At 46.1% G+C, this 144,179-nt stretch overlaps 3 protein-coding genes across 7 annotated transcripts in view; 1 reads left to right on the forward strand and 2 right to left on the reverse strand.

Moving 5' to 3' along the window:
* Positions 1-35,155: 35,155 nt before the first annotated feature.
* On the reverse strand, positions 35,156-101,200 carry CLIC5 (chloride intracellular channel 5). 3 transcript variants are annotated; one of them, XM_015859912.2, is made up of 6 exons: positions 100,158-101,200; positions 64,128-64,237; positions 63,667-63,792; positions 62,258-62,364; positions 45,439-45,620; positions 35,156-42,920 (listed from the first exon to the last, which is right to left on the reverse strand). In XM_015859912.2, the coding sequence occupies exons 1-6, from the start codon at positions 100,632-100,634 to the stop codon at positions 42,753-42,755; spliced, it is 1,170 nt and encodes a 389-aa protein (XP_015715398.1). In that variant the 5' UTR covers positions 100,635-101,200; the 3' UTR covers positions 35,156-42,752. The 3 variants fall into 3 exon arrangements, with proteins under 3 accessions (XP_015715398.1, XP_015715399.1, XP_032299452.1); XM_015859913.2 differs by lacking the exon at positions 100,158-101,200 and adding an exon at positions 88,785-89,098; XM_032443561.1 differs by lacking the exon at positions 100,158-101,200 and adding an exon at positions 78,771-78,991.
* A 2,150-nt stretch (positions 101,201-103,350) lies between these two features.
* On the forward strand, positions 103,351-107,410 carry LOC107312463 (bis(5'-adenosyl)-triphosphatase ENPP4-like). The gene is made up of 4 exons (XM_015859922.1): positions 103,351-103,432; positions 103,783-104,644; positions 105,192-105,365; positions 106,804-107,410. The coding sequence occupies exons 2-4, from the start codon at positions 103,825-103,827 to the stop codon at positions 107,169-107,171; spliced, it is 1,362 nt and encodes a 453-aa protein (XP_015715408.1). The 5' UTR covers positions 103,351-103,432; positions 103,783-103,824; the 3' UTR covers positions 107,172-107,410.
* Positions 107,411-109,226: 1,816 nt separating this feature from the next.
* The window catches only part of RCAN2 (regulator of calcineurin 2), a 56,148-nt gene continuing 21,195 nt past the window's right edge, over positions 109,227-144,179 (reverse strand). For 2 of the 3 annotated variants that reach the window (XM_015859923.2, XM_015859924.2), the window contains 3 exons: positions 120,007-120,180; positions 117,915-118,086; positions 109,227-111,652 (listed from right to left, as the gene is read on the reverse strand). In XM_015859923.2, coding sequence (XP_015715409.1) covers positions 111,492-111,652; positions 117,915-118,086; positions 120,007-120,180 — 507 coding nt within the window. In that variant the 3' untranslated portion in view covers positions 109,227-111,491. Of the gene's footprint in view, positions 111,653-117,914; positions 118,087-120,006; positions 120,181-135,047; positions 135,338-144,179 lie in introns of those variants that run through there. The other variant, XM_015859925.2, reaches the window with a different exon arrangement.

Below are 144,179 nucleotides of genomic sequence, written 5' to 3' on the forward strand. Positions count from 1 at the left end.
CAGGTCTCCTGCAACAACAACAACAGTTTCAGACAACCCCAACCACAAAATTCATATCCAATTCAGGATTTGAACAGCCATAAATTTTGCTCCTTGTTATGAAATTCAGGTCAGATTCACATTGCAAATGATTTCTAGGGCCAGATTCATAACTGGACGCAGGCCATTCTCTGCTAGGAACTGAATCACTGCACAAAGAAAACTGGAAAATTCTCAAATGAAAAGAAAAATGCTGAAAAAAAGAGTTAATTGAGAAGCCTTGCAGCAAAAGGCCATTACCTGGATTCTCTTTTCATAGCCTAGCCCTAATTTGTCTCACTTCTATATACCAGTGGTGGTGAAATTTAGTATGTACTGTTTTTGCATAGCTATTATTTCATGTGAAGCCATTATAGGTAAGAGGCAAAATCAAGTTTTCCTTTCTCCTTCCTCATGCCACTGACCACAGCATTTCAAGCCTGACAAAGAAAATGGCAAGGAGGAAATCTCAAACCTGAAAGTAAAAAGCATTTTAACAGTTTGAATGCTGAGCCTTGAAATTCACCACTTTTAGATAAGATTAAGAAACGTACTTGAGAAGCTGAACTAACTGATTTGTGAGCACACTTATCACCTGCACAGTGAAAAGGTTATTTCTTCTATTTAAGTAGACTTTGCTGTATTTCAGTTTGTTTTCTCTGCCTTTTCTTTTACTGGGATCCACTGAAATGAGCCTTGCTCCATCTTCTTTTCCTCTCCAGTCTAGCATTTCTGCACACTGATAAGATCCCTCTGAGCCTTCTCTCCAACAGACCAAACAACACTAGGTCTCCGCATCATGTCCATGTCCAGCACTGGCCCCAGATCTCCAGGTATGTCTCATCAATGCTGAGCAGAGGGGAAGGATCCCACTGACTGACCTCCTAGCAACATTTCTCCTAATGCAGCCAAGATTTCCACAGGAGAACCTTACTTGCTCATGGTCGGTTCCATGGCCGCCACCCCTGCTCTCTCTTCTGAAGAAGTCGGTCGGTCCCCAACCTTTACCAGTGCTTTGGGCTCTTCCAAGGGCCAGGACTTGGCATCTCCCTTTGCTGAACTCAATGAGGTTCCTGTCATCCCATTTCTCCAGCCTGCTGAGGTTCCTCTTACTGGCAGCGCATCCATCCAGTCCATCAACCACTCCATTTGCTCCTGTATAATCTGCAAATTTTATGAGGAACCACTCTGTCTCATTATCCATATCCATCATCACAGAATCATTAGGGTTGGGATAGATCTCCAAGATCTCCGAGCCCAGTCCCACCATGCCCACTGCCTGTATCCCCCAGTGCCACATCTCCAAGGCTCTGGAACACCTCCAGGGATGGGACCCCCACCATTCTTTGAGCAGCTGTGCCAGTGCCTGACCACTCTTTCTGAGAAGAAACTGTTCCTAATTCCAGTCCTGGTGCAACGTAAGGCCATTACTTCTCATCCTTACTATTAATGTAGATGTTAAATGCCATGGCTCTCTATGTAGATCCCCTGGTGCAAGACACCACTGACTGGCATCCAAATAGGTGTCGAGCTGCTGATGACAGCATTTCAAGCCTGGCATATTACATACATAGTACTCTTTTCTCACCTGGATTCTCCACTCTGTGGTCCTTTAAACATTTACACATACATGTAAGTGTCTGGCATTAAAACTGCATATAGTTCCAATCATTTCAGTGTTACTGCTGTGTGTGAACCTGTACAGGATCCAAACACTGAGGATAACTTCTTTGGATCTAAACAAGAAATGCACATCTAACCTCAGAATGCTGAGCATCTCACAAACATAGCTGAGAATTATGGACTTCAGGAAACTTTATGGGGAGAAGGATCAGGAATGGAAACTATGAATATTTTGGTGCGTCCTTGTTGTTTTTTTAATGTAAATTTCACTGAGGCCAATCTCTTCAGTCCCTGCTTTTTTAAAACATTTCCATACCTCCCGAAGTATCTATGGTATGTTAATTGCCAGCTTTCATGCAGCGCAAGCAAAACTGCACCCGTTAAAGTTATCGGAGTTCCTGCTTTGCAAAACCTGTCACCTCACCAAGGTTTTGCACTTAGTTTTATTGAGAAACAAGGTTTCTTTCTGCATCTTTTCTGCATTAAGAAAGGAAGGGCAAAGGTGGGCAATGAAATGTGCTGTGAAACATAGTTATATATGAGGAACCATGCATGTAATGTGTATTTTCATAATGTTCCCAGCAGCAGCTGAACTTCCACTTCATAAGAGCTTTCACATTTCTTTTTTTTTCTATGGAAGGGAAGACTTCCAGCACTTCAGTCTTAAGTTTCCATATCATGCTTTTGCTGGAACTGTCCTCTTTCCATACAGTACCTCTGAGTCATGCCTCAATGGGAACGCTGACTATAATCTCCTCTTGACATTAAGATGTTGCTGAGCGACTGGAGGATATTTCAAGCACTGGAATTCATGTTCAGCCACATGTTTGGGCTGACAACCAGTCAAACCTTGTTAGAGCAATATTTTTCTATGTCGTTAGTTTTTATACCAAACAAGGTCTATCGTAACTGGATGCCTCGATTGAGCAAAACTGTTTACAAGAAATAAATCATTCCTGGCATTAAGAAAACACAAGGCCTGTGATTCGCAAGCACAGCATCATTCAGATCTTTATTTCTCATAAACCAAACCCCTAAGCATGTGTATTCTCATACACTGTGACTTACGCTTTGAGTTGTGGTCAGTGCGTTTCCACAACCCCTTATTATCCTTCTTACCTAATCTTGTAGCCGTATTTAGCTGCAAATGCATAAGCCAACATATGACCTCTCAAAAATAAATAAATAAATAAATAAATAAAAGGAGTGCAGGGAGGTGGGAGGGGGGGTGGGGAAGAGAAAAAAGATTCAGCTGGCTCGAGGTAGGCATTTTATTTGCTTAACACTGAATCTTAATTCTAATGCAAAACTCCCAGTGATGCCTGAGGACCAGACTTTGGCTTTGAGAACTGCATTTGGTTTTTGCCTGATTTTTGCATTTGGTGAGATGGAGTTTCAGGTCCCCTTTCTACTGACCTGCAGAGGATATGAGCTATTACAGCTTGTACCCTGGCTTTCCGCTCTGCAGATCCTGGAGTTGCACCATGACGTGTCAGGTAGGCAGAGGCACGTCCACCTCTTGGCTTGTCAACTCTTGGTGCTACAGATGAGCAGAGGAGGTGTGCAGTCCCTCATGGCTAGAGGCTTGGGTTTACAGAAAGTAAGGTGGTCTTTCCACTGCATTTATGGAGCAGCAGCCTGTTTTGCAAGCCCTAGAAGGCATTGCCAAAAGCAGAGAGCCTGAGCAAACCACTTGGAAGCAAAAAAGGAAACGGGCCCCAGCACCTTGCTTGCTTCCCTCTCTGCTGCAGAAACATTTAAGCAGAGTACCGGACCAGAACTGGCTGTCTGCTCCAAAACCATAAGATGACATCTCTGCTCTGTCCACTTTTGCAACAAACTGTCCAAACTACAGTGAATGCATATGGCTGCAAGGCCAAACACATCCCCCTGCCCTGTAAGGAAGGATCAGACCCTGCTGGAGAGGCTTCACAGATTGATACTCTTTGGAATAGATTTTTTCTTCCTAGCTGCAAGTTTCTTATCTCATCTCAAGTAAAACTGATATTCAGCTCCCTGTATGATGTATGTAGAAGTTAGTTCCTCTTTTATAACACGAGGAAAACAGCACTTACATTTTAATGCTTGTAATCTCATCTCTCCAGACATCTATCTCATAGCACCAGAACGTACTTCTTCCTCTGTTTCTGTACAACATGTAGCTTCAGAAGACCTTGATTTTTGACTCAGACATCTCATTTCCTCACCATAGTAAAAAACAAAAGTTATTTTGAGAGCTTAATTAAGTTCCCACGCTTCAGAATTTCACACTTTGAAATAATTATGAAAACCCTCGTTTCTGCAGACAAAAGAACATTTGTCAGACAACTCCAAGAACATATGGGAAGAAATTTTAGTCACTATAGCAATAGCAGCCAACCAGATTTTAACTGGTTCTAAAACACTGCTTACATCTGACACAAAAACTATATTTTCTTCCTAATATCTGACCTAATCCATTTTTTTAGTTTAAAGCAATTCCATGTTGCCCTATCACTATCAGACCACATAAAAAGTCACTCCCCCTCCTGCTTATGGGCTCCCTCATTACTGGAAGGCCGCAGTGAGGTCTCTGCTCAGCCTTCTCTTCCCAGGCTGAATACCCCTAGCTCCCTCAGCCTTTCTCCATAGAGAGGTGCTCCAGCCCTCTCAGCATCCTCCCAGCCATCCTCTGGCCCCACTCCCACAGCCCTCCCATAGCAGTATTTAACTTTTAGCTTTGGTGATTCTGTTCTTGCTTTTACTATTAAAAAAAATCCTTTCTTAAGGAATATAAAGAAAGCTATCCCTTTGGAGTGTCATATTTTGTATACTTTATATTGACCATTCCTTGTCCATTTCTTTGCGCAGGGCCAGAATAATTCCCTTTTGAGATGATGATGAATAATCTTATCCCAGACCCTCTCCCATAAGCGCAGGAGCCGCACTCCCTGCCTAGGACAGCTTGGTGGGCAGATTTCAAGGCTTGGTGGTGAGTACAGAAGGTATATCTCATGGGACTCATGAGGAAAACTCTATGCCTATCAAGTGGTTTAAGATGTCTTTGAAGTCTCAGCTGTGAATAATCATAATATTTCCACAAAATTGACATAAATTCTACGGTGATTATACTGAGTTCACCTTAACTGTGGATCCAGAGGTACAAAGCTGAGGCAGAGAGTGGCAAGTGTGCTCGTGAAATTGGATAACTCACAGCGTAATTTGTAAAATTGGAGCACATGTTTGGTCACTGGATGAAATTGGAACAGCTTAACTTTGTGTCATCAGTTCTAATAATGTTAATAACATTTTCTCCTAGATGGCCATTTTCGCCAATAATCTTCAAAGTGTTTTACAAAGCTGACAAGTATAATTAAATCTAGTATTTAGGATAATGATCTGAGGCACGGTGAAGTGAAGTATCATAGAATCACTTGAGATGGAAGGGACCTTAAAAGGCCATCAGTCCCACTCCCTGCAAGGCACAGGGATACCTACGGCTCCATCAGTGCACAGAGCCCCATCTCCTGACCTTGGGTGTCACCAGCACCCACCTCCTTTCTCAGCAACCCGTGCTGATGCTTCACTAACCTTATTATAAAAAATAAAAACACATTTTTCTCATACCCAAATATCCCTCCTTTAGTCTGAAACCATTTCCACTTGTCCTGTCACAGCACACCCTGCTGAAGAGTCTGTCTCCTTCTTTCTTCTACCTTCAATTCAGATACTGAAGACCACTATCAAGTCTTCCCTGAGCCTTCTCCAGGCTGAAGAATACCAACTCTCTCAGCTTCTCCACATAGGAGAGGCATTCCATTCCAAGGATCATTTTTTGCTGCTCTCCTCTGGATGCACTCCAACAGCTCCATGTCTCTCCTGCACTGAGGACTCCGCATCTGGATGCAGAGCTCCAGGTGAAGCCTCACCAGTGCAGACCAGAGAGGCAGGATCTCCTCCCTCACCCTGCAGGCAACATTGCTTTGTTTTCAGCCCAGGATATGGTTGCCTTCCTGGTCTGCAAGGGCATAGTGATGGCTCACATCCAGTTTCCCATCCACCAGTCTACCCAGGTATTCTTCAGCAGGGCTGAGCTCAATCCTTTAACCGCACAGCTTGTAATAGTAGTGGGTGTTGCCTTGACCCAGGTACAGGTCTTGTACTTGGATTTGTTAAACCTCATGAGGTTCACCTGGGCCCAAACCCAACCTGTCTAGGTCCCTCTCAATGGCATCCCATCCCTTGAGCATGTTAACTGTGCCTTACAGCTTGGTGTCAGCTGCAGACTTCTGAGGGTGCACTCAGCCCCACACTGTTGATGTTGTTGATGTCACTGATGAAGATGTTGAAAAGCACACATTCTAGTACTGACCCTTGAGGGACAGCTCTTGTTACTAATCTCCATTCAGATATTGAACTGTTGACCACCACTCTATAGGTATGACTTTGTAACCAGTTCTTATCCATTGAATGGTCCACACAAACTATCTCTTACCCATTTAGAGAGAAGAATGTTATGGGTGACTGTGTCAAAGGCCTTGCTGAAGTCTAGATAACATCAATGCTCTTTTCTTGTCCACTGATGCAGTTGCATCATCATAGAAAGCCACTAGATTTGTCAGGCAGGATCTGCCCTTGGTGAAGCCATGCTGGCTGTCTTCTATCACTTCCCTGTCTTCCTTGCCTTAGCACAGCTTCCAGGAAGATCTATACGATGAACTTTGCCAGCACAGAAGTGAGGCTAGTTACCTGGGTTGTCTTTTAGAAAAGACACTCTTCCAACAATTGGGTGCAACACTGTCTTGTTTCCAGTCACCGGGGACTTCACATGGCTGCTGTAACTTTTCAAATATCATCAGTAGTTTCTTCATAACTACACCAGCAAATTCCCTCAGGACTCAGAGATGCCTCTCTTCAGAACACACAGACTCACGGACACTTAAAATCCTCAGGCAGTCACGAGCCTGATCTTCACTTACAGCAGGGGGAGCACCTCTCCCCATTCCCACCCTCTTTCTCTGTCATTAGATTCCTGGTTCCATTAAATCCACATTCTGGAGCAGCAAAGGTGGAATGGTTGTTATTTTCTTCAAAACCCAAATCCCTTTTAATACTCTACACAGGATAACTGTTTATTAAAGACATGCTGGTCACTGCAAAAAAAAATTTGCCATTATTGAAATCTCAGTTTTTTTACTCCTAAAGTTTTCTGAAAAAACTATTTTCAGGTGATTCAGAAGAAAAGAAAGCTGGGTGCAGGAATATCATTTGTGAGGTCAATTTGCCTTTACTAAACTTCCCATTGTCTAAAGAACTGCTGCTCATTACAGATAATCAAATAAGAGAACCCAACACATTTGCAAAAAACAAACAAACAAAAAAAACAAAAAAAAAAAAAAACCAAACCAAAAAAAAAAAAACCAAAAAAAAAAAAAAACAAGGAAAAAAACCCTTTGACAAATAAATTAGCCAAAACAATTAGCAGGTATTAATCATTCAACCAACTCTACTGTTTTCCCCAAGTTCAAGAGTTGCTTTTACCCCCTCACGTTGCTGTAAGTAGGAACTGAGCCAGACATACTGCATTTAAACACATGAAGTCTCTCTCCTCCCTTTCCCAACATGGAGACACACAAGACATTTCCAAAGCAAATGATAATAGAACCAACCACAGGAACGTCCTGCCATTTCACGGTGGCTTGTACCCAGCCAGTCTTGTTGTTTTCCCAATGGAGCACAGCAGAAGAGTCCCAGCACGTCACACTTCAACCTCAACCCTGTCAGCCCTTTCTAGCCTCAGGAATCTCAGGGTAATTTATGGCCAGCTGCCTCCGCCTCTGTGGCCATCAAGGCAATTAGCAGTGTACTGGAGGGGTCTTGCTGTGGGGTGACAGCCGTGAACTTTGGATTACCCTTGATTGCTGACACACGAATCTCTTGACACACTTGCTACCCAATTTCTGAGTAGGAATATCCTCCATCTTGGAAACACACTTCTGGAAATCCAGGTGAACTATCCTGGCATTTGTTCTTCCTTTTTGACGACCTGATTTTCTCTGGAGCTTTTAAGACCATTCTCTTGGCATTATTAAAAGTGGTTTCCATCTCAAAATGTCCCATCTTTAACAATATCCTTCATTCAGCTCACCTGCATTGCACACCTGTTGGGGATTAACAGAGATCAGAAAGGAAAGGTGAGAGCCAAAGGTCTTGGGTACTGAAACTGTCCTTACTGTCCCTCTAGGACCCTGTGAAATCCAAATCTGTGCTTTGCCTTCTGCCTAACTTTACAGATGCCTTCAAAGCACTGTGACCTATTTCTTCTATATTTACCCAAACTCTTAATTTATGCCACTGCTAAGTAGCAAAGAGCCTAACCCACGCTACACTCTTTTAATCTTCTTTTAAGTGTATTAGGGTTAGGCATATATCATATACCTGTAAGTATATTCCTAGTATATACCCAGGAATATGCTTATCAGAGAAGATTAAGGAAGTTTCCCTTCTTCTGCACCACACATATGCCCTTTGTCAGCACTGTGAAGCTGGCAGGAGCATAAACCCTCACCTGGAGAAGAACTGTGTGAGCCCATAGATCTGTACTGTAATTTACAGGGCATTCTCCAATAGCCTATTCATGGTTTTCATACGCTTGCAGTAAAGGAAACTGGTACTTCCTCCCACTATGAGACTCCTTATATCTCTTCATAACTTGTCAGTTTAACCAAATTTTACAAACGTTGTTCACTTGTTCCCAAAACAGAGCCCAAGTAAAAAAAAATCCATTGTATAAAACACAACAAAACCTGAATAGGTGTTTCATTAAAACTTTCTACTATCCCTCTTCTCCGGAGCAGAGTTGTGGAATTCAGTAAGGGGCTTACCCTAATGTCACAGACATGCCTTTTCCTGCAAAAAACCTTCCCTGGTGAAATTACCCAGTGAAATTATCCTATGAAATGAGCTTTTGGGAACTCTGAGGTCACACACACTCCACAGAGACTTTTTTTTCTTCTTCTTCTTTTTTCTTTTTTTTTCTTTTTTTTCAGGTTTAACAGCTTTGGAGTTTCCTCCAGCCCTGAGCCAAAAAAAGAGTTTCCAGCTAATTTGCTGCTCTTGGCTGTGGAAGGTGTGCTGGTAGTGCTGGGAGATGGGAGACACGCTTCTGGTGTGCTCCCATTGCTCCTCCTGCTGGAGCTGGGCTGTATGAGGGAGGCTGGGCAGGTGGGAGGTGGGTGAGAGCAGGACAAAGCAAAAGCCAGCCCCTGGAGCATGGGTCAGACCGTGTCATTTATGGTCACTTATTTATGGTTTCCCCACCGTTACAGGAGTTGTCAACTGAAATATAGTTTTTAAAGGAAAAATGAACATTCTGAGCTTGCTTTGCAGCTGAAAGAGAAGAAATAACCAGAAGATCAGGGATATAAGTATCAAAAGTGGGAATCACAGCCAGAAAAGCAGATGTGGCCTGTTACACCTCTGCTGCCTCCTTCTGTTCCCCTTGTTCTGTCACGCAGACCCTGATAAGAGTCTGTCCCCTCCTTCCCTACAGCCCCTGTAGATACTGATGGCCGCTCTCAGCTCTCCCCGCAGCCTTCTCCTCTCCAGCTGCTCAGCCCCAGCTCAGCCCGTCCTGATGGAGCTGCTCCATCCCTGGGGTCAGTTTTGTAGCCCTCCTCTCATCATGTACTACATCCTCACACCAGGCAAGGTACTGCCATGCAACAGATCCTGGCTCCGCACTCTCATTTCTCATTCACCTCCAAGACTAATTAACCTGAGCACTCAAGAAGATCAAAATTACATGGAAGAGATAGATATGGTCATTTTATTCCAGGCATTGTAGTAAACCTTCATAGAATCATTAAACCATAGCATGGCTTGGGTTGGAAGGGACCTCAAAGACCATCAAGCTTTAAGCCCCCTGCCAGGTTGGCCTTTATGCACATGGAAAGAAAAGCAAGGTTGAAAAGGCCATTAAGCTCTTTCTAATTTCTCACTTGGCATTGTGACCTAAAGTTCTGGGAGCACAGGGGTGTATGTGCATGCCTATGTCTGTAATAAATGTTTTTTCCCAGCTAATTTGTGTCTGGGTTAACACAGACATCAAACTGTCTAGTGTGAAAACACACAACATATTAGATTAAAATTCAGTCAGAAACTGCTATTTTTTTCTACCACAAATAGGAAAACAAGGAGAGTTTCATGAATTTGGTTGCTCAGTGACCTAATAGAGATTTTTCAAACCTCAGTGGTGGATTCCTGTCTCCAGGCTCCCTTGTGGTCAGGGAAGTGTGAGGAGCCACAAATGACAGCGTGTTCTTGGCAGCAGAGTGCCAGCTTTGCAAGCACTATAGGACTCTGGTACTTCAGGTCCTCATTTCATAGAATAAATCATATAATGGCTTAGATTAGAAAGGATCTCAAAGTCCACCAGTCCCACCCCAACCATGCCCTGGGCACCCCCAGGCACTGAATGCCTTCAGTGATGGAGCACCACAGCTCTGGGCAGTGCCAGCACCTCACCACCCTCTTTGTATAGGGTTTCCTTCTAATATCTGACCTAAATCTCCATTCTTTTAGTTCAAAGCCACTCCATGCTGTCCTGTCACTATCAGACCACGTAAAAAGTCACTCCCCCTCCTGCTTATGAGTTCCCTCATTACTGGAAGCCTTCCCTTCCCCAGGTTGAACACCCCCAGCTCCCTCAGCCTTTCTCCATAGAGAGCTGCTCCAGCCCTCTCAGCATCCTCCTGGCCCTCCCCTGGCCCCACTCGCACAGCCCCACATCCCTCCTGTGCTGGGGGCCCCAGGACTGAATACAGCGCTGGCAGTCTTACAAGGGGCAGAGCACAGGGGGACATCTTCCCCCCCTCCCAATCCCACTGTCTACATCATTGAAAGAGAAAGTGAAGAGTACAAGTCCCAATACAGACCACTGGGGCACACTGCTCATCACCGGCCTCCACCTGGACACAGAGCCATTGACAACAACCCTCTGGCTATGACCATTGAACCAACTGCTTATCCACCTATTAGTCTATGCTTCAAATCCATATCTCTCAATTTAGAGTTAAGGATGTGGTGTGGGACACTGTCAAAGGCCTTGCAGAAGTACAAGTAGGTGACAGCAGTCGTCCTTCATTTGTCCATAGATATCATTCCATCAAGAAAGGCCACCACAGTGGTCAGACACAATCTGCTCTTGATGAAGCCATATTGGCTGTCTCAGATCACCTCCTCATCTCACATGTGCCTTAATATCTCTTCCAGGAGGATCCACTCCATGATCTTTCCAAGCACAGGCATGAGGCTCATGAGCCTGTAGTTCCCCAGGTCTGCCTTTCTTCCTTTCTTGACTATGGGATTGATGTTTCCCCTTTTCCTGTCACTGGGGACCTCTCCTGACAGCCATGATTTTTAAAACAGCAAACAACTTAGCAGCCACATCAACCAGCTTCATCAGCATCCTGGGATGCATGTCATCTGGCCCCATATACTCATATATATTCAGCCTCATGAGCTGATCTTGGACATGCCTGTGTCTTCTGCCCAATGTATCTGAAGAATCTCTTGTTATTTTTCCCATTCTTTGCCAAGTTCGATTCCATCTTTGCCTTGACTTCCCCGACTCCACTCCTGTATATCCAGACAGCATCCCTATGCTCTTCCTAGGTCACCCATCCCTATTTTTACCCTCAGTCTGACCAGCAGGTCCTTGCTCAGCCATGCTGGTTTCCTGCCTTGTCTGCCTGATTTTTTATTCCAGGGAATGGAGAGCTCCATGCTCTCTGAAAGGCATCTTTTAAGTGCAGGCAGCAATTCAGTTTGTTCTGAATGTCCATATTCCAATCCTCAGACATCCTCCTGCAGTAAGCAGTCCTGCTTACTCCAAATCACTCATCCCCATAGTATGCCCAGCACTGATGTGATCAGGATTCAGAGATGGGGATACTCCTACAGGATGTAGTGTCTCTACAGAACTACATATTCAACCCAGAATCTAACTGATGTATCTAACAGGGAGAGGAGGATCTGCAGCAGCCCAGAGTGCAGCAATGGGGACATATAGCAGATCTCCCACTACCATTCAGTGAGATCTGGACACAGTCAACAGTTAGGCAGGGAGGAACCTGACGAGCTTTAACAGTATGTAGAGTCTCACACCTAGGGTGGAATAACCACCTGCATCAGTACAGGTTGGGGCTGACCTGCTGGAGAGGAGCTCTGCAGAGAAGGACCTAGGGGTCCTGGTGGACAACAGGTCATCCATGAGCCAGCAGTGTGCTCTGTGGCCAAGAAGCCAATGGCATTTTGGGGTGCACTGCACAGAGTGCGGCCAGCAGGTCAGGGAGGTGATCCTCCCCCTCTGCTCTGCCCTGGCCTCTGGAGAGGCCACATTTAGACCACTGTGTCCAGTCCTGGGATCCCCAGTTCAAGAAAGACAGGGATCTCCTATGAGGAGTCCAGTGGAGGGCCACAAAGATGAGGAAGGGCCTGGAGCATCTCCTGTATGAGGAAAGGCTGAGCAACCTGGGGCTGTTCAGCCTGGGGAAAAGAAGACTGAGAAGGGATCTGATCAATGTTTATAAATATCTAAAGGGAGGTGGGAGGCAAATGGATGAGGCCAGGCTCTTCTCAGTGGTGTGCAGTGACAGGACAAAGAGCAATGGCCTAAAACTTGAACATAGAAAGTCCAGTACTAACGTGTGGAAGAACTTCTTTATGTAAGGGTGATGAAGTGCTGCGGCAGGCTGCCCACAAAGGTTGGGATTATTTATTTATTTTAAAATGCAATCCTTTAGGTCTCAAAAAATAAGTAACAGGCTAAAAACTGTCACCCCCACCATTATCTCCATAGTCCATCAGGCATTACCACACCAGTATCCACCCAGGGGAAGGGAAGGACTGTGTTCTTTTGGTGCAGACTGTGCACCAGCCACCATTAAAAACAAGAGAGGAGCCAGTAGTGGGGATGGACTGCCATCTTCAACTGGAGCTGGGCTGAGGTGAGAAAACTCCACCAGTCATTTTCACAGACATTTACTGACTTCAAAGGAATAATGAACAATAGAAATGCTGGGAGCCATCCAGACCGTAGAACTTGCTGCAGTGAACAGAAAGCCAAGGTTGATTCCTTCTTTCCCATCTTCTCTAATTTCTCTGCCTCTCCTATTTCTGACACTTTACCTAATTCCATCCTTCTCACCCAGACAGTCTCGAATTTAAATGCTCCACACAGCAGAAATATCAACATATGCTTGTGAGCATTTTATAATTCACTGGATGGACAGACGAAGAAAAACATGACAAACAGACAGACAGATAGATAGATTCTCCTATAGACAGATAGGCATGCACAGAGTCCTGTTTCTTTGACCTACTAAAACCCTGATAACGAATTTTATATTCACACTGTGTTCAAAAACTGCAGAAAAATATATTTCGGGACATTTAATACTAAATTCACAGAAGCTGAAGTCAGCACTTGTTCACACACATCAAAGCCCTGTATAAACATGGGTACATTTGACTCTACAGTAGAGATGCTAATGATTTTTTTCTGTAGAGGTTTTCTTTTTGGTCACTCATGCGGTGGAACAGATAATTTTCAAGAAGCACAGTAAGGAAATTCAGCAAGGTCCAAGGAAGTGGGTATTGTCATCTGCTAACTGGCATGTTGTGCTTTGAAGTTAGGAGAAGCCACAGTGCTCACCACACCGCCACGGTCAATTTTTGAGTGGTAATGTCTTCCTCCAGCTGTCATTATGTCAACCACTGTAATAATGTGCTCTCCCTCTAGCTTTGAAGGTTTTTTCCGATCAGTGTCTGGGATTTTATCGGAAGAGTCATGGACCTTAGGGGAATGGCTGCCAAAAACTCACTGTTAAAGTTTGCAGGATCAGATTACTGCGGTGCAGAGAGGGTGAGAGTCCAAAACAACTTTAGACAAATCTGTCTAACTCAGTTTATTTGATACAGGTTGTCTGATTGCACAGAGCCTTATTTTCCTGTCAATAAGAAAATATTGCCACTTAATAACAAGGAAATTATATGGCTTCATTCAGGCTCAACAGAATGGACCTTATGGCAAAATCATCTTATCTGCTTGTGATAGTCATTTTCTATTAATATTAAGGTATATAGGGAAAAAGAAAAAAAAAAGAAAAAAAAGAAAAAAGAAAAAAGAGCCTTAGTAAGAATGATTTTCTATGAGAGACTAAATTTACACCAGCTATTTATTGCTCAGATATTGAGAACCGAAAAGACATCACAGATTATGCTTTAGTGCTTCTTATCCTTTAACCACTTTATCCTCTCAGTAGCTCCCTTTTGTTGGAAACAAAGTCTTTGTCAGATCTGTTATGGTTATGGAGTGTAAATTAGCTCACTTACATCCTCATTATCTTAGCTAAAATATGATCCAGAGCTAGCCAAAGACCCACTGTAATATCTATTGCTATAGTATCCTTATGGTGCTGCTTACCATGGTTGAAGACTATGAGATGACCAAAGTTTATGAATCCCATGCCCAGCTCCAGGGCTTGACCACAACAGCACCCTTCTCTTCAATCAGTCACACATGCTTTTTCACTTCTCCAGAATCTTATTGATGAGGTTTTGCATAAGTAACACGGTGCCAGTATTGGACTAAAAGTAGCATTCAATGGACAATTCAAATCCTAGTGGCTTCTGTGGGTTTGAGTTAATATTAATGTGAGGAGGATTTGCCCTGGCATTATTTTGCCTCCAAGAGGATTTTCAGCAATCAGTACTGAGGAGGATGGATAAGGAGAGAAAGGCAGTGAAAGTATGGATTTATGCCAGCCCATGTCTTGGTCATTATGTTAAGTTTCTTCCAGGTGATAAAATCTCGTGGTCAGTTATTTCTTGAACACAGTGATTTTGAATGAACATTTTTCAGAATAAGAAGCATTGTATGTCATAAACAGAAAATCATGTGTACTTGCATGTTTCAGCCAAAATTTGCATGAAGCCCATATAAAGAGAATCTCCTTGAACTCTGGTGACAGGGTTCTGTATGTCTGGACAAAGTTTCCAGAGCAACTGTTTTAAGGAAACGTGAACTTGTAATGTCTGAGGACAATTTTGAATTCCACAAATATTGGTGATGAGCATCTAAGTACTACGCAAAAAAAGATTTTGGTGAGCTGATACCTACTTTTAATACCCTTAGAAGCTCAGGAGAATTCCAGAAGATGAGATCAAGACCGATGTGCACGTTTTCAAGACAAAACTATGAGGTGATGCAAATAGTTGATCAGATAACCAAGAATAATCTCACTTCAAGTCAGGGCAAAATTAGAGGAATGCAGAAAAGTGATTCAGTAAGTAAAGAATTAAGGAATAAGGTGTAATTGGTGCCACTCAGTAAGTTCAAATTGGCCCAACTCTTGTTTGAAATAACACACTTGAACAACTTGGCAATATCTGCCAAGATATGTGACATATATACGTTCTTTTAAGGTCAATTGACTGTGCCATTATTCTCCTTCAACCACAAGCACTGCACAGTCTCAATAGCACATATGTTAAATGGATTAAGAAATGATTAGCTAGCAGATCCCAGAAATAGGAATGTCAACAGGAAATTAGTTTTGAATACAGTCCATCCATTGGGATCCTGCAGGGATTGGTATAATACGCCATGTCATTCAATGCTTTAATCATTGTTTTGAAAACAAGTATAAAAATTGTTGCTCATAAAATTTTCAGATTACACAGTTTTCCAAGTGAACAATAAATGAAGACAGAGGCACAATACAGATTATTCAGTAACTTCATCTGAGTCAAACTAAAGATGTTTAGAAGATCCAAATGCAAGTCCGCTTCTAGCATGAAGTAGTACAGACTACATGCAAGATCCTGAAATCAACAGTAGATAGCCTTTCTGGAAAATATGAGTAGTTGCATGAAAGTTATGTCTAAGCAATGCAAGACGTGCCCCAGAACAGGCATAGTAGAGTGAACTGCAATGGTCTATCAGTCACTGATCACATCTCATCATTTCAGGCTTTCAGTTTCAGACCACAGGGACCAACTTCACCTGACTGTGGGCAGGAACCTGCACAGAGCTAGTCGCTCTGGGCTCCCTTTATAGCCAATAAGGAGAGAAGCATTTCAAAGTCATGCTATGTCTCTTCTGAAGACACACAGCAAAAGTAAACAAGATGAAGTAACCCCCTCAAGAGATCCTTCTTCTTTCCTTTGATTACAAAAGATGCCAGGGTGATTAACTTAGATGAAAATATCCTCAGTGTAGATTTGTGAAGTTGCACGAGATCCCACTGCAAGTGAAAACAAAAGAAATAAGTTCCCTTGAAGCCAGGATTAATGTATCACTCATTGAAGTCAGGCCATTACTGTATCTCTTATTATAGCTTCAAAACAGTGTAAAAAAGAAGTAATACTAAACACTGCTAAATAATCTCAATTTCAACTAAGAACTTATTTTGGAAGATAGTCTAAGACTTGGTAAAGGGGCCTGTTTTTCACAGGATATCCCAATTTCACTGTTCATTTTTTGAATCATAGTCTATGTGCTCCTCAGCTGGGGTTTTACTTTATCAGCATCTACCTTCAAAATATTACGTCATTTATGTCATGATATTGCTAATTGCATGTAATGGTGTTTTCATGTCATTAAGGCCACTAGCTCTCTCTTAAAATCCATTCTTCAAAGTGAAATTCAACAATAATATCAGTGTATTCTGACTGGTGGAGACTTAAGGTTGTCTTTGTCATAAACTCAAACATACTGACATTTCCAATGATGGGGAAGGGAGAACAGCAGGCTTGTACACCCCTGCTTGTCTGGCTTGCATCTCTGACTTGACATCATTGCTCATGCCATACTCCAGCATAATCGAGCAGGTCAGTGGTTATCCCAAGCTTCACCCATTCCAGATTGCACCCTTAACCCTCCAAAATGAGTCTTTTATAGTTAAATCATTCACTTATTAGGTAAAATAAACATGAAAATAATGGCAAGTTAAAATAAAGCAAAGTAGAATGGAGTTAAATTCAGACTGACACTGAGCAAACAGTCTGGCTGGAATCATTATACCCTTTTGGAAACAGGCACGGATATCGGAGCATGGATCCAATTATTTCAACTGGGAGGACCCTTCCTGTTCCTTGCTCCCTGAAGCTTTAATCTCACAGTTTAGATGCTACTTCAGAACTAGGGACAACTCTCATGTAGTTGACATCCATAGGAACTTAGGAAACCTCCAAACTGGGTTCTGAGACCAGGAAAATGAAAGAAAAGTATTTAAAACTGTATAATTTATCATTTACAAAGATCTTTAAGACCTCAGTCACGTAAATGCTCAACTGACCTTGGCTTCTCTGAAAGCATGGAGAGACAGCCAAACCCAAGCCAGGTTCACCAAGTCCAAATGCTGGTCTTCATATCTGGAGCCAACAGACAGGCCAACGTACACAAAAGAAAAATGAGTGGAAAGTGATGTGCATGAGCTCTTTGACTTAAAAGGGAGAGCTAGACTGTTCTTCCTCACTTAACTGGGCTCCACAAGCAGTTTTGTTAGACTCACCGTTAGACCACTGCCTTGACCACTCATTGGCTTTCCTGGTACTGCTCCTTGCCTCATGCAGCAGATGTGAGGTGATACATGCAGTAGGAGGCACAGAGTAAGCTTTTGGCTCTAGCCAACTTTCTGCCTTTCAAGCATTAGTTCTCACATTCTATCTGTGTTATCATGGGGGAAGACATCGTCCAGTTGGACACAGGATCCAACACTGGGCAAAGGTACTAGTGGTGCCACACAAGTACTAACATGAGAAAGCAAGGAAAAGTGTATTTTCAGTTAAGGCAGGCTTGGAAAAGTTGATTGAGAAGACTTCTTTCAGGTCTACAGCAGCATTTGTAGATTCTGAACTACTACTGTATTCATATCTAGGTGTGTATAATCCCTACCTGTCTGCAAGCATCCCACTGTGCTGAACACTAGCAGTTCTCCTCAGCTGTACAACCAGGCATGACATTCTGATTTCCTGACCCAGCAGAACTCAGTGCCACCTCAATAGTTGCATAAGAAGAGGGAACTGTGAGAAACAAATCACTGATCAGATTTGGGTAATGCTTTTGCATGCAGAGAGAATCAAGAAGAGTTTCAGGATGTTATTTCAAATACTTGGCTCCATACTTATATTTTGAGGAAAAAATATGACCATTTCCCCTTCAATTTCTTTGAAGAGCCTTAATGCAAATGTATTCACAGTATACCTACAACCACACTACTCTTCTGAATACAGTGGATTTGTAACTGTATTTGATGGCAGGCAATTTTCATTTATTTCTCTCTGTTAACACCTTAAATCATCAATGCATGTAAGGGCAATATGCATACATTTAAATTCCCTTTTGGCCCCATGAAAACGATGCATATATTTTTAATTACAAAAACGTTGACTTTGAAAATTGGGCAACAGTGATATTAACAAAAGTCAAAGCTGATATCTCTATCTCTGCCAACTGAGAGTCATCCAATCAAAACTTGGCATAATCAAGTGGTATGAATTCTTCCAAGCATTCATTTCCATCTTTAAAACAATTCTTTTCATCCAAAGGGCTGACAGGGCATCAGTCATCACTTGAAGGAACCATTAATAAAATAGGTAAAAGAAAAGCCAAAGCAAGGACCTCTTGCTAAAAATCATGCAAATGAGGAAAGGAATGTCTTAACATTGTTTTTATTACTCTTACTTCTTAAGTGTGACAGCCCACATTGCCTCCTTTTGAACATCAACCATGTAGATTAAGTATTGTCTGGATGGAAACATCTGCTTTCTGCACAACACTACATCCTGGCAGAGTGTCGCAGGGCTGTGGCCACACACAGTGAAGACAATGACTACATTATTCTTAAGAAAATAAAGCCATAAAGCCAGCAAGATGGCATCCTGGTAAATTTTCTCCCTTACTGCTCTGGGAGATGCTAAAGATCTCTGCCAGCATCTGGTAGTTCCAAGCCAAAACCACAAGAACAAACAAAATGAAGGTGGAAGTTTTCCTTGGCTGGTTAAGAGCCTCAGCAGTCTCCACCACCACGAGGGAACTGTGTCCTCAGTACCAGGACCACACTTCCAGTACCTACTATCAAGAAGACATAAACAACATGATCACTCTGTTGGACTGTTTCTACTTTGGAAAGGTTGCCAATAAACCAGCAGATAATGCCCAAATGCACACCATGAGTAAAGAATGGCAGGTTTAGGGACACAAATACCGTGTTCATCTTACTAGAAAAGAGATGGCTTGGAGTCATCTACAGGCCCCTGAACCATTGCTGTTGTTGACTATAGTCAAAACATTCCATTGAAGCCTGTCTTAGGAGTCCAGTTTGGTCAATTTGTACCTTCAACATCAGAAAGCAAAGAAGAATTAGAGGTCTAATGCTGCTGCTTCATGACCTCTCTACCCTATTCACAGACTCAGTCATCTGAACTTCTGAAATCTGATGGGAATAGCCATGTTCTCCTACACAACCCACATCTTCCAAGTAAGGTGACAGTCTAAAAACATGACTGGGAATAATGACCAACATCCCTGCTTAGTCTGGACCAAGAGGAGAAAATACAACCCCTCACCGGTATTTTTTTCCTTTGTAACTAGGAATCTTTTTGTGAGTCCCTTATGTTTTCCCTTATAAATACAGAAGAGAGGCTGCAAAGAGCACTCTGCTTTTACCATGACACAAGATATTGTAGAGTTTTGTGAACTGGTTGGCACAAATGGTATTGTAGTGCAGATGAAGTATCATATCATCAAGTAGTAGTAGTTAGCATAGTGTTGCCTCCAAAATCTATCAGCAGCTTTCAGATAACACCTTGAACTCTGCAGGTGTGAAGTATAAATTAATAACTCCTTGCAGAAAAAATAAAAAATTAAAAGAAAGTTTTTGCTGATAGCTAGCCTAATGCTACAGTTGTATTTTAGGCAAGAAAACAAGGATTACTGTATAGAGCAGTAGGTTCAGCAAAAGATTAAAATCCTACCCTTGTTAGCCAGAAGGTGCTTAGCAAGGAAATAAATGAAGACTGATGTGGTTGTCTTCATGGCTCCTTAATGCTAGATAGTCCACAGACATTTTTCCAAAGGGCTGATGGTGAAGACTGTAATCTGGCTCCTACCACCCCAGACATATGTATTCTTATAAGCAAGTCAATATGCCTATGCACGATTCCATTCTCCCAGTTTTATCTCACAGCAACATTGGAACAACCTCAGAGTCGACTTCAGTTTTTTTCTGCACAAACATTGCCAATCAGTATTTTATACAACACAGTTTTGAAACTGTTTTAGTGCTAGGAACGTCTTGTAATTAAACACAGAAAACATTTTTCCTGCGTCAATATATTGCAGACTAGTTGAGTAGATGCTACGGAAGGAAATGATCATTCTCCCACTGACCTCACAGAAATCACAGAATGACTACTACAAAACATGTCCAGAAATGTTGTTTCGAAGAGACACATGGGAAAAAAATTGTTTGTCTTGTTCTCAGGAATTCATTTCCATGACTTCCCCGATGCAATGCAAAAGGCACAACCCACAGCACCTCCTGATGTCTGCTTTACAACAAGAGATTTTGGCAACTCTGGCTCCTTGAATTTTATAAACACCGCAGTCACAGTACTCTGGCTACTGTTTTGTATATTAAATTGTTGGGATGGGGAGTGGTATCAATAAACAGCTGCACAGTCAAATTAGTGCTGTTTACTGTCAATTTAGCAATGAAAGCGATACTTTCTGCTCTTTGTTTATAACTCTGCACAGTTGGCCCCAGCACCAGAAAGCCCAAATGAAAATGGACAGCTCCCAATGGTAGATGCTCTCCTCGATCAAACAGAAGGGAAATTTTGTTTGTCTTATAAAATAAACAGTATCTTTTCAGGTTCATGTGCTCAGAATAACAGCCATTCAGTTACACCAGCTGTTTTGTATTTCACAGCTAATTGTATGTCTCATTCCTCAACCGTCTTGCAGGTCATTGTTTGCTTGGGGAAAGAGCACTGGAGTCCAGCACACACGTGTGAGTGTGAGGGAGTAGAGTGGGGAGATCTTTAAATCTTGGATGGTAGCTGCGCATTTAAAGGCCTGTGGGGAACTGAGCTTTAGGAGACTAGCCCTGACCTTTCAGCACTCCCCCTAGATCTGGGTCTTGTGTTATAGTTTGAATAGGAGACCAAACATTGACTTGCAACAGTTATATAGTGATGAAACCATATTCACTTCTTTTTTCCCCAAACAGAATGATCCAAAATTCTGCAGACTTTGAGTCTAGAAAAATCTTCCGAGGTCTTCAGACAAAATACAAATTCTGAACAGAGCTGAATCATTGCTTTCATTAAAATGTCTATGAAAGGGAAAACTTAATTTGTTCCAAATGATCCTCACTTTTATGCCAGTGTTTTAGGTGTGGTCTAGGCTACTTGCATCAGGAAAACATTATCTCTGCACGCTGTACTTCTTGCAATTCATTTACTCCCCTGACTTTCTTCCTACATTGCTCTGTTCATTAAAATTTGCCTCACTTTCACTTATTTTCTATATCCCATACTTTAGCAGAAAAAGGTATAAAAAGTGTTGCCACACAGCAGAATAAAAATCTTCATTCACTCAAACTGTGCCCAACCTTTGCTGATGATGGAATTCCCCCTGATTTCACAACATCTCCAATATAGTCACTTTATGACAGGTTTTCCCAAGATATTTTGTGTTAGCTTATCTTTCCCCTTAAATTCAGTAATACATTTATTTAGGTGTGCGTGGAAAGCTTTCTAGACCCGTATTTCTTATTAGAGAAAAATAAAACTTGGATAAGGTGAATACACAGACTTCCATAGCTAACTGGTTTGTGTCATTTAATGAATGCACACAATCTGTGTGAATGGGAGTGTCATAAATAGATGATGGGATGTATTACAGAAAAAAGCTTGTAGGAAGTTTGGGATGTTATAAGTAAGCAGATACAAGCAGAAGAAGGAAAGGAAAAAAATTTAAAAAGAAAGAAACAAGAAAGGGGAAAACAAGGAAAAAAGAAAGAAAAGAGGAAAAAAGGAATAATAAAGGATGACCTCTCTTTTTTTTCTTGATAGAAAATAGCACTGTGCAATGAGAAATGCTAAGTTCCTTTTTGCTGGTATGATTTTAATTCACAAATGCTAACTTGCCATAAAGCCAGAAATCAAATCAAGATCCCACCAAGTGAAATTCTCCTTGTGCTTTCTATTAATTAATTGATTTAATTCTGATCTAAACTCCTTCTGAATTCTTATTCTTTCAGTGTGGCACATCACAAGCAACCGAACTTCAAAAATAAGTGATTTCTGTACTCTCCTGGACATCTGCTGGCTGAAGACAATTACATCAGAACAACACAACAGCAAAAGGTGCCCAAGTAGCTTACAGTACGGTTATGCTGAACTAGGGGAATGACTGTTTTTCTCTAACATCACTGCTGTTGTGAGATGCCAGCTAACAACAGGGCGCCTCTAAGGCCAAAGAGAGTGAAATAAAACATTTTTTTTTTCTTTACAAAACTTTTCCTTAGCTTTAAAAAAAGACAACTAGGAATGCTGCAAGAGTGATCAAAGGCAAACGAGGCTGCCAGCCTTTATTTGCTCTCTATTCCCTGTCTGTTCGGAACTGACATTTTTTATATTTTTATTTCTTTTTTTAAAAACAATAGTTTAGACAAATGTGTCTAGACTGATGGCAGAGCAAATGTGACATTAATTATGGATTCCTACGCAGTGGCTCCATGGATGTGGGCAGTCGCCAGTTCCCAGGGAAACAAAACTTGCCAGGCTGCCAAACTGGAAATAGCTGCTCATCTTACCACGATCACAGCTCTGAGGGCAACTGCTGTCAGGTGCTACAGAAGACATTGCTGTCATGTTGAAATGGACATCAGTAGAGTAACCATGCCAAAAGGACACCGCTGCATTACTACCAAAGGGCATTAACAGAGTGGAGCCACCGATGGCTTCATCCATCCTGCTAGAAACTGGCTGCTCAGAAAGTCGAAAGATCAAAGATCTTAAACATGGTCCTTCCTGGGAATAGCTTCCATCCTGGGGAGGCTTCCATGTTATTCTAGTTTCATCATGTGGGTGGCTCAGTATCACATGCTGTCTCATAATCAACCAGTGCTTTCCCGATCTCAGTTCCTTCCAGTTAATGCCATAGATGTTCTAGTAAAAATTCTCATTATTACTTACTTCTAAAGTGAAATTCTATTCCTGCTTTTCTCACCCTCAGGACATCAGTTCTCACTGCACAATAGCCAACTCCCTCTCCCTCTCCCTGTGTCATCAGCAAATCTCATCAGCCTTTTGTACTAAAGCAACTAAAGACTGTATAAATAAGCTCATTGTTGCAAAGAAGTTAATGACAAGGGCAATTCTTGAGAAACTGATCTAGTAACCTCCTTCCAGCCAAGAACATCATTTCTTTCATCACCATCCTTCTTGCTTTCTGCTGAGATAATCCCTTACACATCTTCCAGTTAATTCCTGTTTGATCAGTGGTGGGCCATGACACACCACGATTGTCCCCCTCTGCTCTGTCCTCACGAGGCCCCATCTGCAGTGCTGCATCCAGACCTGGGGAATGAAGATTTAGGTCAGATATTAGAAGGAAACCCTATACAAAGAGGGTGGGGAGGTGCTGGCACTGCCCAGAGCTGTGGTGCTCCATCACTGGAGCCATTCAGTGCCATGGATGGACCCTGAGCAGCCTGAGCTGGGGGCACCCAGAGCATGGTGGAAAATGTAGGGGTCTGGGGGGGCTGGGGCAGTGAGGTCCCCTCCATCCCAAGTCATTCCATGATTCCACGACTCTATGATTTACTTTGATATCTTGTGGGACTGTGTAGAACACAGCAAGAAATAAATATATTGTAAAATGATGGCAGCGTCACATAGGGTAGAACATACTGCTGAACAGCCCCGTCCCAGTTCATGTATGAAGTCTTTATTGTGTTGGTGTCCAAGAATGAGTTTTCAGACTCTACATATGATTATAGGTAGATGCTTTTAACAAGAAAAACACTTTTAAATATTTCCATCCCCCTATGAAATTTAAAAAATTTTAAAAATATACTAAAAAAAAAAAAAGGGACAGTAAGAAAAATGCCTTTCTCTTTTAAGCAGGACCCAGAAGTACAATGTTTAGAACTTCCCAGTGAAACATCCCGGTTTGTCCATATTAGAAACTTCCTGGTTTTATTTTTAATTAAAAATAGCTCTGTCTGGCAGAAGGGCTGAAGGCTGCAACCTTCTGGTTATCCACAGAACTAGAATAACAAGGGCAGCAGGGCAGCTCTCCTCACCCTGAGTGCCCCGCAGCACTTTCTCCTTTCCCCAGGAGGATCTAACTCTTCTCATTCAGCCCAGGGCTGTTTTGCTGAGTCTGACACCAAAACCGTGGGGCTGAATTTCCTGTAGGGATGCCAGCGACAAAGCCAGAGTCAATGTGTAGCCGCAAAAAGTCCCTTAAAACTTAAGACTCAGAAAAATGACTCAGACTGACTGAAGAAGCCAATCCACACAGAGAAGTGCTCTCTGTACCATTCGGGCTAGGGTGAAAGAGGTGGGTGAACACTCCTGCCCTGTTATTAAAACAGCAATTTCCCCGAATTCTCCCTGAAATGAATTCTCCATTGCCTTGAGTGACCTGCTGGTGAAAGCGTGGCAGTCAGCTCTGCTGCTGCCAGAACCACATGCAGTATGATGTTAGAGTATCGTGCTTTCGCTCAAGAGGCAACAGGCCTCCCAAACTTGTTAGTTCTCCCTTCTTCTGAGGGGTTGAAATTCAGAACCACTGAATGGAGAGAACACTGAATTTCTTTGCCATGCCTGATCCATCAAAGATGTGAGACTTACTCTTATGGCATCTATGTTAATTGCTTTAATGACGTATTTAACGGCCAAGAGGCAGTCAGCACATTTGCACATAGTGCATCCATGTCCTCATGGTCATATTTGGACAATTCTACTGGTGCAAGTGGGTGAGGTAGGTAGAAAGCTGGACAGCTAGGACTCAGATGTAACACTATGGCTGTAGGCAGTGCAACCTGCTGTGGTCTGTATCTATCACTTCTCACCTCAGCCTCCACCTCAATGATGGTAAGAATGACCTCCTGCCTCCTCAACTCTATCCATCCTTGGGCTTCTTAAGTCATCAAGTGCCCCTAAGCAGTTTCTTCAAATTTGGACTGTCTGGCATATTTGTTATTGAACACAATTTAACTTTTTACAAAATGACCTGCAGTGTATTCACTTTACATTAAAACTCGGACAAATGATCACACCTCTTTTGCAACTGAATCCATTATGCACACATAATGGAAACTCACTGTTTCTCTTTCCTGCTGTGCACCACTGCATTAGTCAAACTCATTCAGCTTCTGCCAGTAGTCAAATCCAAAACACAACTGCACAACAAGAGAACAGTGCCTTCCTATCTACTTCCATTTCCATGAGGAATCTTTAAACACAGACCAAATTTAAGCAGCTTGTATTGTCCCAAGGATGACTCATTAAGGAAGAAGCAGGAGATATGTTACAGATATTTCATATTCTATTACTTACCTTATTAATGTGTCTCTGTACCTCAGATCTCTTACCCTTGAAAGATCTTTAATATAACCTAGAATACTAAGAACATAAGACAGTACAGTAAAACTAGCCAGTCTGTTCATTTTATATATTCTAAAACAAAAGCAATCTACAGTATTAGTAAACATCCAGTGTCTACTGTTAGTTTCTACAAATGCTCCAAAAGAATAAGCTTCCTAAGAAGAACAAAAGGAACAGCTTCTTAAGCTGTGAGAGGAAGGAGAAAAAGCAATATACAACAAGATGGACCTCTAGAATGGGAAATCCCAGGTGAGGATGGTATATAAGCTGTGTGCAGGATCTCACTAGCCTCAAATGCCTACTCACGGACCAGGCTCAAGGCCCACTCAGGCTCCAGCAGACTATATCTGAAAATGCTCGGTGGTACAGTTTAGTCCACCAGCATAGGTCAAGGTACTGAGTCCCTTGTTTAATAAAATATAAAAACAAACAAACAAAAATAACCAATAGCAACAACAACTTGAAGACGCAGCCCAACCAAAACAGCCAAAACCACCACTGCTCTCCCAAGACACTGCTTTCTCCATTCATGTGCTGCCTTCAGAGTACCCTAAGGTGTTTTGAGTGAACAGGACTTATGCTTATTTATGCCATGGTTGAGTAACCACTATTTTGTTAACTTCCTTCCTTTCCTGAGTGTTCCTCCTGCTTCTGTGTCTTAGACGATGACCTTATCATGTAAACATTTTCCAAATGTTATCAGTGTGAGGACCTCAACTTGACACTTCTTCAGAGTGGGGGAATGAGAGAGGAGGGGAAAGGTACAGGTTGAATTTCGTTCTTTTTTACACAAGGGAAAGACAAAAAGAGCCAAGAAAAACCCCAAAAACAGATAAATATCAGCTGTACTGATGAAAGCAGACATGCTGCCCAGCAGGGATCTTGTAGGCTATAGAACATTCCCCTCCTTACTCGTAAGCCAATGCTACTTTATGTTGATGGGGTATTTTCTTTACAGCCCTCATCCTGCTCATCCCTGATGTCCAGCAAAGCCAATGAGAGATTTTTCCCTCAGTTCTCATAGGAGATGTCTGTGGCTCTTGCCTGGTTTTCTTTCTAATAATTAATCACATTTTGCTGGTAGCTATCACTACCATTCAAGCATGACACTGTAATGAAAGGACCCCTTTTAGGGTAGAAATGTTCCTTTCAAAGGAGTGGTTGAGTGAATCACGGAATAGTTTGGGTTGGAAAAGGCCAGAAAAAAAATCTGGTTATCTGCAGACAATATAGGGTGCAGGTTATACAGCAACTGCATTCAAAGCATGCAAAGCCAGTGCTTCACACCTGTAGTCCCATTCATCTCCAACTGAGTTTATTCTCAGCTGGTTTCAGCCATTCTGTAGCTAGATACCAAATCTGAGCTGGTCCTCTGGAATCAAAGGTGGTTTCTCAAATCCCAAGAGGGGCAGGCAAAGCTCTGGGAGGTGCTCATCTTGCACCACTGATGGCAGAGGCACCTCACTCTGTGGTAGCCAGGGAGCAGACCTGTGACTCAGCTTACTGTGAGGGTTTAGCATCCTTCTAAATGAAGGATTCTGTGGTGGGTTACGAGTGTGCTAGTGGGATTTTGCTGAATTTGTGGCTGAATTTATGGTTGAATTCATTGGAAAATCTGCCCCAGCCTGTACATATAGAGTGGGAAGAAACCCAGCTCATTAGAAAACCTGACCCCTTGCATTTCAACTGGTCCCTCATCTATCCTCTCTGTAGCTGCTGCTTCTTGTTGTCCTACAAGGAAGGAAACAACTGAGTAATAGAAAAACAAGTGAAGAGAAAAAAATAGAGATAATTGCACAGGGACCACCAGCAGGCCTGGTTTCCAGCGCTCATCTTCACAGTCAGAGCGAGCACAGTGTGAATTTGCAGCTCTACAGGACCAAACATTTTACATTCACACATGCAGGGCACCTTCTCGACCCCCCATAGGGGGGTGCATCCCATAGGCTCAGGCAGCTTTTGCTACAGAGTGCCATCACTCCTGGTTTGTACAGCTTTGGGCTGCCAGTACTTGAGAAGCCAGGCATCTCCCTACTGCACTGTGACAGCAAACATCAGAATGGGTCTGGCCATCCAGTGGGACTGTCACCAAGCCGTGGCTTGGCTGTAAGGATGGCTGCAGATAGATGGCTTCACCTCAGGAGGGTTTGGACGCACAAATCTGCTCTGAGCCAGGACCTTGGTGTCACTGCCTGGAGAGCATGAAAAGGGTACCACACTTGGGTGACCGAGCAGATGATTAAAGTAAGGAGAAAATGTCATCTCCTCCAGTGCCTTCCATGCCCACAGTTATGTATGACAAATATGTCAAGGGTATCAAGAATTTTATAATGATACTCCCTCAGCCATGGTTCCAGTTTAAACCGCTGTAATAAACAAAATATACAGAGCACATCGTTGGCACCAGAAGGTATAATTTTCCCTGAGCAGAAATATTACAACAACAACAACAAAAAATTTAAAAAAAAAAAAAAAAGAAAAAAAATGAAAAAAGTAGGATTTCATCCAACTTAGAAGAAATCTATGCAGATCTTTCCTTTCATTAAACTTCTCAACTATTATTAAAGGCAAGTGAGTAGCCAGAAATTCTTTGATGATGACATTGAATCATTTGATGATAGAGTACTTTGGGAAGAGCTGCAGATGCTGGTAAAAACCTTGGGTCTCTGGAAGAATTATCTTTCAAATGTCACAATGCTTTCCCTTTTGGGGGAACACTTTTAACTCTCTTTTTCAAGTGAGCTCTACATTTTCTCTTAATTACTTTGGGCTTGCAGCTATGAGAAGAGTGATATATAAAGCTTTTTCTTCTGGAACTGTTGAGGGACTGGAGAGATGGAAAGAGAAAGAAAGTACCATGGCAAGAAACCCTGGCTCTGTAGTAAGTGAACCACACAGCCCTCAGTAATAACAGGAATTAAAGTGTTTATTTTCTTACTGTTTAAGACAATCCAGAAAACCATGAGGAAAATGCAAGTTACATAGAGAACAGTTCAGCACTGCGTAACTCAGGGAACAGGTTGCCCAAGGAAGCTGTGGATGCCCCATCCCTGGAGGATGTGGCTCTTATCAGCCTGGTCTGGTGGTTGGCAACCCTGCACATAGCAGGGGGTTGGAACTGGATGAGCACTGCGGTCCTTCGCAATCCAGGCCGTTCTGTGATGCTATGATACTATGAACTCCTCCTTATTCCAAATTCTATTATCGATATATCCTTACTTTACAGCAATCCCTAGCTATTTAGATTGCACTACTGGGGACACTGTAAAGAAGACATGATTTTCCAAGGTGGTCTTCAGAGGATGGAGCTATTTCAGGGTGCCTCTCTTGCCATGTCACTCCCATCTGGTGGCATTAATCTTCTCCCAGATCTCATCATTTTGGGTTGTTTCTTTAATCAATCGCTCTCTCAGTGCAATGCCTTCATTCTGTAAACCAAATGAATTTGTCCTCAAGCACACACAGAATTCCATCACAGTTCAACAGACTAAGTAATCCCACTGACTTCAAGCCTGGATTTAGGGATAAATACAAGACTATGAAGTTTGTCAAGTGGGAGTCAAAGAATCGGAAGACCCAGTGCAAGTGGTACCTGGCCAGCTTTGGAGGTTCACACAAATAGCCAGAGTGCTCTTGTGAGTTCCCCTGAGAAACTGAAGCAGAAGTCATTTCTTCCTCCTCTTTATCACAGAATCACAGAATGGTTGGATTGGAAGGGACCTCAAAGATGACAAAGCTCCACCCCCCACCACAGGCAGGGCCACCAACCTCCACATTGATACCAGCCCAGGCTGCCCAGGGCCCCATCCAACCTGGCCTTGAACAGCTCCAGGGATGGACGGGGCATCCACAGCCTCTCTGGGCAGCTGTTCCAGCACCTCACCACTCTCAGAGCAAAGAACTTAACCATCCATGTATTATCCGTTCCCTGAGGTGCCAGCATTGAGTTGTGTTCCCCCACCATTCCATGCCATGGTAGACACAAACAAAGATGAAAGATATTCACACAGCCCACATGGCAGAGGACAGCAGGAGAGTGAAACAGGCTGGGGAACACAAGGTGGCAAGAACTGCTACCTAGAAGTAGCCCATGGCAGTGCATTGGAAGAAATGGTTCCTTTTGAACTGTCATCTTACTTAAGAATGTAATTTCATTTCCAAACACTGATTTTAAATGAGATATTTAACTTTGGTATGTTGGTTAGGAAATCAACATTAATTATTATGGTGGGGATTTGACCATGTTTCCAAACCAGCAATTTTGAATGGAAAAATCTGACAAGATTACATTTTATAATGAGAATTTCCTTTTGGTAGAAAAATGTCTTTCATCTGGGACACGCACTGCTGAGATGAACCCTCAGCTGAGGAGTGACTTGCAGAAGATATGTGAGCTGCACATTCACATTTACCAAAACTGATGATGCCTCTGGAGCCCCATGGCAACAAGACAGCAAAGAGTCCCAGCCCTCTGTCGTAGTGTTGTCAGCAATGAGGAGGTAAGTAGTTGATAGTTAGTATTATTTATTAATTGCATTTTTGCTAATCGTGAGCATGGTGGACATCAACCTTGTATATGAGATGGGAGGTCAAGAGCAAACACAGGCCACAGGACAGGCAGAAGTGGCAAACAGCAGAAGGAATGAAACAGCACTGACACTGTCATGGTTATTCTGTCTCTAATGTCCTACGTGGTCCCAGAAACCAATGGAAATAGAGACACCCAAAGACCCAGAGATGAACTTTTCAGAGAAAGCTCTCATACTTTTTCCATATTCCATCACTTCTCCATAGACCCAACTGCTGGAAAAATTCTGTGATTCTGTGAAAAAGGCTCCAAGGAACCAGAATTTCTCCTTGACTTTTGCTTTCTCTCCCAAGCTCACAGTCTCTGGGTTTCTCTTGTAACACACCAGCATCGTATTCTCTCTTTACTTACCCGTGTTGGTCCTTCTACCAGCTGAAATAGGGTTGTGCCTTAAAGCAAACCACAGAATCCCATTAAAATGTGACTTGCTGGGGCTGAGCAAGAGCCCAAAGCTACCCAGGCATCTGCTTTTCCCACTGCCTTTCTGTCCACCAGCTGGAATGGATAACACCTTCACTGTCCCTTCCTCTTCTGATAGCACCATGGGGATGGGTGCACGGAGAGCTGCCCCTGTCCCACTGGTGGGCACGAGAGCCTCATGTGAAGCAGATCTTAGAGTGGAAGTGGAGAAAATGTTTTCCTCAGGTTTTACATCAGCAAAAGTCACCTCAGCTAATTCCCTTGCTGTCTCTGCACCTTCCCAGACCCAGTCCTCCCTGAGGAAGCAGGACCTGCCTCATTCCTCTGTGCACAGCACTCATAGCCCAAGGATTTAGCTGCCAGTGGAGCCCCAAAACCAGGCTGGTGGCTATTGGGAACAATGGTATTGTTGCCACAGGAATAAACATCCTGGTGGCTCGTTTGTGTTTATCTGGTATCCCCATTCTCTGCTGATTAACCCAGCCAAGTGAGGTCTTCATGTGGTAATTACAGCACAGCTCATTTGTGTGTGTTTTACAATGGTGTTGATATAATCCCACTAGAGCACCCCAACCATGTGCAAGGAGTTCCCACCAGAAATCCAAATAACGCCCCAGTGCTGCTGACAGCTTAATAACATGACAAAGTTCAGTCCCGCTGGATGTCAGGGACAGGAATGCGGCTCAGGCTGCTCTGACCTGGAGCTTTCCAAACACCGTTCAGTTGAGGCTGAGCGTTTGACAAACAACCTTTTCTTTGCCTGCTCATATCCATCAGGCGTTACCAGGTGCCACGGAGAGGCCACATGCCACTGTTAAAATGTTAAATTGAGTGGCACGGCCATCAGAAGCTCTGGGGAGGGACATTTATCTTTATTATTATTGTTATTAATAATGCAGATATTGCTGCGCGTAGCATTCCAAGGTATTTTTGCAGCACTAAATCATCCAAATGCCCATTGACGGCCCTGATAAATCACACAATAAACCAAAATTCAATGCAGCTGTCAGCCCAGGCCCCAAGCAAATCTCAGGGAGCTCAATTGTAAAGTTTAGGCAGGGACTGTGTGCAGTGGGACGGGCAGCAGCATGGCACGCACCGCAGGCACTGGGAAAGGGATGGCTGCTCATGATGGCATTTTTCATTGTTTTCCTTTTCCTGCTTTATTTTTACTTTTTTTTCCCGCTGTTTCTTACTTCTTCCTCAAACCATTTCTCTCCATCTGCATCACTTCTTTTTCTTCTGCTCCTCTCCTTCCCTCCCATCCCGTCTCTGTCCTCCATCACTCGCCTTTCCAACTCACCATCCCCTTTTTCTCTCTCCCTCTTCTACCCCTCCCCACCAAAGAAAGGAAACCGTAACCCAAAGGAAGAACAAGAATTGAACCAGTGCCAATGCAATGGGCCAAGAGGCTACATATGGAACCAGCAAATCACAGAGCCATGAAGGATGTTAGTGATTTAAAGTTATGTATATTGAAGTCTGGATCTTAAAATGAATCCATAATGGTAGAGGTAACTAATGGGGAGACTTAACTGACAGCAAGCAGAATTTTTTCTTTAACGTCGTTATGTTCCCACAAACTCCTCTTTTCCGGTCCCCACCCTTCCCGTGCTCCCCTTTCTGATTAGTTCAGTGCTGACAATGAAAAGCTGAAGCTGCAGCTTGATGAATAAAGACTGAAGCCCATGCACCATGAACAGGAGTGCTCCCTGGGCTCAATGCAGAGACGGGCATCCATGAGCTGTCCCTGGGGAGATACACCCTGTGGCAAGGGGTGACTGATGTTCCTGACTGAATGAATACAGCAGCATGAGTCCTGCTGTGATACGAGGTATCTCCTCCCCAGGATGAGTGGCAACAGACAGTTGGTCCCCCTCACACACCAAATGCACCAGTTCTCTGTGAGCACTGCAGATATCCTGAGTTAAAATGCTGCTCTGTGGATAGATGCATATATGGGTACATGTGCACACAAAGTTTTATACATTAAAAAAGCAAACAACAGCTACACTCAACATTCACTGTGGTTGCAAAGTCAAACACTCCAATAATAGGAAAGGGGAATAATATTCATCTGACTTGAATTTACTACATTTTATATATGAGCATCCTGGTGGGCCCACGACACGAGGTGGCACCATGCACGGTGCAGAGGCACTGAGCACCCCCAGCTGTACCTGAAGGCATGGGGACATGACCCAAAGACTTGCCTGTACTGATTAGTGTATATTCATATAAACACTTCCAAGCTCATCTGTGCCCACTCATCCAGATCCCAAGCAGCCATCCAGTTTAAAATGGGCACCCACAGTGGCAGCAGTGCCATGGCTTCCCATTAGGATTTTTTCGTAACATCTAATCCAAACCTGTCCTCTCTTCATTTAAAGCCCTTGTCCTGCGTAAGTAAAGCACTTACCTACAAGACTGCTGTAGAAAACACATGATGCCATGACTATTTGGAAGATCTTCTGGGCTGAGTATTAAGAGGTTCAGCATCATACATTGCCAAGGAATCAAATGGCACTGCAGTTTTCCTGTGCTGGGGGAACTAGAACTATCAGAACTACCCCCTCATTCTCTCTGCATTTATTTATTTATTTTGCAATATGGGCTTTCCACACTACTGCACCTTTTCCCCTATGGCACAAAATTCCCTTTTGCTTTCCACACTGCTTATTTAAAGCAACATTTAAACAGATGGAAGCCCCCGCAGTGCGGACACATTGCAGGGCTGTGTCTCCCTCCAGCTGCAGAAGAGCAGAGTGGGGTTGCAGCCTGGCCAGCAGCTCCTGGGAATGTCCCCAGGACGCAGGGAAAACCAGCCTGGAGACATCACCGCGCTGCAGGGTTTTCCTTTTCCTCCATGCTTCCCTGGGGAAAGCCTAGATGCTGTTAGTGGTGTCTGAATATTGGCCAGATTATGGGGCATGTGGGTAGAGCCTATATTTATTTTTTTAGAAGTATATATTTGTTTGATGTTTTGCAAGCATCTGCTTAAGATTTCTGTGCTTATCTAAGGGGAGGAAAGAGCCCATTCTTCCCAAAGCCAATTCAGTGCAAGAAAAAGTCGTAACGCCGCTGGGCCCCTTCGTTTCATCCTTCGCCAGAGGGACTCCATGATTCCTTTGCTGCTCCTCAGAGAGCCAAAACTGGTGGCTGGCAATTAAAGGCATCTGCAGGGCTCACGAGAGGGAAGGCATGTGGGAGATGAAGGATGGACGGCACCTGAAAGGCCTAAACTCTTGGCTGGGCTGATAGCAGCACGTCTGATGGGATGTGCAGGCTGTTACAGCAAGTACGGAGGTGCAATAAAGAGAAAGCAAATGAACTGCTTGCTGACAAAGCTTCTCCCCGCACACCCCTGAGGGGAGAGGTGCCAGCAGCTCCCTGGAGCCACTAAGGAGGAGTTAGTTGCGTAAGGAACAACCCAATGACCGAGTGACCAAAAATGTCCAGTAGGATGGAGAGGCTGTGGGGGAAACGGGGGAAGCTCCAGTTCATGCAGGGCAGATGCATAAAGAATCATACAAATAAGGCAGGAAAACTAATGAGTGAGTCAGATTGTCACTCCCCTCTTTCTTCAATCAGGCCTACAACTAGAACTGCTCATACACATAAAAGCTGTTGTTGTACGCAGGGACTGATGGATCCAACCCTAATTGTAATAAAACAAGCACCAAAAGAACAACATCATGGACAAGCTTTTGTGCCGGCTTAGTACAACAGGCCTCATCACCCTTCAGTGCTGGTCATCCCCAGAGATGAACTCTGTGCAAATGCAATGAGCCAAGAAGGAACATCACACCAACACTCATAAGCATGGGCTTGGAAATACATTCTCATTTTCATATCACAGATCACTTAAAGAGAGACATGGCCAAGAGGGTCCAGTCTGATGCCTAGGAAAAAATGTTGAAATACCAACCAGGAGGAATCTGACATATTCCCTTCTCATTTCAGCTGTTGCATTACAAGCCCTTGTTGTTTCAGATGGATGGTGACTGCCTGCTGCTTGCTCCAGGAGACTCAGATGTCTCTAATGCCTCTCTGGAAGTGGTTTGCTTTGGGGAAGCTAAATTCAAATGCTGCGCTGCAATAAAATCTGTAACACTACACATTTGCGCATCACACCACCAGACTGGCAATCTGGAGCTCCACCACTCAGCCCTACCTCGGCTGTGTCCAACCTCTCACAGCAAGGGCAACAAAAGCAATATAAGAAGCAACATGTGAAATAAAGCAAGTGAAAACATGCTCCATCTGGGCTCTGTCCCAGCCCAGGTATTTAGGAACATCTTAACCTGGGGATTTCACCCTAACTATCATGTTTAACAACTTCAATGGTCTGTTTTTCATGTTATCATATCCCTGTTTGAACCCCATGTTCATTCTGCTCTGCAAAGCTTCTGCTGGTAAAAGGCTCCAAAGCTCAATTGCACTTTGAAAAAGGTATTTCTCCTTGTTTGCTTTAGACTCGCTGCCTGATGCCTGCCCTATAAAATAAGAAAAACTGAACAATAACGGCCCATTTCACTCCATCCACTATTTGACAGAGCTGTACTATAACCCCATCAGCTCTCAGATCTGTTGTGCTGTGCTTGGATACTGCCCCAGAGCAGCACAACCCATATGGCACCAACGCTTATACCTGCTCCTACTTCTGCTGGCATAGCTACACCAAACTGTCCTTAATTTCTACTCCATCCAAGTCCCACAGGTGAGCACAGCCACGGGCACACTTTCTCTCTGCAGCCACTCCTAGAGCCAAGGGAACATTTCTGGTTAATAAAACCAACAGTTAACAATTCAAACAAAAGTCCAGGAATAACCCAATGAGAAAATAAACCACTTTTATTCAAATTACCAAGTGTTAATCACTCCCGGAATATCGGACTATAAACAGCTCCAATTCAGGAAGGTGGATTTCTTCATTTAACACATACCCATTTGAAGGCTACAAAAGAAATATTTGCTTATTTAGGCTTAAAATGAAACAATAAGCAGATACTTTTTAATTTAATCTTAAAAATTAAACTGTTTTTTCAATAATAAAATATACTCCCTATGATACAAAAAGGACATTGACTTTATTCACAGGTGACAGTACAGCCACACAATCATTATGCTAAAGGCGAACTGCAAAGACATTTTAATCACATTGTTCCTATTATATGTTCTCAGTGTTAGAGCAGCACACAAAGGCTCTAATCGGAGTCCTGTCGTGCTAGAAGCTGTACATATGGAGAGGAAATGTAGAGTTCTACTGCAAAGGGTACAGTCTGATCTAAAATTCTCCCTCAGGATGTGGAAAATGAAGGGATGGAGACCCCCACATTCACACAACCACTTTCCACAGCCAGTCACTATCAAAGAGTTGTTTACAAACAGATGACTTTGAAGCTCGCCAGATCCAACTTAAGAATCAGTCTTTAGGAGCCCCTGATTTTGCTTTCCCCCAGAAGACTGGCAGACCCCAACAACAACGAGGTGTTTCTGAGACTAGTGGCATTTTGGTGGAAGAAATCCAGCCCTGAAGATGGGTCTGAGCTCAGAGCTAAAAATTGGACAGACTTTGAGTTATTTTTGTCTGTGCCGTGCCCTGAGGGCAATATTCCATCCCAACTGCTAATATCACTGACATTTTTAAGCAGCTCTGGGTCAGTTTGGGACCACTCATGTCCCTGCATAGGCTGATTTCACACACAAGAGTGAAAACTTGTCCGTACACCTCTTAGGACTCCAAGACTGGTTCCTCCTCCCTCAACAGACAGACAGCAGCATGTGCAGTGGGCTCCTCTTCCTCTCCTTCAGCCTCAGACCCCCCTCACTAACCAGGACTGGGCCCTAAATGAGTCAGGATTTGGAACTGAGTGGTTTCTGAGGAAAAACAAAACAGCATTTCTGCTCACCCTCAGGTCTCACTATGCAACTTGGTTTTGATCTTCAGGCTTTGGAATTGGAAACAGTCAGACAAGAAAGATAAATCTGTCAATTGGTGGATCAGAACTTGCTAGGCAGTATAGAGCAGGACTCTTAAAAAATAAAATTTATGGGGGGAAAAAAGGGGATAGGATGATTGCTGTAAGGGTTTGCACAGATGAGGACCTGTTCCCCAGAAAGCAAAGCAAGCAGCTATTGGGAATGGCTTCACAAGCTCAGAAAACACAGCCACGTTCACAAGCAGTCAGCACTGCATGAGGAAGGAGGGTTGGGGTCAGGCTTTTTTCACCCCTATTTCCCAGCGCTGACAAAGTCCCATTTCTGGCAGCAAGGGATGCAGGTCGGCAGCTCCTGCCTCACAGCACTGCCTGTGTTCATTGCACAGGGAACAAAGCCAAGGGCTCCATTCAGCACCATCTCAGATCACTTTGTGCTGCCTTCCATCCCAACACACTCTTACAAAACTGTTCAGTGAAATAATGCCAATACATGATAGATTCATAGAATCATAGAATGCTTTGGTTGGAAGGGACCTTTAAGATCACCCAGTCCCAACCCCCTGCTGTAGGCAGGGACACCTCCCTCCTGACCAGGTTGCTCGCAGCCCCATCCAGCCTGGCCTGGAGTGCTTCCAGGGAGGGGGCATTCCTCATAATAAAATGCCTATACATAGAATAGATGCTGTTTCTGGGAGGATTCAATGACCCTTACAGGTCCCTTCCAACTTGGGATATTCCATGATTCTGTGATTCTAAGCAGTGTTGTACATTCAGTAATCCCCAAAAAACACCAAAACAACCAATGAAGAACTGAGACTTGAAGTTTCTACTGCAAAGCATGGATTACTCTGCTTGCTCAGTCCTAAGCAGACTCTTCAAAATGAACTGTATTCTGCCCTGCTTAAACAATTTGGTCAGAATCAGGCTCCTATATATGTTTTATTCTACAGTTTATTCCCAAAGATGGCAATAACCTCTCATTTCCCCAAAGCTCTTAAAAAATTCCTTAATGAAAAAGTTGAGAAAGATGCTGTTTGGAAATACTCCTTACCTACCATATACATCCTAACTAAAGGGATTGATTTGATGGGGAAAAGAAAGAGAGAAAAAGATCAATGTGGTGCCCATAGCTATTTCCCAAGATTTTCAGATTATAGACATAGTGAGACCAGGAAAAACCAGCAGTGCAGCAGAATGGGCTGCAACGATGCTGCAAAACATCAGCAAACCCAGGAACTGGGGGCTGCTCACTCCTGCTATGCTTCTACACTGCACGCTGCTCTCAGGGCTCCTATCAGCAGCAGCCAAGCTTTTCTGTTTTAATTTAATTTCATTTAATTTCTACCAACAAATTCTACCCTGTGGTGAGAATTGACAGCATCATGTGGAGAACCACTAAGGAGTTTTTGGATTGTTTTTACAATATGCATATATACATTAAGACAAAATAAATCTATATCGGAATAGGAGTGAGGCAGACAGCTCACTGCCTGTGGGTGGGAGATGCAGCAGGACATGCCTTGGCATCACACTGCCAGCGGGGCTCTGCCCCAAAACCCTGGGGCATCCCTCAGAGCTGCTCAGCTGGTGTGCATGCTCTGGGATATTGCCAGTGTTAGCATCTCTCCAACAGATGGTGAAAGGGGATGGTTTGGGCCAAGAAGGGAACAACAGGCTGCGAGACTGCTGCAGGCTCTGAAACATTGCCTGATGAGGGATGTGGGGGGCTTCAGGCTTTGGAAAGCAATGTTGGACAGGGCCCTGTGCTCCCTTACGGATGGAGTGTTGCTTGGGACGTGGTACAGGGGAGTAAAACAGATCAGTGCTCTCTTCTTTCCCTGCACATGACATAAAAGAGGAGAGGAGGTGGTAGGACCCACATTTTCACTGTCCAGTACAAAGTTAGTGGAGTGTGGTATTTTAGCACCAACACAGACCAGAAGGTCCTGCCCAAGGAAATGAGACATTCTGTGACCAAAAGAGAACATCCCTATGTATCTGAGGGAAATCCCTCAGCAAAGCCATCTCGAATATGGTGACTTTTCAAGGTCCCGGCTGAAAATCACAGCCCAGACTAAACAGACCATCACTTTTGGTTTAAGCATCCCAGGTGAAAAGACAGATTGTTAAAAAATGCCTTGAACACTGTTTTCTCTAAAAAATCATTACCTCCTTCAACTTCTCAACAAGTACGAGCCTCCCAGCTTTCCTGCCTCCTCTGGAATCGTTTGGTCATCGCAGACATCAGAATTAATGAAGAGATGAAAGATTGATTAGAAAGGCAAAAATCTTACTGGAAAATATTCCTTAATATGAAAAGCTATTCGAGAATATATCTAGCAGAATAATAAACAACTGCAAACTTCCCGGTGCCTAAAAGAATACAAGTGAAGGAGGACAATGGGCTTTGGGTTTACTCCCCTGTTTAAAACACCAATTCATTTTACAAAGTGTGTGTTTTGGTGTGCCCAAAAGGTTTTAAATGAGTGAGATTTCCAACACCTACATTTTAGCGATACCCCAAACTCAGCTGGTGAGTCAAACATGATCAGTTCAGAAAGGGGGACTCTCTCTGCTTCTCACTTTTGCTGCTGGGACAGTGATGGGATCACTGCTGGAAGTGGTGGCCTTTGAGTGCCATCCCACCAGGTGGATGGGTTGCCCTAAAATGCCATTCTCTGTGTGTGTATCCACAAGCACTCTGCAAGATTGGCACAGAAGGATGAAAAAATAATTATGGGTAACTTGGAGCTGACTTTCCATGGAGACAAGGGATGAGGAAATCTGTTTGGAGATCAAAATATAATAAATACATACTCAAAATTACTGCTCTGCACAACATGGCAGGAAACAAAGATGTTGAGCTTCTTTGCAATACAGACCATAACTCCTCCCTGGTGGTGGTTTTCAGCTGATGCAAACACAGAAGTAGAGCTTGTAACCCATAGCTCAATATTCCACACCACTCCTGATAAAGAAATACCTTTACAAAATTCTTTCTGGTGGAAAAAAATGTTTGTCGGAAGCTTTCTTTTAGGCAGTCCCAAAACAGATGCTCCTTTAGTCTTACCTGCATTGCAAGATGACCTCCTGGCAACTGAGAAAGTCTAACAAAAAACAAGAGTGACTTGTATAGGGGATCCTTTAACACTCCCGTATCACTGGTAATAGAAGAGAAATCAATATTAGTTCCAATATGAATGGAGTGTTGGATTGACTGAACAGGGAGCTTTGAAATAAATATCTAAGAAATGTTTGGATGAAATGGACATCTTTACAGACATTTGGTCTGCATTTCTGAAATGTAGATGATTAAATCCACATTGTTGGCTTCTTCCCCCTCCGCACTATGTCTTTCTTTACATCTTGCAAAAAATTTATGAACAAAGTTATTGTAAATCTGCAATGTCTGTCTTGTCACTTAGATTCTTTTCAGAAACGCTGCCTTGCCAACGCAGACATTCAATCCTGTATGATTAATATTTATTACTTATAATTCTAAATACAATGGAAGGTCACCAAAAATACCCTGCCTAACAGAGTCTGGAGCCCCTTAAAATCTCGATGGTGATGGATCCCGACTCATGAGTACTGAGCTCAAATTCAGTACGTAGGACTCAAACTCAAACTTTTCTATGTAGGATTTCCAGTGTTTCCTGCTTCTGCACTATGTCTGAAGCCAAAAAGCACGAAGGTGAGCAGAAGGTAGACCTGACAGCATGAACCTGCAAACCCAAAGGTCAGGAAATGCTCGAACCTGTCCATGATCTTGGATCAGCCTCTTACAGAGCCATGAACAAAATGCAGTTAGGATGCAGAGCAAGATGTGGATTCCCCCAGAATGGGCACTGCAGCTGATGGAAAACAAGTTTCACTTCTTCCATCTTATTCTTTCTCATACCTACTAAAACATTTTGCTCAGATTTTTATTTATTTTTGCAGTGTTGCTCAGAAAGTTAGAATATTTGTATTTCGTATTGCTAATTAAAAGGAAAGTAGCTTGGGGGTTGTAAGTTTTCTGATCAAATCCAAAAAGGATTTTAAGAACACTTACCAAAAATCTCTTTGCTCATTCTCCTTGTGCTATGAGCCCACCCATTTCTAAAAATCATTTCTTAAAAAGCAGATGCAATTTGTGGCATGCTGAGACCAAATGATGGTGATTTGGCCCTGTTCTAGCAAAGCCGAAGTCAGACAGGTAGAACACTTCAGAAGCATGGAATTCAGGAATGAAGGTCCAGAGATGGCCAATATCAGGGCAGAGCCCGACTGCCTCACTCACCCCACTCAGCTGCAGGTGGGCACTGCCTTCCGTAAGGAGCTAACCACAGCGAGCACAGAACAAGAGCTGCATCTGCCTCTGCACCTTCATTCCAGGATCAGTGCCACTACGCCACCAACTGCGTGCAAACCTGGCCAACAGCAACTGCAAAAAGCTGCTCCTGGCCAAGGGGCGCTGCCAGCCAAAATCCAGCCCAGGGGCCGTTCATCACACACACACAGCAGGCTTCTCCCTAGCAAATGAGATCACACGGTGCTGCTAATGCCATCCTGAGCAACGTGCTGAGCGCAAACCAAAAGCGGGAGGCGGGCAGAAAGGACAGAGAGGATCAGAATAAATAAATAAATAAAATAATCACCTCAATCTAAAATTTAAAAAGTAAAATAAAATCACAAGTAACTCCAAACCCACAAAGAAGTGATTTTTTTTAACGAGCCCCATGTGCCTGTGCAGACACTGCTGAGCTCCTGAGGCTTTCTTGGCTGCTATCAGTGCTCTCCGAGCCAGCTGATTTCGTGCAGCCCTTTGCCCCCCAGTCCAGCCACTGCTTACACAGCTCCTTCCAGGGGAAGGCCTGGCAGTTCTGAGGTTTTGGAAAGCTCAAAACAAACTGATCACTGCGGCGTGCGAAACAATAGTCAACAACAAGCTAACTGTGTCCTGCTCCCAGCTGGGTGAGCGTGAAAAGGGGAAAAATCCCATCAGATATTCATCACTGTCATGCAGCGGTGGCTGTGGATCCATCTCTTGGCTCTCAGGCTGCAGACAGCTCACTGCAGGGTTCCCCCGGCCTCAGCCCACTGCCCCCGGGCTCCCCTCAGTCAGGGCCCAGCCTTCAGTACAAGGAGAGCCACACAAGCCAAGAGCTCAGCTTTCATTTGTCTTCAAATAGTCCCAGATTGAAACATTTCATGTTCACCATCATACATGTGACTTTTATGCAAAAGAGCTGTCATTCTGGATTTACTAAAGCAATGTGCACATAATCACTACTTTAAAGCAAATTGTGTCAGGCAGATGTTCCGGATTGAAAGAAATAATTGGTTTCAGAAAACAATCCTGAATCACTTAACCTGGACTGGTGAACCTTGGAGAAGCAGGACTAAGGCAGCATGCAGGCTTCCTCCTCGCCTGCTCGTCAGCTTTCAGGCTGGAAATGGGTCTCTCTGTCTCAGCCTGTCCCCTTCTCAGAGCACACTGCTCCCTGGGCAGAATGATGGCTGCCTGAAGGCGACCTATCTGGAGCCCAAAGCAAGGAAAGTGCTTCCCCCACTGAATACACACCAGCTTGCTCCTGCCTAGCCATGCTTCCCAAGATAACAGCAGAAAGGAACTGGCAGCCACACAGCCAAGATGACAATGTTCTGCATGGTTTGGTTGGTTGTGCCAGTTCTGGCTATGGGTTTGATTCAGTGTATTGCCCCATTGTTGCTGTCTCTCCCAACTGTCAGATCCAACGGGCATTTTGGCATTAGCACCGCTCTTCAAGGGCTTCCTGCTCAATTGCCCATCCACTTTCTTTTGCTTTACACCTCGAGGTCCAGCAGCATCATGCAAATTTTATGCAAAGGAGCATCTGCAAGTCTGACATATTTGCTTAGGCTTTCCCCTCTTGTGCCAAGTTAAAAATAAAATGTCCTACAAACTCTTGGGCCTTCTAGGACAGAAAATGCATTCAGAGAGGTTTAAAAATATAACTGCTAAGAGTGCTACTCCCCTAGGGTCAAACTCATTCCTTTTGCCTCTCTCACAAATTTTGTTCCTTCCTCACAGGTTTTGATAGCAAAGGGAAAGCAAAGCATCCTTGAAATAACCAGCAGAAGAAGCAGTTCTATGTGTTCCTAATTGACTTGATGGAAATTCAAGCTAACGTCCTACTGTTAAAACACCAAAGAAAACAGGTGGTGATATACCCCAACACAAAACAAGAAACTAATACAGTGGAGTCATTTCCAATACTGATTATGAGTAATACTAGTTGTGTCAGATCGTAGGTTCAGATTTCAAAGGGTCTCCACCCCCTACACCAGAGCTGCCTTCTCCTTCCTCCAGGGAGAAGCATGTTTGTCCCTGACCAATGCTCTTGAACAAGTGAAGTCATAGGGATGCCAACCAGATAGCATAATGATAAGGTATATCTTAAGGCAACAAGGAGAAGAGTCTGTAAAACAGGAATCTGCCAGGGATGCTGAGCCACTGATGGGGTCAGTTAGGACTTGCTGAGCCGCTTGGCCACATCCGCGTAGGCTTGCTCGATTTCCTTGTCTGCTGCACAGGTGTTAGTGAACTCATCCCTGGCGTACGCATTCTTCAGGTACCGCCACAGCCCCGTCATCTCTGTTGGGAACTCAAAGTTGCGGTATTTCTTTGCAACAATCTAAACCAAAGGAGAAAGAGGGAAAAAAAAATATGGAGGAACCTGTTGGTGATAGATCCCCAGATGTAATTTCAGAGAGCTCCTTATTCTTTCTCGTGGTATAATTAATAGCAAAGGAGACAAATGAGTGGTTGGACACTGGAACAGGTTGTCCAGAGGAACTGTGGATTCCACCATCTGAAGTACTGGGTTGGACAGGGCTTTCAGTAACATGATCCAGTGGAAGATGTCTCTGCCCATAATTTTAAATGTCCCTTCCAACCCAAACCGTTCCATAATTCTATTATTCTTTTAAATTCTTGTAGACATGTGGACTTAGAATAAAAAAGCTTGAAAAGGCCCATTGGTCATCCCACATCTTGCAAGGGCAGTACCTGGCCTAAGGGCACTTCAGTACAATTGCCTGGCAACTATCACCAAATTGTGCACTTTCAGGCACTTAAACTTCATTCATTTTACTACTGTTTTTGGTGTTTTCCACCAGTCCTATGCACATCACTTCTTAACAGTAAGATCCCAAATAAGAGATCATATAGCTGAACAAAAAAAATAGATAAATTTAGGGGAAAGGCATTAGTAACAGTTAATATATAATGTATTTTAATACTGACTATCATATTCAACATATTACAGTCTGTATTTACTACTTTTTTTTTTTTTTTTAACTACGTAATATATTTTATTTGGCCAACAAAGTCAGAAGACATAACTGCCTACAGCTGTTGTAAGGCTGTATCCTTGTTCTTGCAAAGGAAAGATCGGGCATGGTATGGGTACCGTGACTGAGGAACCAAGATGATTTAGCAGACATCAGAAACAGGAATATTAGCATAAACTGCGGGGAGAAAATGGTCATTTCAAAACTTGTTAGACTCGGAAATTGTCCATCAAGGGAAATTCTCAGTTTCTAAAAACGTCCAGGCTCTTATTCAGCAAAATATTTAAGTGCATACTTAATTTTAAGCACCTGTATGTTCCCACTGAAGTCAAAGGGACTAATCTGTGTTTAAAGCTAGCTGGTTGGTTAAGCAGCTTGCTGGATTGGGACATTTCAGTTTCCCTGTAAGAATATACCATATAGAATAATCCTGTGGTGACAGAATGAACTAGCTGATAGGAAGGGACGGATTAGCTGATTTGATGAGTGCTTCCAATCTCTAATTTTTCTGACAGTATAAAATCGTTCCTGAGCATAAATTACATACATATGTGGCACAGAGTTCCCCTTTATTTTAAAAGCACATGGTAGAGCTGTTTTCCATCTCAGCTTTCGTAGGACAGTCGTGTTCACAGAAATGACTATGATTTGTTTTTATTACCAGGATCCACTTGGTAAATGTAACACCTCATCCTGTCTTAAACTGCATTTAATTAAGCATTCTTGCCTTCAATGATGTTTCACACACACATGGGGAAGATAAAACCTGCTGGGCAACTCAAGTCAAGATTTTCACAGTTTCCAGCACACATCTTTCATCAAGTGAAAAACTTAACAATTCACCCTTTTCTTACATCTGTAAAATGCTTTTCAGATAATACCCTGTGGTTATGCTTGTCTGAGAAATATTTCAGTTCTCGTTTGACTTCTTTCATTTTGTCACAGTGAAACAGGAACTATTTGATCTTGCATTGTGTGAATCCAAAGTCACCAATCAAGATGAGCCAAAGAAAGAGCTAAACTTGTGAGGATGTTATTGCAGTTCTTACCTGGTGACTTAAACACTTTTATCTATCTTACTGCATGCGTGACTTCAGCTCCTAGGCTCATTTTATGTTTTGGCTCACAGACTTGGTTTTAATTACTAGTTTTCTTGCTTGCCAAGGTCTGCCAGGTACTTGCTTTATTCTAAAGAAAGATGCAATCTGATAAATTAAATAAATGAAACATTGAGAAGTCAAGATGATGCACACCATTTGTGCTGTACCAGCAACAACTGTATATCTTAAATCCTGGACCTCAGCTGTGGCATTGATTTGTTAACTTCTCTGTGTGAAACACCAGCTGGAACAAATACTGCCCCCAAAGACAGACTGTCTCTCTTAAGTCACAAGTGGGTGGGAACTGACTGAAGTTTTGACATCTCTCTTAAGAATAATGGGAAGTAATTAATATGAAAGATGACTTTTACCAGCAGCAGTGTAAAAGCAAAGAGAAAGGACACCCAAATCTTAACATTGCCTTTGCTACTGACTACTAATGGGACAATTTTCCCACTAAATACAGAACGGCTTCAGTTAACCTACAGGAAACACTGAGAAGAATGTGTGTCAAATCCTGTTTCCTTAGCACTTAAGATACTTCTGCTGAAAAACCTGTTGGCTTGACACTTGGCCGTTGGAGCAATGGAAGGGACTTCACTCTGTGCATTTCATATAACACTCATCTGTTTATCCATGAGAGGGAGTGGGTAAATACATGTGTGCTAGCCTACCATGTAGCACAAACACTCAAAATGTTTGAACCAGAGCAGTTCCCTATCAAATAAGGCTTCGTTGTCCATCACATGGTATCTTTTACCTTGACAACATGGAGTTTGGGCAGAAGGTTGCAGTCAGCAAGAGTGAGGTCATCTCCATCCAGAAACTTGCGTTTGGACACCTTCTCCTCTTCAGTGCTGTTTGCATCGATCTCCTCCGGCAGAGGGGTTCTCAGATAGTCATCCAGCTTCTTCAGAGCCTTCACCAAACCTCTTTCAAGGGCTGTGCCACAAAGTAAAGAGTAAGCAGACAGAAAGAATTCTTAAGAAATATTCACTGTTGAGGGCTATTAAACAAAAGCAATATAACAAAATCTAAATACAAAGCTACTTAAAATAGGTGAGATATTCAGCCACCTTTAAGATTCTTCTTCCTTCAGGTTCATTTAAGTGTAGATTTTCATTCTAATATGTCTCAGATGGAGTGCCACAGTGGAGATAAGTCTTTGGCCTTCAACTATCAAAGACCTTGTCCCACAGTGCTGCTGGCTTCAAAGAACTGAAGATTTAAAATTCCTCTTAGACATGATGCAAAGCAAAGAGCAAAATTTTTACTTGAAAACATCAACCTGGGGCACAGACTTTATGTTCTTACACTTTACCTGCATGTTAGTAGAAAAAAAAAATGTGACTGCAACAAAACAGAGAAATGGACGACTGTATTGCATGTTATTTGAACTGCACAGCCTCCAGGGCAAGAAGGATCTTTTGCATCTCTGAAGGGTGACAAGCACAATGTGGTCCTGGCCCCTGACAAGCGCCCCACAGTGCTAAAGCAATATAAATAAGAAACAGCGAGAATTTACAATGTGAAAAAATAACAACATGACTCATGGGCTTTGGGCCAGAATTTCAGCTGGTGAAAATTACCTGCAGTGATTTATACCTGCTGCAGATCTGGCCTGGAGTCAGCGTTTAAGGCCTAATCCTGTAAGATCTTTTATCTCTGAGTAACTTACTGCCATTTAACTTCAGGGAGGCTGCTCAGTGCACCAGGTTGCTCACATGGTGTGGCACTACAACGCCTCGGGAGACAAATGCATTTACAGAGCACAGTGCGAGCTTCAATGGGCAGAGGTGATCATCCCATGCAGGGCAGCTCTGGCACCTGCAGCTCTGCTGGCCCTGCTGTGCTGCTGGCATGCAGGGATGGGTGGTGTGCTCAGGGCCATGGAAAGAGCAGGAGCTGAGCTGCACAGAACACAACTTCTCTGCAGCCCTGACATCCGTTAAGCCTTGTGCCGGTGGTGGAAGACAGATTAAGCCACCTGATGCCTTGCTCCCTCTGAAGCCTCTTGGCCATGCACCAGGGAAGTGTAGCAGCTCTGTTGTGGCTGACTCTCAGACACAGTGGCAAATCCTGGCTTAATTGATTGACTGGAGGAGTGACTGCGATCCAACTGAAAACATCCCAGCAAACGGAGCGGGGAGGGAAAGAATTTTATTTCTGAAAGCAGAGCATCTAAAGCGACTGAAGTGCTGCCATCCATAAAACAAAAGCGTTGCCATCCCTTATTTAATCAATTTAAATTGAATTTTGACACTGACATTCTGCTGTCAGATCCCGGCAGTGGTGCCTTTAATCATCTGCAGCTGTGCTCTGCCACACGGCTCCTGCCGAAGGGCGCTGACTGCCTGCTGTGCAATGCTACCCCATGTGGCAACGCTTGGAAGATTTAGCAATCTCTCCTTGGTTTGACCCATCGCACCTGTTGAATGGATAGCTCTCTGTCTCTTGCTCAGTGTCACGCTATATTCTCTCGCAGTGAATTCACTTAAAGACATTGGAATCAAATTACTGTGATTTTATCCAATTTTGCTCATTTGGATTTTAGAAAATTGGCTTAACGCTGACCATTTTCCAGCATCCCCTTTACCCAGTGAGACCTGCATCTCTTTGAGGGATCCGTGCAATACGCCCAGTGGAAGTGCTGCATGAGCTGCCCTGTGGTAGCCCATGGGTCGGCTGCACGTGTTTACAAAGGCAGGAGCAGCAGGTGACACGCATTTATGTAAGTTTTTCTGGAACTTATTAGGGATGTGTTGTTTTCTTTTCTTACTGATACACCAAAGTGCGTCATGGTTGTCTCAAAAACAATGCCTGGAGTGGAGCCTGTGTGTGACAGTGGGAAAAACATCTATCTGAATTCATACTTGGCGCTTGCATGCAACTGCTTTAGGCCAGAAATAAGCATATGTGCAGGGTTCAACACGTCTGAGACCTAACTCCAGGCTCTGCTGGGACCCATAAGGTCCCAAGATGTCCCACTGAAGTCACTACAAGGTGGGACCATTTCAGATTCTGATCATCAGGAACTGAACCCTTACTTCAAACCCTGATTAATTAACACTCTTGTGGTGTTAGTAAAGCTCCCAGAACAGCCCAGAAAGAGAGGAGAAGTGAATAAGGGAGAACTGTTTTTCTTCCAACTGAGCAATGATGGAATTCTGAAAAGTCAAGAGAATTGATAACCTTTTCAAGGTGATCAAACCAGATCTCCCATATTAAATCCCACCAATGGAATATAGAGCAATCTGTATGGCTTTCCTGTTGGACTGCTTCCCTTTCCATGAATAATTTCAGTGGATCACCACAGAAGGCTGAGACCATGGGTAAACACCTTGAAAAATTATCTCTCCCATTTGTTCTCTTACATGGTCGGCATTTAAGAAAATCTATTAATGGTAAAAAAAGAAAGAGAAGTTGAAGAGTACCAGTCCCAAGACAAACTCCTTGGGTTCACTGCTCATCTCTGGCCTCCACCTGCACACAGAGCCATTGACAGCAGCTCTCTGGCTACAACCATTCAATCATTTCTTTATCCACCGAATAGTCCATCTCTCTCCCATTTAGAGATAAGGATGTGATGCAGGACCATGTTAAAAGCCTTGCACAAGTCCACATAGATGACAGCAGTCATCCTCCCTTTATCCATCGATGTCATCACTTTGACATAGAAGGCCATCGCACTGGTCAAGCCCAATCTGCCCTTGGTGAAGCCGTGGTCTTGAAGCTGCAGTGAAGCTGTGCTGGCTGTCACAGATCACTGCCTTGGATCACCTCTGAACCTCCCATAGTACAGTTATTTTGTGGAAATCTGGATGACTCAATGTGTTGTCTCTGTTGAGAACATGTGGAGCAGCAGGCACTCACCAGGGCCTTGTGAACACCAGACACAAAAACAGACTGAACAAAGACATTTAAAAAGATGTGACCAACTAAAAGGTGTAATTTTCCATTTGGCAATACACCTCGCACAATAAATTTTGCAAGCTGTTACACAGCTATTGCCCTTTATAACTTATCCTCATGGTAACATCATTAAATAACAGGCTTGTTGATAAGAGTGGGAACTCAACTGCATGTCAGTTCTTGGGATTAATCTTCCCTAAAGTGTATATATTTATTAAATGAATCGTTTTTAATTAAACACCCTGAGCTTCCTCCGTAGTCAGTGGTATCTTCTCTATTACACTGGGCTTGCATGACTTTAAGTCAGTTGTATGGAGAACTTTTCCTGAAGCATCTAATAGCCTCGCATTGTGTTGGTAATGTCAGGGTGGAGTATTCAGTATTACAACACCAAGTGGAACTATGCCTGAGAATGTGGCTCTTTGCTGCTTTTGAAATTTCCACCTCCAATTGCTTCCCCACCCTGTAGACTTGCAGTATGAACTTAGAGAACCCAAATGTGGCCCAGCCCTGCATGAGGACTCTTGTCATCAGGTTATCACTGCAAGATCTGCAAAAGTCTGAACTCACACAAACTGCCTTTCTGGCCAGCTGAGCACAAAGGCACCAGAACTATATTGCCTCCATACTGATGTATTTCATATAACTTCAAATTCCAACAAGTTCTATCTATATATATTCAAAATCCATGGTGGAATCACCTCTCTCAGACTTCACAGCTGTGTTCTGGGCTATTTAGGCAAAGACAGCTTACATCAGTCACAGCCTGCTGCGTCCTCCCACCAACAATGAACAAATGATACCAGTAAAAAAATCTCACGAGTTCTTTGTGATATTCCTTCCCTATTCAAAACTATACTTTTATACAACTTTCCTTAAGAATTCTGAGTCGGAAGCCAAAAAAATAGCACTTTCCAACCTCAAAGCAACCACAGAACACTTAATGAATGTATTACCATCTGTCAATTGCATGGGGTGAGGTTCAATTTAGCCAACGATACCTAATTCATAACGACGCTCTGTTTTCAGCATAAGGTTACTTGATGTTGAACAATGAGATTAACAAATCGTGACATGCACAGAAATACAAATAATGTAACAAAAGCTAATAATCGGCAAAACTGTGCTCTCAGTTACGCTGACATAAAAGAGGAGTAACTCCACATTGTCAACAAGCTATTCCATATTTACTCCAGTTCAACCAAGACCAGATTTTGGCTCTGTTATTCAACTCTTCAAGCAAAAACTTCCTTAAACTATTAGCCTGAGCCACTATTTCCCAGGGACAAAGAGAAATCATTCTGTCTTGAAACATTTATACCACAACAGAACAAAACATTGGAAAATGTAACGCATGGAGGGACCCTGCAAGTCAAGAGCCAGATTCTAAGATTCATTAGCAGGTATTTAGGGTGAAACTCTGGCCATACCGAAGTTACGCTATTGACTTCAGTGGGCTTAGGATTTCTCCAGGAGCTTTTAAAGCCAAAATCAGTTCATCTGACCTCCTGCATAATACTGGCCATAAAACTCCCAGCACTGGAGGTCGTTTCCATCTGTTTCCTATGGGTCAAATAAGGCTGAAGCAAAGTGGAAAGTAACTAGAAAGTAGTAAAAGAAAAATGGTTTGGAAAAAGTAAAACTGATTCAGACTGTCCACACCCACAGCGTTTACAGAGGTCAGACAAGGACTCTTCTTCCCCTTCCTTGAACTCAAATATTTCCTTCCTCGTTTCAAGCTGGCATGAGGAGAAACAGAAAAGCAGACAAAGCACATAAACACCAATCTCTGTGGCCTGAAAGAGCCACTGGAAGGCAGATCATTCCATCCTAAAATAGTACCCTAGGAAAAGCTGAACTACCACCAGAGGAGCCTCAATTTTTTTGAGAATGCTCCTTTGAGAATAGGCAAACTCGCTGCTTACACCTTAAATACCTAAAACAAGGTGAGATTTATCCCATTCTATGTGTGTGAGTGGAACCATCTGCAGGATGAGGATTGTACTTGTTATAAGAAGAGATGTCCACCCAGAGGGTGGTGCCGCACTGGAACAGGTTGCCCAAGGAGGCTGTGGATGCCCCATCCCTGCAGGCATTCAAGGCCAGGCTGGATGTGGCTCTGGGCAGCCTGGGCTGCTGGTTGGTGACCCTGCACACAGCAGCGGGTTGGAATGGATGAGCACTGTGGGCCTTTGTGACACAGGCCATTATCTACGATTCTATGCAAAGCACAGAGGGCATGATAAAAGCAGTAAGAGTAATCGATTCCTTGCTCAAACTGAATTTGAAAACTATTTAAGATAAAAGAGAGCAAAAATGTTTACATTTTAAAAACTATCCTAAAGCAAAATAACATAAACTTTCCAAGCAAACATAGAAGAAAAGAAGTGTTTAGGTTGTTTGGCTAAGTCATACTTAAGATACTCAATCATTCTGGGCCATGATTTAGTAGAGGGCTGTTAGTCAGGGTAGGATGGTTGGGTTGTGGTTGGAGTTGATGATCTTTAAGTTCTTTTGCAACCTGAGCGATTCTACGATTCTATGATTTTCACATGACTTCTAAAGTTTTTATTACCTTTGAAATCTGTCCATCATTCATGACACCCACACCTTCCATGCTATTTTTTTCTCACACCAACATTTTACCACAAAACACTTTTCCAAGCCAAAGTAAGATAGATAGAGCCCTCTTTGTGTCACTGAAAGCACGCAACAAGAATTTAAAGTCATCACAGTACAGCAACACAATGGCTTTGGAGCTACCATCTGAAACCACTGTCTGACCTCAGTAGCACACACAGAATTAGCAGGACCGCACGTTTCTGAATCGTCAAGCCCAGAAAGTTCAGCCAACTGCAATCCATGCACAAAACTGAGTAGCAGTTGCTACTGCTGCCCTGGACAACTAATGGCTGCTTTCCCTTTTTACTGCTTTCTTCCATTGCCCTCCAGTAAGATTTATCCTGTAACACACGCAAATGAACTTGGTGAAATATGCAATGAGGGAGGAGGGGGAACAGTACATAAATATCCGCAGTCTCACACAAACAATATGAGATTTATTTCTACTTTAGAAAAACAAACCACCTTTCCTGATCACTTCCAGATTCACAGAGTCTGATATTATATGAGACCCAATACTGTTTTCTCGTAGGAGAAGAAAACCAGCTAAGAAACTGCAATTTTAGGTAAGAAAATAATATCATTCTAGCAGTCTGACAGTCTGATTAAAGACCAAGGATCCATATTTTCACTCTATTTTTCTACATCCTGCTCACTTTTTTTAAGCAGGCTCAACAGAGTTCTGTAACTTTGATCTGAACAGATTAATCCTTCTCATGCAGCAGAGCTGCAACAGCAGTATGTGTTACTGCCCCTGTACTGTCCTCTTTGTGATTTTGATATGACCCTTGTGACCGGAGTGCTGCCTTGAATGCCTCTGTTCAGCTGTTTAAAAGACAGGTGTCTTGTCTCAGCTGGTTGTATGGGCTCCTCCTGCTCACAGACACCGAGCATCACAGGAGGGCAGCTCCTTCCTCCTGTCAGAGACCCCCAAAAGAATCTGAGTGGCTCCCTGCATCCATGCCCTTCCCACAGCACGAACTACAGGTGAAACCTAAAGGACAAGCTCAGGATAGATACCTAGTAGTCAGGAAGGTGAAGTCAGCAGAGATGAACCCTACCCTTTAAACATAATTCCACAGTTCACCTAAGTGCTGTAGGGTAATGTTCCCCCTTTTTTATAGTTACATAGATACTCAGTACTTCACACCCCAAAGGGAAAGCACATCGCCAATGTGAGCAGTGCAGTCCAACTTCCAGGCGTATTTCTGCCCTGTGAGATCCATGGCTCTAAGGAGAATCTGTATTGAGGGGTAAATGATGGTCAGTCCCTACAAAAAGGAGGGAGGTGTGGTTCTCGTGCATCCAACCATCCAGATACCCAACTCTGGGCCAAAGGTGGTTTCTGGAGTGAGTCACCTCTGCTATTAAAGATGAATTAAAAGATAAATTATTCAATATTAATAAAAGATGGGCAACATAAAGGGAAGTTCTTCCAGTTTTAGTTTGTATTTTAAGGTAAATGAGACTTTCCCTTGGAGGTAGATTTATGTACCTTTTCATAGATCAGAGAACATGGCAGGAAAACTGAATGACCCATGTGCAGCTTTTAGACAGACAGACTGAGGTGACGTGACCCCCTCCCTTCCCTTGCCCTTCCCAGACCCATCAAATTTCACCCCAGTGAGACCGAGCCAAAAACCTCAATTCCTTGGTTGGAAGCAGATGATCTGTAAAGTCTCCTCCAGCCCAAGCCACTCTGGGATTCCTTAGGAAACTTTTCCTCACCCAAAGCACAATGATCCACAGGGCTCGGGTCACCTGGGTTTAGGAGACCCAAGCCCAAGTCTTTTCTTCCCAAGCTATTCTATGTGACCTTCCATAAATGATTTAAATGCTCTGATTACTTCCTACAGACAAAACAGGGATGACAGATTCTTTACATTGGTAGAAGCAGTAATGTGCCAGCCGTGGGCATTTGTTTCTGGTCAGAGGGAAATGATCTATAACAAAAAGAGGTATCCTGTTTCTGTGATATCATCTATCCTACTCCCAAATCAAACATAATGAAACAGGTGTATCGATTATGTCAATAAGAAGAAAAACAATTCATAGCATCTAGAAAGTTTGCTTGACAAATATCAGTTTTCTTCCTTCCTTCGTATTCTGTTTTTCAATGGAGGCGGGAAACAAATGCAATACTTGTAACTTCATCACAAAAAGTGAAACTGGAACACCCACAAATGCGGTTTTGTGAGAAGAAAACCCAGGTGTGAGAATGACGCTAAAAGTGAGGCTCATTTCCAACTCTCCTAGGAGCCACAGTGACCTGAGGGCAGGAAGCAACCCAGTGTAAAACTGTGGCCTACCAGTGCCCCAGCACCTCGCCTGCATTTCACAAATCATCGCAGCTCTGCAGCAGCACACACACGACAGACACCTTTTCTGTGTCCCTGGGGGCCTCACCTTGACCACTACAGCTCTATTCTAGTGCAGGTGTCCCTGACACAACTGCAGGCAAGCAGCAGTTGATTTGCATCAAAACCCTGAAGAAAAATGTGATAATAATAAAAATGTGATAATAATAAAAATTAGAGCCCTGCACAACAGTAAGCCATACCATTAGAGTGTCAGATTAGCGTTCCAGTATCTCCATTGCTAAGATACTACACGTTTACTCCGAGCGTATGGTTTTGTTTTATTAGCAAAGAGCAAACCTGATGATTTGGGGCTGACAAAGCCGAACAACCTGCATGCTTCTGCTTTAAAATAAGAGCAAAGTTAGCAAACACTGAGCGCCGCTGGACTCAGAGACAGTGCGGTGGGGACCCCTGGTGTTCTGTGCCTGAGGAAAGAGAACAGTCCCATCTTTAACACCAATTCATTTCAAGGCTAGCCATATCATAGCAAAGAAGTCAGCTTTTGTTGGCAACAATGGGCAAGTCAGCAACATTTAGCCAGAACACATGGATGACACTTTACAGCTTATTGGTCCTCAGGTCAGTTAAAGAATCTCAGCCTCACCTTGCTTTATTTTAGTGTTTTTAGAATTTTCTGCACTCAGTACTCAAAATAAAATAACAATAAAAATCATTATTGAGTTATAAGAATTAAAAACAAAACAACAAAAAAGAGACAACGAGATGTACAAATGACTGAGGTTGTAATTCTTAGCCACTGTTTCTCCGCTTTTGAGATTTTTGGTTTTAAGCCCCATCAAATGACTTAGGGATCATCGTAATTATGCCTTGACTTCAGCATTCCATGAGGAGCACCAGCAAAAAGGGTTATAATTATGTTTGGATGCATTAAAAAAATCCCAAGCAGTAGCAGAGGGGTCACACTTCCTCTGTTGCAACAGCCCTGTTGTGACAATACATTAAGAACATTTCTCCCAGTTTTGGAGTCCCCTGTTAAAAAAGGCCTTGGAAATCCCCAAGAGAGAGGCCAAAGGAGAACAATAGTGTAGTAGTGCTCAAGGACTGGGAAACGAGCCTTGGAATATCAGGTTTGAGAAGTTGATTTGTTCAGTTTATCAGAGAGAAGGCTAAGAGGCTGGTGTGTGCAGCTCTACAGTAACTGTAGCTAAACCACATACCTCAAGACCTGACATGTTTGCAAAGATCACAATATCTTTTCCCCCAACATAAAACTCATCAGATGTGTTACGGGGTTTATCCACAGCTGTCTGGTCTTTCTCCGGTTGAACAGTTGGATTAGGCAGACCAATGGCTTGAAGCAGTGCAGAAAGCACTGCTGACTAGATGCCTTCCTCAGAGTTTCAGGGCCATCTTGACTCCAGGTTAAGGTCCAGGATATATACTTCTTTCAGTTTTGGCCAGCTGAATCACTAGGGATTCTCCTTCTGCACTGCAGAACATGGACCAGCTATTGCCATCACCTGAGCCCCTCTCATCCAATACATTCCCTCCTTAGAGGGGCATTGGGCAGTAAAGACATTTCAGTTTCTCCTGTTCGCTGCTTAGATTCAAAACAACTTACACCCTACAGAACTAAACAGCAGCATGATTGCTGAATGAGTAAAGCTGACAGGGCTGTGCTTTGCACCCAAAGCTTCTGGCAGCCTGAAGCTCTGAAATTTTGGTATTTTTTCCTGCAATCAGCAAAATTGGGATATTTAGAAAATAATTGTGTCTCTAATTCTCATTGTCACCTTTTTTCCCAGCACTGTTTTCAAGCTAAATGTCAGTTACTTAAGATCCTCTCTAATAAAGAAAATTAGCAGCACTGATTTTCAGTTATGTCTCATTCTTCTCTTTCCAATTGCTTTATGAAGAACATTTGCATGGATAAAACAAAAAAGTATGTTTTGGGAAAAACAGATTCTGGACCGATGCTTTGCCCTTTGAAGTCCCTATGTTTTGAAAATGGACTTCAGTGCAGTAAAGAGCCACTCCCTGGGCTCTGACGTGTGATAGATCGCTCCACCAGTGCTAAATGTAAGTCTGGGGATGGCCCTCTTTGGACAGCAGGACCACTTTGGTGTTTAAATCCATATGCCTGGACATTCAAAGGCCGTCTAGTTCAACTGCCCTGCAGTTAGTTCATGCAAGAATTGGATGTTCTACTGAGTTAGGCCATAACTTCATCAGTCTTAACACGCACTTCAGATGCACCAAGTGTATTGCAACCAGTGCAGTTACCCACCCATGCAAAACAGCAGAGCAACAAAGTTAAAACCAAATCCTAAGTCATAATGTAATTTAGGCCTCCCGTCCCAGCAGCAAGGCGCTTAATTCCTCCCAGGACTGCTGCCGCCAGCTTGCTCTAATCCACTTCCAGCTGTGCTACTGCTCCTGTGTGCGAGTGAGGAGCTGGGCTGGGAAGCAGAACAAAGCATCCCAGGGAAGCCAGAAGCACTTGGAGGAGCCTTCAAACACACGGGGGAAATCGTTCCTTCTTCAAGGGGAATGTTTGCCAACTACTGTTCCCCTTGCACGGATCTCAATCTAGTCCTGGCCTTTGCATGTAGGCAAAGGCCTCAGACCATGCCCTTGTTTGAGAGCATCATTACACTCACTGACTTTAGAGCATGGTGTCAACTGGTTTTTAGGGCTCTGTGTATTCTCTGTCTCATACATCTGTAAATGTACAGATTTCTTTTTTTTTCCCCCCCATGTGGCATATTATGGCTTCAAGGCAACATCAGCTTGCAGACAAAAACTTGTCAGAAAGTTGTGCCTGTGGGTGCATCAATGGTGACTGTGCACTGTTCCTGGAGTGGGTGCACCTCAGTGTGCTGTGCAGGAGCACCACGTCCTGCCTTGGAGCTCCTGCAGGCTGACCACATCCAGGCTTACAGAGAGCTTTCATCTTCTACTGATTTCAATTAGTATTTTTCGTATTTCCATCAGGAAATCCTCATGCCTTAATAAGTAAAATTAAATTGAAATGCCTGAGAAGGAAAAAAAAAAAAAAGAATAAAAACCAACCTAAGAGGTGGGAAAGTTCAGAAATTTCCTTAGTAAGGTACATACTTCCAAGGTAAAGACAAACTTTTGTTATCATTTTAGAAAAGAGAAAACCTCTTCCTTGCAGTAGCATGCGATTTCAGCTCCTGGCTGTTGCAGGTCAGAAGATCAGCCCTGAAACCCGTCCCCAGCACCAGGCAGAAGATTGATGGCTCTGGGCCTCCAGCCAGAATCATTCTGAGGGAGGTTTTCAAAAAGTTATTTCTCTTGCAAACAACTTCTGCAAAATGCTGTTCCTGAGCATTTTAGAGCTGGTCTTTAATTATGGGGCAAAACAGTGATAAAGCAATTGAAGGTGGATGATGAGTGCAGTTCACTGCTCTACTTAACAAGTTAGCACACAGCTATCACCATTTTTTGAGTGATTCTTATGTGTGTTTTTATAAATAGACAAAGTGGAGAACAGTTTTATTAACATATCATGAGTGAGTTATATGGGTCATCCCAAATGAGTGGCAATAAAATCTTTATATCACACTCGACAACACATATTTAGTGTTTTATGTGCCACAAATGTTGCAGAAAAGCTATCTTACATATGTTCTAAGACTAGGTATTTTTTATGTTAGGCCTGGTTTTGTAAAGCTGCCAGGCACTTCAGCTGCCATGAGCCTGACGGTACTCAGCTCTGAGGGAGCCATAAAAACTTGTTTAAAATGTTCTAAAATAGCTTTTTTGTGTGTTTCAAAATGCCACAGTTGAAGATCTGTCATCCCAAGACACTCCGCAGCTAGAAAGCCCGTCACAAAGCAATTCCTCTTCTCCAAAATGATTTTTACAGCTATTTCTAGTCCTTCCTGGTTGCACGGCAGAGAAAACTTAATATTATCTCAGCGTAGGACAAATTATGGCTCATGCTGGGTTTGGACAGGTGTGGGGTTTTGTGGTGGAAAAGGGAAATTCTGCAACTGAAGAGGAAGAAGGAAAAAACTGAATGGCAATTTGAGACGCAGACACGACACATTTATACCTATATATTTCTGTGGCACCTTGAAAAACTATGCAAAAATTGTAAAGCATTAACATTGCTCCTGAATTAGAGTCTGATCCCGCATTCCTGTCAAAGGAAACTCCTCATCCATTCACTGCATTCACACCACTTTTTAACCTTGCTCCACTAAACCCAACAGGAGCTGTGCCAAGAGCTTTGCTGGGCAGAGGGTGAAGCTTTTAGGCCCAGAAATAGGGTCAGGATGAGTTGTGTCATGGTTCCAGTCTGACCTCCCCCACTGAGCAAGAGGAAGCTCTGGGGAAGGCTGTTTTCTCCCCTCTGGATGTGGATGCTGAGTACAGCAGTCTGTGCTCATTGGATGACCCATGAAGCCATACCAAGGACCTGTGCACATCAGCTCCAATTCCACAAAGGACCTGCACCACAGATCTATCACCGCAGTAAATATCCTACGTACATTTTTGGAACCTGCTGTTTTCCTGCTCATTTCAGATGCCTTTCCAGGTGCCCTTTGATGGGTGCATCTACCCAGACCGTGGGCCTGGATCTCTGCTTGGCAGGAGGAACCCTGTAGAGTCAGAGCAGCTTCACAGTGCTGAAGGCCAGCTTCAATCCCAGCCCCACACATGGGTGCATTCCTACTGCACACACACAGACGCAACGCACGGAGAGGTATTTCCCACCTCACGTGCCGAACCGCAGCATGATGCAGCTACTGAAAGAGGTGAACGGCGTTTAATCACGTGTAAGCTAATTATTTAAATGTTCTTGTGCTTTTGGCCTCTTGATGTAAACCCAAACCAGACAAGCAGAGGCCTCTGGTCAGACGCTGGAAATTCCTGCGCGTGGGATCGTGCTGGTGGTCCCCCGGCCTCGTGCCTTCTAAAGAGCCCTACAGAGAAACCTCCTTCCGTGCCGCTAATGAATGCGCCCACCCACGCTGGGCTGGTGCCTCCTAAGAACTCCATTCAAGAGCAACTTTTCAAACTCATAAATGAAATCAAAGGGCTCATTCTGCAAGCCAAAGAATTAGGATTTCAGGCGGGATGGTGAATGGGTGGCGGCTACGGGCTGTCCCCTTGGCTTGCAGTATGCAGCAAAAATAATCACAAGTGGTGTACTGAATTTGTACACAGCATTCCGATTAATTAAAGTGCATCCTCCCCCAATGAACAGATAAACTGTTACTACTCTGGATTCAGTATAGAGCTGGAGTGATTTGCTCAGCATCAACAGAAGGAACCAAAGTAAACTCTCAGGGCTGTGGTTTCCATCCCTGTGCTCGGTCAAGGTCTACTAGACATTAAGCACAAAGCGACCCAAAACTCTCAGCTTAGTCACACAAGCCTGAGCAACCTGTGTAAGAGCATCCAGAAGACAACGTCAAAAAAGACTGCCACTGCTTTGTTCTGAGGGCTCTTTGCATCAGCCATGAGGTGGATAAGAACTTATCGGTGATCCAAGCAAAGTCTAGTGCTGGGGCTGGAGGGCTGAATAACTCAGTTGTGCTATCTAAGCCAGATGTGGATCTACGCCTGCGATGAGACCTTCACTCCTTCAGAGAGGCCTGTTATAAAATTATCGAGTGACACGGGGGGTGGAAGGAATCAAGCCCGTTGTAATTGAAGTGACTTGAAATAATAAATGCACACACTTTCTTTAAACACAGCTTGCCACATCCTGAGGATCTGGAATCAATTCATTCCCTTTCAAGGAGCTTAAAAGTGGTGGGACTTTGATACGGCATGAGCATGTTTGCTTCTGGGCTTACAGCCCTAGCCAGCCCGTTCCAAACCTTTCAACATTTTTATATTATAAGGCAGAAATGTGAGCAAAACAAAAATGGAAAAAAAGCATCAGAAATTCAGGGAACTATTAAATGAGGGCAGCCTGGCTGCCAAATACCTTCAGTAAGTAAATGAATCATGATCAATAACATATTGCCATGCAGACTTACTCAGGAAGGTTATCACCTGCTTCTGTGCTAGGTACAAAACATAATGGCATGCGGCTAATGAAGAACTTCATAAATCAAGCAAAAAAAAAAAAAATTAATTAAAAAAATTTAAAAAGTACTGTTATTCTTGACAATGCTGAAGAATTCAAAGTAATTTTAGCTCATCCAGAAAAAAAACCCCACAAAATTTTCCATGAAAACATTGTCAAAATCAATAGTCTACTCTGAATGCTTCTCTTTTGACAACACTGCACTTGTAAGAGGAAAGCACCTGGTCAGAAGGTGAGCTGTTTTGCCCACGGGATGTCTCAGCTTTGACTGTAAAGCTTCTTACTTTAAGTATTCATATACTTGCCAGCAGAGGGTATCACAATCTTAGAAACAAATGGATGCATATATCATTGTGTTTGTTCACTTACACGCAAGAATTCAAACAACTAAACGAAGATATTACAACTCTTGTCTTTTTCATAACATTTCCACTTTCAGGGAAAAATAATCATTCAGGTACTTCAGGACTATGGACTGTATGGTCAGAGCCTTCTCACCACCCCTCTGCCTCAGCACGGCCAAGGGATGGCACTGCTTGGTGTCTGATGCCATTGCCTGACTGCAGCTGTAAATCCTTCCGGGTGAAACACCATTTGGGGCGTATTGTGGGTGTGCATTGGGCTCTCATTAACTCTCCTATTTCCAAGCAAAAGCCACTTCATTTACTTTTGATGCAATGATACAGGTTCTCCATTCTGTTTTGGTTCTATGAACAAGTGTTTTTCTCTTTTTGTACTTTGATCCTTTGCAACTGGTGTCCCAGATAAAGGTGTGGATTTCCAGCTTAACCCAAGAATCTGAGTCAGCTGAAGATTGAGTTCAACACAGAACATGGCTGTGAGCCCTGTGTCAGTACCTTGAGCTGAGAGCTGGTGTGTATACAAAATGCATGATAGCCACAAGCAGCAACCTCTGTTCCTTGTAGACCTTAACTACTCACATGGAGATAAGGAAAGGGGCATTCTACAAAGCAGGATCAGAGGAACTCGAAATGATGGCTCAATAAAAATGTCCCCAGGATAAGGGAAACACTATTCTCACCCCACCTTGAAAACTGAAAGTCAATGACCCTGCTATAGCTGATGTCTGATTCCCACACAGGGTAGGTGTTCTCTCGCAGCCCCTGAGGCTCTTGGGCACTTCAGTGGTGCTACAAAGAACAGGTCAGTACCCTGCTCACCTCTGCTCTGTCCTTCTTGTGCTGTAGCTCTTCAGCTGTAAGAAATCAAGCATTTCTCTGCTTAAAAGAGGAAAGCTGAGCACTAGCATGTTCAGAGATGTCCAGGTATCACAGCCATTAAATACCAGAGGGAGCTGCCAGCCTACATGGGAGCAGGACCTGCACATCGCAGAGCCACTGAGAACCACCATGCAGGATTCTATGTGTGGGCAAAGACCCGTGACAGTTTTTGAGTGCAAAGAACAGAGCAGCTGAATTGGAGACTAACAACTGCACCACAAACCATAACAATTCCGTTTGGACAGCCAAGATATTTTATTTTCACTGTAGCATCAATTTAGGCTAACTCTTAATTTATCTTCCTTTTACAAGCCTTCCTACAGAGGTTAGCTGTGCACCCCATTGGCATTAGACACACACACAAAAAAATCCTTTTAGCATCTCTATGCATTATAATTGTTTTCTTTGTTAACACCAAAAAAATACGAAGGAGCAGATTGTGATCTGACATAAATCATCCCTTCCCCGTCTTCATCTCATGAGCCAGCCCCAGGCAATGAAATACAACTGCACAAATGAAAGCTGGGGCAAAGCTGTAAAACCTACTCGTCTCTGAATGGTATTTAGCAAGCCTTAAGTTTCTGGGTAATTAGGGATATGAGGTAAGATGTACATCAGTGAGTGACTACAAGTATCCGGCCAGATCATCTCCAGGGACCTGGCAACGTAAACCCATTCTCTTTCATGGAGCAATGGGAACTTAGACTGGCTGAAGTCATGCCTCTTTGAGGGGAAAGGAATGTGAAGAAGAAAAGCAATTTCATTAAGAAGCAAGTGTAGGATGCGTGTAAATATGCAAGGCATCCAGCTTCTGTGGTTATTTCTTTTGATGCAGACGCGTGAGGAAAAGTCAGGAGCATGCAGAGTGCAATTACATTTGTCAAAGCCACTTCTTTCATTCAACTACTTTCTGTTTATATGAGCAAATTAGTTACACTACCATAACATCACCGTAAGCGTGATGAGAATCTGGTGTCAATGGCTACATGCAGGAAATTATGCAGATCAGGAGGCAAGGCTTGCTCTCTCCTTTCATTCATGAGTCACTAGTTGCTAAGCTTTTAGTACTGCCACCACCATGGGCCCAGCTAACTAGCAATACCTGGATAGAGAAGGTAGCACAAGCCACCAGACCCATCCAGAATGGAATACAGGATTACTGGTGCAGCTTGGCTGCTACAGGCAGAAGCTATGCTATGGCTCTCCGACCTATTTTATTTACTAGTATAGATGTAGTTAATCCAACTGTGGACGTGTGAATCGAGTCCATTGAATTTACACCCTGAGATTGACCAGCAGCATTGCTTGAAGTCACATGAACACAGCTTACAATAAAACAAGGGGAAAATAGTAAAATTATTCATCTTTTAAGCACTAAATCTCCCAGGTGCATTTGGTAACAACCCCACTCACCAGCATTGTCCTGCTGCTTGGTATTTTTGATGTAAGCAGAAAATTTGGAGAAGATATCAATTCCAGCAGTGTTTGATTCCCGGTGCTTAGCAGCCAGCTTGGGATACCTGAAAGGAGAAACATCTTGTTACCAGCAGCATCACGACGATTACAAATACTACTTACAAGAAGAAAGAAAAGGAAAAAGAAACAACCCTGTACAAGGAGCTGCAATTAACACTATCATTTATCTCAAAACAACAGCTTGGCAGCACCCTCTTCATACTATTCGTGTCTGTCAAGGCAGAGACTTGCATAGTTACACAGGGATGGCATCACAACAGAGGTAGTTACACTGATGCTTTATGTGACCACAATCCAACATATTGTGGCCTCAAATCAAAAGCAGGCATAAATTTCCAGAATAGTGCAAAGGAGGTTGGCAGCCAGCTCTCTCTATTATGAGTAGCCATTGAGTCTAACTCCCCATGCATGCCAGGATGTAACAGCAAGGTGAGTTAACATCACCCAGGTGAAAGAACAGAATGATTTCAGTCTCTGAATTGTTATTTTATGGACACTTGGTGCAAAGGAATACATCGATCTGAAAAACCAACGCAAACTAATGACTCCTACTGGTTTTGGTGGTCTTGGACCAGCGTTGCTTGCCTCAGGACTGGCCCATAGATGCTGGTTCAGTCGGAGGTAAAACACTCCGTAAGGAACTGAGCCAATTTTCATTGATTCATAGATTTCAAGGCCCAAAACACAAGCCAACAATCTGTTTCTACACTATCCTTGTATGAAGTCCAAATGCTTGACTAACTGAGGCATATCTGGTGAATCCAACCTGACGCTTTCCTCAGTAGTTTGTTCCAAGGGTTATTCATTCATACCAAAATATCTGTGCCCTATTCCTAATCTGAATTAGTATGGTTATAACTTCCAGTCATAGGTTCTTGCCACTTCTCAATGATACTAACGAGCACTTCTCTGCCTCCCTGTATTCTGCAATCAGTTCCTCTTCCAACTTTTTCGTTGGAAGAGCTCAGAACCCTTCAGTTTTTCACAGTAAAATGCTTTTTCCTGGCACGGATATTTTGTGTGGCAATGTTCTGCATCCAGGCCAAGTTATTTTTAGCTCTATAAAATGCGGACACCAGACCCCTACCTTTTTATTATTATTCATCTCCTTAATTCTGTATACAATGGCATCCTGAAATGTATTCAGAGAAAACATGCTGCAGTTATTAGTCACACAAGCAACTTTCACACATGGAAGTCATCTCACAGAAGCCAACAAGTTTCCTAAATAAATATTACTCCTGTAAGTAAAGATTGCAGGAGCGAGTGCTTTTTAGGAACTCCTCTTTGGACAACTTTAATTCCTAGGAAATGGAATATTGACTGAAAAACACTCAAGTTCTTACTTCGGAGGTGCAAGAGTCTCTTCCAAGAATTCCTCAATCTTGTTAACGTCTGTCTTGACTTCTCCATTAAAAGTTAAGAAAGGTGGGTGAGTTCCGGGAGCCAGGTTGTGGAGATCAGCTGGCTTTCTGCGCAGAGAAGAAAGGTCACGAAATCATTAATCCCTGTGGTCAGGTAGTCACACACACATATTCACAGCTCATGCAAAATCAGTTGCTTGCCCTTCTTTTTCTTCAGCAGTTTGTGGTGAGGATGCTTTGAAAATACCCCAGAACACTCTATTTAATATAAAAACATTCCACAAGTGAAAAAAAAAGGAATAACAAACCTGAATCCCAACTATTTTGTTGTGCACCACAGACTCTCTAAGCCAGATACGGACCTGATTGAACTTACTGGGGCCTTCCTATAGGGAAAACACTGGATCATGTAACCATTTGCAATAAAACCAAGCAATTTTTACCTTTTCAAGTCAACAGTGGTGACGTTGAACACAACTCCTTTGAGCCAGAGGATCATGAAGAGACGCTGGGAGAACGGGCAGTTCCCAATGCTTTCTCCATCTATACCCGCCTGAGGGAAAGAGAGAGAGGAAACAGAGTCCAAATATGTTCACTGTTCATCTCTCTTAAGATGGAAAATCGGATATTGGAAGAGAAATAACAAGTTCAAAACTAATGGACAGTGCCTGTTATTTTATGTAGATCATCTTCAGCTCAATGGCAAAGCTCCTCCAGGACTCCAGCTTCATCTGGAACTTGAGAAAGTAACCTGGTGCTTCTCCAGAGGGCAAAAGTTGTGGCCCCTGCTTATAGTGAGCAACACCCAGAAGACTGCATTTTTCTTTGCACTGTATGTTGAATGTATTTTCAATTACTTTCACCCTACAGGACTGCCTGCTGCACGCTAGGGAACTCAGGGTAGGCCCTCTGTTCTGTTTAAGCCTATAGACTGCACATCAATGCAGGAGACTTTTGGAACTGGATTTAAACCCGAACACTCCTAACATTCGATCGTTCTTGTTCGTGTCCAGTAAAGCAAGAGCCTCAGACACAAACAACTGGATCCAGACAGAAATCTGTGTCTGAATCCTTCCAAAGTTCAAGGCAGGCTTCAGCCACCGCACTCAGCCTGCTCCTATCTCTAGCACCTAATGAGTTGCCTACAAACCACTACAAAACAATAAAAAACTGCTAGTGTTAGCACTGAGGAAATTGCCTGTTTCTTGCCTTTAAAAATTTATGGTCCTTAGCCATGCAAGTTCTGATTTTGAGCCATAGAGGGCTACAAATAACACTAGCAGAACTGTGCCAAAGCTGTGTCCAAGGACAACATCCCTCTGCAGTAATTACACTTGTGGCCAAAGCTTTCAGGACGATAATGGTTTTGATAGATTTCCGTTTTAATTTGTGGTACCATTGTGTTTGAAAGATGCTTATAATCTTAGTGAAGCAACCAACCTTCCTTTGTTGACCCATGTGGGTTGCATAACTGCACTTTATGTACACAGTGTGTGTCTGAAAATGGCTGATGAAACAGGCAGGAAAACACATGGCCTTTTCCTCTGGAGAAAATATCACATTACTCTGTTTGCTTTCACAAATTTTACCCTTTTGATATTCAAGCTGTGAGGCAGCATTAAAGAAGGAATCACTTCTAAATACGATAGTTTAGTGAAACAAGGCACAACAAGAAACACTTTGAGATGTGTCCAGTTGCTGCAACTTGCACGTGAAAAGTTGAGCTGAAAGATTTTCTGGTAGGCATCACACATCTTTCTCACATCTTCAACGTGGCTTCTGATAACGCTGCGTTTAGAAACAAATTCCATATTTCCCATCTAGCAAAATATGGAGGTGGTGTGGATTCAAGCCTTGGAGATAGCTCAGGGTAAGCTTTGAGGCTCGGTAAAGAGCTTTTCTCTGGGTTCAGATTCAGGTATGTGGCTCAGCTGCACTTCTACCTAACACTATGGACTGGCCATATGTATGGCACACAGCATATACAGGAACCTGCAGACTATGGGTGAAGGCACGATGCGAAGCTGAGCAAGGGAAGATGCATCTTCTTGTCCGCCTGGGGTGTGAGTAGACTCGTTTTGCACAACTGAGTCAAATAGCTGGCTCTGAACTCCAAACTTCATGGCAAAACAATGGCAGTGCTACCACGGGAATAACAGGCAGCATAGTGCTGCATGCAATAATTACCGAGAAATTACACTTATTGAGTTGGCTTTGGCTTAATAAAACCTTGCCAAGAAGTTGTAACTTCTTATCTTCCTGAAAGGAGGCAAATGCTGTGGGGAAAAACAGTGATACTGCACTCTCCCAGTGCTGAAAGGCAATGCTGAAAAACCTTCTCAAGACCAAAGAGGGGACATAGAGTGGTTGGATGGCAGTGATGGGCTGAAGGATGGAGGACACTGGGGACAGGGCAAAGACGTGGAGTCTGGAAGCAATAAGATTCATTCAGAAATGAAAAACAAAACTAATTGTGTCAGTCAAACGAGGCTTCCAACAGCACCAAATGGTCAGAATACACTCCCAGCACTCCCAAAAGAGCAGAAAACATTAATTGCTACAGACAGGCTGGGAATACATGGGGGAGATTCCAGAAAGGAAAGATAAGCTGAAGACACAGTACGGCATGATCTCTTTTCAAAGCTCCTGGATCTGGAAGCCAGGCTCATGATTTGGGTGGAGTCTGACTCATGGGTTTCGATCTCATGTGACGGGCACAGCTGAAAATGCTGCCACAAATCACAAGGCAAACTGGTGACAGAGGAGGGAACAGAGTCAAAATCTCCCCAGCAACACGATTTATCCATTAAATTCAGCTCCAGCCTGCAGAAATTGGAGGCAAGGCGCTGCCGGTTTTGTGAACCCTTTCTCATTGCTTCCAAAAGCTGTCAGCAACTCAGTGCTCGGAGCTCAGGAAGAGCAAAAACTTACCGAGTAATAATTTGAAAGGCGTATTGGCGTGCCTCCACGTTACCTGTGAAGTCTGCTCCCTACCAGGAGGAGAGGAGGAGGAACGGCACGGCTCAGGCTGAGTCACTTCCAGCTTCACAAAAAACCAGCTTGCTGAAAGCCCCCTGCTAGTGCCCAAACACAAGGCCATTCAGAAGAGTAGGAATTAAATAATGCCTTAATCAAGATCAAGAACTCCAGCAGTGGACAGAAAGAAAAGAACAAATAATTGACAAGCTGGAGAAACACCATTACCCCTGCTGCTAGTCTCAAACCACCACAGAATCTTTCTCATGCAGCTTCTAAGAGGTATGGTTTAGTAGCTTAGTGGCAGTGATGGTGATGGGAGGATGGTCAGACTGGAAGATCTCGTAGGTCCTTTCCAACATTGTGATTCTATGATTCTCTGGGGCACAGCAACTGTGCTCAGCCATGTACCAAAAGGAGCAAGCCAGTGATGCCAGCACACTGGGACACCCCGTCACCAGAGCAGCTGCTTGATTGAATCTGAGTGATGACAAGGATGAGCAAGGTGTTCTCCTTTGTTATTTATAAAACTCCTCCTTAAATACTTCTGCTATTTTTAGGGAATCAATTCAACCTTAAAGATATTTGTGTGCACAAATGGGGGAGTACTGACACACTAAGGAATAAAATTAAGGAGGCTGTAGAGGAAGAAAAATGTCCCAGCCATTCTATGAGCTCGTGCCAAATCCCTCTGTAAGGCAGCAGTTATATCCAGAGCCTCCAGCACTGCACAGCATGGCTGGACAATGTGAACAGGGAGCTACTCTCAGATTCAAGCTACTGCTTGCCTTGAATGATATAACTGGAATAAACTTCCTCACTTGTTCCAAAAATACACAGAGTGGTGCATGCAGAGAGACTGCAATGTACGCAGGCAACTGCACATCACCATAATTAACCTTAAGGGGGAGAAGAAGCAAAGTTGCACTTCCAGTTGTTCCCAAAATAGAGCAGCTTTATAGGAATACGCTGTCATTAGTAATGACTAAGCATCCAGCTTAGAAATGGCAGTGTTGGAAAGAGCTGCGCATTGTAAAGCACTGTGTTTTCTCCAGTAACAGAACGTATGTGGTTTTATCTATTTTCATTTTGCTGCCATTTTTCACTGCACTCTGCATGATGGTCCAGAGCTCTCCTGGACTCATGGCAAAGTACAATGATATGTTTGATGACACTAAGAGATGTTTCTCATTCAGAGGGATTTTAACACGTCAGCAAATGCAGGAGGGCTAATTCACCCCAATGTTTCTGACTGAGAATTAAGGAGAGCTCTGATTTCATCATCCTTACAATCAAAACCTAGATGCACGTTCCACATGGCTGCACTCCCCTTGTTAGAGCTGGGAAGGCGCCTGCCTTTTTACACTTACTCTCCTTACACTCAGAACCCAAAGGGGAAGTGAAAATCTTATTTGAAACACAGAGCAAGCCAGGAAATATCCTATTTACTGTGCCATTAAAAGAAAAATCTGCCTTCGTCATTATACCGTGATATGCATATACCACAATACGCACAATAGCACACACCTCCACTGCAAGGAAAAATCATTGGGTGCAATGTGAGATCAGACAAGCCAAGGTATTGCTTTAGCATGGACCTTCTTGTCTTCTTTTTTTCCTGCTCTCTGGTCTCCTTTCACAAGTTCTCGTCCAACTGCAAAAGCCAGTAAGACCTTTGGAGTACCACCAACGGAGAGGCAAGCAAAGAAGTGTATGTTCATAGAGCAGCACTGCTATGTCCCAGGCAAGGAGTAAATCTTACAGCACGAGTCCTGTGCATCGCAGGACGCTCTTGTTGACTGTGGCTCTGGTTCAGGAAAGCATTTAAGCATGTGCTGAAATACATCCCAACTCAGAGGAAGTATACGCTTGACTTTAAGCATGTTCTTAAGTCTTGATGCTTTCAATGGGACTTAAGCACATACTTAAGTATTTTCCTGAATGGGAGCCTGTAATAACAATAATAAATTTGCTGTGCAGCATTTTAATTCCATTGGACTTTTTCCGGCATTTCATTTTGCTAGGAGTAACTCCCAGCAGCAGCCTTCCAAGGGAGGGCAAGCTACAGAAGAAATACATTCCTCAGCACACACACATGGAAACAGACCATGTGCATATATGTCAAACAAAAATAGAGCATTTGCTAGAAAGACCGTCAGGGGAGTAACAAGACAAAAAGGAAGCAGTGAACATCTTCAGCCAGCTCCCCAAAGGACAGCCAAAATGTTATCCAAGTCTGGCAGCCATACAGACATGCGTTATAGATGCACATAAGATTAACTGGGTTTGCACTGCTGGCCAGTTTGCAGGGAGCTGGTGTGTTCCACACGGCCCACACTGGCTGAGCATCACGTCAGGAGAGCTGAGGACCTCCAAGGAGCTGCCACTGCAGTTAGAAACACGGAATCATGGAATGGTTTGAGTTGGAAGGGAACTCAATGACCATCAACCTCCAACCCCCTGCCATGGGCTGGTTGCCCCCACCAGATGAGGTTGCCCAGGGCTCCATCCAACCATTTTCCAGCTCTCCTCTCCTTTAGGAGAGGTGCACTTGGACTCTTTAAGACATTCAGGATTTTCAGGTGAGAATTGCAGGTTGGACAACCTATGGAACTGATAGTGAAGACATGATAAATATTTTCTGCAGGTTTGGTAAATCACTGCTTTCCAGACTTTTAGACTCATATTAATGCCAGCATTTCACCCAGGCCAGGTTCTTCCTGAGGATCTTTCCATCCTGCTTTAGGACGTTTGGAACTAAGGATCAGTTGGCTCCACCTGATCCCTTCACCTGGTGCCAAGTATTTCCATCTGCACAGCTATCAGCCTGCACAAAGCCCTGCCTTCCCCTTGGGCCCTGCATGAGTTCTGCATTGAATAGGCTTTGCTCTGCAATAATCTATGTGACCATAGCACCATAGATGGATGCCAGAGAACTCTGGCTTGCTGTGTGTGGGTTACTTTACGATAACCACAGACAGGTGGATAGCCTCAGCATGTGCAAATCACAGAATGGCCTGGGTTGCACAGGCCCACAGTGCTCATCCAGCTCCAACCCCCTGCTGTGTGCAGGGTCACCAACCAGCAGCCCAGGCTGCCCAGAGCCACATCCAGCCTGGCCTTGAATGCCTGCAGGGATGGGGCATCCACAGCCTCCTTGTATTGTTCCATCACCTTTCCTCCTTTCTTTTGAAACTCTGCAGACCCACAGCCTGGCACACAGAACAGCAAAGCACAGACAGGTCTGACGCCCTGGGCCAATAAAGGATTTTGTTCTCAGTTATATTTGTAGACCCCTTCCTTATCAATATTCAACTTAATGAGAAACCGATGGTCAACAGTCAAAGGAAGGAGGAGCTACAACAAAACTTCCTATAGCAAAATTTATGGTGCAAAGCCTCTGCAGAGCACATCTCTGGAGTGGTTATAATCAAGTTTTCTGTTACACACAACACTAGGAGTGCCATAAAGGTCTGCGACAAGATGAGTCACAGTTTAATGCCTCCATCACCAAAATGAAGGGAGGAACTGAGAGAACTCTCTGACAGCAACAAGCACAGAGGTTTGGTGGCAACTCCCAGGAGAGGAGCAGGCTCCAAACCCACACTGAGAAGCTGGAACAAAGTGTCTGAAGTCACTTAAATGGAATTTAGTGAGGTAAAGCTATGACAAGGGGAACAACAGGTCCTGTACAGGAGCGGGATGGGGCAAAGGAGGCTGCATGGAAGACCCAAACAATAAGGCACAAACCATTGGTGTGTGAGCCCTCAGACAACCACAGCAAGGTGGTGTGATGGGCGTGGGTTCCTACGAGCAGCTTCAGGCAATACCGCAGTCCTCCAGCACATAAAAGACTGTTTACAAAGAGGATGATGGGCCATTGTTGTTCGTTTCCACAGAGAATAGGATTATTATTCTGCTTAATTTGCAACAACGAAGCGTTAGGGGGAAAAAAGAAATCCATAATTACATGAATGACGAAACACAAGGCAGGCTTTCTAAGGAGGTTTTGTAATCGGCATCAATGGAGGCTCTGAAGGAATCAATAGGCAGAAGTTTAGGGCAGCCTGTCTGGGCGCATCCCATCCTGCAGCAGTGCGGAGCAGCCAAGGGGGTGCCCCATATCCCGGCAGCAGCAAACAGCGATGCTCCAACAGCAAAGCAGACCCGGTGGGACGGGGCTCTGCTCCCCCTAAGCTGTGCAGGATGCGGCCATGCCCCGTTGCAGACAGCGGGGGCTGATGCCGATGACTTCGCAGGGACTGGCCTTACGCTGCTGGGTCCAACAGAACGTACAGTCGTAACACTCGTCCCCGACTTTTCACGTGGTTCGAACCACAGACCTCCCTCTGCTTGTGGCCAACATCTGGTGGCCGACCCGGGACGCGCCCCCCGAGCTGTGCCAGCAGCGATGGGCATAGAGCGGTACCGAGCTCCCCCCTCGTGGAGCTTGACGGCGCTGCAGGGAGATGCGCTTATCGCATCTGTCCGCTCATCCGCAGTGTGGAAGCCTGTGTCTGAGGGGCTACATCCCGATTCTGGCCTTTCAGCAATGGGTGAATGGACTACAACAGCCTTTATCTAATTCCGCCCCCTTCATAGCCACTATTCATAGAATAGCTCAGGTTGGAAAAGGTCTCACAGACCATCAAGTTCAACCACAACCCAACCATACCACCCTAACTAACAGCCCTCCTCTCAGTCATGCCCTGAGATACAAACTGCTCCCACTAAAGATCAATCAGTCAGAGCAGAACTGTAATTCCCATTTGCCAGTTTCTTTCTAACAGGTGATCAAAACCACAAGTGAGTTTATGGGCTCTGCAGAAAGGAACTGGGAGTGAATCCTTCGGGGGTACCTGCAGGAGTCATTGAAAGCTCCAAGCAGAGACCTCCACTTCCCAGGACAGAACTCTGCACGCTGCTGTTCTTGTAAGAATTCAATCTCTGCATATCTGGAACGCCTGTTAAAAATCTCTGAGCTCAGGATATTAATCAGGCCAGGGAGGATATTCTGCAAATGCTGGTGAATTGCAGCCAAATTGCCATGCCTCTAAGCAGCGTATCAGACTAACAAATAATAACAGCAGCCAGGTGCTGGAAGTTGATGCTGAACCTGAAATCAGATCTGGGGCTGAATTATTTATTGAAATTCCAGGACTTTCTGTGCACTGGTAGAAGAAAGAGGCACTAGCAGCCTTGTAAACACGCGGCTGAATGGAGGGCTGCCTCTGAGAAGGGCACTTACCACCAAAACAGTCAGTGGCCGTGACCTGCCCTCGATGGTCTCATTTTGTATCGTATTTAGCACAGTGTAACCATGCTCACTCATGGCTTCCATTGATCCGAGTGGGATGGAAGAGCCACCAGGAGCTTTGCAGTGTGCAGGCTGTGCTCCTTCTTCCTTTGGCATCTCCAGAGCTGTGGTGCTGCAGTTTCATATGGTGCAGCCTCATCCCAGATGTGAGCCATGCTCAACACCTTCCCAGAAAGCAGCTCAAGTTGCACAGCAAAGGAGGAGAGTGTTGCAGGTGCCAGCTAGAATTGAGTTTCATGTTTGCATCTCAGCATGAATTCCCAATGGAAGCCCCAGTAACTTCAGTAAAATATTTACTGGTACAGTTACGATATCCATAGAATCACAGATTCATTCAGGATAGAAAGCACCCCCAAGACCCCCGAGCCCAACCCCAGCCCACATCTCCCAGTGCCACATCTCCATGGTCCTGGGACCCCTATGGCGATGGAGCCCCCCAAGCACTCCCTGTGCAGCTGTGTCACTGCCCCACTGCTCCTTCTGAGAGCAAATTGCCCAAGATATCCCATGAAACCTGGATCAAACCTTACTGTTGTGAGGGCACACATGCAATAAATAGAAACACACTCTGGTTCCTAGCTATTCACAAAGGAATCATAGAATCACTCAGGTTGGAAAAGACCTTAAAGACCATCCAGTCCAACCACAACCCAACCATCCTACCCTAACTAACAGCTCTCTGCTCAATCATGGCAAAGGATCGTAACAGGGTTTCCTATATAGGGGACATCTCTTCACCTTGAATATTTTCTTGCATGCCAAAACCATCATATTTGTTCATCTGACCTCTTACATACAGTCCAGTTTAGCCACCAAAATGATGCTACTCCATGGGCAGCTTTTCTGAGAGCCATCAGCAAATGCAGCACAGCCTGAATATTTCATCAAACAAGGAACAGAGAGCAAGTTTTGCATTTGTAAATGTAAATACATGCAAGGAAAACGAGAGCTTAAGGAGGGCACACACCTCAACAACCAACAAGTGCACCTTGTTACTCATCTAAAAGCAAAACAATTTGTGTTTTCAAGATCAAACACTCAAGAAAATAACAGTGACGCTTTCCCAAAACTACTGGGGAAACTTGAATAAGTGAGTGTAACCACAAGTGTTATTAGCAAGTATTGTATGGAATTGCAAAGCAAATGCCTGCTCGATGCTGCAAGCAGGGAAGCGCTGCTGGAGCAGTGAGCAGGGTTAGAATCTCGTCATCATTCAGGCCAAGTTCTTCTCAAACACACTCTGACTTGACACTCAAACTGAATTTCCTCTGATTTCTGTTTATTGCATATCCACGGTATTAGAGAAAACCCTTTAACTAAGTAAATTTAACTTAATGCTATTTCTTAAAACCTTACGTCATTCTTTCCCTTCCTCCCTTTGTACAAAAACTCTCCCACTGATTCCACTGCAGTTTCCCTTCCACCTCTTCACTTCTCCCTGCCCTTCTGGGTTCCCTGGCCATGCTGGCTGCTCCCAGAAGCAACCAGTGACCTCCACCCATTTCAGGGTGATTTGCAGAGTGCCATTTGAGCGACATACACCAAGCATCCAACATGGAGAGTTCACTGGAACATCCACGTTTATGAGACAACTGAGAAATCAGCATTTGTCAGAACAGCTTCCAAATCTCTCCGAAAAAGAGGACTTTGTGAATGTGAAGAATTCTAAACCCAGGTAAATTCTACACAATTCCACTTGCACTAAATAACCAAACATCAGCACAAAAGGATCCTCCTGACAGCAGGGCACAACAAGACTGCTACTAATTGTATCCACTCTCAAACATCCTGGGTATGGTTCACTTCTTTAAATGTTCCCATAAATCCCTGGAGCAAAGCGTGAAAGACGCCCAGAGGCTAAATAGGAAAAAATAGACTCTTGCCCATACAAACTGCAGGAAGATGCTGACAGGAGTGCATGGCTCGACAGGGGATGTTGGCCAAGGTCAGGGACAGGAGGCTGTTCCTTCCATTGGAGAAGAAAATCACCATTCCAAGGTTACATCCCACACTCTGTGTCCTTCACAGGCTGGGCCTGGGTAACTGTGTGCAATCAGCACTTCTTTATTACTATTAATATTCTTGCAGTATCATCTCTTCTGAGATAAATGCAGCAACCCTCAGGCATATGCCCTGGCATCTTCCATAGGGATGCTGGTTTCATCAGTCCCAAGTGAACAAGTAGGCAATTCCAGCTCCAGAACAAGCCCCCTGCAGCCATGCTCAGCTGCCTTCTGTATGGAGTGAATAGTGAGAAACACAACTTCTCATTGTGGACTTCCAGTACTTGAAGGGAGCATATAGACAGGAGGGGGAATGGCTGTTTGTGAGGGTGGGCAGTGACAGGACAAGGGGGAATGGTTTGAAACTGAGACAGGGGAGGTTCAGGTTGGATCTGAGGAGGAAGTTTTTCCCCCAGAGGGTGGTGACGCACTGGCACAGGTTCCCCAAGGAGGCTGTGGATGCCCCATCCCTGCAGGCATTCAAGGCCAGGCTGGATGTGGCTCTGGGCAGCCTGGGCTGCTGGTTGGTGACCCTGCACACAGCAGGGGGTTGGAGCTGGATGAGCACTGTGGGCCTTTGCAACACAGGCTGCTCTGTGATTCTATTAAGTGTTTAGGGAAAAGCATAGCTAGAGATGAGCTAAACCCAAAAGCTCACATTCATGCATACTCAGGAAAGGTCCTGGGCTCCGTCTTATGGATGGGATACTGACCCATAAGGATCACTGAGTTCAACCCTTGAAAAGTGCTAAGCTGTTTTGAACCTCATGCAAGACCCAGATCCAGAACTGGATCTACAGCTAAACTGGGGACAGGAATTAAATGACAATAAAAGCAAAACAAAACCAAAAGTCCAAATGTAGGGATCCTCAGCTCAAGGAAGGGCAGCTCAATCAATTAAGTCAAAATACCATTTGTTTGAAGTTGCATGTGTGAGCCAGAAAAGAAAGTGAAGAGGATGCAAGTGCTGGAGGAAGTCTGAAAGAAGGCTCAGCACAGAGCGAGCTGGAGGTCTGGGTCCTGTCCACTTGTCCTGATAGAAGTGGGAACAGAACAACTGCAACTGTCACTGTGAGCGACCCTACAGCCTGCAAGAACATTCCATGGTTCAACCCCTCTTCATCCAGACAGGTTTAAAAGAAAACACTACCAATAAAACAAATGGACCAAACAGCATCAACACTGGTTCATTACAAAACACGGGGCAGCGAAAGGAAATCATTTCCTCCCATGATATGCATTTCTATCTGTTTGAAGTAAGCTGCCCATTCAGCAACTAGAAGCAAAAGGAAAGCAGGAACACAACGTGCCTGTTGACCCACACAAATCGAATCACAATCTAGAAAAACAACAGCAACAATAGCAGCAAGCCATCAGGGGACCGCTTGTTTTGGACAATACACAGGTACAGATGTGCACCAGCACCCAAAATAACAACAGCTTTACATGGTGGGTGTTCAGGGTGATTATTTGGGTGCTGAGATGCTATGAGGTGGAGAGATTTGACACTTCATATAGAGAGAGACCCCTATCCGACCTGAGAACTGAATCATTGTTTTGTGAGGATCATAGAACCACAAAATCCCAGCAGCTTTTGCAGTCTTTACATAAAGAAAAAAGGTTTTATCTCATCCTCTGCCACAGGGTGGGACCCATCCTGGCACAGGAGCCCGGAGCCCCAGCACACCAGCATCAGTCACACCATCTTTGAAGACCCTCCCAATGGCTGCCACCTGCATACCAACAAATAAGCAAACTCTTAACCAGTCCTGAACTGATCCCATGCCATTACTGCACCCTTGACACCAAGAGACATTTTAAGACATACAAGTGGCCTCTGAATATTGTTACTATCAGAGCAGCTTTGATCAAATTTGTGCCAAATTTCAGTGATACAGATAAATAAAAGTCTGTTCTGTGCTTGAATCAATCCCTACTCTGGTGTGCCAATATATTACCCTGCAGGCATTCAAGGCCAGGCTGGATGTGGCTCTGGGCAGCCTGGGCTGCTGGTTGGTGACCCTGCACACAGCAGGGGTTGGAGCTGGATGAGCACTGTGGGCCTTTGTGACCCACCAGGCCATTCTGTGATTCTCTGGTCCTACCAGGATTGCATATTTTATGGCACATCTACTCCTGTATCAACTCCATCTACACGCGTCTTTGAAGTATGTCCAGTCTCGATCTGAATCAGAAGAAAGTCTATGGTGGCTAATTCCAGTGGTTAGCGACTTTTACAGTTATTATTAAACTCATTTCCAATTCCATTAGAAATTCCATTAGAAATGAAATGGAATTCCATTATGCCTGACCTTAACTAATCATTAATAGCACCTGTTGCACTTGTTAGCTCTATATTTAAAAGCCCTTTACAGATTCACTTAATATTGCAGCCAAATGACTTATGGTATTTAACACGAATGTGAAAGACCATCTTCAGAACGGCAATCTTCACTGCTTTGTAAATCTTAAAACTATTCTTCTCTTTCCCAGCATGGCAGCACACACCAGTAGCTCTCTGTGCTAAAACACAGTTGGGTTTTTTCCTGTTGTTGAGTTTCACTGTCACATGCCTTCCGTTCTGATCACCTGCCATGGATCAGCACACACTCCTTGGAGATGTGTTGCCCTTCATAAACTGGAGCGTCAAACTCAAATGACTTTACAAGCAGCCCAAGTTAGGAAATGCTACATGGGTTTTGGCATCTCCACTGTTAGCAGAAAGGGAAGCTAAAGCAATATGTAAATCAGACAGACTTCCTTCTGCTTCCAAGTTGCATCCCCAGCATCAGGACTAGGAATGACTTCCAGAATACTGGTGAATGGAGAGTTGAGCCATGATATTTTTCTTAGTCTCAAAGAAATCAACATACGTAAGAGATCAACAAGGAAAACATAGTTTACTGCTATTATAACTATTTCCATATATAATCTCTGCAAGTTTTATATGTACAAAGCTCAAATTTTACAGAATTCGAAGAGAATCGGATCAGTCTTGACGATTAAGCTTTGACCATTCTTGCTACATTTTGCATTGAGTAAGCACAAGTAAATGCCATGAGCTTCTGTTATCTGCCCTGTATCAGGTTCAACTCCCACTTTCCCACCAGGGGCACTAATTAGCAGTCACAACAATTCCCCTGCAATATGTTTCAATTAGTGCATTATCTGAGCTTTACTCATGGTGGCCAGAAATACATATAAAGGAACTATTTCTGCCTCATCTTTATTAAGTACAACTAAGTATATGGAAGAAAGGTGGAGTAGAGCTGGAACTCCAGATATACATCGGTTCTTTGGTTGAAGCTAGGCAAGACTGCTGACCTACTCGTAGGTAGGAAAGCTCAGCAGAGGGATCCGGATAGGCTGGATCAATAGGCTGCAGGCAGTTGTATGACATTCAACAAGGAAAAGTGCCAGGTGCTTCACCTGAGTCATAACAACACAATGCCAAAGCTTGGGAGCTGAGTAGCAGGAAAGCTGCCCAGTCTGCTGGGCCTGGGGGTGCAGGGCAACAGCTGCTGAGCATCAGCCAGCAGAGCACAACAGGGCCAACAAGGCCAATGGCCTCCTGGCTTGTTTCAGAGATAATGTGGCCAGCATGAAGGGAGAAGTCACAGAGAGACTCTTTACAAAGGTAGATTGTGACAGGACAAGGGAGAATGGTTTTTAGTTAAAAGAGGGAAGATTTAGGTCAGATGTTAGCAGGAATTGCTTCATTACGTGAGGCCCTGCACTGCTGCCCAGAGCTGTGGATGTCCCATCCCTGGAGGTGCCTGAGTCAAGGGTTGGAGCTGGCTGGGTTTTAAGGTCCTTTCCAGCACAAGCCAACCTAGGATTCTAAAATCGTGCCAGGAATGTGCGATGCTGATTAAACTCAACAAATCTACAAAAAAAAAAAAAAAACCAAAAAAAAAAACCCAAACCAAAACAACAACAACAATAACAAAAACAATCCAATTTCTTCATTCCCAGCTCCAGATGTACCTAAATACCACAGCTATAGCACCTAGATGGGTCAACTACAACACAGAAGTACAGACAGATGGGTGGAGCAAGAGGTAAGGAAGGAATGGGAATGAAGATCTCTTTTGGACATTATCAGTGATAATCTGATCTGCTGTGCCAAACAAAGCACTTGAAGCTGTTTTCAAAGTACCCAGTTCAGCACTTCAGGCACCCACTCTGATTTCCTGTTTCAAGGAACACAGATGAACTCTTGCATACACAAACTCAGGACCCTCCTTATGCCAATAGGTTCTTCCTATGGCCTTGCAGAAGTCTTTCCTGGAAATAACATCAATCACAGCTGGGATTAATTTACTGCTCCCTTCCAGATAATGAAGAATTAGGTGTCACAGAAGCACTAAGCAATACAGTTGCCTAAACGATGACATCATTACTCTAAATGACCTTTACACAGCCTCCTTCCAGCTCCTGTTTGACACAGCCAGGTGAACCGGTGCTAACATTTAAGCACAGCCGCACTTCCTCCCGGCCCTGCTGGAAAGGATCCCTGTGTATTTTTGGGATGCTGTGTCAGCCGATCCCGGTGACATTTGCCACTCATTCAGAGCCATGTGCTGCCCAAAGAAGTTTCCTGGGCACACTTACAGGAGCGTCAGTGGCGTCACAGTGCCGCGACACACAGACTGCAGTGCAATGGGATGCCGGGGCGGGCAGCGAGCTGCCTGCTGTGAAGCACGGAGCACACAGCTACTTCTAAACGCCAGTTATAACAACTTGGAACATCACCAGCTCCTTATGGAGGAATTAAAACCATCTATTACCTGATTTGATGGCGCATATCAAAGTGGAAGAGAGGAGTTGGTAAGCAGAGCTCACCCGGGATCTCAGAAATCCTCAGGGTGAGGTTTCTCCAAAGCCACGAGCAGCCCAAGGTGGCAGGGAGAGCAACTGTGTTCCTGCCAAGTCCTTTCACACGTTGACCTCCTGCACCGCTCGCTGGCTGTCCCTGCGTTCCCACCAATGAGACTCTTGTCTTGGCACAAGAAAAAACCTGCAGGCACTCAGAAAGAAAGCAGACAGGCAGACATACAGGCTCTGTGTTGTGTAACTCAGGCTAGAGCTTCTTTAGGGTATTGTCTACCTTCCACACAAGGAAAAATAACCCGCTTGTACTATTAAAACATTCTCGAAGCAGCTCCTTAATTAACCAAACACTGTTTTTTTCAGTAATAACAGGTTAAAGCAAAATTCGACTTTACCAACATGGATTTTTTTTCCCCACTAACTCTGTTCTTTTTATTATTTTATGGAAAATGCTGAATGAAAAGAACAGAGAAGCAAACCTCCGTCCACTTCACTGTGTCTACAGTGCGTTGCTACTACCTCGCTCACTTCAACAGTGCGATTCAAATTTAGGCAGCCTGACTCTCCTGTGACCATTTTTGTACACATGCAAACACCATGGTGTTCAGTGGGGTTCATTCTGACTCAAAAAGAACAGAGCAAAATAGCAACTGAGCCTGAACTACATTGAAATCCTTGCAGTCTCTTGCATGGAGCTCATGAAGGAAGCACAAACAGGGTTTGGATTATTATTTTCCCCACACTACATATGCTGATGTCTGGACCAGTGGTGAACCTGGCCTGGTTCTGTTGCCTTGATAAGGATGCACAGGGCCAGCATGCCAGGAATTGGGAGATCAGAGAATCCCAGAATGGCCTGTGTTGCAAAGGCCCATTCCTTCAACCTTTCCTCATAGCAGAGGTGCTCCAGCCCTCTGAGCATCTCAGTGGCCTCCTCTGGACCCACTCCAAGAGCTCAGCATCTTTCTTGTGCTCTGGAGATGCCCACAAACTTTGGAAGGGATGTGAATTGTGGTTCCCAGCACCTGCTCAGCAGCTCAAAAGAAATAACTGCACGATCCCTATCAGCCTAGATGTGTTCATATCAGCCTGCAGGGCAATAGATGAGAACTGGAGAGGAGCACAAGCACAGTACATATCTATTCTGCAGGGTGACTGCTTCTCTCTTGGAAGAAGAAAGGCTTGGCACGTCACTTGACCAAAGTAACCAAAAATAAACTACAGCTCATCGTGGAGCACCAGGAGACCTCAGCCAGTGTTGCAGTATCACTATTACTCCTTGTTTGTTTTTCTCTATTACTTCCTCTTTACCTAAAGAGCTTTGCTAAACGTAGCAGCAGATTTGTATGGGAGCCAAAAGGTGACTTCATAACAGCCAATAAAGTACTGATAATTTTTAAGAAACAGAAATGAACTTTGTGCCTTCCAGACCTGCTTGTGATTTCCAGAATGCATCTCAATGGCCCACATAAATCACAGATGCTGCACTGTCCCAATGGGTTAAAAGGGTCCTGACAACTTCCCTCTCCCTCCCAGTTCAGGAGACCAGTATGGGCATTATAAACCCCAAAACTTGAAACTAAAATCAGTTCTCTTATCACAGTGAATCTCTAACCTCAAAAAACACAAAACTCTCAATAGTGGGAATGGCGGTTTGTACTGGGCGTCTCCTTTTTATCTGTGTCTGCCTTTAAAGATACATCACAACCAATCACCAAAATCATACACGGAGTTCCTTCGAAATCAACCCATGGCAGAGATCATTAAAAAATAACCAAGTTGGAAGAGACCCCGAAGGATCCAAAATCCAACCTCTTATCTTTATGACAATCCTCCAGCTAGAAATGACTCCTCATAAACACACGCTGCAATCCATCCCTGAGCCTTACCTGGGCTGGGAGTGTTTCCCTGCATCCCAAGGACAGCCTCAACCACAGCTCCTGGAGCCACTGCCCTCTGCTCACAGTGTGTGGGACAGGCTGAGCGCTGGGTGTGCTTTATGGAGGGATGGCCTCACTTGGCAGAGCCAAAGGCTGACTCTGGGTTCAAGGTCTTGAGAAGCCTCCTTGCTCTGTACCTCCCCATATTCTCTAGATGGGTTTGGGGCATTCCTGCAGCTCTGCAAAGAGCCACATGCAGCTTTCAAGCAAAAGCCATTGCAAAGCAGCACTGATGAGCCTATCTGGGATATGGACCACAACCCCACAGCAACAACCAACTGCTGTAACAGCACTACCACCTTCTGACCATCACAAACACAGGTTATTATCTGATGTGTTGCAGAGCATTTCTAAAGCAGGAAGATTTATTTAGCAGAGTGTACTTTGGACCGTTTGTGTGGCTTGTTTGCTCTCTAGACTGCACTCATCCCGAGCAATGCAAACAGACAGCTGTACTTTGGAGACCTGGTTCTATCCTTTGTTTTCTATGTGTACTACATCTCTGCCATCAAATTAACTTTCCAGATAATTATCAGTACTCCAATACCTGAGATGCAAGGAACATACATCCAAAAACACAGCAAATGAAAGGAAATCAGAGGAGTTCTCTGCTCCTCCCCTATGTGGCTTAATATTCTGTCTCAGTGCACTTCTTCCCAGGGAAGGAGGTTGTAGATGCCCCATCCCTGCAGGCATTCAAGGCCAGGGTGGATGTGGCTCTGGGCAGCCTGGGCTGCTGGTTGGCAACCCAGCACACAGCAGGGGGTTGGAACTGGATGAGCACTGTGGGCCTTCACAACCCAGACCCATCTATGATTCTCTCCAAAGAGCACCATTTCACTTTAAGCATTATATTCCAGTGTACAGGTGTGGGACCACCAAAAGAAGCAAAGCACACCTTCCATAGGGTGTCACTCACACTGGGCACATTGCTCTGCAGCACACCGGGCACCGGCACTAACACACACTGTAGCAGCTGGGCTAAGCAAAGGCAGCATCCCTCTCTGCCACGCACCCCAGCCAGCTGCCACCCCCACCCTGCTCTATCCCAGCCCAGCTTTGGGGGTCTCACTCTCAGTCAAGCAGAAGCAGTGAAGCATCTCATACAGTTCAGGGTATAAAAGCACAGTGGGATGAACAGGGATGCAAACAGTGAGGTGAGACAGCAGCTGGGGCCTGCAACACACAGCCTCAATGCACCGCCCTGCTCCACTCCCTGCCTCCATACACACAGCTCCTAAAGGAAATAGAGCAATTGTGTAACACCTCTCTCTTCTTTCTTTCCTCTTTAACCTGAGACACTAACTGCTTTTGTGAGAGGCTCTGAAAAACAGCACTGCTCTGGTTTATTTGTGCTCAGCAAAGACCCACTTTTCTCCTGGCCAGACCCACTGCCTCTCACCTCCCCATCCTCTGAGCTCCCTGCCATGGGGGCACTGGGACGCTGCTCTGCCATAGGGCTGGGGTGGGCACGGGGAGCACAGTGGGTCCCTCCCTACTCAGGACGTTCTGTGACTCTATGACTCCATAACCTTCAGTTCCACTCGTTCCAACATCCTTCTTCCTTTTCCAGCTTCTGGGCTGTGGTGCTGTCATGCTCTGCTCACACTCTTTGCTATTCAACTTTTTAGACTTTTAATTTAATTAATGGCACCTTTCCAAAACTTCCAGAACTGCCATTTTTCAGCCTAAATGAAAAGCCTCCAGGAAGATACCAATTAATTCTCCTGTCGCAGCTCAGCAAAGTGTGGGCTTTACGTGAGTCTCAATGCATTACGCAGGAAGTCCCATTACTGGAAATGTTCTCTCTGTGGTTATAAATCCTCAGGTGACAACACAGGTGTTGGCTGCAATGACAACTGCACGGACCCAGAGCTTCACCCATTGCACTGGACATGGCCTGGACCTTCACACTGCAGGGACGCAGTGAGCATGGCAGGGGTGCTTGGGGGTGGACTTGGGGATCTTAGCAATCTTTTCCAACCCAAACAACCCTATGATGCCAGCCACAGAACCTCAGTAAGCTATCACTAAGCACACAGAGCTCACGTCAGGAGGAACAGCTTGGAGAGGGAAGGTATCAGGGCAGGTGGACCCACACAGGGCTTTTAATACATGAAGCTCCATACAATTACAAACCAGGAATATTTGTCAAATCCCTGCTTGCTAAAGAAAAAAACCCACTTGTGTTCTGCCCAGGTCAGACAGGCTGCACCTGAGCTGGCACATTCTGGAGGATGCAGGAAGAGGCCATGCATACACGTGTGGTATGCAGCTGACATTTCAACTCATCACACAAACCACCCATCAGGGAGTGCAAAGCAATTAAGTACCCTCAGCTTGACAGAAGGGAGGAGCTGGAATTTGCTTTCCCAATCAGCTAGTTCTGTTTGCAAAGGGCCCCATACAACTCCCACCTGCTAATCACAGCCTCATCAAAGCAGGGATGCACAGCTGGCACCTGGTTTGACACAGACAAATCTCAGCCCTCACACAGAGGCTTTGGAACACCTTTTGAACACCTAAAGATCTGAGCTCTTTGCTCAGAGTTTGCATGAAGTTCACTATTCATAATGTTGCACACTGCTGACTGTAGGGGGATGTTCTTCACGGAATCACAGAATGTCCTGGGTTGAAAAGGACCATAATGACCATCCAGTTCCAACCCCCTGCTGTGTGCAGGGTCACCAACCAGCAGCCCAGGCTGCCCAGAGCCACATCCAGCCTGGCCTTGAATGCCTGCAGGGATGGGGCATCCACAGCCTCCTTGTATTGTTCCATCACCTTTCCTCCTTTCTTTTGAAACTCTGCAGACCCACAGCCTGGCACACAGAACAGCAAAGCACAGACAGGTCTGACGCCCTGGGCCAATAAAGGATTTTGTTCTCAGTTATATTTGTAGACCCCTTCCTTATCAATATTCAACTTAATGAGAAACCGATGGTCAACAGTCAAAGGAAGGAGGAGCTACAACAAAACTTCCTATAGCAAAATTTATGGTGCAAAGCCTCTGCAGAGCACATCTCTGGAGTGGTTATAATCAAGTTTTCTGTTACACACAACACTAGGAGTGCCATAAAGGTCTGCGACAAGATGAGTCACAGTTTAATGCCTCCATCACCAAAATGAAGGGAGGAACTGAGAGAACTCTCTGACAGCAACAAGCACAGAGGTTTGGTGGCAACTCCCAGGAGAGGAGCAGGCTCCAAACCCACACTGAGAAGCTGGAACAAAGTGTCTGAAGTCACTTAAATGGAATTTAGTGAGGTAAAGCTATGACAAGGGGAACAACAGGTCCTGTACAGGAGCGGGATGGGGCAAAGGAGGCTGCATGGAAGACCCAAACAATAAGGCACAAACCATTGGTGTGTGAGCCCTCAGACAACCACAGCAAGGTGGTGTGATGGGCGTGGGTTCCTACGAGCAGCTTCAGGCAATACCGCAGTCCTCCAGCACATAAAAGACTGTTTACAAAGAGGATGATGGGCCATTGTTGTTCGTTTCCACAGAGAATAGGATTATTATTCTGCTTAATTTGCAACAACGAAGCGTTAGGGGGAAAAAAGAAATCCATAATTACATGAATGACGAAACACAAGGCAGGCTTTCTAAGGAGGTTTTGTAATCGGCATCAATGGAGGCTCTGAAGGAATCAATAGGCAGAAGTTTAGGGCAGCCTGTCTGGGCGCATCCCATCCTGCAGCAGTGCGGAGCAGCCAAGGGGGTGCCCCATATCCCGGCAGCAGCAAACAGCGATGCTCCAACAGCAAAGCAGACCCGGTGGGACGGGGCTCTGCTCCCCCTAAGCTGTGCAGGATGCGGCCATGCCCCGTTGCAGACAGCGGGGGCTGATGCCGATGACTTCGCAGGGACTGGCCTTACGCTGCTGGGTCCAACAGAACGTACAGTCGTAACACTCGTCCCCGACTTTTCACGTGGTTCGAACCACAGACCTCCCTCTGCTTGTGGCCAACATCTGGTGGCCGACCCGGGACGCGCCCCCCGAGCTGTGCCAGCAGCGATGGGCATAGAGCGGTACCGAGCTCCCCCCTCGTGGAGCTTGACGGCGCTGCAGGGAGATGCGCTTATCGCATCTGTCCGCTCATCCGCAGTGTGGAAGCCTGTGTCTGAGGGGCTACATCCCGATTCTGGCCTTTCAGCAATGGGTGAATGGACTACAACAGCCTTTATCTAATTCCGCCCCCTTCATAGCCACTATTCATAGAATAGCTCAGGTTGGAAAAGGTCTCACAGACCATCAAGTTCAACCACAACCCAACCATACCACCCTAACTAACAGCCCTCCTCTCAGTCATGCCCTGAGATACAAACTGCTCCCACTAAAGATCAATCAGTCAGAGCAGAACTGTAATTCCCATTTGCCAGTTTCTTTCTAACAGGTGATCAAAACCACAAGTGAGTTTATGGGCTCTGCAGAAAGGAACTGGGAGTGAATCCTTCGGGGGTACCTGCAGGAGTCATTGAAAGCTCCAAGCAGAGACCTCCACTTCCCAGGACAGAACTCTGCACGCTGCTGTTCTTGTAAGAATTCAATCTCTGCATATCTGGAACGCCTGTTAAAAATCTCTGAGCTCAGGATATTAATCAGGCCAGGGAGGATATTCTGCAAATGCTGGTGAATTGCAGCCAAATTGCCATGCCTCTAAGCAGCGTATCAGACTAACAAATAATAACAGCAGCCAGGTGCTGGAAGTTGATGCTGAACCTGAAATCAGATCTGGGGCTGAATTATTTATTGAAATTCCAGGACTTTCTGTGCACTGGTAGAAGAAAGAGGCACTAGCAGCCTTGTAAACACGCGGCTGAATGGAGGGCTGCCTCTGAGAAGGGCACTTACCACCAAAACAGTCAGTGGCCGTGACCTGCCCTCGATGGTCTCATTTTGTATCGTATTTAGCACAGTGTAACCATGCTCACTCATGGCTTCCATTGATCCGAGTGGGATGGAAGAGCCACCAGGAGCTTTGCAGTGTGCAGGCTGTGCTCCTTCTTCCTTTGGCATCTCCAGAGCTGTGGTGCTGCAGTTTCATATGGTGCAGCCTCATCCCAGATGTGAGCCATGCTCAACACCTTCCCAGAAAGCAGCTCAAGTTGCACAGCAAAGGAGGAGAGTGTTGCAGGTGCCAGCTAGAATTGAGTTTCATGTTTGCATCTCAGCATGAATTCCCAATGGAAGCCCCAGTAACTTCAGTAAAATATTTACTGGTACAGTTACGATATCCATAGAATCACAGATTCATTCAGGATAGAAAGCACCCCCAAGACCCCCGAGCCCAACCCCAGCCCACATCTCCCAGTGCCACATCTCCATGGTCCTGGGACCCCTATGGCGATGGAGCCCCCCAAGCACTCCCTGTGCAGCTGTGTCACTGCCCCACTGCTCCTTCTGAGAGCAAATTGCCCAAGATATCCCATGAAACCTGGATCAAACCTTACTGTTGTGAGGGCACACATGCAATAAATAGAAACACACTCTGGTTCCTAGCTATTCACAAAGGAATCATAGAATCACTCAGGTTGGAAAAGACCTTAAAGACCATCCAGTCCAACCACAACCCAACCATCCTACCCTAACTAACAGCTCTCTGCTCAATCATGGCAAAGGATCGTAACAGGGTTTCCTATATAGGGGACATCTCTTCACCTTGAATATTTTCTTGCATGCCAAAACCATCATATTTGTTCATCTGACCTCTTACATACAGTCCAGTTTAGCCACCAAAATGATGCTACTCCATGGGCAGCTTTTCTGAGAGCCATCAGCAAATGCAGCACAGCCTGAATATTTCATCAAACAAGGAACAGAGAGCAAGTTTTGCATTTGTAAATGTAAATACATGCAAGGAAAACGAGAGCTTAAGGAGGGCACACACCTCAACAACCAACAAGTGCACCTTGTTACTCATCTAAAAGCAAAACAATTTGTGTTTTCAAGATCAAACACTCAAGAAAATAACAGTGACGCTTTCCCAAAACTACTGGGGAAACTTGAATAAGTGAGTGTAACCACAAGTGTTATTAGCAAGTATTGTATGGAATTGCAAAGCAAATGCCTGCTCGATGCTGCAAGCAGGGAAGCGCTGCTGGAGCAGTGAGCAGGGTTAGAATCTCGTCATCATTCAGGCCAAGTTCTTCTCAAACACACTCTGACTTGACACTCAAACTGAATTTCCTCTGATTTCTGTTTATTGCATATCCACGGTATTAGAGAAAACCCTTTAACTAAGTAAATTTAACTTAATGCTATTTCTTAAAACCTTACGTCATTCTTTCCCTTCCTCCCTTTGTACAAAAACTCTCCCACTGATTCCACTGCAGTTTCCCTTCCACCTCTTCACTTCTCCCTGCCCTTCTGGGTTCCCTGGCCATGCTGGCTGCTCCCAGAAGCAACCAGTGACCTCCACCCATTTCAGGGTGATTTGCAGAGTGCCATTTGAGCGACATACACCAAGCATCCAACATGGAGAGTTCACTGGAACATCCACGTTTATGAGACAACTGAGAAATCAGCATTTGTCAGAACAGCTTCCAAATCTCTCCGAAAAAGAGGACTTTGTGAATGTGAAGAATTCTAAACCCAGGTAAATTCTACACAATTCCACTTGCACTAAATAACCAAACATCAGCACAAAAGGATCCTCCTGACAGCAGGGCACAACAAGACTGCTACTAATTGTATCCACTCTCAAACATCCTGGGTATGGTTCACTTCTTTAAATGTTCCCATAAATCCCTGGAGCAAAGCGTGAAAGACGCCCAGAGGCTAAATAGGAAAAAATAGACTCTTGCCCATACAAACTGCAGGAAGATGCTGACAGGAGTGCATGGCTCGACAGGGGATGTTGGCCAAGGTCAGGGACAGGAGGCTGTTCCTTCCATTGGAGAAGAAAATCACCATTCCAAGGTTACATCCCACACTCTGTGTCCTTCACAGGCTGGGCCTGGGTAACTGTGTGCAATCAGCACTTCTTTATTACTATTAATATTCTTGCAGTATCATCTCTACTGAGATAAATGCAGCAACCCTCAGGCATATGCCCTGGCATCTTCCATAGGGATGCTGGTTTCATCAGTCCCAAGTGAACAAGTAGGCAATTCCAACTCCAGAACAAGCCCCCTGCAGCCATGCTCAGCTGCCTTCTGTATGGAGTGAATAGTGAGAAACACAACTTCTCATTGTGGACTTCCAGTACTTGAAGGGAGCATATAGACAGGATGGGGAACGGCTGTTCGTGAGGGTGGGCAGTGATAGGACAAGGGGGAATGGTTTGAAACTGAGACAGGGGAGGTTTAGGTTGGATCTGAGGAGGAAGTTTTTCCCCCAGAGGGTGGTGACGCACTGGCACAGGTTCCCCAAGGAGGCTGTGGATGCCCCATCCCTGCAGGCATTCAAGGCCAGGCTGGATGTGGCTCTGGGCAGCCTGGGCTGCTGGTTGGTGACCCTGCACACAGCAGGGGGTTGGAGCTGGATGAGCACTGTGGGCCTTTGCAACNGTTCCTCCTCCTGCTTATACTCTCCCTTCAAGTATAACCCAAGAGCAACGATGTCACAAGCTGCAATATCCCGGGGTCGTATCACATCACAGACACACTCACTTGTCTGTACTGCATCAGGTTTTGTTTTCGGGTACCCATATAAAAAATAAAACAATCAGGACGAGCTTTTAGGGCAAAACCGGATTTGTTTCCCTTTTATTTTTCCTCAGGGGCACTGAGGAAAGGAGCCCTGCTGAGCTCAGCCCTCGCTGGGTCGCGCTCCCCTCCGCCCTGCGCTCCGTTCCCATAAATGGAGCAGCACGTCGGGCTGCCCGTGAGAACCCCGCCGGGCTAAGAATAACAGGGCACGCTCCCGAGGATAGAAACGACAACAGAATCAAGGAGCTCTGTCTCGGCAACGCGACCTAATTGGAGCGACACGAAGAACAAAGCGACGCGTGTTTGAGAGAGATAAGAGACCGGGAATAGAAGTTGGATGGGCTGTAGGAGCCCCGCTGGCCGCCCGCAGCTCACCTTCACGAAGAGCTCGATGTCGGGCTCCTTCCCGTCCCCGTTGGCAGCGGAGGGCACTGACATCTCTCACCGCAGGGCTGAGCTCCCGATGGGGACGGGGACAGCCGCGCTCCGGGTGGGTTTCCCTTCTAAAACATCATCTGCGGGGAGCGGGGCTTGACAGCAGCGCAGCGGGAGAACCGGCAGGTGAGCGAAGGGAGCGGAGCGAATGGAGGAGCGGAGCGCTGCCACCAGCGCAACAAGTGCGGCCCCGGGAGCGCATCTGTCGGAGCGCGGCTCGCAGCCCGAAATAGTCCCAGCGTGAAGCGGAGGGTGGGGTTTGGGCTCGGGGAGGAGACACGCCGTGGTACCGCCGGCCTCGCTCCGCGCCTCGCCCTGCAGCGCGATGGGGACGGGGTCGGGGTGTGCGGGGTGTGCGGGGTGGAGGGGTGGGGATGCGGGGCAGAGGGGTGGGGTTTTGTCCCATCTTTTTGTGCTGGGTGTTTTGTCGTTTGCTGTTCAAAACCTCAGTATTACTATTGCTGTTGTTGCTGATTGTCCCGGTACATACGGGCAGCACTCTGTGCATGCAACAAGCCGCATCAATATAGGCACAGAGGCGTACAGAAGCCTGGCTGATAACCGCACGTGGGAAGAGCAGCCCGGTGCTGCTGCTCCTGAGAGAGCTAAGGAGTGGGAATGGGGTTATTCAGGGGAACAAAGGGCTGCGGGGGAACAACATGAGGGTGCCCCATGCCTTGGTTCAGCCTCAGGCACCGTGTGGGGACAGCAGGGTGGTGGGATATGCCTTGCAGGCATTCAAGGCCAAGCTGGATGTGGCTCTGGGCAGCCTGGGCTGCTGGTTGCACACAGCAGGGGGTTGGAGCTGGATGAGCACTGTGGGCCTTTGTAACACAGGCCATTCTGTGATTCTACAATTCTATGCTTCTTTAAGGCTTCAGCATCTGACTGACACGCTGCCCATCAGCCTGATGTGACTCAAAGAGCACCGTGGTGACACAGATGACACAGACACCCGGAGCAGGAGGTGACACTGCGGGCTGACACAGGGCACGGCAGGGCTGAGTGGCAGCTCCTGCTCACTGCTGTCACACCCTCAGAGCGCCCGTTGGGTCACAGCTCCTCGCCCTGTCCCTGCTCTGCTTTGTGACCGATGCAGCACAGGAAAACCCACACCTACAGAGCACAGCAGGTTCACCTTCCCTGCCTGACACCTAGAAACCTCTTAGGAATGTTCTGCTACAAACAGCAGGCTGTGGCTGCTCAAAGTGCCCCCAGCTGTAAGCTCTGTGCTCACTCCTCCCTGCCCAGTGACCCCCGGTGCCACCCAGCGCCTCTGCAGCACTGCAGGTGAAAGCAAAGGGGATCCCAGCTGTGCGTCCCTGTGGCACCCAGATGGTTAACCAGGAGGTCTCGTTGTACTGCTTGCAACTGTAATTACAACACAATCAACAGTGTGATTAGTGTAAAAGTGTGCTTATGGTTTGTAGATCTAATTAGCTCTCATTCAAATGACTGGAGGATTAACTGTAAGAGAATTAAGTGTTATTAGCCCTTTGATTTCAGATTCTTACATGTAATTCTTGTACAAGGTACATTAATTACTAAACATTTATGGTGTAATTATTCTTAGGCCCACAGGCAAACTTCCCAGGACATGGGCTGAGCCTGCTTACATGCAGCAGGAAGAATCACTGCACTGTCATTACGGATTGCAGCTCTAAACATCAGCTAATGCTGTAATCACAGTCACTGCATCTCTGAGACGTGCCCCAAAGAACCATCCTGTGGTCTGCATGAGGAAATGCCTTGCTGAGCAAAAGATGCTCCATCCCTGGAGGTGTTCAAGGCCAGGTTGGATGGGGCCCTGGGCAGCCTGGGCTGGTATCAATGTGGAGGTTGGTGGCCCTGCCTGTGGTGGGGGGTTGGAGCTTCATGATCCTTGAGGTCCCTTCCAGCCCAAGGCATGCTGTGTGTGTGTGTGTTTGGGCACGAAGGCTATCAGGGACACCACAGCTCTGTCAGTGCTCTGAGCCCCATCCCCTGGTCTTGGCTGTGTGCAGGGGTGGGGGCACTCAGTAAGAAGGTGACATCCAAGAACAACCTGTATCACCTCAAAAAGCTGGAGCCCTTCATTGTACAACTGCTGCGTTCTTGACAGATCCTGAGTTCTTGACTGAAGGTAAACATGGCAGGAGGCAGAATGAAAGGAAATACATACGTGTGTAATACTCAGGGAATCGATTCATGCATTTTCAGTTTTGCTGTCACCTAAAACGGACTTACCACATCTGGGCGGAACCTTTTGGACTGGAATTGTTATCATTGTCCGCACGGCTCTGCTCTGTGTTATGAAATCAGCTCTTTCTTCCATCAAATTGAGGCTAAGACACTGATAAATAATTCGTACACTCTCATTTTACCGCGAAGAATGAGCCGCTCCGCTTGGCCTATCGTTTTCTTGCAAGTCAGAGGCAGTGCAGGCTTTGAGTTACCCACAAGAACATGACGTACTGAATTCTGAACTCTCCATAGGCCGGGTCACTACAGTTTGAGGCTTATGAGCGATATAAATATGAGCGCATCACGGCATGAATAAATGAGGACAGCTTCAGAAAAGGAGCCGTCACCTCCCCACATAAGACCTCTATTGTAGGCGCCCCGATGCACTATCAGCTTTCACTGCCCTGATCCAGCCTCACTTCCAGCAAAGATTTGTCCCCAGGGGGTGATGCGGGGGCCAAGCATCCCATGTAACTCTATCGTGGAGCTCTCACCGAGAGGGATGGGGGGATCAGTTCTGACTTACGGTCATTTGCAACTGCATTCATTGTGTGTGGGTATCTTTGACGCAGCGCTTGTTTAACAAATGGGAGCGACTTTGAAGCCAAAACTAAAAGGGATGAATTGAATAATTTTGATTTTCATTTGAATAACATATCTCTATCAAGCCCTTGATTGACCTTCAGAGACATCCAGAAGGATTTGTCTTGGATATTTGGGGTCAGCCTGTGTTCCCCTTGCTGCACAAGACACACAGGGATGTACGAAGCACTTCTTAGCCTCAAACCAGAGCTCAAACCACATTTCCCCCAGGGATGTGCAGCACCTCAACACGTGCTGGTTTGGCAGAACGAGGAGGAGTGATGATTTTGTTCCCTCTTCTACGCTGTGGTTGCTGGATGAACTGCACTGCCCACCAGGAAGGGCAGATGCTACACCACTTTGCTTTGCAGAGCGAGTTCTAGGCCAGGAGTACCACGTGGTTTTTCTATATAATTACATTTTCACGTGGGTTCAGTATCAAACCTCACCGCAACATTAATAAATGTTAACAGCTTTGAGAGAAAAACCCACTGCTGTTCAGTGTGAGGAGAGATTTCATTATGGATAATTATCTCAGCACTTGCATTCAGGCAGCCGCTGCAAACCACTCATGGGGAAGGAGCTCTTAAAATGTACAAAACCTCCTCCTGGCGCCGCATTCAGTAAAGAGGCTTTGAGGGGATAGAGGTCTCTGCGTGTTCTATCAGCCCCCAAACCACTGCTTCAATCCAAACCAACAGAGTCTTCCCAATGGAACAGGGAGAGCTCTGCAAGAGGCACTGCTGGGGATGCAATGGAGAGCATCACAGATTGCCCAGAACTGCGGGCTCGGTGTAACAGAGCAGATGAAAGGAAGGAATGGAGTCATCCTTGGCCCTTGTTTTTCAAAATGAATCCTCTGTAGTATTAAGTGCTATGGAGAGCAATGGCACCAGGTAAGCCATGTACCCACAGCTGTTGACTCACTGCTGCCGTTCAACGAGAACTGCGTGATTTTACTTCCAGCTGCAGCAGAGCAAACAGCACGTATCTCCGCCTTCATTTCCAAGTGCTCAAGAGTGTATATGGTAAATAACCATTTAGGTTATTTCTGTTCACTTCTTGGTGTGCTTCTTGTCAGAAATTACATCTAAATTAGCTATAATGTGAAGTAGATCTTTGCAGCCAGGATGAAACCCCCCAAAGCGAAAGACTGGCACACAGTGCTGCTCCAATCCCAATTAATGCATTATTCATGCAAAGAAACAGTTTGAAATGCCACATACACACAGATCTCAGGCTGGGTTTCCACCCCTCCCAGTAAACAAGGCCCAAAGATGGTACAATTGCTGCTGATTCCTTTGGAGACGTTTGTGCCTCGCTCTGTTGTTTAGTGAACAATTTGGCTGAGAGCAGAAATTGCCTTCCGTGTCGATGCACTTTATTTCTAAAAGGCGAGGCCTCCACACCTTGCTTTGAGATTGTCCGTGACTCAGAGCAGCTCCCGTGGTTGGAACACTGCTGTTAGTGGCATCCAGCTGTGCCAGCCAAACCCAAAGTGCTCACAGGCTGACGAGTGGGGCTTGCGGCTGTTGGCTCTGTTCTAAAGCCATCCTTAGGCCCCACGGAACAGCATGGGCAGATTCACATCTCTGTAGCAGCAAATGTAAGCAGAGGCAAGGCCGTGTGCTGACCTTGAGCCTTGCAGCACAGCCTGCAACCCTCCCATCCTCCTTGGGAAATTGCCCTCATTCATTTTTCATTTCACCTTTTGGTACTTCTGGGCTAAAGTTTCCATCAAGTTTGCCAGTGCCCAAGCTCACTTACCTGGAGCTGTTATTAAAAGAAGGGTGGTTTTGGTTTTTGTTTCCTTCAGTGCAAGGGTTCAGTGTCTTGAAGCACCTGACGGTGGCTTGGTTAGATCTCATTTTAATTTTTGCTTAAGAAGACACAAACGGAGGCAGTGTGGTCAGCTGGGCACAGCCACAAACCTCTCTACTGCAGCTGTGCTCACAGGTTGTTCACATCCTCTGGTGATAATTGCCACCATGCACAGCTCCTCTGGGCTCCTAAGGCCACATCCCACAGCCTCAGGTGAAAGAGAGTGGTGGCAAATCTTACAGAGCTTAGCTTAAGTCTGAAGGCAAATCCCAGTGTGAGCTTCAGCTCTGAGCACAGCAATGCGGTCTCCTTTAAATCCATTCAAAGCAAGAAGATTTGGTAGTCCAAGGCAAAGAGCTCAGGAGGTGAAGCCAGGTGTGCTGCAAAGAGGGATGGGATGGGAGCTCCCACCACACTGCTCCTGTTGGCTCTCCTAAAATCTCTAATCTATGCAATTACCAAACCAGCATCCTCTGCAATTATCCTGTTTGCTATGAGCGATCTCTCAATTAAAAAATAAAGTGAAAGGTAATTGAATGTCCTTATGAAAGGGAAAGGGGGCAGGCGATTGTAAGTGACTTTTGCAGATAATTAATTGTATCAAATGAGAGCTGAAGGCAAGTCAGCCAGGTCATCTGCCAGTGCTGCAGGATGTGACAAAGCTATTATAGGCCAGGAAAAATAAAACAAAACCTATAATTACACCAAACAGGAATCCACCCATCCAAATTCCATAGTACAAAGCTGCTCCAAATCAAAGAGGAGGACACACAGAGACTGGAGCGAATGCATGAGGGAGTGGTTATTGATAGGGCTGATGCTGCCACCTATTTTTAGGGCTCAATAACGCTCTCCCTGATGCTGCTCTGCTTTCAGTTCCATGCAACTTCTGCCAGAATTCAAGGGAGTTTTCCTCCTTTTTGCAGGGTGCTTCAGGCACTCACAAGTTTCTCCCGCATTGCATTCAGTGCTGTGGCCAACACTCCCATACCAGTGCCTGCAGCTTGGAACAGAAGGCAGCCAAAGCCAGGAAGGGAAGTGCAAACACACTGCCCCAGAGCCAGCAGCAGGGCTAAGAGCAGAGTCCTGGATGCTGTGTGAGAGCCTCATAAGGACGTTTGCTTCTTAGAGCACTCAGAATCCCGCAGCCAGAGCATGTTCTAGGTGCATGCGTGTACATCCTTGCACACAAATCAGGCAGGCATCCTTCAGGCACGCATCCAAAGACAAACCAACAGCCACCTGCAGGACAACCTGCCCTTGGACGTGATCTGTGAGTTTTAAAACCAGAACGCGGTTCCTTCCGCCGTGAGTCACGCGTTCCGGCGTCCTCCTCTGACAAGTTAATAGTTAAAGGGAATTAAGCAGCACAAAGCGTTCCTCGGAGCTCAGGAGCAGCGTCTCCTCCCCGGCCACAGCAGCCCGGCTGCTGCCTCTGCTTTTATACCCGACTATTTTTAGATGTTATCAGCTGCGGTGCCCGGGGGCCAATCAGCACCCGGTGCGTCCAAGGAACTCCTCTTGGTCCAAACTTCATTCTCCGCAATCTCTCAGGGAGGAGCCCCATGGCAATGAGTTTGCTGCCCCGAACTTTTGCAGGAAGCTGTATACAGGGCACCTGCGTTACAGGAGGTGGGGGCTGACCCAGCAGGGACGCGCCCTGCCCGCACTTGGTGCAAACAGTGAGAATTCAGCGTGTCTCATTCAGCCCAGTGCAGTATGCACCAGCTCTGTGCACTGTGCAGTGCCTCACCGCCTCACTGCAAGCAGCTCCTTCCTTACATCCCACCTCCATCTCCCCTCCTTTACTCCGGACCCATTTATTGCCCTTCTCCCGTCACGCAGACCCTGATAAGAGTCTGTCCCCTCCTTCCCTACAGCCCCTGTAGGTACTGACGGCCGCTCTCAGCTCTCCCCGCAGCCTTCTCCTCGTGACCCCAGGGCCACGTTCGTCTGCCACTTAGTGGCTGATCTAGAAATCTCACATCCTCATCATTTGTCATAGTGAGAAGAGAACAGTGTGTAGAGAGATAGAGGAGAATGAAGTTTGGACCAAGAGGAGTTCCTTGGAGGCACCGGGTGCTGATTGGCCCCTGGGCACCGCAGCTGATAACGGCTAAAAATAGTCGGGTATAAAAGCAGAGGCAGCACTAGTGTCATTTGTCAGAAGAGACCTGCCCCACTCTCACTGTAAGTACCTGAAAGTACTTAAAGTACAAAGTGAGAGTGGGGCACGTCTCTTCTCACTAGTGACAAATGACAGGACGAGGGGAAATGGCCTCAAGTTGCACCAGGGCAAGTTTAGGTTGGATATTAGGAAGAACTTCTTTACAGAAAGGGTAGTTAGGTACTGGAATAGGCTAAACAGGGAGGTGGTTGAATCGCCATCCCTGGTTGTGTTTAAGAGCCGTTTGGATGTGGGGCTCAGGGATATGATTTAGTGTAGGACCTTTAGAGTTAGGGTACTGGTTAGGCTGCAGTTGGACTTGATGATCTTCAAGGTCTTTTCCAACCTGGGTAGTTCTATGATTCTATGATCAAATGATTAACTTAGAAAATGGCACTGAGCTCATCCAGTCCAACCGCCATCCCGTCACCACCACACTCACTTGTAAAGGACCAAGGAAAAACACTGACTTTCTGTGGTACGCTTGGCATGTCTCCAGCACCACCACTAAACCATTAGAGTAGGCAGCTTCCTTAGGAAGCCTGTGCTGTGTCCCAGTGTTAGCACTTAGCACTTAGCACTTAGCACCTGCCTTCTGTGCCCGGAGGAGAATCAGAGAATCAACAAGGTTGGAATACACCTCCAAGATCGTCCAGTCCAACCACCCACATACCATCAATACAGGGATATAGTTGTAAGAGTCTATACACAGTGCTAAGATCAACCAGAGTGCAGTAATATAGATAAGAGAACAACCGTATCTAAATTTCACTTAGGGATCAGATAGAAGCCCTTTGGACCCCGAGGAAGTCAAAGCTCAGGATTAGAGAGTACACAGAGGGATGGTGGAAATCAGAGTCACAGAATCACAGTGTCCTGAGCTGGAAGGGACCCGTGGGGAACACTGAGTGCAACCCCTGGTTCTGCACAGCACCACTCGAAATTCAAACCACGTTTCCAAGAGTGTTAGGCCTTCTGCAGGAAGGTGAGGAACCATTATAAACATGTTAGGGAAAATTTATATATATAGTTTCTGAAAGGAAAACAGGTGTTGGGATAAATGAAAACCAGTGAAAGGAACCAAGAAATTAATGGATTTCTGACTGACACTATTCTGTGTTTACGTGGGGACATTTCATTTCAAACAGAATGGCGTGTTTACCTAAATGATGGTAGGAATCTTAAGGAAGGTATTAAAGGAACCCTTTCTTGCTTCTTGTTTAGTCTGCCCACAGAAACAGAAGCAACTGGGCACAGGATGCAGCTGTGAGAAGAGGCACCTTCCTGCAAAGAACATGTGCAGAACGGATTTGCTTCGTTAGCCCAAAACAAAACCAGAAAGACTGAGCCTAAACTGACCCAGAAGTGCTGACTGAAGGAAGGAATGCTCGCAGGGCACGCTGGCATGAGAACACAGACATATTAGCTGCACGCAAATACATATAATTTGGAAATTAGATTAAGATGTCAAACCATAGAGCAGTGTCGCTCTGAAACAGCCTTCCAACCCAAGGAAAAGCACAGGTGGACCCTGTTCTGTGCATGAGTTATATATGACATGATGAGGCTGGCAGTGACAGCCAAGGATGCAGTTTCATGCCCCCAGAAGGTCACCATGAACTTCCCTTTGGTTTACCACGAGCCAACACAAATAATCTTGGTGAACATGCAGATCTTCACCTTTCTGTGCCTCACGTGTACATACATATAATCACAGAAATAGTAATTCTCTCTTGGAAGACTTGCTCTGAAGTTTTACTTCCTCAGCACCTGCTTGGGGGTGGCCACATGGAAGTTGCAACAGAAACCCAATTAATTCCTCAATGACAATTCTGCTTTTGGACACTGTACTGAGCACAGACCTTTGCACTGACCAGTTTCTTACTCATTTGTTTCTAATTGTATGGTACCATCTTCATCAAGGTCACCAGTGCTTAGCAACACTATCAGAGATGTACCAGCAGTAAAACATCAACAACAGTTGTATGGCTTCTGATATGAAAAAGTTCACCCATAGGTTCAGCTATCAAAACCAGATAACACATCAATGACTCACGCTAGAATGATATACTTCCTCCTAATGTTTCTCCTACAGAATGTAGTTTCATTTAGGTCTGTAGTAAATTCAGCTGGTTCTTCTGCTCCAGTAGCATGGAAAGTACAAAACAAACATAGCTGAAGGAATCATACATGGAGATTGCTGTTAAATTCCTACAGTTAAAAAGAAGAGTGCTGGTTCTTAGTCTTGGCAGTGAGCTCTTATCTGCTGGCTGAACGCCTGAGCTGTCCAGCATCCCAAATCTGCTCCCTGTTCACTTCAGCTGCTGCCGAGTGCAGTCACTGCAAGAAGTGAGGAATGAAGTAGCTTGAGGAAATCAGCCTGGAGCTTGTTTCCAGACTGACAAGGATGACAGAAATCTCACCTAGTGATACCCCTAATTTGTCATCCAGGCTTTGTGTTTAAGCTGCTGCCGGTGGCATCCAGCCTCAGTGATTCCAGTGACGACCCACTGTATGCGGGGAAGGTTTATGGCTTGGTTTGGAGGCCTGAGTCTAGACATCCAGAGCCATGAGAGAAGCCCTAGGATAGCTGAGAAATCCATAAAGAGACATGGGAGAGGATGCATAGGAGGTCTGAGGCCTTTTGCAGCGGAAGCTGGAGGTCAGGAAGGAAACCACAGGGCACCTCAACCAGCGCCTGTGGTTGGTAAGCTGAATGAGATTGCTGCTCAGTGAAATCAGTGGCATCAACAGCACATCTAATCATAACCTACAGCTTGTGCCTACATCTGATCACACGGGTGGGCATCCCACTGCACCACTCAGTTAACTTTCTGTTTGCAAAAGGAGCTTAGCAGTAAATAGCTTAAGTCAGGCAGAGCCACACTGCATTTCTGGCAGAGTAATTCTCTGCCTGCAAAACCCCACTGTTTTCACTGCACCAGATCTCAACACTAAGAGAAACCTGATGCTCTCAAACAACCGGCACAAATAGGCAAAAGTGCTGCTCATAGCTGTACGCAAACAGGAGAGCACCAAGCGGCTGCTTCCACTGGGAGAACAGCAGAAGATGAACTTGGTAATTCTACATGTAAGAAGACCAATAAATATGCTAAAATATAGCACATAAAGCATCCTTGCTAGAGGTATGGGCAAATTATGGGTTAAAGAAGCACTTTCTGCACTACTTTTCCTGATACTGCTAAATACATCATCTGTACCTGCAAAGCAGAACAGAAGAAATCTACAGGTGCATAGGAGAGGGTCTGGAAGAGGTCAAAAAACAAACAAACCAAAATGCCCACAGCACATCAAATCACTCCAAGCCTACAAGTCACAGCTCGGGCTTGAAGGCAGGCTGAAGGAGTAGTTTTGCTTAGGAAAGTAAAAAAAATGGAGGAAATTTGTTACATTTTCTAATACATAATGACCTATTTATTAAAAAAGAAAAAAAGCACAATAGAGAACAAGGGAATTTTAACAAAGGAAAATATTTTCCCCCACCAAATAATTAAGCATTGACATCGGCACAGAATGGTTGAGGTTGGAAGGAACCTCTGGGTCCATCTGGTCCCAGTGCCCAGCACCACGGCCAGGGGATGCGGGACATCCCCATTGAGGACCCTCAGCTCCCTGCTCCCTGTGCCATGGCAGCCCCTGGACTCCACTCTGTGTCCCCTCCCAGCAGAGCTGCCCCAGGTCCCCCATGTCCCCCCCAGGACTCTCCCCAGCACGCCCATATCTCCAGTACTGGGAACATTGGCTCAGACTGAACAGTGTAAGTGCTGAATCTGCACTCTGAATGTTTTCGAGTCATAAAAGCATCAGTTAGAGATAACCCAGATAAGACTGAAAACAGGAGGACATGTCATACCCTCGATATTTGAGAGTGGTGTTCATATGTTTCATTGCATATGATTAACATATTCATTATAAACTTTTTTTACATTCATGAAGCTATTTGCAGAGAAAAACATCCATTATTTCATTAAAATAATGAAAATAATAAAATATCCCTTTAGGATATTGGACCTCCATTAGTTACTTCCATCAATGGCTCTATAAGCAGGAGCATGCTGCATTTTGTAAGTCTGCCATATGTGGAGAGCGCTGAAAATTGTTCTTGGATCACAAAAATACGTTTGTCTGAATATTAGAAGCAATAAAAGGAAGACCTCTCTCAGAGATGAGCATATGAAGAAATTTTACTGCCACCGTTTGAACTATAGATGTTGTTTTCCCCATAGCATTAATAACCGTCGCATTAGCGTTATTGGGAAATGAAACGTGGCCATAACTGAACCAGCCTAACTAAGCCAGATTGAGTAGGAGAATTAAAGAATTGTGGCAACAACCACAACACCTTCAGCATTTCATCCTCCCACCCGAGCTGGAAGAAATCCAGGCACCTCCACACAAGTATTCTCCTTATGTGCCTGATGGAGGTTACTGATGTGAAGGACACATGGGCTGACTGGGGTGTAAAGCTAGTGCATTCTTAGAAGTGCTCAAGCTCTTACCTTTACAAACATGAAAATCTCATAATCTTCCTCAAAGTTGTTGTTTTCTCCTACGTTACTGCCATGTGGGAACTTGAGGGAGGTTGGGGAGGTGGGATTGCTCTGGCTCCGACGCAACTGAAAACCGGGAGGACAAAAGGCGCTGCTCTCAAATGTCATGGGTTTGTCTTCCTGAGCTGGGCTCATCTGATCCACGTCCTGGTACGGGTGCTCATCGGCAGCACTGTGCTCAGAGGAAGAACTGCTCTCCCCATCAGGCCCGTGCTGAGAAGCCACGGAACTTCTGCGGCTGCCTTCATTGCTCTCTTGGCTAAGATCCATCATCTCTGGCATAGTAGGGGTGGAAGATGGAGAAGCTGGATCTTCTGGGACATGATCATAATGATGATTCCCTTTGTCTTCCTCAGCGTCTGGCATCTCATAGATAATGGAGCTGTTAACGTTTTGATTAATGTAGGTAGCAGCCCGATCTTCCATGACCACTGGCTGGCGAGTTTACCTTCCTTCTGGCACCTTAAAAGTCTGCAGCTGAAGCGAGATGTTGACAGATATCTGCTCCTTAGGAGGAAGCAAGGTCTGTGCTACACTTATTGAGTGTGCTGCTACACATGACAGATCTCCAATAATCATTTACTAAGAGCTTTAAATCAACAACTACGTTTCCACTGAAGCAACAGATAAGGTTGTCTCACTTTAACTCCTTTTTCAATCTGGCTGCTGGCAACTCTGTCTTAGGGATTATCATCACCTTTTGTTCTTCCTGGCCAAGAACAGTGGAGAAGAAGATGAAGCACCTAACCATATTGGAAAGCTGTGATAAAAAGATATGTATTCTTTCAGTTGTGTAAAGAGATAGAAACGCAGGCCTTACTCATTTGCTCTACTTCTCAATACACAGAAGTCAAAGAGTCAAAGAGTCAAAGAGAAGGGAAAGCAGTCGCAGCAATACGAACAGGCTGTGACATTTCAGTGGTTAATTACAGCATTATCAATCAACCATGAGGGATCACGATAAAAAAATACCAATTAAAAAATAAAAAAGCATAAAATACTGTGTCCAAAAGAAAAAAAAAGCATCTTCCTTGAGCATCAAACTTTAATATTGCATTAGTTATAATTGCTTTTATGTTATGAATCTCCACATTCGTATGACATAGACCCAAGCTTCCAAAGTTGGGTTCATTCCACTTGAATGGAAGCAGGGAGAGGGGGATATTCTCCTGATCCAACACGGTGAGTTTGGGGCTCACTACAAATCCTTGTGATTCCCAAAGAGCTGCAGGTTGGATTGCTAAAGGAACAGAGAGTGGTCTTAGGTGCTTAAGAGGAAAGATCATGGTTTCAGTCATCTCCAAATGGAACGACTGGGGAACGCATCGTGCTTCACGCCATCAAGCAGCTGCTGCTGCATGCCTGCAATTTATGGCAGCAGTTTATTGCCATTACTTTGACATTGAACTTTTTAGATCACTAATAAAGTTAACTATCAAAAGCAATATAATAACTGAGCAGGTTCAACTGAGATTCACCCTCTGAGGCTCTCAGATAACCTGGAAAGTGCCTAAATCGCTCCCAGATTGATGTTTAATACTGTAACTGTGAGGAAATGCACTACAGCAAAGTTTCAGTTCCCTACTGAAGCCACCAGGAAGACACAGATATCAGACATTATGGAGATCTTTCAGCTCACACCTGCACAAGTCATAGAATCATAGAATTACCCAGGCTGGAAAAGACCTTGAAGATCATCAAGTCCAACCACAAGTCCTAAACAAGAGATTGCAAAACACGTGCTGGGAAACCCAGATCGCAAACTTCCAGTAGCTTTTACAACCATCCACCTCAATGACTGCTATCACAGCACTGAGAGCACCAGTGGAAATGGCAGATGTAACCTTCCTACACTGATATGCTTGTAGTTGCCTTTATAGCCAGAAAGTGCTGCTTCAGCTAAAGCAAAGGTTAAATTCCAGTTGCACTGAAGGAATCTTGCTATTAAGAGAAAACAAACTGAGCAGCGTGAGGGACAGAACCGTGTTACAAAACTCTGTCTAAATGTTGCCTAATTGAGGATTGTATGGGATTCCCTCCATGCAAAGCTCGCAGCAAGAAGCTGGAGCCCTGAGAACCGTGCTCTGGACAAATCCCCTTCCCTTATCCAAAAGAGAAGGGCCTGCTGACAGTGGGGTGAGTGAAACTGTGCAGCAGAAGGAATCACAGCATCACAGAATGGCCTGGGTGCCCACAGTGCTCATCCAGCTCCAACCCCCTGCTGTGTGCAGGGTCACCAACCAGCAGCCCAGGCTGCCCAGAGCCACATCCAGCCTGGCCTTGAATGCCTGCAGGGATGGGGCATCCACAGCCTCCTTGGGCAGCCTGGAAGAGAAGGAAGAGCAACACAGAGCACAGAACTGCAGACAGGAGCCCTGTGGGAGCTCCTGTGTAACGGGGAGGGAGCTAAAAATATGTAACTCTTGCTTTCAAGAAAGCACTTATATTTCTTCACTTTTCATAGCAATACACCTTCATTTCTGCATCGGGTCCAGCGCAGCCTTGGTAAGCACCTCGCACTGCCTTGAAGCACAGGGCACACACGGCTGGGTGCTGTGGGATGAGCAGACTTCCCTTCCTTGTCACCCTGCTGGCAAGTCACCAAGGAGGAAAGGGATAAGGGCACTCACACGCTGCCTTGGGAGCCAAGTGAAGAGCAAAGTCCGGCTGTACAGCAATGCATCAGGTTACATTTAACCCACACAGGCACTGGCGGGGTGCAGCAGCACCTGCTGGATGGTGCACAATATCACGGGTACAATGCATCACAGAGCGCAGTGCTGGTGTTATGGAACACGAGGACACTGGAGGCTGGTTTAATTTGTACCATGAGTGAGCTGGGCTCCCTTTACCCCACGTCCCGCTACTCCTGGCCATTGAGGACAGTGCTTTGACAAACAGGCCCTTTACGAGCCCAGGACACAGGCCATGGCCAGGCCTGCCCCGTGGGCTCAGGAGGAGGCCTGTCCATGGTGTGCAGACATAAAGCGCTTCATATGGTCTCTGTGTTCCTGCTGTTCGCTCCCCACCCCATGGTGACATTACAGCCCCTCACACACATCACCTTCCCTTCACAACGGCCCCAAGGAAAAACACCCCCCCCCCCCCCATCCGCCCCGCCCCGCGCCCGCCCGCTCCAACCCAAACCAATCGCAGCCTCCTCCCGCAGCACGGCCCGCCCACCGGCTGTGACCGCGGGCGTTGGAGGCGGTTGGGGTCGGGAGGTGAGCGGGGGGAGCGGGTATGGCGGCATGGAGCTGCCATAGGGAGCGATGGGACACGGCTCTGACAGCGGGGTGGGGGTTATGGGCGTTCTGTGGGGCCGGAGCGCTGCCGTCCTGAGGCCGCCCGCTGTGAGGGGGGAAGCGGGGCGGCAGCTGAGCTGTTGGTCACGTTGAGCCCGGCCTGAAGGTCGGCTCCTGCGGTTACAGCTCCTGCTGCCGGCTGGGGGAACGTGCTGTGGGCTGTCGTGGTTGTTCAGCTGGTGTGAGAGAGGCGGGTGTAACATACAGCTCGTTGTGCTGCTCGCAGCACAGCCCTGCTGAGTTATGGCTCATGTCTTTGAATTCCTCAGGTGCATCGCATTAATTGCTGGAATCGCTTTCAGGCACTAAGGATGAAGTTGCTTATGGTGCTGTTTGTGTCCACCATCGCCGGCTGCTGCGCCGGCTCCATCAGCTCAGCCCCCAGGCTGCTCCTGGTGTCCTTCGATGGCTTCAGGGCTGATTACTTGGAAACTTACAACCTCCCTCACCTCCAGGAGCTCATTGAGGACGGTGTGCTGGTAAAGCAAGTCACAAACGCTTTCATCACCAAGACTTTTCCAAACCATTACAGCATCGTGACGGGTTTATACGAGGAAAGCCACGGCATCGTGGCTAACGACATGTATGATCCGGATGCCAAGAAGAAGTTCTCGCAGTTCAATGACTCGGATCCCTTCTGGTGGAACGAAGCAGTCCCGATCTGGGTGACAAACCAACAGCAGAGGAATGGGACGAGTGCTGCTGCCATGTGGCCCGGCACTGATGTGAGGATTAACAACAGCACCCCTCGGTTCTTCATGAAGTACAACTTCTCGGTGACGTTTGAGGAGAGGGTGGAGAACATCATCAGGTGGATGAACAGCTCTGACCCTGTCGTCAACTTTGCTACGCTGTATTGGGAAGAACCAGATGCGAGCGGGCACAAGTACGGACCCAATGATACTGTGAACATGCGCCGAGTGTTAGAGCAAGTGGATCAACACGTTGGGTTCCTTACTAGTAAACTGAAGGCATCGGGTCTGTGGGACGCTATTAATGTCATCATAACCAGCGATCACGGCATGGCCCAGTGCTCTCCAAAGCAGCTGATTGTCCTGGACAACTGTATTGGTCGTGGTAACTATACTCTAATTGACAGGAGTCCAGTTGCTGCAGTGCTGCCAAAGAACGGTATGTGGTGGTTTGTGTTTAAGTCTTTCTTGTCTTGCTGCTGTGTGTACTTTGTTTTGGCATCAGTGGGCTGAGGGATTTAATGTGAATTGCCATGGCTGATGAAGGTGGTCGTGGTGCAGCTTATGGGAACAGAGCTCAGCACTTAATGTGCCTGCGCCCTTGTTGCTCCTGTATTCTCTCCAGTTGAGGTTCACAAGGAACATGAAACAAGCCCTTGGTGTTATTCAGAATGAAAAATGCTGCTGTCTGGCGAGAAGTCTAAAACCAGCCTGGGCTGCTGTACAGCTTTCATTGTTGTGAATGAAGTTTTAGCCTGTATCTCAAGGTAGGCAGCAACAGGGCTGACTCACGATGCTGCTGGTCTCAGCTTCAAGTGCAGCCGGGCTGAAGCAACTAGAGCAAACAAACCCATTTATAGATAACAGAAGGTTTTGTGCTCACTGCTTTGGATCAAATATTGGCTAGGATCTCAGGTTTAATGACAGATCACTGCAGTCAAACAGACCTCATTTCCAGTTGTTTCACATGCGTTTTTTCTTCACAGATAAAAAATATGTGTACAACTTACTGAAGCAGTGCGATGATCGTCACATGAAGGTCTATCTCAAAGAAGAAATCCCAGACAGGTTCCACTATCGCCACAATAAGAGGATCCAGCCCATAATTCTGATTGCAGACGAAGGCTGGACAATTGTACAGAGCGAGGGCCTCTCAAAGCGTAAGTTGGACGTCCCTGTTAGGGCTCATGGTGACTTACACTGGTGGGGGGTTTTGGTTTGACCCCAGCAACTCATGGGCTGCTCCTGGCTTAGCAGGTGGAGTCCATGCTCCTGTAGGAACATCTGACAGCATTTCACAGTGTTCTCAGCTGGAACATGGGGGGTACCAACAACAAAGGAAGAGAGGGGTTAGGTTGGATATCAGGAAGAGCTTCTGTACAGAAAGGGCTGTTCAGCACTGGGATGGGCTGCCCAGGGAGGTGGTTGAGTCCCCATCCCTGATGTGTTTAACAGCCCTTTGGATGTGGTGCTCAGGGCCGGGATTGAGCGGAGGGCTGTTAGTTAGGGTAGGATGGTTGGGTTGGGGTTGGACTCGAGGATCTTGAAGGTCTTTGCCAACCGGAGCCATTCTATGATTCATTCTGTTGGCTGGAACACTTGGCCACACTCAAAAGCCTGAGACACACGTGTAGGTTTCCCTTGTACCTCCCTTGTATTTCAGCATTACACCATTAATAAGTGGGTGACTGTGCTGTCTGCTTCCATCACCTGCTGCCTGTGCCCGTTGTTTGCACAAAGGTTCTGCTTGTGACAGAGGCATGTTTGTATTTCACTTCCCCCCAACATCTGCCACTCGTCTGCCAATTGACATTGAAGGTGTTGAAGTGTTTTCCAATAGAGCTCTCGTCTGTTTTCGTGCTGGGATTCAATTTCACATATCTAAAAATAGCTGATAAATATAGAGAGAGAAGTAACAGCGCTGCATCAGCGCTCACTGCATTGAACTGAGTCACTTTGCAGAGCGGGGATTTGTTCTGGTTTGCCTTCACCTGAACTACCTGATCCGATAAGCAGGATCAGATAATATGCTTGAACTGAAAGCCGTCAAGGGGAAGGTGGCTGGCTTTCAGGAAGTGCCTGCTTTGCAATGGGGAGGTGTCCTTCCAAATGGAAGAAATGCAAACTTACGTGAGATTGTGGAGTGGTAACACCCTGTTCAGCTTTGGCAGGAACAGGAGGGGTGGGAAACAAAGGTTGGTTGGGGTGGGGGAAGGAATGTGGCTGAAGGCTGGTATGGGAACATCAGTGTGTGATCCAGGTGCTGCCCATAGAGTCATAGAACGGCCTGTATCACAAAGGCCCACAGTGCTCATCCAGCTCCAACCCCCTGCTGTGTGCAGGGTCACCAACCAGCAGCCCAGGCTGCCCAGAGCCACATCCAGCCTGGCCTTGAATGCCTGCAGGGATGGGGCATCCACAGCCTCCTTGGGCAACCTGTGCCAGTGCGTCACCACCCTCTGGGGGAAAATCTTCCTCCCAGTGTCTGCCTCAGCCCTTGGTTAACGTTCCTTCTGCAGTGGGGGATGAAGAGGGAGGGCAATACTTTACATGCAGACAGAAGCTGCGATGTCACCTCTTGAATTTGCGTTTCTCCAGTAGGTGACCATGGTTATGACAACACTCTGCCCAGCATGCATCCATTCCTGGCTGCTCACGGTCCTGCCTTTCGTCGTGGTTTCCAGCAGAGCACGATAAACAACGTTGACATTTACCCACTGATGTGCCACATCCTGGGACTGACACCGCAGCCACACAACGGCACCCTGAGCCACACCAAGTGCCTGCTGGCTGACCAGTGGTGCATACACCTCCCTGAGGCCATCGGGATAGTGATCGGGGGGCTGCTGGTATTAACTACCTTCACCTGCATTGTAACAGTCATCACAAAGAGCAGAGTGGCTCCTCCACGTCCATTTTCCCGGCTTCAGTTACAGTCAGATGATGACGACCCTCTCATTGGATAACGTGTGCTGAGCTGAGCCTGGCTTGTGAAAGTGATTTCAGCAAGCACGTGTGATCTTGCACTGCAGGGCATTCTTAGATGCACTTTAACAGTACCTGTGTAAAATACTGTACAGCCCGAACCTGCTGACTGTGTGTGTGTGTGTGTTACCTGATCTGTTGTCCTGGGAAAAGACGTTCAGAAATCCCTGACGGGTCATTTTCTGCTGAAGAAAATAAAGATGTTTAATTTTCCACTCAAGTCGTTGAATGTTTTTAATATTCAATTCCAGGGTTAATGCTTCTGAATGCTGTGAAAGGTGCTCCCAGCTGCAGGCTGCTGGATGTGCATCTGCTGCCCTGCCACCAGCTGCTGCTGATCACCAAGCACAGACTCCGGGCTTTTGTTTTAAAGTGCAAATCTAGAGGGAAAGGTGAAACTTAGGAGATGGGATGAGCTTTGTCTGCAGTGTCCAACTGGTTGGTTCAAAGCTGTGCTGACAATCAGTGGTTTCCTCCTTTTTAACTGTCAGGTCCAGCAAGTTGCCACACACTAAAACAAGTTTGATTTCGAAAGCCCTTGTGGTATCTCTTATAGTGAGGGAAGAAGGGGGGGTTAAACTGTTGATACAAACCTGTGCTCACTGAGTCCTTTTCCTGTGTTTGACAGTTTGAAGGCGCAGTGCACTGCAATGAGAGCTGCAGTTGATGGCAGCGTGCAACGTGGGTCCTTATCCAAGAGCTACAACTGACTGCATGTCTATTAGCTGCAGGCTGCTCAGCACATGGACCTGGCAGAGCTGAAGTTACTTGTATATGGCAAGAGATGAGGCTGGCATGGAGCTGGCAGGTGTGGTGACACTGGGCTGTACTGTCCTCTGTGTTGTTCCTCCTGAGATGCTAAAACAGATGTGCACAGCACACACCTACAGCACACACCTACAGCACACACCTACAGCACACACCTACAGCACACACCTCACTCTGTTCCTTTCCTCCCCAGGCTGCTTCAGTCCTACCGGGTGACCGCTGTGTCCAGCTGACCTCCAAGATACTGACAGTGTAACTGTGCTCTAAGGATGGAAGCGGTGCCAGCCACACTCAGCAGCTGTGGGTGCAGGTGAGGAAATGAGGCCTTGGCCCATTGCTCCAGGTCACACCTTTGGGAGGGAATTGCTCCAGCTCCTCATAAACCCTTATTTCCTCCTCTCTCTATCACTGGGATTGACCTGCTGTACAGGGAAAGTTCTACTAAGTACTGAACAAGGAGCAAAGTATTTTAATTGTGTTACTGCTTATTTTATTTCCCATTCCAAACAAAGCACAGCACATAAGAGCATTAAGCTCTGTTCCTTCTAGAGCATGTCCTTGCTGCTGTGCAGCCATGGAAATGGTGAGCGTCCCCTTCCTCACATCCTTCCTGATTAGCCAAAGCTGGCTTCAACTGTTCCTATTAGAATAAATCTCAAGGCCCTGGGGTGAAGAATGGAACTGTTTGGGTGTTTTTTTCCTCCAAATCACTGAGAATGCACCAGAACTTTAGGGCAAGTAATTGTACAGTGACTATAATGATACCTCCCAGCTCAGCAGGAACACAACAGTCACCCCAAGTTCAAGCCCAAGTAAACCCTGAGTGAACCTGACTATTTATCATCCAGGAAGCAGCTGCATGTTCCTCCTCATTTCAATCTCACTTTCCATCTTCAGATAGTTTATCTCACTAACTCAGTGGGTGGCTCATTGCTGTTCTCCATTTATCATCACAGCACAGAGTCCATGTAACAACAGGCTGGAAAGCCAGCAAGCAGAAAGGAGCCAGAACACAGCTGGGAGCAGGAAACAAGTTAGGAACCTGTACGTTTATGTGTGCTTCTTCCTCTCTAACAAGGAAGCAGGGGCACAGCACGGAAATATAACAGCTCTCTGAAAGCCGGGAAAACCCTAATCGGCGCTTCCTAAGACCCCGGCTTGGGCCCCCCCCAGCAGCCAACTTTAGCTGCTTTAGCTGCTTCCCACCCGTCCCTTATCAGAACCTTCCCCATGTCCCGTGCGCTGCTCCGCACCACGCGGCACAAACGGACACATCGCTGCCGTATTTATTTCTTTTTTAAACTAAGCTCTGATTTATACAAGTGTAAAAGTGGTTCGTCGGCCCATCGCATGTCCACGCTCCTATAAAACAGGACTCCATAGGATATCATCTCCATAGTATGTACAGTGTGATGGCAAAGACACCGCGCCCCGGCGCTGCGCTCTGCCCGCCCCGCAGCTCTTATCGCCTGGCCCCAGCAGATGGCAGCGCACATCGCGCACAGAGCAGCAGCAGCTCCTACAGGTTCCCTTCTTGTTCATAACGCTGCCCGAAAGACTGATCCCCGATGAGCAGGTGGAAGCGGGGCAGATGCCGAGCACGCTTAGAACAGCCTGGAACTGCATTGCTCCTTCGAGGCGTTAATGAGCAGGACTGTTCCAGCCCCTCCTGGGTGAGCACCCGGAGCTGTCGGTGCCCGGCGCTGCTCTTACACTGACCCGCTGACGATGCCGACATGCCTCGGTTCCAGCAGGGACGGAACTGTTCTCTTCAGAGCCGGGTTCGATGCTGTTCTGGCTCCAGGAGATGCAACAGCCCCATGTTGAAGCTGCTGCTACTGGTGCTGCACAGAGCTGAGGCTGCTCACAGCAGAGCCCAGGGAGCAGGGAGGGAACACAGTGAGCACAGCTGAGCTACAGTGAGCAAAGGGCGTCCTGTCCCATCTGACACCATGTAAGGAGTTTGGAGGAGGGTGGGAGCTCATCGTGCCCTCCTGCACTGAGCAGCCAGTGACAATTATTGATCTCCAGCTCTAACTGAATAACCCCAGCAGCGCCTCCGAGCAGCTCCTCTGGGCCAGCTTTGCTCTGCCATGGGGCTGTTAATGTCCTGGTGTCGTTCAGGCTCTGCTGTGTTCAATGTGCTTCTATGAGTGTCACACACAGCGATGGCCACGGAGCACTGACAGTCACCGACAGTCACCGCGTAGGATCCGGACTGTGATAAGCACTAAAGGGGAACATGGAGGAGCTGTGGCGGTCAGGGATGAACAGGGAGAGGATGGTCAGTTCGTGGCTCTGAAGGCTCCGTCCCCATCCACACGATGCTGGCAGCACGGCGCTCCTCGGGCTGGAAGTGCTGCAGAGCCCATAGCAGGGGCTGAGCCGGGGCTGAGCCGGCCTTGCTGCGGGCTCTGTGCTAACACAGGGCAGCTCCACTGCACAGCCTGAAATGCCTCCTCCGATCCTGGAATGAGCTCCCAACATCTACACGCTTGTTTTAACCCGTGGAGGATGTTAAAGCACGGGATCCCATTGCGCCGTTTGAGTTGTTCCCGGGGTGCAGCTGCAGCTCATCAGCTGCACCTTGCAGTGGCTGCACCTTGCAGTGATGCTTGGTTTCCTGCAGCACTCTGCCCAGTGCAACTACTGCCGTGCACAAACTAAGCGCATGCTGAAGTATATGTGAAATCTGAGCTCAAATGTCTGGAAAGTATCTCCTCAGCATGGCAGAGAGGTGTCAAACAGCCATCGTGGAGGGTGCAGCAGACAGGGAGCACAGCACTGTGAGCCACGGGGACACACAGAACCGCTTCTGTAACGCAGGATACGCTGCAGGGGGAGACATGCGGGACAGTGACAAAAGGGGACTGGGCTGCATGCAGTGTCAGGTCAGGTGTGTGTCGTGGTCCTGTTCTCTTTGGCCTAAACAAAATGAAGTCGGAAAAAAACCCAACGGAAGAACAGCAACGAACAGCAACAGACGCCTCCTCACCTCACTGACCCTGGCTGCAGGCGGCTCCAGGACGGCCTGAAAGCACAGGGAAAGAAAGGGGAGCCCAAAGAACCGGGGCTTGGGGATGTCAGCAGTGAGACTGAGGGTGGCTCAGCACAGCACAGGGAAAGCATGAAGGGCATGGCCAGTGTTCTGGGCTCTGCATCCCATTGCTGCCATCAGCCCAGTCACCACCACGAAGGATCCCTCCGGTGCTGTTTCATCATGCAAACTACAGCTGTGCAGAACCTGGGCCTCAAACCCTCCCTGCTTCAGCCTTGCTCTGTCCTTCCCGCAGATCTATTAGTTGCTGTGTGATATGGTCACATATTACAAAGACCTTTTTTCTTTCCTAGCCCTTTTGTTACATAGGCTTGATTACTGCACAGCGATTTCAATGAGCTTCTTGTCCTCATACTCACAAGGCAACGTCTGCCTTTGAAAATCAAAAGAAGAAGAAAAAGAAAAGAAAAAGAAAGCAAACCAAAAACCCCAAGAGCTGCGCTGCAGGAGAGAAGGGCTGCTGCCGCCGGGAGGCTCAGTTAGATACAGGGGGTGGGAGCCCAGGGCGCCGAGTTTGAATGATTTTTGGCTTTGGAGAATTCTTTGGATCCTCGTCTTCTTCCATGTCACTGTCACAGACGTGCACCACCACGCTGGGGGTGGACTCTGTTCCTGCATGTAGCTCGTATTTCTCTCCTGGAAACAGAGAAGAATAGTTAGATGGGAGGAAAGCAGAATGAGTAGCAGTGCTGGCACTTCTGGGCTGACACATTATGGGAGGGCAACGTGCACGTGCTGCTCCTACTGACTGTGAGAGCACAGATTGCACAGCATCACTGTGGGGATCTGACCCAGGCACTGCCTGAAGGGCACCACAAAGGCTGGCAACAGTAAGAACAGTGCAGCAGGAAGGAGCCTGGAGGGAAGCAGTCAAGGGTGGGCAGTGATAGGACAAGGGGGAATGGTTTGAAACTGAGACAGGGGAGGCATCCTTCATCATCTCACACCCACCCCCTAACGTTCCCTTTCTTGCCTCCCCCAGGTCTGCTTTTCCCAGTCCTCCCGTTTCTTCTCTCCCTCCAGTCAAAGGTTGGATCTGAGGAGGAAGTTTTTCCCCCAGAGGGTGGTGACGCACTGCAACAGGTTGCCCAAGGAGGCTGTGGGTGCCCCATCCCTGCAGGCATTCAAGGCCAGGCTGGATGTGGCTCTGGGCAGCCTGGGCTGCTGGTTGTGACCCTGCACACAGCAGGGGGTTGGAGCTGGATGAGCACTGTGGGCCTTTGTGACACAGGCCGTTCTATGGTTCTATGATTCTATTATGGTGTTTTGAACCAGCACAAGTGGCCAACAGCACTAGAGAGAAATGCATGGAGAAGAGAAGGAACACAGAAGTTAATGGTTGAAAAGAGTGTCTGGAACTGAACCCCATCACTGGGCTGTAGCTGTCAGTACGTGAACCTGCTGGGTGGGGGTTTTTCTTTCAGGTCCATCCAGCTCTGAAGGTAACAGCTGCAGACAGAAACATCAACACCTGGCCCTGTGTATGTATCTGTATGGGGATCTCCAGGCATCAAAAATAAAGCACCATGTATCAGGTCCAGATGGCCTTAGAAATTCAGTGCTGGTTATGTGGGGCTCTAACAAATTCTGTCTCCAGAGATAAGATACACTCAATAAATGCTGCCCAGCAGGCAAAATGCTTGAACAGTCCATTAGAGCTATCTACATTGTTACTCCAAACCTCCAGCGGGTGAGGAAGATGGAAATGTCTTAGGAAGAAACAGATTCAGTGAGGTTACCTACACAAGTTCACAAGCAAACAAAGCTAAGTTAGGATCGGACACTGGGCTTTCAGCCCTGCATTCACTCAGCAGCCATGACAAGTGTTGGATTGTACATAACACGTAAGAAGGAACTGGTTGTTACAAGGAATTAATTTAAGGCTATAAAGAAGTCCCAGCTGTGACACTTCTGACAGGATGAACTGGTCTTTTCCAAGGGACAAACACCCATTAGCAACACTAAAGACCAGCAGCCATTCCAGGTAATGCACTGTTATAACGTTACAGTGGACTATATGTCATCTCCAAGACCCACAAGCTGTCTTTCCATTCAGACAGGATTAACAATGACCACACATATACCTCACAGCTTGGATCACCTTCCTAGCACTGCTCTAAAGCGGTGGGACAGCATCTCTGGAGGTTTCAAGACAAGAGGAGATGTGGCATCTGACAGACAGAGCTGCCCCATCCCTGGAGGTGTTCAAGGCCAGGTTGGATGGGGCCCTGGGCAGCCTGGGCTGGTATCAGTGTGGAGGTTGGTGGCCCTGCCTGTGGTGGGGGGTTGGAGCTCCATGATCCTTGGGGTCCCTTCCAACACAACCATGCTGTGATTCTGTGATTCTATGATCTTAGTGGTCTTTTCTAACCTAACCTTCACGATTCTATGATTCCAAAGCCGCTGCATACTGCATGCCAAATACTCCAAGAGGAAGCTGAGGTCCCGCTATCACTAGCTGACCTGTACCTACGTGCAGTGGCTCCTCAATACCTACCTACCTAAATGCAGCAGGAACTGGCTGTGCGAGGTGTCAGACATTAGAAGTGAGATGACATTCCCTACCTCAACGCACCCACAGTTTGCTCACAGTCTTAGTATGGACTTGTATTTATTCCCAGCTTAGTGGCAGAGCGGTTCATGTTGGGAAGGTGCTGTGGGCTGGGCCTGCAGTAGCGCGCACAGTTCTGGACTGTCACCACATGCTGTTTGTGCTGAGAAGTTCTCGGTCCAAATCAGACTTGGCTGGTTTGGGACTGGAGGACAGGCTGCATTTCTGCCTACAAACCAGAAGGCAGCTCCTGAATAATAGCTACAAGCCTGACATCTTGCTGTGAGAAATATTGCACTGCTGTGATACCATTAATGTTGACATTTAACTGCTCTATTTTTGGCTGCCTTTCCTCTGAATCCAAATTGAGCAAAGCATTACAGGTCTCGCTGATAGGCTAAAATACAGAAAGAGAAATGGCGCGGTTGTGTTGCGCTGAGAAATTATAAGGTTTTTCTTTGCCTGTTTTCCCTGCGGGCTCCAGCTAATTTCTCAGCTATGGGCTGACGTCAATGCTGCCAACCTGCACTGAAGGCCACATTGGTCACTGTCAGCTCCCAGCAGCTCTGCAGGGCTGTGCACACACACAGGGCCCCCTCCTACAGCACCGCCACCAAGTACAGTGGATTCACTGCCCTCTTACAAGGTAATCGGCCCAGTTCAAATCCCCCCCAGAAGGGCTCTGTGCGCTGAAAAAGAACAGCAGAGATAAGGACAGACAGGAGGAAGAATATTCAGCTGCCTCTGGCACAAGTCACTGCAACAGCAATTAATGTCACTTTGCAAATCAAAACGTGATGCGCTCATCAATTGGGTTTGAAGGCACACGGCATAAATAAGGGGCACGCTCAGATCTGTGCTCACAGCTATTCATGCCTGCAGAACTGCGGCTCAGAATGCAAAAACCTTTGTGTAGTTGAGCTGGGAACAGGACGGGAGCAAACAGGGACTCGTATGGAGCTGCCCCTTGTTGTAAATCTAAGTGCCGGCTGCAGAAAAGCACTGAGGTAATGAACACCAGACACAGATAGATATGGCCGGGTTATCCCTTCCCTCTTGTTGGCTGTGATTATTTCTTTAGCACCACGTCCAGCATTAACAACTTACCTAAATCCACAGCAGTTCCGTTGGCAGAGGAATGCCTGAATCACTGCAGTCAACTCAGGCTTATGAGACTGGGGCCATCCCTGCTATGGGCAGCAAGATGGGTAGAACAAGAGTCACCTTGCACTGATGAAGCATCTCTCATCTAATGAGGCTCTTTTGTCCAGCAAAAGGAACGTTCATATACTTAATTAATAATGAAGAAAAGGCAACGGTGTCGTGCAGCTAAATCATCCCTGATTCTGCCACGCAGGCAGAGGTTAATGGGCTCAGCGCTGTGCTCTCCACGTTCAATGTCATTAGCATCAATAATATACCCTCCATGCGCAGCCCTCTTGTCCATGTGCTGTACAAGCAGTGTGGGGTGGGCAGCACAGAAGTGGTGCCCTGTGCCATGTGAGCCCTCCCCAGGGAGGAGGAGCTGCTCTGTGGGAGTGTGACTGAGGGCACACAGCAGCCTATCCCTCTGCTTTCTGCATGGTCAGAGCAGCAGCTCCCATGTACACAGCCACTGGCAAGGGCACTGAAGGGCAGCAGGAGCCACAGAACAGAGCGCAGGGGAAGGACAGAGCTGGGAAATGCTCTGTACCACCCATCTGCCTCCACCTGCTCTGAATCCCAGCTGGAAGCTGTAGGAAGTGTTCAGTATTTCCTGTGAATGGCTGAGAAGAAACACGAGTCTGGAAACATCTGGGGTGGGTGCTGTGCAGGTCCACAGCTGGTACGGGCTCATCTGTAAGGGCTAATGGGGATGGTGCCTGGCCTGCACTGCCTTTCAGATGGGGACTGAGACTTTGAAGATGAGTGCTAACAGAAGGCAAAGTGATACGAGGCAGCACAGGGAGCAGCTCGGTACATCAGGCTGCAGGAGGCAAGGAGAGGCTGGGGGGCACCTGCTCCGTGCTGTGCTGCAAACAGCCAGGAAGGGCAGTTTGTGGGAAGGGAACAGATCTGATTTGAGGAGAAAGGCACAGAACAGAGATACAAAGACTGAGCGGTAGGGAGAAACTGACAGCACAGGCTGCGGAGAATTTGGGGTAGCAGGTTTGATGGAAGCCAAACAGCAGCAGTGGGGAAAGGAAGAGAGAAACTGCATGTTGGGAGTGGGCTGACTGACTTCTTAGCTATTCCTATCGCTCTGGAGAGAATATCCTACAGCGTGCACCTGCAGGTGGTTTGACGCCACGCTGTGGCTGCAGCCATTATGGCAGTGCTGGGAAAGGAGATGATATGCAGGTATGGAAGGGATAGGGCTGTATGGGTTGGGGTCACAGTGCTGTGTCTTACCTTCCCAGCAAGGTAAGCAAGCGTGACTCACCCTGCTTGGAGGGCACATAAAAATCACAGCATGGTTGGGTTGGAAGGGACCTCAAGGATCACGAAGCTCCAACCCCCCACCACAGGCAGGGCCACCAACCTCCACATTTAATACCAGCCCAGGCTGCCCAGGGCCCCATCCAACCTGGCCTTGAACACCTCCAGGGATGGACGGGGCATCCACAGCCTCTCTGGGCAGCTGTTCCAGCACCTCACCACTCTCAGAGTACAGAACTTCCCCCTGACATCCAGCCTCAATCTTCCCTCCTTCAACTCCAATCCATTTCCCCTTGTCCTGCTGGTATCTCCCCTTTCACAGAGCTGACTCCCCTCCTGTCTGTAGGCTCCTTCAGGTCCTGGCAGGCTGCACTGAGCTCACCCCGCAGCCTTCTCTTCTCCATGCTGAACAAGCCCAGCTCCCTCAGCCTGTCTTTGCAGGGGAGGTGCTGCAGCCCTATGAGCATCTTTGTGGCCTCCTCTGCACCCTCTCCAACAGCTCCCTGTCCTTCTTGTATCAAGGCTCCTGACCTGGACACTGTACTCCAGATGGGGCCTCACAAGGGCAGAGCAGACAGGGACAATCCCCTCCCTGTCCCTGCTGGCCACCCCTCTGCTGATGGAGCCCAGGATCCCATTGGCTTTCTGAGCTGTATAGCACACTCCTGAAAGCTGTTCATTACTTACATGCTTAATTGAGTTTTCCTGGTCCTCAGGTATTAATTTTTACCAAATCATAGAATCACAGCATGGCCTGGGTAGCAAAGGCCCACAGTGCTCATCCAGTTCCAACCCCCTGTTGTGTGCAGGGTCTCCAACCAGCAGCCCAGGCTGCCCAGAAATCAGTGTGTTTAAAGCAGTGCATTCAATGCAATATTCCTCACAAGTTAGAGACCCTGAATTCTGGCTCTGGCTTACAAGTCCTTTCTGACAGCTCAGACACAGTTATACTTCTCACTGTGCTGCTGGAATGACAGCTAAGTGTAACTGCTGTGAGCAGAGCAGCCCTACCTGCCGTACAGCAGCGTGCTCGAGTGATGGGATCCCGAGCAAAGCTTTGCTGGTATTTGTTTTTCAATGAAATCCTAAACATAGTGAACACACAACTGAGAACTGCAGCGCTATTTTCGAGCCGCCACTGCAGTCAGCTCAAACTGATCTCTGCCTCTAGTGCTAAAAATAGGAAGGAGGGAGCACACAGTGACTCCTGCTGCTCCCTGCAGGCTCCCTCAGTACGGCTGGCTCTGACCTTCACGCAGAGGGTGGGACAATGAGGGATATTTCACATCCCGCTGCTCTAGAACAGGGATTGATTTATCACCCAGATAGCGAGGGAATTCGTTTACATGCTTCTATTTATAACACTGCTGCATCAAAGGGAAAACAAAGGAGTTCTTGTTTTCCTTCTGTTCAGCAGTTTAGCAGCAAAGCATCAATTCTGAGAGTAATCATCTGCCACGTAGGACTAAGAGTCAGACCTGACAGCCCATGGGTCGGCCTTCCAGCCTAAGGGAAATAACATGCATTGATCTCCTATCTGCCCTGGGAGAGATCCCATGGCAGAACAAAGCCAGGTGCTCCTGCAGACCCAGCTTAAATCACTGAAGTATTTTGCATCCTGGAAAGCACTACTGAGCAAGTGTGACTTAATGCAAATGCTCCCCAGGTTCACAGACAAGAGTCAGTCCAATCCCTACACAAACCATCCGTCGTCTCATCGGAACATAACAAGCACAAGAATAAATTGTGTAAGCAAGCTCCAATCTGCTATTCAAACAACACAATAAGCAAAGAACCAGTTGGCTCGAGTTAACTCCAAAGCTGTAATGCAACTTGCAGGCTTTACCCAATTGCCTCTCGTTATTCACAATGCTGCTGTTTCTCTTTTGCTTTTCCCAACAGATTTTCACACAAGGACCACAGGCTTACCTGGTCCTAGCTTAGAAACTGCATAGAGGAGGTCGTAGTTGATGACAGGTGTTGCGTCATCTATGGGCTGCCACCCTACAGGTGGGGAGGCTGGAGGCGAGATGAGAAACTGTTTTGCAGGCTGTGGTGGAGCCAAATGAAGCTTGTCTCCATCTGTCTCAGAGGTCTGAATCTTGAAAGCATAACAAATAACACTGTTTAGTTGAGGATGGGGAAATGAAACGATTACTCAGATCTTACACTTCCAATCCCAAGTGCCACCCAGGCGGGGTCTCAGCAGACGAGGCCTGCAGATGGATCTGCTCTCACCCTTACAGATGGTTCCCCTGCAGTAGACACGCTGTGGGGGGCTGTTATGTGAGCAGAGCTGCACTGTTTGTGCCTCCTGTATGTGTCCTCTGAGGATAAGTGCAAAGCCTTTTCTGTTTTCACAGCTGCTGAGTGCAGAGACTCGTGAAGCTAAATAGATATTGTTGAGCTCTGCTGGTTTCAGGTCCTAACTAAAAGCAGATATAGATCAGAAACCACCGATTCCTGCAGCAAGGCCTCGTCAGTAACTTCAGAAACTTTCCTGAAGATCTGGTAATGAAGATGGAGTGGTAAAGGAATCTATCCTGTTCCTTCATCATTTGCAAATCATGATGCTCACTTTATTTCCACCTTCAATTATCTACTTTGATTCTTGTTTGTTTGTTGGGGGGGTTGTTATTAAAGCAGCTTTGGCATAAACTAACTGTGCTGCAGCTACAGCCACACCTGAGGACTTCATGAGCAACTCAGAGCAATGCTCTGGATTCCCAAGAAAGCAAACTGAAGATGCTACACGTGAATGGATTTCATGTCACTCCACGTTCCCCAGTACTTCCATTTCTGGAAGTGCTTCTTCATCCTGGCTCAGCCCCATACAAACACACTGTGCTGCTTCCACTTACTCATCCCCTGGATGCACTAACAAGCTCTGAGATCACCCGCACTGGAGAACATAGCGCAGATACCAAGATGGCTTCGCAGGAGATCAGTTTAGACATGGGTGTAATCAGACCGCAGGATTTTGTTTGTCTTGGGTTATCTCCAGTTTCCTGTTAAGCTCTCGATGGCTCAGGTGGAGTGAAATAACTCCAGCCTTCCTACAAGCAGGTTCTGAAGTCTTTCAGAAATGAATTCTGTGCCACATCTGGGAGATCAGGGCATATAAAAGGGGACTGAGGTGGATTTTCAACACCCAAATCCAACTGTAAGATCTTCTGACCTCACCTGACCTGCTGTGAACACGGGGACTTTTACAGCTGCAGTTTCCCACCTTGCTAAGAAGGTTCTGCTACAGCCCAGGCTCAGCTCAGCACTTATCCTGCCTCAGTTGTTGTATGGGAGATCACAGTGTGAACTTCACAAAAGACCCCCAGACCTCTCAAGGACTGAGCTGGCAGCTCCAACCACACGCCATTACTCCCAGGCACTGCTCAGTATCCCACACACCACAGTGGCCATGGCTTTTTCTTAAAATACATTCAGAGGAGATTCTCAGCTGAGGATTCTCAACCTACATCACCCTCCTGGGTCCCAGCTGGGACATCTGGGCTCTTCTCCCCTGGCCAAGAACAGGACCTTCACCTCCCACTTCCATGAGGTGGATACAGTCGTGTCCCCAGGCCAGGACACTGCTCTGCTCCCTCCCTTCTCCCTTTCACTTGAAATTAAGGAGGCTTTTATTTTGTTGTGTTGGGTTGTTTTGTTTCACACATTTACTCAAACTGTCTCCTCTTTTCCTCTGCCCAACTGTGGCTCAAGGTTCTGCTCTTCAGACCTGCTTCCTTCATGACCCATTACCACTTCTTTCTTATGGCTAGAGTTACCCACAGCACACACCAAATGCTGCCCATCAGTTCTGAGCCATGGCACCGTGTGCTCAATGAGCAGCCTGCATCCCAAGCGGTCCCTTCAGTTACCTGCAGACCAACAGGGCAGGCACAGCTCATGCAACACAACCATGTCTGGGCAAGAGAGAAACATCTCTTCTTTTGAGTCAGCTTTATTGCACAGTGTTTCTATAAATGCCACACACTAAGACAGAAGTAAAAGCAGATTTCATTACCTGCGCAAAATACAACTTTAACTTCTTTCCTCTGAACTGTGTTTCGTGCAGCTCTATTCTGGCACGAGCAGCTGATTTGGGACTACTGAAATTTATCCGCACGCGTCTGAAGCTCTTAAACAGCTGGAATGTCACACAGTCGTCGTAGGCACGGAACAGGCCTTCAAATTTGTCCTGTAATGAAAAGGAAATAATGGTGAGGATGAAGTTTCTGCTGGGTGTTCAGTCATGAGCTGGAACTCAGTGACAGCCGTTTAGGCAGTAGGTGCAGCAGTGCTGCTCAATGAGGCTGCAGAAGCAGCAGTTATAGAAAGCATGGGTCTGAAAGTGACAAAACCTGGAAAATCCTGGGGGAAGGAGTCCTCCAATGGAGAGCCCACCACAATTAAACCTCTCATTAACGCTGAGCAACACTGTGATAGCAAAGCAACTGCCCAAACAAAGCCACAGCAGGCATCCAACTGAAGTGCCAGGCAGTGCGATCTCATCGGGACAAAGGCAGGCATTGAGCTGAATGGCAGCAGGGTCAGCAGACCAAGTCAGTAACAGAGCGCTACTTCCAAATCTGCACTGCTGGCATTGCGTGTCATAGAATCACAACATCATAGAATGGCTGGGTTGGAATGGAACCCAAGGATCACAAAGCCCCAACCCCCCACCACAGGCAGAGCCACCAACCTCCACATTGATACCAGCCCAGGCTGCCCAGGGCCCCATCCAACCTGGCCTTGAACAGCTCCAGGGATGGACGGGGCATCCACAGCCTCTCTGGGTGTATTATGTTCTTCTGGATGCTCTGCCATTCAAATACTTACAGCACATACACACCTACTGCTCCAGAGTTACCGTAGCATCAAGAAAAATAATTAGACAACTGAAAATAGTGACCTGCTGTAAGGACCAGCCAGGCTTAAAAACATTTAGCTACAGAATGGTGTGTTCAAAAGCACCTGACACAATATGAAGATCTTAGCATTGTACAGGGAGGTCTGAGATGCAGCAGATGGATAGAAGGAGAAATGAGCAGGAATACTGTTCTCATCCGTTGATCTTCCAAGCAGGACCAAGAGCCCCAAATGTCTTAGGAAGATGTACATGGGGACTGTGAAGCTGTACCGGGGACACTGACAGAGCAATGGGAGCGCCGGGGTCAGCAGGGTGTGCTGGCTGAGGAGTTAACCAGGAGAGCAGATCACAGCGAGGAGCACGAAGCTGATGCGCATGTAGCAGATCTCTGCTTGCTCACTGCCAGCTCTGTGGTCTTCTTCCCCACAGCTGATATTCCATCTCTGGCACCCCTTCAAAAGAACATCCCCGTGCTCTATTAAGCTTTCATGACTGTCATTTCATTCTGCCTGACCTCACTCACCTCTTCCTCTCACCACGGGGGATACTTGGGAGGAAACAAAGCACTCGGTGGTTTGGCTGCGGGTGAATAAAGGCACACGGCAACGCCACAGACAGCAGGAAGCTGACAGGTTTGCACAGGCAGGTCCTTTCCTATTGCCTACCATTCAAACTGCCACCATTTCACACCTTGGTTTGACACAGGTTGTTTTGCAGCCTCTGCTGGGTGAAGGGACCCAGGGGCACAGGGGACCAGTTTGTGCAGAGGCCTGCACAGCTCTATGGTGTGGTGGGGTTGTGGGGCTTGAAGGTCCCCTCCAATACAAGCCATCCTATGATTCTGGGGTCTCAAACGTGGGCCCAAGAGCAGTGTGCAGAGCCCATGTTCTGGACACAACATTCTGAGGAACACTGAGATCTGTTCTCATTAGGGCACCGCAATGGACAGATGGGAGTACCTCCAAATAAAGCTGATTAAGCACCAGACGCCAAGCGTAATGCTGGGGGAACATTAAAGCACTGTGCCCTTTATTCTGCTTGCTTTTCAGTTCAATACCGTTGCAGCTTTAGAGATCTCATTTTGATTAACAGGCCCAAAAATACTGGGGGGGGAGGGGTGTTGGGGAGGAGGGAGTCAAGCCCTCTATTTGCTATTAGCACAAAGCACCCTGCCCACAGTGCAGGCACATCTCCTACACCCACTGGAACTGCACAGCACACTGAAAAGATTCGTCCATCTGAGGGTTTTGCACATTTTCAGCTGATAACAATAATGACCTCAGCAGAGGTTGTTAATCATCAGTGGCAGCTAATGGGCCTCAGCTGCATCTTGAGCCATCCCAGCTCCTCCCAGCTGGATATTAATTCCCAGGAAATGTCTTATGCCTTAATTGCTATGGCCTGTGACTTCTAATATCTGCTCAGGGTACTTATTTGGATGAAAGTCTTTCAGAGCCATCCTGATCTATAAGAGACTGTATCACATGTGCTTTAAAGACTTAAGCAAATTCTCTCCCTTTCAAGTTTGATGGATAAATAATTCAACACTCACAGTCATCTCCATTCAAGGCTCTTACAGTGCTCTTAGGACCCAGGGTTGTTAAAAGGCTTTTAAGAAGTCTCTGAACTTGCAGTTCACTTTCAAAACATCCTAAAATAACAACACAAGGGCATCCGAGTGGAAGCAGTGCGACTGCTGCTCCTGGAGTAGGAACTGCTTGACATAAAGCCATTACACCTCATTCACATTACAGCTTTTGTTGCCTGTGTCCCTGAAGGACTAAGCCAAACGGGAATAGGTTCAGATAAAGGCTACTAAGATAAAAGAGCAACCTACTGAATAAGAAATAAAAAGGCTTGGCTTATTTAGCAAAGCAGATCTCGAGAGGAGACCTGACCGTCATCAGCAATTTACCTGAATGGCACAGAGGGCAAAGGAGTGCTGAAATGAAAGGCTGTGTGGGCATAAAGCAGGCAGAAAGGTTGCAAACATCAGGCTAATGGCTCAGAAATAGCCTTCCAATTACAGCAGCAGCAGCAAAAGATATTTCTAGGACTGAATCTGGTTAGTTTGCGTTAGGGGCTGTGACAAAGCACAGACACAACCAGCGCCGTAAAGCATGACTGCCCGAATTAACAAGTGAATGAGTTCCTTCCAGCTCCCAACCCGCTGATTTATTTCCAAACATTCCTTTCATGCACAGCTCCGCTGGATTGTGCTCATCCAGGACAAAAGCCAAGGCCCAATTCAAATCAATGGAAGGCTTTCCACAGGCATCAGCGCCTTGGATTGGAGCCCTACAACTCAGCGCACAAATGGCGTGTTATTGTTCAGCGTGTTTGCACTCATTGTCAGCGCTGTTACACATCTGATTTAGGAGATGGCTGTGACTGAAAACTTCAGCCTGATCCTTGTTCCTCCAGTTCTGTAGGCAAACAAGACAAACGTTTCTCAATGATTTCCATTCTTCATGTTCGTTACATAAAAGAGAATCATAGAATCACGGAATGGCCTGAGCTGCAAAGGCCCACAGTGCTCACCCAGCTCCAACCCCCTGCTGTGTGCAGGGTCACCAACCAGCAGCCCAGGCTGCCCAGAGCCACATCCAGCCTGGCCTTGAATGCCTGCAGGGATCTCATCACCTGAGACCAAGGAAGATGGAGGCCAGCTGGGATAGTCACTGCAGGATGGCCATGGTGGGGAGCCTGTGGCAGGAGCTAAAGGTGGGTGATCTCTGCTTGGGATACAAAGAATAAGATGCTGCAGAAACGGGCTGTATCTAAGGGAATCTGAAATGGTGATGGGATGGAAACGACGGGCATTAAAGTAGGCAGCAGTGCTGGTGCAAAACGAAGCCGACAGTTAAAAGATTCAGGCTCACATTCAGAAGGTTATGCAGCATTAGGTCTGTAAGATGTGCAAATGCCAATGGCCTGGAGGTATTCAAAACAGGCCGATGACATTCATAAAAAGAGAGGAAGGAAAGATTAGGGGACAGCAATACACCTTTATTTTCCAAAGGGCATAAAAAGGAGCACGTTTATCAAAATTGGGCTCAACAGAACCACCAAGAACTCAGTTCACCTCAGGAGCTTCTAACAGCTATTTCACGAGCCACAGAAGGCAGGGAAGCAGTTCAATGTAACGCAAGTGAAGGGTGAAAACATTAAATGGCAAGAGCTCCTGCAAGCAGCCGCTGTGAGCAGCAGCCTCAGCAACCGTCGTGCTTTCTGGTTCACCTTGCCAGCATGGTCTCATCCTTATCCCTTATTCCCAAGGCCCCATCCCAACAAACAGACACAAGTCTCCTACCCTGTAGCTCTGTGCTCGCCCTTTTCCATAGGGCTGGAGGTCAGGTGGATGGTGAGTCAAAGATGAAGCAAAGCAGTACAGATGGAGTGAAGCCAAAAGGGCCAAGGCTGCACTTTTGGAGGGGCAAGTTAGAAACAAAGCAAACAAACAAAACAACCAACAAAGCAATAAATCTGCTCTGGTTAAATCAGGACTGAGTCATTTGTACTGCTGCAATTCGACTAATGTTGCAGAGGTTCTCAATACCTTTAGGCCTTGCTACAGGATAAGAAAGAATACATGTTTTCTATTCCAATGAGTGACCTCATTGCTGTGCTCTTTGCAGTGAACCAGCCCTGCCCACAACACGCACCAGCCACAAAACATGTTGCAGGAAGCCCTGATCTCTGCATGCCCTAACACACGTGTTGCTGTGTTACATGAGTGCTGCTTTGGAGGCCCCCATGCAGCACTGGTACATCCCGCAGGGTGCATTCAGGGTTCCCTCATTGCATGTCAGAAGCATTCTAATGCCAAAAGGACTAGATAAAAGGTTTGCAGAATCATAGGGGTAGGAAAGGACCTCCTGGGATCACCCATCCAACCCCCAGCTAACACAGGTTCCCTACAGCAGGCTTTCTGCTTGCACAATGCCCTGGAAAAGGTCCAAAGCAACCGAACCAAACACATCCACTGTCCACTTCCAGCTCATTGGCACAGCGAGAGGGACAGCGATAATATCTGCCCACAGCTTAGCAGAAGCAGCAGCCCCGTTTCAGAAGTGGCTGATACATGTCAGAGGCGCAGGATTTTGCTCCGTTGCCTTTTCTGTTTTTAACCAACTCACATCCCTGTTTACCTCAAAGTGACGCACGTTGGTCCTGCTCAGCTCCACTGGTCTGGAAACCAAAGGCGCCTTCAGGATGAAATAAATTGTTCCCGTGGCGATGCCAAGGGGGTGATTCAATCTACTCTGGAGACTTCTCAATTCAATTTCACACCTAATGATTGAGCTCAAAGAAAAATCCACGCTCTGTGTTTCTGTTTTCATCGGACGCTGCTGTCTCACTGCATTGCCTATGACTGCTTTTGGAACGCTCCACGTTTGAAGCACTCCGGTTCCAAATGCCACACTGGCTTCCCGAAATAATGGAAGCACTCTTTCAAACCATCTGGCCGTGTGCCCACGATGTAAATAGAGCTGTTAGTTTTGCCCCCGTTCTAGGAAGAGCTCTGTAGAGACGCTGCTCTGTTCTCTGCTCGCTGTGCCGGATGCGGCATTGCTCTGTCTTCATTTATATATGCACGTATTTGGCAGGGAGGAAGAACAAAAGGAAGCGCAGGTTTGCGAAGGACTGAAAGCAATTCCTGCGTTTCCACAAAGCAGCTTTGTGTTTTGGTTCGAGAATGGTAAAAACAATGATAGCAATCCAGCAGTAAGCAAGGGTTCCAGCGGGCTGCCCTGCAATGAGCACTTGGTGTTTGGTGCTTTTGGCTCTTTGATGCCTTTTCTTAATTATTTTATTCACCATCCCTGATGTGTTGAACAGCCCTTTGGATGTGGTGCTCAGGGCCGTGATTGAGCAGAGGGCTGTTAGTTAGGGTAGGATGGTTGGGGTGGGGTTGGACTCGAGGAACTTGAAGGTCGTTTCCAACCCAAGCCATTCTATGATTCTATGATTTAAGAATTCAATCAATAAATGAGGAAATAAGGCATACGGTGAACTCCAAGGAGATGTTCTGCCTTGGATTTAAGAACGCATCCAGTAAGATACCGGCTATTAATTCTGTCTTATTGCTGGAGACATTTAAACCCAACAACTAATTGGCAGCACAACAAATTGCTGTGCATATATCAAGCCTGCATCAGTAATTTTTAGAGTACCTATTACCTTAATGGAGCAAACAAACGTGTGGAAGAAAAACGACCTCAATCACAATCATAGAATTGCTCAGGTTGGAAAAGACCTCAAAGATCATCGAGTCCAACCCCAACCCAACCATCCTACCCTAACTAACAGCCCTCCGCTCAACCCCGGCCCTGAGCACCACATCCAAAGGGTTGTTAAACACATCAGGGATGGTGACTCAACCACCTCCCTGGGCAGCCCATCCCAGTGCTGAACAGCCCTTTCTGTACAGAAGTTCTTCCTGATATCCAACCTAAACCTCCCCTGGCACAACTTGAGGCCATTTCCCCTCATCCTGTCACCTGTCAGCAGTGAGAAGAGACCAGCCCCGCTCTGCTGCAATCACCTTTCAGGTGTTGGAAGAGAGCAATCAGGTCTCCCCTCAGCCTCCTTTTCCCAGCCCAAACAGCCCCAGTTCCTTCAGTCATTGAAGGAACCCTTCAGTGATCTTTGAAAACTTAAGAATTATCCCAGCCCTCTGAGGGGGACCATTTTCCACGTCCATTTAGGAGCACACTCCTTCTATAAGCATACAGAAATCCAGTTGTTAAGCTGGCTGCTCTAGAAGCTCCAGCTCTGAAAAGCTGGCACTGAGTGTGTTGGAGTGCAGGGGATACAATCATAGCCCCACTAGACAGCAGCAGAATATGAGAATGAAATGAAGAAAACATTCAGGAGCTGAAGAAATCGGTTTCATTTATGCACCTGGAGACGTAATGTTGTAAAACATCCATAAAATACATGCTATTCATTCCCTGCCTTTGCCAACCCAGTTAACTAGAAAAATAAACAAGAAAAAGCCATGGGACAGTTTAAACAAATAAAATGCTTGCCTTGCTCATTCCTGATTTACTGCTTTGCCCACATTGATCAGCATTTATAGCTTTTCAGCTGTTTCTCATCTCAGTTACAGGGAATGCTTTTTCTTTTCCAGTCCCCGTGCAAAACGCAAACAAATGCAAACTGTGCTAACATGATTAGTAATACAGATTCAACCTATCTGGATTCAGAAAGGACAGAAAGCCTGAAGAAGAGAAGGCTGCGGGGTGACCTCAGTGCAGCCTGCCAGGACCTAAAGGGAACCTACAGACAGGAGGGGAATCAACTGTTTGAAAGGGGAGATAACAGCAGGACAAGGGGAAATGGTTTGAAGTTGAAGGAGGGAAGATTGAGGCTGGATATCAGGGGGAAGTTCTTTACTATGAGAGTGGTGAGGTGCTGGAACAGCTGCCCAGAGAGGCTGTGGATGCCCCGTCCATCCCTGGAGCTGTTCAAGGCCAGGTTGGATGGGGCCCTGGGCAGCCTGGGCTGGTATCAATGTGGAGGTTGGTGGCCCTGCCTGTGGTGGGGGGTTGGAGCTTCGTGATCCTTGAAGTCCCTTCCAACCCAACCAAGCAGGGGAAGAAAATCTCTTGCTCCTTCATGAACTGTTTAGATTTAATATATAACTACTGGAAAAATGCAGAAGGAAAAATTACTGACCCACCATCATGTGTTCTTAGAAGCTCAAATCTCTTCTGAAACAGGACTTCAAAAAACAATAAAGAAGAAGAGCATAGGCAGAAATGTGGCAATCAATTTGCACTCAGGGGCTGTGCACCTCTGCACCAAGGCACACAACAAAGGCCTCACCTGCTCCCCTGCCTTTCTCTGTGCCACTGCAGCCCGTAATTACAGCAGAAAACACGCAGCACTGTGACTGCAGTCTAACACTCCCATTGCACTGCTTTACTGTTCCGTATTCTTGCCAGACTGCCTGGACCATCTGTCATTCTGTCTTACACTCGGTTTGTAAATTGTTCAAGCAGGTCTGTTTGCTGTTTACATCCGAGCAGCTCCCAAAGCTAAGTCAGGAGCCTCATTGTATGACAAGAACACAGCGAGAGCAGCAGCAGGCTGCTGCCAGCCACAGGACTCAGCGCAGCCTGTAGTAAGCCCACAATGGTGTTTGAAAGCTAGTGCTGCACACCAGTGTTCTGTGTCAGTACCTTTCATCAGAAACAAATGTGTAAGGATGGGGGAAAAAGAAAACTAAGAAAAAAATCAACTTTGGGTTGGATAAGAACAGGGGTGTAGAGAGATGAAACGCTGTGTGCTCACACACAGCCAAGGGAGGGAGATGGGAACCCCTTCCAGGAGCCATTCCACAAAGGTTCTGCCCTGTGCAGCTCAGTGTGGGCCATAGAAATAGGATCCAACTGCTCCCACAGCCACACACTGTGACCCAATGGCACCAAACCAGTGCTGCCCGGTGGGCTGCAGAAGGACACGGGGGATCAGGAGCACACGAGAGATGCTTATACCACAATACAGCACAGCTGCCTGCAGTTGTGCCTGGTCAGCACAGCGCACCTCCTCACACTGTGCTACAATGCAAAAACAAGCAATCATTTCCTTGAGATGCTTCTCTCTGTTCCAGCTCCTATTTCCTATTTATTGAAATGGCCTAAATGGGGGGACAGAAAAGGAGGATGGAAAAGGAAAACAATGTTATAGTATGTAAAAAATGGAAGAGGCCACGATAAGACACTATCTCGATAGTATTCAGTCCCCCACCTTGGGTTCCCACAAAGCAGCCCCAGATTAGCCACAATCTGCTGGATACAGCTGGTTTTAATATAGTTATCATTTGGTAAGTTTAACTGTGAACTTGTTTTGCGGATCATGGCAGAAGATGGATGAAAAGCAAAGTTCTTTACTGTGAGAGTGGTTAGGTGCTGGAACAGCTGCCCAGAGAGGCTGTGGATGCCCCGTCCATCCCTGGAGCTGTTCAAGGCCAGGTTGGATGGGGCCCTGGGCAGCCTGGGCTGGTATCAATGTGGAGGTTGGTGGCCCTGCCTGTGGTGGGGGGTTGGAGCTTCATGATCCTTGAGGTCCTTCCAACCCAACCATCCTGTGATTCGTGATCTGCACAAAGAAGATCATGCACTTTTCACTCTATGCTGCTTTTATATTGTCATGGTAACATCCATTTCTCCACTCTCCTATGAAAAAAGAAAACAAACACGTTTTCCAGTTTGAGTACACATCAGTGAAACAAATGTGAATTGCACGTTGTGAGGTTGTTTTATCCCCAAAGACAGGTCAGGGCCTTTGGGGGACTCCAGCACCCTGAGCTGCTCCAACATCAATGGGAAACACCCCGCAGCTCAGTGAAAAACACCATAGAATCACAGAGTCACAGCATGGTTGGGTTGGAAGGGACCTCAAGGATCACGAAGCTCCAACCCCCCACCACAGGCAGGGTCAACAACCTCCACATTGATACCAGCCCAGGCTGCCCAGGGCCCCATCCAACCTGGCCTTGAACAGCTCCAGGGATGGACGGGGCATCCACAGCCTCTCTGGGCAGTTGTGCCAGCAAAATGCATTGTTTTAATTTTTAATACACAGCGCAACATGAAATCAACCTCAGAAGCTCAGAAAAGAGACTTGTGGTGGCTGGAAGAAGAAGGCTTTGGGAGGCAGCTTCCTGGCACTATGAAAGGGTTACTGGGATGCCAGACGTGACATACCAGTGTGTTCCAAGGAGAGGACAGAAGCAGTGGTTTCTTCCTGCCTCGGTGGCCACAAGCACTGCCCACTAGCAGACAGGACACAGAGGAGGGAGTTTCAGTCTTGCAGTGCTCTAATTGTTTCAGTGGGCAGATGGAAGCAACCCCAGGGTGAAAAAGCAAACATTCCTGACCAAACTGCTCCCATGTCATCTTTCAACCAACTGGATAATTTCCAGTTGGCACAGAATGTGTTTCGAAACAAGAACTGGAAAGTAGACTAATCCTATCTTACAGCTAAAAACAGCACTGCTTTGCATCAAAATCATTTTCATTTCCTGATGTGAAAAATATATCAATAGCAGCACGATATTAAAAAGATACCGGACCGGCTTTATGAAACTGAAGCTGCTCTCCATTAAGGTTCATAGTCAGAGATGTCAGCAGTGTGAGCAAACACCGACCAATGGCATTCAGAAATGTTCTGTTATGTGGATGCAGCAGGCACTGGGTTGTCTCCTTCAGGACTGTTACTGGATGCCAAGCAAACGTTTCCATTCAGCTGCACTTAGTGGCACTGAGGTCCTTACTCTTAGCCCAAGAAATATCGCTGCTCTGGGAGCTGGGACTGTGTGCAGCTTAAATCACTGCTGTAAATCACTGTCGTTTTTCAACACTTCCAGCGTGGTTATCAAGCAAGAAATAGACATCTCAAAACCTTTCATCTTTATTCATTCACCACAAAAAAAAATCAACTTCCCAAATCTCTAAAACTTAAGTACATCAATAATTTACTTCTGCCTAACATAAGCAGCGGACTTCTTACTATTATGGCCACTCGTTTGGCTTTGATCCCAGCTGTTACCATTAATAAGGCTTTACTTTCTTCTTCCCACAGTTGAAGGATCCTGTGGTGCTGGTTCAGGGCCCAGCAGCAGCCTGCAGGAAGCTGGCAGGTTGTACGGCCCTATAGTTCAGCTGTTTGTAAAGCAAAAGGTGGTGCTCAGGAACCAGCAGGATGCTCAGGAACCAGCAGGGCCAGCCCTGCCCTGGGAACACTGGACCCATCACTGCCAGTGGGCCAGGGGAGGAATGTCCCACTGTGCTCTGTGCAGCCTCACCACCAGCACTGGGTGCAGTGTTGGGTGCCAGTCCTAAAAGCACACAAAACATTATAGGGAGCATTCTAATGAAGGTTACAGAAATGGAGAAGGGCCTAGAGGGGGCACATGAGGGGTGGCCGAGGCCCCCTGGTCCAGTGGGCCCTGAGCAGAGCAGGCTGACATGAGGCCTTGTGATGGCTGCGGCTCCTCACAGGGAGCACTGGGACACTGCTGGCAGCCACACGGTGGGGTCTGGGGATGCTGTGTGGGGCCTGGGGCTGGAATCAGTGTCCATTGGTATGTGGTGACTCTGAGGTCTGCTTTCCCACTGCACTATTTGCTGTGCAGGGTCCTTCAGTGGCAGTGGGGCTGCTCACTCAGTCAGAGCTAGTGCTGTCAAGGGCTTTTATTTGGGCATCACCAGAAATACCAAAGGAAGGCAATTAAATGCAGCTCAGGAACACTGATGTTATGAGGAAGTGATCCACTGTCAGGAATTCACGTGAACAAAGCAGAAATAAACTTCATATCTAGACAGCAAGCAGAGGCTGGACTCAAACTTCATGGCTGTGTGAGCTTTGAGATGCACTGCCAAGGTCACTGCAGGCCTGGAAACAACTGAGCCCACAAAAACTGCTCTGGGGAAAAGAACCTCCCTGTGTCCTCCCCACAAAAACAAACCAACCCACCCAGCAGGGCTGGGTCCTCTGCTGGGATCATAAAAGATTTCACAGATGGAAAACTTCATCTGAAAGTAACCATCAGGTACAGGAAATAGGAACAGAAGAGGTTATAAAACAGGTCTTTTAGCTAACGGGATTCTTTTGGTAGTCATGCTGCTGTTTGCCTTCCTCCTTATCTCCCGTTAGTTGGAGTCTTATCACCGTGCAGCAGTCTCTTCCCATAAATCAAGGTTACACAGCTAAGGAGAAAAAGCTGAACAAGGGAATGCAGAAACTCTGCAGCCAAGTCCTGGTTTGTGCCATTGGGCAGCTGCAGCACACAGAGGGCAGCAGCACTTTTCTCTACCCTGTCTCAGTTTCAAACCATTCCCCCTTGTCCTATCACTGCCCACCCTCACAAACAGCCGTTCCCTCTCCTGTTTATACTCTCCATTCAAGTACTGGAAGGCCACGATGAGGTCAGTGTTCCTGTCTACATTACCTTACAGTCTTCAGATGTCAATTCCATCACGCTGTCTCATTCCTATGCCCTCTGGTTCCTTGTACCTTGCTGTCCCTATCACATCATGTTGCCTGGCAGAATGGCACATGTGAAGAGCATGAAGAATTAATAACAGAAGTCTTGCTTACAGTAATGAGTCTAAGTTCTCTGCCAGTGTTTAAGTACTGTCTAGAATTTCTCTGCTAGAAATAAGTTATTAATTAATTACTTACGTAACAAACATGATACAAAACCATCATCTAGAGGTGCTGAAGGAAGAATCTCAATTATCCAGGTGAACTACAAAGCAGAACTGCACTCTGTGATTTCTATGGCTGTCTCTAAGTTTGCTAAACCCTGACATACAGGCACGGTATGGATAGCAGCACCCTGATCAGCATGACCTCATTATTGGGCTAGAAAATGCAACTCAAAGCAACAGCGGATGGAAACCAAAAGGCCAACTGCATGGCGCCATGGATGGCAAACCATGGCTGTAAGCACAGTGGCCAGCTGCCGGTTTCAGGGCACCCATACATATCTATGTTTGTAGGAAGGATGAGCCGCTAGATATGCTGAAAGTAAAAAGCTCTGCCTTCTGCACTAAGTAATTATTCTCCCATTTCAGAAGCCAAATGGAAAAAAGAGCATTTCTGAGTCTGGCTGCCAGATGCTAAGGGCACCGAGCCTGCAGAATTAAGGTCATTTCCATGGGTGGAAGAGCAGCAAGAAGCTGAGCAGCTGAACCCCGCAGTGCAGCCCTGTACTTCTGGGCCACTGCTCTGGAAAGCAGCAGCCCCAGCTCCATTAGCACCTGCTCTATGGCACTAACACAAGCTAAGCACTTCCACTGCTGGCCTGGGGCAGCTCCTGGCCACAGCAGCAGCACATCCAGGCTGGATGTGGCTCTGGGCAGCCTGGGCTGCTGGTTAATGACCCTGCACACAGCAGGGGGCTGGAGCTGGGTGAGCACTGTGGGCCTTTGTGACCCAGGCTGTTCTGTGATGCTGGGATTCCATGTAACTTCAGTTTTCAGCACTTGGGTCTTCCAGTTGAATGCAGCAATTCCTGTGCTCGCTTTTGCTCTTTTCCTGCTACTTCCACACCTGTCTCTCCTCAGAAATGGACTTGTTAGGGTCATGGCTCAGTGCGATGCTGGAGATGGGTTGACAGTTGGACTAGATGATCTTAGAGGTCTTTTCCAACCTTAATGATTCTACGATTCTTCCCTTCCAACCTTAAATCTTGATGATTCCCTTAACAAAGTCAACATAAACACGGTGTGATCACTGTCAACGTAGAAAATGGAGCGGAGCCCTTATTGCAAACAAAACCACCGGTGTCTTTTATGCTGAACTTCTTGTAGTAGCTCTCCCCACCTTTAACACAGCAGCAGTGCTCAAGCTGCAACAAGGAGGTTGCCCACACTGCAGCCCCCGGTGCCAGGCCCCGGCTGCAGCAGCACTGCTGGCTGCCTGTGGCACCAGTTTGCTGGCTGGTAGGTGACAACTGGTCTGCGTGGAGCCGTGTGTCAGCGAGGACAGGCTGCTCTCAGCATCTCAGCCAGATGACTTCCAAGTCAACTTACTGTTTGCAAGCTGCAGTGCAGACTGCAGTGCAGTCCCCAGTGCACAGTCTGTGCACTCACTCTGAACTCAGGCATTGAGAATAAGACAGTTTTAACCAAAGCAAACAAAGCACAGAAAGTCCAAGCAAAATGGCACACGAAAGGGATTTTGATCCCGTAACACCCCTGTAACCCTTCAGTTCACTGTTATCCCGTGCACCTCAAGCCATGCTTTCCAGATGCTGCAGTTGAAATCAGGCTACTCTAAGTCTCATCCGAGTCAATGGAAAGCTTTGTGCTGATGTATGGAACCTAGAGTTGTACTTCCTCACTGCTGCTATTCCTTACTCAGAAGGATCCCCACACGTTTAATTTCTTGCACAGCCTGATGTCAGACATGGCACTAACAGGCAGCCGCTCCAGCTACGGGTCTCTGTCAGTGCAGGTTAATCCCTGAATTTCTCAATTTCAGCCTTTAATGCTAAAGGGGCAGTAAGAGAACACACACTTCACTGCTCTGAGCAGCCCAGGAAGTGAGTCCCGGTGCAGGCAGGGCCGTCCACCTCAGCCACTCCTCACTATTGCTCTCTATGGGTTTCATTTCTGCACCCAATATTGAATCACAAAGAGAAAGCCTTTTAAATTAACAGGAATCTCTTGCTGGAGCCTAAAAGAGCTTGTAGGAATATGTGTGACACCTACAAACCAACAGCAATAAATAGCACAACCTCTTCCAAATGAAAACGTTTTTCCCACCCATTTCCATTAACTTCAATGTGTGACACAGAGTTAAACAGGAGAGGGGATCTGAATTTGACCCCAATTTTGCTGCCTTTTCCCCCCACTTCATTATTTTCATACACAGAACACAGGGATCAGATTAGAAATGGAATGCTGTATGAATGTGCCCTTTAAATAAAGCACTGAGTATCACTGTAGGATACCTACAAGCTCTTTCAGATGATCTGTGAAAAGCATACTTAAAATTCCTCTTTCAAACTTAATTTGCAGTGATTTTCCCGCAGTAATACAATAAATGAGAAAGGTAATTGATTTCAACAGTAAGCAATTGCATACAATGAGTTTTCTACAGCAGATGTCTAATTAAGAGACTACAAGCCCGGCACATCCAGCCTTAGCACTGAGCCCTGGCTTTGAGGTATCCACACAACAGGGAGATGCTCAACTTTCTGTATCCTGCGCTGCTGCAGCTGCATCCCTTGGCACCAACTTGTAGCCCTTCTCAAAGACGCTGCTCCCGCACACTTGGTTTGGGTCTGAAGGCGACCAACAGCTGCTGCCCAGAGCAGGAAAGCCACCCGAAGGTGGTCGATATTGATAAATACCATTGGCAGCACGGCTAAAAATAGCCGTACAAAATTAACACGGAACGATTCGTTAGGGAGACGAGGCATTCAGGCACACAGATGTCAGTTACATAACCCGGTTCTGACATTGTTACAGGCTCTTCTTTCAGCTTAGTGTAACGAGGCAGCACATTCCCGCATCTCTCGCTGCTAATTAACAGACTATTTAACTGCGTGCCTTGTACTACCGCAGCACAACCTCACCCGCCTCCTGAGCCTCAACCGCTACATCCAAACTCCCATCGCTCCCCCAGTGTTTGTAGGAACCATCCGTAACAAAAGAATCGGAGGTGCGTACCTTAACCTCTTGGTTGGCAAAGATCTCCGCATCAACCCCACAGGCAACCAGAGTGGAGACATCACAGTCCATGCTACGGGCTGGCATCCCCCCCTGTGCACACGGAGTTCAGCAGCCTCAGGGGGTCGAGCAATGGGAAGGAAGGCAGCCTTGATGCGCTGCTGCTATGGAGCAGCCCCAGACTGTGGGCCGGCTCCGGGCAGCTGCTCTGTGCGCAGCGCGGCTCGCTCCGTGCCTTCCCCGCAGCCAGCAGTGAGCACAGCATGGGAACGCACAGCCCAGCTCCCAGCAGTGACATCACCGCCACCACTGACATCAGCCACGTCTATTTTTTCAGCCCTTTTATCTCTCGGCAGCGCGGTGGATCAAATTGAACATGATTATGTGCTAAATCTGAACCGGGACTAAATCAATTCAAGCCGCGTTCGCTGGCAACTGAGTCATAGCTGTTGTTTCAGCTGAGTGCTTATGTTGGCAAAAAAAGGATCGCCCGACACCGAGAGCTCCGCTCCGAGTGTAAATTAACCCAGCATTTCAAGCCACCAGCCTTACGGTGCCATTCAGTACTTCATTACACCTTAAAACCTATAGCGGAGCGCTGATGAAAGACAAACAAGAAGGCAGCGCTGTGCTTCACTGGCTGTCGGCTTTGTCACCAGGCAGCTGCATAACCCCGCACATGAGATCAGCGAGCACTGGGTGCTGTCATGGGGAGCTGTCAGCATCCCGCACATGGCAGCCCATGGCTGACACACACACGGTGCACTGTGACTCATCTGCAGGGAGATCAGAGGAACAACTGGTGGGAACTCAATGCCCATTCAAAGAACAGAGCACAGACATTTCCCTTGGAACCGGGAGGTCACACCAAGCAACCTGTGCACCCTCTGCCCTTAGAGATGCTCCTTCAGCATCATATGGCTGCAAAAGTGGTTTCAGATCCATTGGTCCATTAGGACGGTTTGTGAGCTGTCTGCAGCACTAAACGATGTGCTGTGAAACACAGGTCCTGGGTTTGCAAAGACATTGAAGTCGACCTTTATCCCAAAGGTGCAATATTTTTTCTTCCCATCCTCATGATCCACAAGTCACTTTCAGATCTTGCAGCCCCACAGGTGAAGCTGATGGCCAGGTCAGATTAACAGGCAGAATTAATGTATTTAACTAACGCAGGTCTGGGAGGCTGCAGAAAGCAAACCTGCATGTGCCCATCTTACTGCTCCAGAGCTCACAGCACACAGCTCCGTGTGTTACACTGGGCACTCACTGAGCCTCACTGGCAGATGCTGCAGCTCGTACCACGCCGTGGGAAGATGCACAGTTTGCTACGGGTGTTTAAGCTCTGTTGTGTAGAACTCGCTCCAATGTCTTTGCAGAAGCGCAGTCAGACGGGGCCGCAGCCTGCAGTGTGCACGATGAAATTCACAACAGACACCTGCACCAAAATGATGGCACGGACACACGGAGCAGAAGCTCAGCTCAGCTCACACTGCACAGCTGCCCAGCCAGCTCTTCAGCCAGCACCAGAAGGTTGGGAAGCACAGGGAACTCCATGTTAGCTAATGAAAGAACCTCTGCAGAGCTGTCAGCTGCTCAGCCCATGGACTGGCAGTAAACTTAGATGCTGATACAGCAAAGCTGGTACCTAACAGCAGCACTTTCTGTTCCAAGTTTTGTTCAATTTTTCGCCCATTTTTTTCTAACTTGCATTTATAGTAACCCCAACCAGCAGCAATCACAAAGGAAGATCCAAAACCAGAATAGAAACATATCCCAGCACTGAAGATGACCCAAGAACATGCAGAAGGACAGCAGTGGCAGGGATAGAGCAAGGCAGCAGAGCAATGGACGCAGCTCAACATGGCAACCAGCTGGTTCATACAACACCCACTGCAGAGATGGGGGGTTTTGTACAAGCCACAGTAAAACATTTTCAGGGAAGAATGTGAAGCTGCCGTTTCTGTGCCTGCTTAGAAGGACTTTTATTCATGCATTTGAATATCATATATATATGGAATTGCAGAAAACAGCGTACAGACACCAGAGTGAAGTTCTAAGTAGGCTGCAATGGAAAAAGCACGTCATCAGGAAAGTGAAAAGTTACTAAGTGGTTTTCCAAGAGCTGGAAGGAAACGCTGAGAGCAGTGATGAGTCATGTGTATGTGAGCACACGGAGACATCCAGCAGCACAGCCAAAGGGGAGAGAAAAAGAACCATCTCCAAAAAGGAGATAGGACGAGGGGGAATGGTGTTAAACTGAGACAGGGGAGGTTCAGGTTGGATCTGAGGAGGAAGTTTTTCCCCCAGAGGGTGGTGACGCACTGGCACAGGTTGCCCAAGGAGGCTGTGGATGCCCCATCCCTGCAGGCATTCAAGGCCAGGCTGGATGTGGCTCTGGGCAGCCTGGGCTGCTGGTTGGTGACCCTGCACACAGCAGGGGGTTGGGATGGATGAGCACTGTGGGCCTTTGCCCACAGAGATGGAAGCTGAAGTCCTGACATGTTCTGTAGAGTTCTTGCCTTGTAATCTCTGGTTTTGAGATGGGAACCAACTGGGGAGCTTCTGTGAAGAGCTTGCTGAAATACCCCAGTGAGCTACAGCAGCTTGTAAGGGAAAATCTAGGTTATGCTTAGGGATAGATGAGAAGAGACAAAAAATGAAAGTAATTGCCATCTCAGCAAGGTTTCTTTACTAGGATAGAGAGGAAAAATTGCAATAATTCTGTTTTGAAGAGGGATGAATAGAAGTGCAGGGTTAATCACACAGAGGAACAGAGCAGTTTGCACACCGTGTACCAGCTTTCATAAGGTGAAGGAGATGCACTGCGGAAATAGGTAGATGGCAGATGGAGAAGTGGGGAAGAAAAGTGCAATGTGAGGAAGCTGTCCTGCATCGCTGCATGCTGTGACCTAGGCTCTGTCACTGCTGGGACAGCACCCTGGGCCACGTGTCACCATCACATGCACTGCTGAGGTTGCTCTCCTAGTGCCTGGCAATCAGCACTATGTGACTCTTGATCTCTTTTCCTTTTCCATAGAATCACAGAATCACAGCACGGCTTGTGTTGCAAACAGGAGCCCACAGTGCTCATTCCATCCCAACCCCGCTGTGTTGCAGGGTCCACAACCAGCAGCCAGGCTGCCAGCACAATCCAGCTGGCCTTGAATGCCTGCAGGGATGGGCATCACAGCCACCGTGGCAACCTGTGAACAGTGCGTCACCACCATCCTAAAGATCCAACCTAAACTCCTCTGTCTCAGTTTCAAACCATCCCCTTGTCCTATCACTGCCACCCTCACAAACAGCGTTTCCCCTCCCTGCAGCTTTCTCTTCTCCAAGTTAACACCACCAAGTTCCCTCAACCTTTCCTCATGGAGAGCTGCTCCAGCCCAAAAATAAGTTATAAGCAATCCTTACCTCTGTGCAGCGTTGCTACATTTAGTTCAACAAACTACCAGAAACAGTAAAGCCCTATTTCATGCATGATGCAAAGTCATTAATACACGTGCAGGAACTGCACACACTGTCTCTGAAGGAGGGCTCTCCTGCACAAAGGACTGCTACCCATGGCTTTTTATTCCAACACTAGTGCAGGAAAGCCCTCTTTTGTTGGCAGGTGCTAAGCTGGAGATTTGGGATCACGTCCTCCCATCAACCTTCCAAAGAGCCGAGGCACAGGGATGGAAGGGCACTTTGGGAGCAGTGACTCCAACCAGAATGCCCCCTCAAAGTACTCTACTCTAAAACTGTCCCCTGCCAGCCTACGCTGGGCTGAGGGTGACAAGCACTGCTCCTGAAAATGGAGAGCAAGGAGAATGCTTTGAAAAGGCTTTGGCATTTGTTCATGTTTTGACAACAATGACAGTTGTGTGTGGAATGAAAGGGGCACTGTGTGTGGCAGATATCCCAGGGCTGTATTTCAAGTGGATTCAGGAGCAACTGAGCAATTCTACTTACACACAGAAACACAAAGCGTTTACAGCGACACATACAGCCGCCAAACAGGTTTCTGGAACTGAAGATAACGCTGATGAAAGGTAACCACAGTTGTTATTTTCCATCACGAGAAGCAGCACAGTGCAGTAACATCCCCAGTCTCTCTGGTGATTAACACGTGATGATGCAGTCCCATACCTGAGTCAGCAGTCTTCAGAAAGGTACAGCTCTCCAAAGCTGGAAGGCAATGAGTCACGTTTTTCTAGCAATGGTAGCCCTCCACTGTGGTTTGTGCAGTGTGGGCACGCAGCCCAACCTGCAGCCTTTACTCTCTGTGCACGGCTTTGGTTTGTTAGCACAGTGTAACCACAGCCCTGCCTGACACATACAAATGGTGCCCAGTTTCAGATCCTTCAGCTCAGCTGCCAAGTCACCACTGACCCTTTCTGCAAGCAAACCACTGCTGCTTAGCCTTAGGGAAAGTTCATCATATGCAGACCTCACTGGAACAGCAGCACACTGCAACAAAAACGCTGCCAATTTCAGAAGCCAACGTGGCTGTGTTCATTATCGTGACAAAAGTGCACTATGATTTGTTGCAGCTCTGCTCACAGGTGCCAGCGCGTGCTGCTTACAGTGCTGCAAAGCCCAGCACAATAAGATGAGCCCTACAACCATGACCCACTGGTACCTGAATGGGATCCCAAAATAGACTCACGCTGGGTCTGACTCAAAACATTTCCAGCAATGTGCAGCTCTGTCTTGTTCAGCCTGCCTCAAAAGTCAGAGTATGTAAACCAAGTCTTGTATACGACCATAGGATAGGACTCTGCTTGTGAGAGGAGGTTTCTATTGACTAAACAAATAAAGGTAAATGCAAAACAAACAAAGAAGAAACACAACAGAAAGACTTCAGCAACATGAAATAAAACTATTTTGGAAAAAGAAATGTCCAAGAAACAAAAGCCCCCTCACCAACCCAGACCAAACAAGCCCAGATGCTGCCTGCAGCTGGAGATCAACCTCAGCACACAACACTGCAGGAGCCAAGTGAGCAGAGGAGCACATCGCAACATGGAGAGCCCAGCATATCTCAGCACCTCCACTGTGCTGCAGCTTAAGCGTGTGTGAGATGTGGGTGACAGCTGGGACTTCAGGCCACTGGGCCAAGGAACCATGGAAGCCATTGGGATACGAATGACCTGCTGCTAGGACAGCCCTCTAGATTAACTCACTGCTACCATGCAATAACTTCCGTCTTAACTTTAGCGGCACCAAATGTTACAGTTAGCTCTTTGTTATGGGAATTTTAACATTTGATGTATAACCCATTTTAACGATTAAACCTCCCAACACTGTATTAATAGCTATTAATGATTTCTCCCAAGAGCATGAGGTTCACTTGGCCTCTTCTTTTCCAGCCTAACTAATGCAGTTCCCTCCACAACAGCATTTTCCAGCCCCTTCACCAACCTCACTGCTCTTCTCTGAATGTGTTTCACCAACTCTATATCCATATCTATATCCATATCTATATCCACACTATTGAGCTTGCTATCAAACATCTAATAGAGCCAGTGATCTTTTCCAAGGGAGTTCAATCCTCAAGCTAAGGTTCCTAAAATTTCTGAATTAACAATAATAGGGGGGGGGGAGGGAGAGGAAGGGCTTTGAATCAGCCTCTGCTCATAGAAATAATCACTCCTATTGTTTGAAGGCTTTTAAGATGCAGAATTCGGGGCCAGAAATCCAGAATCCAAGAGTCAGAAAACAAACCAAACATAGGGAATCCCTCCCCTCCTTTTAAGTAAATAGCGAGCAGCTTCACATGCGACGTTTGATAACATTAGAATACCAGTGACTTAAAGGGCTGTCACTAGCCAGGATGATTTGCTTGTCTCAGGAGAACAACACAGTTTTAAAACTCTGAGTCTGAACCATACAACACATTTTGATGCTGCAGAACCATTCGTAGTTCATAGCTGGCAAAATATAAGGGCAGGAAGGAAATTGGGTGATGTGGCCACTCCAGCAGACAGAAGAAAGTCTCCCCTGCGCCCGATCCATGCAGGGCTGCAGTGCTCACAGGAAGAAGCTCTGAAGAGAGTGGAGCTCCTGACTGCACAACCTGCGTGAGCCCTTGAGCAGGAGGTGCAGATATATCAGAAGAGCTCAGTACTCCTCGTGTCTATTTGGACTTGAAGCGAACACTGGAGGACAGTACTCCTCCATTAGTAGACATTTAATGATGATGCTGGTTGGAATAGGCCTGTAATGCTTCTGCCTAAAATGTGATTTACTGTTACTTTACATAGCTCTGTTAAAGGTTTCAAAATGCATTTTAAAATCCTTTCCATTTACCCGTGCTAGTCGTCTCTGACTAGCAATGGGTATTTAACAGGGCTGTATGTTTTCCTTGTCATTTGAGATGCTTCATCACAGCAAAATGCCCTTGAAAAGAGGAGCCTGGAATACATGCTGGCAGCTGCGAGTCGCCAACCTTATTCCCAGCAGGCAGCGAGCACAGGACACGCAGGTGAGAGATTTAATGGCCGTGCTGAGAGAAAGCAGCGCCTGCTGCCAAGCCAGGAGCAGCAGTGAGCTCAAAGGAAAGAAATCACTGTCACACAACATCAGCAGAACACCGAGCAAGAAAATGAATAATGGATTTCTGAAGTAATTGCTATTTTCTCTTCATATCATTAGGATGGATTGGAAAGTGGGTATTTCTGTTGCTGCAGCACTTTTCTAAATCAGATCGTCTCTCTGTAAAAACCCCCTCTCCAACTGCAGCCAAAAAACCTCCAAGTGTGAATACTCAGCATGTTACCATTTAACAGTATTTGTTCCTGTCTTTCATTTAGGGCAGAACACGCTGCTTTGTTCATTTTCCTTGCTGTTGTTTTTGATTTGCATTCACGTGACAGATGAGATATGAGATGATACGGGCTCCCATAGTGAGCTGTGATGTTTCTCCAGTGGTGGAGCAGCACACAGGTGTGGCTGGAGGGAAAAAAAAAACCTAATTGCAAAAGAAAATAGTTTTTACATTGCAATGCTTTCTCTTTGAGTCCGTCCCCAACAAGGCTGATTCATTCTCATCATCTCACAAACAGAAGAGACCGAATCCACGCTGCAAATCATCGAGCCCGACGTTATGGGTGTAAGAAATCAGAATCAGTTTCCCCTTTGTTCCTTCCCTAAAAGAACAGATATTCACACAGCTGAAATTTGAGACAGCAGTTCCACTGCCCAGCTAGAGAAGACCGAAATCAGTCTCCCATGGCCGCCTGGTTGGCAACTTTTTTACTCACTCTTTACAGCGCTTTTTGATATAGAAGAGCTAGTGGTTTCAGAAGATGGTAATTTAACCAGACAGCTGCTAATACTTGGTCACTGTGCACTTGGCTCCCTTTGAGGGAGGAAACAATAGAGCTATCATGATGTGCTTCAGTACAAATAGGATCAAAATTAAAGTAGAACTACTATTAGAAAACACAAAGTGAGTGAAAGAGACTGGATTTATCAGAGTGCCTTACATACAGCTGAAACAACAGCTTTCTTCTGAAGCACGGAGCTTCAATGAATTGCTAATGCAATCCATTTCACTAAAGATGTCTCACAGTAGGAAAAAGAATGTTCCACACAAACCTTCTCCAATCATTCTAGGTTTCTGATGCCTCCAGGGAGATAAAGGAGAACGAGCTGGGAGCTCTCACAGTGGCAAACTTGGCCTGCGTGGTGGGGAGCCCCACTGTCCTCCCAGCGCCGGATTAATTCCATCACACGTGTTTGAACACAGCATTTGTGACATAGTTTTTTGCTTTGAGTTGTGCCATGAAATCATCACAGCTCACCTGCCTCATATCAATCACGTATAGTCAGTAGTTTTTGTGCAATCACAGCATGGCCATGTGTCACAAAGCCACAGATGCTTCATCGCTCCAACCCCTGCTTGTGTGCAGGGTCAACAAAACACAGCAGGCCGCAGGCTGCACAGGAGCAACATCACTGCCTTGATCTGCAGGGATGGGCACACACCTCCTTGGGCTACTCTGTGCCAGTGAATCACACCTCTGGGAAAAACTTCCTCCTATTTCTTCATAACTCTTCAACTCTTAATCAGGAGAGAAGAAATGCAGAGTGAAGATAGTGATAAACTTGAAAGACAATGATAAAATAATGGCATGAATAAGTCAGAGAGCCAGGGTTGGAGAAAGGAGTGCACCCAAGCTTTTCTTCTATTTCATATTCTTCATATTCTGAAGTTTGCTTAGCATAGATAAAAAGTGATGGACTGTCCAGGTCCAGTGCAACAAGGACAGTGCAACATATTCAGCATAAAACAACAAAAAAAGACATCACAAAAGGTACCAGAATTCGTTTTCAGTCACTCAAATTTTACACTGCTATCAAAGCACACGCAAATGAGGAAGTCCATTAAAGGAGGCCAAGCGGATGTAGGAAGGCAGGTAAGCGGTGGGAAGCTGGTTCTGTCAGCTGCATAAAAGCTGGAGCTGTAGGCAGGTTAAAAAAAGGAATGTTCTGAGACAAGTGAAAGAAGGTTCCTACCACCAGAACCAACGGTGTGGAGCAACAATAGCTGGTGCATCAGCAGCAGATCGGGAACACTGCATTAACTCTGACTGTAATGGGAGCTTATTAATATAAGGAGACAATGGAAGCTATTTTATGTCCACAGAGCCTGATTTTAGTTTGAGTAAAAACCCCAACCTTAATAATTCTGTATAAATAAAAGCAGTTTGTAAACACGCATCAGCTGGATCCTGATCTGAAGATCCCACATAAAGTGAGTCTATTTGTCAGCAAAATGGCATCCCTCTCTGCAGAGCAATTCAAATGAGAAGCTGGAAAACACTGAGACCGTACCAGAAATGGCACTTATTTCTGTTGAAGCAGTTATTCAGAAGGAAGTTGTGATTTATAAACAGCCCAGGAGGCTGGAAAGGAAACGCTGCAGAGATCAACCGCTCATTTTCTTAACAACTTAGAAAACAGTAATAATAATAAAATAGGTGAGGGGGAAGATCGTTCTCTGAATAGAAGCAGTCTGAGTAAGCCTGCTCTTTAACAGCATTACACACTGCTACGGGGGGCAGGTACAAAGGAGCAGCAGATTTCATCTCTTACCTTGTGGAACGCAATGTGGATTTTGTGCCTTCACAGAAAGGGTTG

The sequence above is a fragment of the Coturnix japonica genome, chromosome 3 (assembly GCF_001577835.2).
Source record: "Coturnix japonica isolate 7356 chromosome 3, Coturnix japonica 2.1, whole genome shotgun sequence".
Taxonomy (NCBI): Eukaryota; Metazoa; Chordata; class Aves; order Galliformes; family Phasianidae; genus Coturnix; species Coturnix japonica.

Coding starts and splice junctions, on each gene's coding strand:
- LOC107312463 (XM_015859922.1), top strand. CDS start 103,825: ATGAAGTTGCTTATGGTGCTGTTTGTGTCCACCATCGCCGGCTGCTGC. Junction 104,645..105,191: donor TGCAGTGCTGCCAAAGAACG/GTATGTGGTGGT, acceptor TTTTCTTCACAG/ATAAAAAATATGTGTACAAC. Junction 105,366..106,803: donor GAGCGAGGGCCTCTCAAAGC/GTAAGTTGGACG, acceptor GCGTTTCTCCAG/TAGGTGACCATGGTTATGAC.
- CLIC5 (XM_015859912.2), bottom strand. CDS start 100,634: ATGGAAGATCGGGCTGCTACCTACATTAATCAAAACGTTAACAGCTCC. Junction 63,793..64,127: donor ACCACTGTTGACTTGAAAAG/GTAAAAATTGCT, acceptor TTCTCTGCGCAG/AAAGCCAGCTGATCTCCACA. Junction 42,921..45,438: donor CCAAACTCCATGTTGTCAAG/GTAAAAGATACC, acceptor CCTTTGGTTTAG/ATTGTTGCAAAGAAATACCG.